Source organism: Sabethes cyaneus, chromosome 3, assembly GCF_943734655.1.
Source record: "Sabethes cyaneus chromosome 3, idSabCyanKW18_F2, whole genome shotgun sequence".
Lineage (NCBI taxonomy): Eukaryota > Metazoa > Arthropoda > Insecta > Diptera > Culicidae > Sabethes > Sabethes cyaneus.
The window spans coordinates 164,921,902-165,066,080 of record NC_071355.1 but is presented as its reverse complement, the minus strand read 5'-3'; the positions used below and the strand labels follow the sequence as shown (position 1 = coordinate 165,066,080).

At 40.9% G+C, this 144,179-nt stretch overlaps 5 protein-coding genes and 1 long non-coding RNA gene across 6 annotated transcripts; 3 read left to right on the top strand and 3 right to left on the bottom strand.

Moving 5' to 3' along the window:
* Nucleotides 1–38,552: 38,552 nt before the first annotated feature.
* Nucleotides 38,553–75,672, top strand: LOC128742016 (uncharacterized). Its single transcript, XM_053838191.1, has 3 exons — nt 38,553–38,666; nt 52,876–53,023; nt 74,699–75,672. Exons 2-3 carry the CDS (start codon nt 52,876–52,878, stop codon nt 75,259–75,261), a joined length of 711 nt encoding a protein of 236 aa, XP_053694166.1. The 5' UTR covers nt 38,553–38,666; the 3' UTR covers nt 75,262–75,672.
* Nucleotides 75,673–82,637: 6,965 nt separating this feature from the next.
* Nucleotides 82,638–83,370, top strand: LOC128744523 (uncharacterized). The gene is made up of 3 exons (XR_008412395.1): nt 82,638–82,810; nt 83,008–83,189; nt 83,263–83,370. It is a non-coding gene; the product is annotated as an uncharacterized LOC128744523 (long non-coding RNA).
* An 8,126-nt stretch (nt 83,371–91,496) lies between these two features.
* Nucleotides 91,497–93,631, bottom strand: LOC128742720 (glucoside xylosyltransferase 1). Its single transcript, XM_053839166.1, has 4 exons — nt 93,488–93,631; nt 93,188–93,399; nt 92,768–93,077; nt 91,497–92,703 (listed from the first exon to the last, which is right to left on the bottom strand). The coding sequence occupies exons 2-4, from the start codon at nt 93,334–93,336 to the stop codon at nt 92,038–92,040; spliced, it is 1,125 nt and encodes a 374-aa protein (XP_053695141.1). The 5' UTR covers nt 93,337–93,399; nt 93,488–93,631; the 3' UTR covers nt 91,497–92,037.
* A 2,399-nt stretch (nt 93,632–96,030) lies between these two features.
* Nucleotides 96,031–103,093, top strand: LOC128742590 (dedicator of cytokinesis protein 7). The gene is made up of 6 exons (XM_053839001.1): nt 96,031–96,164; nt 96,337–98,866; nt 98,938–100,974; nt 101,036–102,080; nt 102,140–102,539; nt 102,593–103,093. Exons 1-6 carry the CDS (start codon nt 96,124–96,126, stop codon nt 102,789–102,791), a joined length of 6,252 nt encoding a protein of 2,083 aa, XP_053694976.1. The 5' UTR covers nt 96,031–96,123; the 3' UTR covers nt 102,792–103,093.
* A 209-nt stretch (nt 103,094–103,302) lies between these two features.
* On the bottom strand, nt 103,303–104,990 carry LOC128742658 (reticulocalbin-2). The gene is made up of 3 exons (XM_053839084.1): nt 104,863–104,990; nt 103,830–104,694; nt 103,303–103,769 (listed from the first exon to the last, which is right to left on the bottom strand). Exons 2-3 carry the CDS (start codon nt 104,669–104,671, stop codon nt 103,598–103,600), a joined length of 1,014 nt encoding a protein of 337 aa, XP_053695059.1. The 5' UTR covers nt 104,672–104,694; nt 104,863–104,990; the 3' UTR covers nt 103,303–103,597.
* An 11,226-nt stretch (nt 104,991–116,216) lies between these two features.
* Nucleotides 116,217–118,620, bottom strand: LOC128740362 (intraflagellar transport protein 80 homolog). Its single transcript, XM_053835900.1, is given in 3 exon segments — nt 116,217–117,333; nt 117,391–117,770; nt 117,826–118,620. Coding segments are annotated over 3 exon segments (2,292 nt in total).
* Nucleotides 118,621–144,179: the final 25,559 nt, after the last annotated feature.

The window sequence follows — 144,179 nt, the reverse complement described above, 5'->3', positions numbered from 1 at the left end:
AGTTATAAACAGGGCCGGCGCTAGCCCATTTGTCGCTCTACGCAAACCCTTAAAATAGCGCCCCCAAAATTTAGTCGTAAAAAGTAAGTAGGATTTATACGGATGTGTCGAGACAGAATTGACGACGAATAGCCCAGGAACGAGTACAGTAGAGAGAACTTCTTGATACGGTACGAGCGACCTTGGCATTTTCTCCAAATACAGGCCGCGAATACAGAGGTCCCACGCATCATTAGTTCCTTGACTTCAAAGCCGCATATGATACCATCGACCGAAAAGAGCTATAGAAAGTCATCGGTGAGTGTAGCTTCTGCAGAAAGCTCATCAAATTGAATCAATCTACGAAGGACGGTACACAGGGCAGTGTTCGGATCTCGGGTAGATTGTCGAGTGCATTCGAATCACACAGAGGGCTTCACCAAGATGATGGTCTCTCACAGCTGTTGTTCAACATGGCGCTCTCAAGGTGTTATGAATCAAGCGGATATCAGCACGTGGGGCACGATCTTCATCAAATTCAGTCAATTCATCTGCTTTGCCGATGACATGAATATTATCGGCAGAACATTTGTGGTGGTGGCTGAACAATACTCCAGACAAAAGCACGAAGCAGAAAAGATTGGGTCAAAAGCAAATACGTGTAAACACAAGTAAACGTTGGCCGGCAGAATCGAGGCCGATCGACGTCGCTTGGGCAGTAATGTAACGATTGACGATAATGAGTCAGAAATAGTCGACGAATTTGTCTACCTTACTGGCTTACTGGTAACGGCAGACAAAGACACCAGCCGTTAGATTCGACGGCGTATTATCAGCGGAAGCCGTGCTTACGAAGAGCTTCACAATCAATAACGGACGAATAGGCTAAGCCCCCGTACAAAGTGCATCCTACATGACGTTTATTAGACCGGTTGATCTCTACGGGCGTGAAACGTGGCTAATGCTTCAGGAGGACCTGCGAGTACTCGGAGTTTTCGAGAAACGAGTGCTAAGAACGTTCTTCGCCGGTGTATACAGGAGAACAAAATATGGAGGTGGAGGATGAACCATAAACTCGCACAGCTCTATGGTGAACCCAGCATTCAAAAGGTGACTAAAGCTGGATGGATATGATGGGCAGGGCAAGAATGCCGGATAACTACCCTGCAAAGATGGTGTGCGCTTCTTATTCGGTAAGTACAAGACGACTAGGAGTGCAGCGAGCAAGATGGTTAGACCAGCTGAAGCGAGATTTGGCGAGAAGTATGCGGTGTCTAAGGAATTGGAGAGCAGTAACCCACAACCGAGTAAAATGGAGAAATTATGTTTATCTGGCATTATCTTAGGACGACAAGCCAACTAAATAAGTAAAGAAGCGAGCCCGGCTTTATGTTGCTAGAGGAGGTGGTGAAACCTGTACCAAAAAACCTAAAATTATGTTAATCGTTATTTATTGACAACCGTTATTTTATTGATAACTTATTTATTTATTATACCAATCTTTTTCAAGTAACCGAAATGGCGCCCCCTCAAAGTGGCGCTCCAAGCAACTGCTTGTTTTGCTTAAGGGAAGCGCCAGCCCTGATTATAAACTATCACTGTACTCTTTGTTGCTGTTGTGCTTAAAATTTTTGTTGCACTACTGCTTGACTATTATTTATAACAATCGACAATTCTCAAATTACTATACATTCGAATATAATAAATTCCACTGGGTCCGACTTCAATGTTTCAATTGTGAGCTCGCCTCCGATACTCCCATGTTAAAATTTAAACGTTTTTCAACCACTTGCCTATGAGGTTAATTCGAAAGTCACAGCATTGAACTGCAAAATGTGGCCTGCCTGTACGTATGCAGTTAACAACGAGTAAAACATGTTACACACTGTCTTGAAAAACCGCAAAGGTCGTGCATCATCCGTTAAGTCCGAGTGGTGAAGATGCACGGACCGGCTCTGGCTTCATTCAAAATGCACTTACGCTGCCGGCCAGCAGTAACGAGTAAACCGTGCAAAATACCTAACGTTCGGAAAAGTTGATGGCACTGTGACTCTTGAATTTAAAATGTTGTTGAACTTTAACGAGAGGAAAAAAATAATACAGTATCAGCTGCTCGGCCATGGGCCCCCGTCCAACAGGCGGCAGTATTTGGCTAGTTACAGAAATGTTCCAGCCTCCTCTTTTACGCGATGACCGTAGACCGTACCGCGAGTTGCGGTTCGAAGTTAATGAAGTTCGGTTGATGGTACTTGGAAATAAAATAACTCCCGTCATGGTGGGGAAACGGCACCTTCATATGCCAGTTCGGTTCGCTTCCAAGTCTCGACAAACTCGATGCAAGTTCAGAGTTAGATTCAATAGCATAGATTGTAGAAAATAATTCATTTGTGATAGGTATGCTATAATTAGACATATGATTTACATGATAAGAACGGCTGATATTCATCATGGCTTTTTGATTAGTAACGATTTCTAATGTTCCGTTCAGCTATTTTTATTTTAATCACACGTGTTTTGCAGTATTGCTGACATATTTTCAATCATGTTACTTTGTCGATATTCTAGGAATTCAATTTAAGATGTTATATCTAGGGGCTGCACCTTAATAGCTAGATATGACATTTTGAAAACAATATCGTGTATATTATAGATTTATTACGGTTTTAATTAACTGGCAATATTTTGGATATTATTATATAACTCAAATTTACTTGCTTTGTAATAAAATTATATTAGATAATATAGAATCTTATAACCTAAGATATTTGTGAAGGTTCGTTTTTCGAACTTTTATTTCTAAAATTTCAATTGAATTGCCCTTCATCATTGAAAAACTGACAAACGTTTCGTCGCAGTTCACAAAAATTTAGGTAGGTACATCTAAATGGAAGATTTTACGCTAATGATCTTTGCCTTACACCGTAAAAAAAAGTTTGTTCAAAAACTGAAGTCAAAAGATGTGCTTCAGCGTCGGAAAAAGTTTTCAATGATGAAGCTTCTGGTTTAATGGAAACGTCGACAAATAACATTTAGTGTGATGAGTACCACAGGCAATACAAGAGCTGCCTACGTATCTAGAAAACATACTTTTTGATGCGATCTATGGAGTTGTGGGTCTGCATCATTCAACGATGGCCGCTGCGTTACTGTCAATGGAGCCTGTGGTCGGTCGATGATTACGAACTTTTTCTCCAAATACCAAGTATTGGAGCTGGCCGATATTTGGTTTCAACAAGACGGTGTTACTTACCATATAGCACATGGACCAATTGAGGTGAAAGTTTCCGCGAGCAATTAATGCCTCGTCGTTAAACTGTGAATTGCCCTTCTAGTTCATTTAATTTGACAACTCTGGACCACTTCGTTACACTGGATCGTAAAGTTACACAAAGTCCCTCAACTATACGGAAACTAGCAACGGCTGGATCCATGGGAGACAATATTACGTAGGACATTGGTAAGACACCAGCAGCAATTTTCTAAAAACGGTGCATGATCTACCTAAGTATAGTTCTCGCAAGCATTTGCATGAAACCGCCCAATGAGCTTCGAGGTACGACGAGTCTAACAAGTCAGTCGTCGTATGTTCAAATCTTGGTATAGGGTGGTACTGCTAGAGTCGGTAGGATCGCTGGCAACGATTCGTTGCACTAGCACCGTAATTGTCCTGTACTCTAATAACCGACTGCCAAGTCTGCGATAAAGATGCGATCAAGTCTTAAAGACGCTTATACCCAAGGCTTTGCTTGTATGGTATGGACCACTTTCCGGAGCTAGTTAGAAGAGCTGTACTTGCTCGAGGTGTGTAACAATGCCTACAGTCCAAGGGTGCAATTTTAACTAATTTCTAGACTTCCTAATTGACATTGCCATTAAAATATTGTAAAAACATGAACGAAAAATGGAGGGAACACCGCCATTTAAACATGGCTTCTACATGTTAAATGTTTTTACGTTAAGCAAAAGAAATAATTTATGATGTCGATTTTTGCAAAAATCAAGAAATTTTAATGTTAAAACGATTCTACAAAAAAATCAGAAGGTATAATACCTAATGTGAAATAATATTTCATGCGGATCTGTTGATTCCACGAACGCTCGATAATACTAAAAATAGTAGCGATAGTTAGATTTGAAATAAGCAATAATTGTTCGGAAAATTTGTAATTTACAAAACAACTGCAGCTTTCCCGATCGCCGCTAAGAAATCGATGATTGCAAAGTGATTGCTACACTTTTAACCGATAAGCAAAATTTACGTCACTACTGTTTCTATCCGCAATCTGTTTACTGTGCAGACATAACTCGACACTCTCAAACTCAAACAACCTTTAAGATATTTGCTTAGGCAAACACTAATGGTACGGATGACTGCGGCTGAGAGTGAATCTTTTGTCAAGCGTGTAGTCATTATGATGGTTGATGATTACCTGAAAAGTAATCTTCTAATGGTAATGAGAATTGCCGGCGGGGAAAATCACCACCTGTGCGGTGATTCCCTTTTCGAAAACTTCGACCAGGAAGTTTCCAATGCAATTTACACAACATTGTTAACCATATTCATATTTGGAAACCTGTTGTATATGGTGTCATCAATTGATTCTAAGCAAGAACAAGAATTTTGTTAGTAATGCTAAAAACACAATGTAAAAACACAATGCGATTTCTTTATAGAAACGTAACCTTTTAAACTTGTATACTTACGTTTGAAAAGAACCGCATCAAATTGAAGTTTAATAAAAAAAAACTGTAGCTTAGATTCATTTTTCGAGTCTAAGCTCAAAAGTCATTTTAGTTGTAATGTCTTGTAACGGACGTTTTAAAATAACTGCTCGATTTTATCAATTTTGGCGATTCCCATGTTGGCGCCAGTTGCATTCATATTGAGATTGCTAAGCCCATTGGAACCCCCGCGTCCTTTTGAGTAAATTTTTTGTTTGTGTAACTAGAGCAAAACCAACTCCCAAGCATAAACCATATTTTCTGAAGCGGCCACATTATGAGGTGGCGCTACAGTTTTGTTTCAAAAAAGCAGCATAAATACGGCAGTGGAAGTGACGCGACTAAACCAACAAAACATAATCAGTTAGAGTAATTTGCCAATAATTGCGCACCTAACGCAGGTACTTTCAGTTTTTCTATTCTCGCGGAGAAAATTATGTTATTTATATCAAAATTTGCCTTGTAAGCAAAATGAACTTTCAGGAAAACATTTGACTTTGTTTCATGGCCCGAAATATTGCATATATTATGCAATTTGAGTTTTTGTCCAACACCATATAGACCCAATTGTTGCCCACCTGATTAACGACATTTGCCTAATATTGCACACGTTCAACCCAATTGTTGCACGGCAAAGAAAAAATGAAATTAGAAGAAATACCAAGCACAGAAAATTGACATATAAAGGAGAACTCATTACAAACATATTTACTAATAATAAGTATCGTACCGCAACCATTTTGTCACATTTTTTAGTTCAATCATCAACGAACAATAATTTACTTGAATAGGTGCAATTTATTGTATTAATTAATATAATTTTATTTTCCAATGTCTTGTCTTTTTGAAATTGGGCTTCCGCTCTCCAGTCACCCCTACCACAAACCACGTCAACAGCGCACATCTGACGGGTACGGGGTCAGTCTAGAAGTCGTGTGCCTCTATCGGGTTCTCTGCTAAATATTGTTTTCGCGGGTCTCTCTTTCGGCATCCTTGCTACCTGGCCAGCCCATTGTAGCCTGCCGCATTTTAATCGCTTCACATTATCCGCATCTCTGAAAACTTGGTATATTTTACGCATCATGAGCCTGCGCCACACTCCTTTGTCTAATATACCGCCAGGAATTGTTCGCAAGATTTTACACTCAAAAACGCCGAGAGCTCGTCGGTTGTTCTCTTTCAACATCCACGCTTCGTGGCCGTAGAGTACCTATCGAACCTATCGCGCTCGATCCCGCTTGCCAGTATATACTTCGTTTTAGATGTATTTATCTTCAACCCAGTCCTCTATGCTTCGCGACAGCATTCACGTCATCGGCAAAGCAGATAAATTGACAGGATTTATTAAAACTCGTGCCACGCATGTTGATCGCCGCTCGTCTGATATCATCTTCAAGCACAATGTTGAACTGCAGGCAGGAAAGACCATCTCCTTGCAGAAGTTCCCTGCAATATTCGAATGAGTCCGATGCAGCACTGGATCCCATCCCTCGCGACCATGATAGTTCTAGTAAGCTTCCCCATAGTACCGTTTTCATCCAGGATTTTCGATAGATCTTTTCGGTTTACACTATCATATGCGAATCATTTGAAGGACCTGTCGCAAGAAAGATTTGGACCGTTGTAGACCGACCCTTTATGGAGCAGGTTTCATAACTTCTCACGAATATATTGGTTATTGGCGACAATCGATGGAAGATGACCTGGGAAAGAACTTTATAGGCGGCATTCAAGATAGTGATCATTCGGTAGTTCTCACTACCAATTATCGCCTTTCTTGTAAATAGGGTAAATAACCCTGCCTTTTCACTCATCCGGTAGTAGTTCCGAATCCCAAATCTTACATATTAACTTGTCTGTCCGGGCCCATTTTGGTAAGTTCCGTTTCAAAACCATTGGTTCCTGGTGCTTTGTGGTGCTGGATGGCTTCTTTAACTTCGCTTATCGATGGGAGTGGCATATCTCTGTTGATATTTTTTTGAAACGATGGTTCTACAATTGATGAAGGGACGGTAGGGGAAAGAAATGAAAATTTTTGGTGAAAGATGGGAAGAGCGGAAAGGAAGGGGGGGGGGGGTATTGGTAGCTATGCTTGACAAGTAGTCATTTTGACTCCTACCTTTTGTCCAATGCTGGAAGGTGCATGAGTCGAACCAAGCTGTAATCTGAGATTATAACCGGATTCGAACCCGGTTATAGATTATAGTTATTGTTGATAGATAAATCCCCCTCAAGAGCGAGGGGGTTATCCTGCCACGTCTCGAAGGGACTCGAGAGTGTATGCGTACAAAACATCGCATCGCTCGATCCAATGTAGATCGAACTAATCAGCCGCGTCGGTTTATCCCGAAAACCGTGTTCGTTCGTTCCATAGCTGGTCTCGGTCGATTGTATCGTATGCGGCTTTGAAATCAATAAAGATATGATGCGTGGGGACGTTGTACTCTCGGCATTTTTTCAAGATCTATCGGTTGGTAAAATTTAATTCGCAGTAGCGCGAGCAGTCATGTAGCCCGCCGGGTAATTCCCTACGTAGGATCCCCTTTTGTAGGTTGTGGAATAGTACCTTGTGGGTGGCGTTTACCAGCGTTATGTGGCGATAGTTGCAGCAGTCGAACCGATCACCCTTTTTGTAGATGAGACAAACAACTTCTTCCATCCATTTCTCCGGTAGCATCCCTTATTCCCAAATCTTGGAAATAACCCAATGTAGAACCGATGCAAGCGTTTCGCGGCTATGTTCACAAAGCTCTGCCAGAAGGTGATCCTAACCCGCGTATTTGTTTGTATCGGCACCCATCATCATCAACGCTCACCAGTCAGGAAGCTAGCTTCTTTCTGACATTAAATTCGATGCAACTTAACGAGTCATGTCCTATTTTCGAACAGTTCACTGCTATGCTAGTACCTTCCTGATAATAGATATAGCTTTCCAGTGTGGCACGTAGCGCTTTAGCTATTGTTGGAAATTTTGAATGACATTATTTAGTCACAAACATGTCTCGTCATTTTGCATATTTACCGATATGCATGCATCTTTTTCATCCTCAGTATATATACGACCAAACGCACGGCATGTTTTGCTTTTCTCTCACAGAAATGAGGTGATTTCATTCTGAAAATTTTTGTTTACTATACCTACCGGGTAGCACTTTATGAAAGCCGAAATGAAACCTCTAGAACCTCTTCAAAAATTGCCTACAAGAATGTAGTATTTACTGGATTCGCAAACGAAAAACGAACCAAATAAAAATAAAATTCAGTTCTTGGAAAAAAACTGAATGCAGAAATTTTAGTCGTTGGCTCTCTTGGATTATGTTTAATTTTGATATTTTTTGCAATCTCAAAAGATCTCATTTAACTATTTTAATAATTTTAAAGTCATTTGGCACCTATTTTTTAAAACAACTTTTAAGTAGAAAAATGCAGATAGTACGAGGAGACCTCGTGTCTGCATTTCGGTTTATTGTGGGTTAATTCGTTTGATTGCAGCATCCAAATCTGAGTGGCTAATTCAAAGTAACAAACATTTGGTAAAGGTTATTTGCAAAACAAAAGCGTGTGCCGTAAAACCATTGTCAACACTCTGAATGTATAATAGAGCTTTTTGGTAAGTCAAATGATTCGCTCCAGTACTTGTCTGAGTAATTAAGATAGGTAGCAAGAAAGTCTAGCTAGCACAACAAGGTGGATTGAGACAGATTTTTACATAATAAGCCTCCGCCTAGTGTACCATGCTAATAGAACAGAAGACACTTGAGCGAGAAGAAACAGTTTACTTTATTGGTTGTTTGATTGTTACAGCATTTTGCAGAGCGAGGCAGCACCTGAGCTGGATTCACCGGCACTGTCTCGGCAATGTTATCTGGCCGATTGCGCGCAAACTATCCGGGTAACGACCGCGTGTGCCATTTTTTCTCACTCATTCATCGGAGCTTAGCTTTGTGGTTCCTGTCATAAATCATATTAATATTTCGCCCTCACACTTCGTCTCGGTATTACCACTCGTTACATTCTCCATCTATCTCAGAGCTATATCTTCAGTCGGTTCAGTAGAAGTAACCGTCAAGTCTGTTTACCACAACGAACGGAGCTCAAAGAAACCCGGGGCTATCCGCCGATACTCGACAAACCATTGAGTGATGACAAATAAATCAAGATGATTTAATAGATTTGCGCTTTCGTTACATTGCGAACATTTTGATGGTGGTTGAAGCGATGAAAGTATGTTGATAGATAAATCCACGATACTTCATCTGTCTAGCAAATATCGAAGACCCGATTAAGTTTCTGAATCGGCTGCAGTGGCTGTTATGCGTGTGCGAATTATGTAATAATGTTTATTTTTTAGTCCTTTCGGTTTTTAAATACTCTATTCTGTTTTATCTCGTTTATTATTTCCACTTACTCCTAATAGTTTTTAGTTATCGAAAGTAGTTTAGAACGCAGGAGATGCCCGTGAGTTTCGTCAGTTCCGCAAAAAGGCAACTGTTACCTTAATGAACAAGGCACCTCCATCGATTCCAAAACAATGACACGCATGGTTGTTTTTCAACTTGCGAATTTTTTACCTAACATTTTTCCTAATTTAATTCAAGTAAGTTGCAAACATCAGATTTAGCCGGCAAGTCACAAAAAGCAAATCATCGATTGAGTTAATTGTGAATGCATTATAAGGTGTATCTAACTGTCGGAATTGATGATTTTTTACCTCACCTCGCTAGTGACTAGTGCAGCACGGTGACTGCACTGAACAGTGTCACAGTCAAGGAAACGCCGCTTACGGCAAACCGATTATAAACGTTGAACAATAAATGCACCCAATTTAGTCTGCGACACTGACTAATTCTGCCCGTACGGAATCGGATACTATTCGCACCGATCAAGTTACCAGTACTACTACCGGACCGGAATATGCATTTTAACAATTAACTACGTGCGATTCATTCTTCCCTATTCAACAAATTAGTAAATCCCCCCGATCAACGAAAACGAAAGTCACAGAACCTGTTAAGTTGTTGATGGCGGCAGCGGGAATTTCCCCTATTTCCATATATTAACACCATTCTGCGAATTGATTTTTGTGTAGAATGAATCAATCATTTGACCTTTATTGATCTTTCGCATGATATAGAAAGAAATCAATCTTCAAGAAAATACCTGCATGATTAGATTTTTAGGCGGAACTACTTTAGTCAACAATAGCTGGAGTTTAACTATAAAACTTGTTATAATGAAGAATTTGAATGATACACTGTTTCATCGTAAAGATGGAAATACGTTGTACATGAGTCTCGCAGCGTTAAAATGTAAAAGGAAGTAGGAACAATCGTTGCACAATTCCATCGATCACGTGTTTCGTTCGACAGCTGCTTTCCGGCGATCATCAGCTGATAGGATTCAAACAATGTTAAAACAAAGCATGCCGGCTTAAATTGGAAAGGATTACACGTGAGTCGTTAATCGATAATAATTCAGCCAATGTGCTGTGTAAATATATGCCTTCATAATTAAGTCATTCCGCTCAATAGAATGTAATAGTAAAATCGAAAGGATGATTTATTGAGAGGGTTATGCGGTTGATTTGTCGACAAAGCGATGCTAAGAGTGCACTTTGAATAAATTAGTCTTATACCACCGGAACGTGACTGCTTCCCTTGCGGTATGTGTAGTATATAGTGAATTTTGATGCTGTATTTTTATAGATCTTATAAGCTTAGCTTGTTGAATTGATGTGTATATACTGGTAACAGAGACAAACTGACGAGAATCTTGCCTTAATTCTATCGTCCAAGCCGATCTTTTCAAAAAAGCATGTTTTACACCATGGCCGCGCGGTAGCGCTAGAGTGTTACTTCAGGTGTTAAGTCTAAAATCCTACAAATATAGGTTTCTGCATAACAACATGCATAACAGAGGGTGTTAGTGTGCAAGTAAATTACATCTGACAATGGTTTTGAAAGGATTTACTTCAATGTGTCATGTCCGTTTATTTGTGCTGGTCGTCGTCAGCATAGAGCCAACGTGCCCCGTGATCTATCAAGCAGTCGTTTCCGTTCATCTCGAACTTGGGCCACTCGTCGCCAGTTTCCCTGGCGTCTCAGAAGCGTTTTCCGGTGCCGATGCCGGTGAGGTTGTTAAAAAGAACCTTTTTCGTCGTCCGGCACCCTTACGACGAATTCGACCCATCGTAGCCTACCGACTTTTGCCAGATGCACGATGGGAATCTCTCCAAGTTGTATACCTGTAGTTTGTTATTGATACGCCTCTGCCACTCTCATTTTGTGCATCGCCAAATATCTTCCGCAATACCTTCAGCTCGCGTCAACCCTCCGTGAGCAGCGTCACAGTTTCAAGTTAATAAAAATCTACCGATTTAATTATTCAGTTCTGAATATTGTCAGTTTCGTACGGCGATGAATGCTACTTGATCGTAGCGTTTTGCGAAGGTCAAAGTAGGCCCGATTTCCTGCTTGAATGCGCCACTGGATTACCTTACTAGTGTTCTTATCCGCGATCCACTTTCAGTTCGTCGCCGTCAACGCTTATCGTCCGTGGAGGTGCGCGTTTGTCTCCTTCGAGCTATTTTCTTTCATGTATTTGATCTTCGATGCATTTGTTTTTAGTCCAATTCACCTACACTTCGCGTTTATTATATCAAAAACGTCTGCACAGCCCAGGAGTTGGCTATTTTTCCTAAAAACTTTGCTTCTCGTTTGGATGCCCGATCGCCGGATATCACCCTTAAGAGCGATGTTAAATAGCACGCAGGATAAGCCGTCAACTCGTCTCAACTCTCGCCGCGGCTCGAATGGACTGGAGATGGCCCCCGAGATGCACACGAAACACATCTCTCGATCCAATGTTGCTCTGAGCTGAGCAGTCATGTCAGTTTGTCCGGAAACCCGTGTTCGTGCATTTTCTGCCATAACTTGACTCGATCGATAGTATAGTATGCTGCTTTGAAGTCGATAAATATATGATGCGTAAGCACGTTGGTTCGTAGCAGCACGAGCTCCCGTAAAACCCACCTAATTATTCTCGAGGCGAATTTGTCGAAATTTTCTATTTTATCTAATTTTTTAATTTTTCGCACCAGGCACTTCCTAACTTTCCAAAAATAAAAATAACTACTGCAGTTATGTGACTTCAAGTACTGTTATATTAACCACCCTAACGCATTCGAGACTAATCAAAATAACCGAAGTTATAAACAACACCCTAATCGTTGCAAATGGGCCTGGATTGTAAAACAACGATAGACAAAAAATCAAAAGCTATCATCATGACCATCAAATTGAAACACTGCATTGCTAGACCCGTCTACCGTGTTCTCCGAAATTTTGACATTGCAATGCATTGTATCAGCGTAAGTGTGAAAATTCACACCTTAAAAGCTTTGAAGTTGAACGTTTTACCTAACAAAAATCTGACAACCTGTTTTGATTTAAGCAATTGTTTTGATAATTTGGTCATTTTGAAGCTTTGAGGAACATATATTCTTGCGCAATATTTTGAACGAGAAAATTCCCTAAAACGATCCCTGACCTGATTGAGAAACGTACCATATGGAAACAAGTTGACTAGCACCTATAGTCACATTTATGCCTTACATAAGGTAGCGTTGACGGTTAATCGTTGAACAATGAGTTTAATTGAACTGACAAATTATACAAATTTCTTAGTTCAGGGGGATGGCGGTGACAACCTACTTGCATTCACATATGGTAGTGTCGCTGACGAACTGACATGACACATAGAAGAAAATCCCTTAAAAACCATCGTCCTACACATTTTGCTTGCACATTAAAGGGTGTCCCACATCGAATTGCACCACGGAAGAAGCGCTGTAGAAAATTATCCATTGGGTGTTTTCTCTTGAAAATTTGAGTAGAAGTATTTTGGAGTATATTGTTTACACTCTTTTTTTTTATCACGATCAGTTTTTCGAAAATTGGAAAAAATGGCGTCACCCGAAAAGCAACGTCGGCGAATTTATTTTGCGCAAGCACCTGGAAAATTTTCAACTCTCTCATCATGAATGATGAGACTTACGTCCAGGCGGACTTCGGGCAGCTTCCTGGGCTACTGTACTTCACCGTCCAGCACAAGTTTGATGTTCCGGAAGAAGTAAGGATGCAGAAACTTTCATAGTTTGCCAAGAAATACATGATTTGGCCAAGAAATACATCATGTGGCAAAGGGAGTGTGCCGTTCGTGACTACCGGGAGTGTAAACGGGCAGATCTACTTCAAGGAGTGTCCACAGAAGCATTTGCTTCCGCTGTCGAAGCAACACGAGGGCCCTACGATTTTCTGGCCGTATCTACTTCGTGCCACTATTTAAAGGATGTTGGAGTGGTACGAAGCAAACGGAGTCACTTTCGTACCCAAGGACATGCACGGCTCCGACGTACCGGAACTTAGGCCCATGGAAAATTGCTAGGCTATTATGAAGCAGGCACTACGGAAGCATCCCAAGGAGGTCAAGTCTGAGGAAGACATGAAGAAAAAATGGATTTCCGTACAAAATAAGCTGCAGCTAGGTTGATCAAAACTTTTTGAGTGGAGTTAAGCATAAGGTGCGAGCTTACGGTTATGGTATTGAAGTTGAATGAAACAAATATGCCAAAAGCTTACTAACGGGTTATATTTTGTTGTCTGAAAGTTTTAAAAGGATCGGTCAATTAGGAAATTTTCTACAGCGTTTCTTTAGTGGTGCAGTTTGATGTGGGACACCCTTTAGCACGCTCTATTATGCATGTTGCGGAGTAGCTTGCATTTACAAGGTATTATGCAGCAGAATTTTTACATTTGTATGGTTTTGTACTGAAAACTCGAAGCAATGCTCGAGCGCCGCGGTGTGGCCATGTTGCGAAACATGCTTTTTTGAAAAATGGGTAGTTTTTGAATGGGCGATATAATTAACGCGAGTGTCTCGTCTGTTTGTCTGTGGTAGTGTTATTATTTATTAGAAAAAAATATAAGAACTATCCGAACCTGGTTGAAGTTTGCGCATCCTATCGAACTTTTGATATATAACTGGACGAACCTTAATCTCGATTTAGATCTCGGCAGCCATTTACTGAACGGGAAACATTGAGTTTTATCTTTGATTCTGAATTCGCCGGGCTATGCACTGCATTTTTTATTGCTGTAGCACTTTTTGTATCACTTTTTATGCGTGCTTGTGTGTGGGAGAGTTTAACTCTTTCTTCGAAGCCTGGTCTTTCGATTTCATTCCTCAAGCTTGTATTGCATCGTTGCAGCTGAGCCCTGTGAGGTCTCAACAGGGCTTGATCAGTATTCTGGCGAGTTCCAAGAAGGTCCTCTGAACAGTAAACTAACTATATGAAGCATCATCTGGGTACTTTTGTGTAATGAGAATAATGAAGAGCCTGAGACCCAGGCTTTCATCACTTGCTATTAGGCCGTGTGAATAAAAGAGAATGCTTTACTTCGTCTATAAGGTTTGCACGGGAAAAGCAAAGCAAAATGCTTTATCCATATGGGCTATTGAATGGCCTTGATTCTACTATGATTCGAACCTACGAATACTCGCACATCAATGTAGATTCTGTAGGGTTTGTCATCTGGTCATCACTCAGTAGTGGACATTGGTGACAATTTTTTTAGTGAATTCTTTGCTCATCTGGGACTCCTCAAGACTGCCACCTCGGACTGTTGGTATTCCTAATATACTTCATCAATGTGAATGTAAATCAGTCACACTAGCTCTCACCAATACTCGTGTTCTGCAACAGTAATTGAAACTGTTTTGCAGTTTAGTGATAGTACAAACCGTATAAAGGTTAATCCAAGTAAATGTGCTATCATATTACTTACTTACTTATGTGTCCATGTCCGTCGGTCCGGCAGAGCAAAAGGATGAAATCAGAGATCTCCACTGCTGACGGTTACCCGCCATGGCTTTTACCTGTCGCCAAGACAGGTTCTCGTCTACAGCCCGGATGTCGTTGGCTAAACTCCGTCGTCATGAGCCTCTGGGTCTGCCTCTTCTACGCTGTCCTTGTGGATTCCAGTAGAATGCTTCTCTGCAGATCTCGTTCGCTCCTTTCCTCAAGCTGTGTCCGATCCATTTCCACCTACGTTCACGAATTTCTGTTGCTATCGGCCGTTGATGATATCGACGATGGAGTTCCTCGTTGGATATCCAGTTGTCAGGCCACCAGGCACGAATGATATATCGCAGGCACCGGTTAATGAATACCTGCAGTTTTTGCGTTGTTTCCAATGAGACGCACCACGTTTCGCAGGCATACAGCAGTACGGATTTAACGTTTGAATTAAAGATTCGGGTTTTCGTACGTAGAGTGATCTGGTTTGAGCGCCAAATGTTTCGCAGACCTACAAAGGTACCCCTGGCCTTCCTGATCCGTGTGGCTATATCAGGCTTGGTGCCACCATCGGGCGTTGTCTGGTTACCAAGATATTGAAAGGCGTCTACCTGCTCAACTTGTTGTCCCGCTACTGTGAAGTTGGTGGAATTGTAAGTGTTCACTACCATAGACTTAGTTTTCGCTACATTGACTGTGAGACCTGCTGCCTGGGAGCTCTCGGAGAGGTCATCTAACTTGCTCTGCATGTCGTTTCGGCGTTGTGCGAGCAAGACAATGTCATCGGCTAGGTCGAGGTCATTTAGCTGCTCCATCGTTAGAGGATTCCAAGGCAATCCTCGATTTGGTCTACTGTCAATTGCTCCAACTAATATCTCATCCATAACGATGAGAAACAGAAGCGGTGATAAAATGCAGCCCTGTCTCACGCCAGCAGTAACCCTTATGGGATCAGACAAGACACCGTCGTGCAAAACCTTGCACGAGAACGCCTCGTAGTGAGCCTCGATGAGATGGATTGTGCTATCATCAGCTTTTCAAAAAAACTTTTCTCATTCGAATACAAGCTACCTGGAACTACCATTGAAAGATCGAACTGTATCAAAGATCTAGGCTGCTACTAGATAGCAAACTGTCTCACGTAATCGAGAATGCCTGTAGAAATCTAGGAATCACTGAGGATTACAGTTATATTCATTGGTCCCTATACTGCTAAATAAGTCTTTATACTGTTCACTGATGCTCTTGAATATTGATGTCAAGAACGGAATCCTTAGAGCGAAGATATGTGCGCTTTGCTTTGCAACGCCTTTTGTGGGGAGACCCATTCTGGGTCCTTCCTATATAATTCGCTGTACACTCATTTGTTCTATTGACATGGCAAAGAACAGAATTCATTTATTCTTCTAGTATATGAACTCTCCACTAAGGCTTTATAGAACATGCTGTATACCACTGAGAAGCTCCTTGAATACCGTCCTGCCTAACAGATTTTTAAATCCGCCAATAGAAATCGTACAAACTCTAGAGGGGCTAAGGGGCGCTAACAGACACCAAGGGTCAAATTGATTAAATTAAAAAAAAACGCAACAAACAAATGCCGAAGGAGTGGTTCGCCCGTTGGCCGGCCTTTTATGTTTTTCAGCAATTTACTAAATTTTTAAAATAGTTCTTCAGTTTAATTGTTATACGATGTAATTTTTCTGAATTAGACACCATTATATTAATGATGATTGGTAATACTTAGGGGTCCAAATTATCCCAATTTACTCTATCGTTGTTTTTTTAAATTACGATTTAAATACTCTAATCGACTAATTGGTTATTTTTATCACAGCAGTGGCTATTACCTTTAATCTTAACTCAAATCAATATTAATAAGGCATCACATCTCATTCACAGTATAAAACATTTACGTGACTCGAAGATTTAGTTGATGTAACGATTAGAACCTAATTATAATAAACAGCAAGTCAGCAGTTGTTCTCATCAGAGAATCGTTAGTGGCTTGTATAAGGATATTTTAACGATTAATTCGGTTTCTAAATTTATGTTTTTCTAACTGCCGTGATGCCGCGCATAAACAATCAATATTACATAGATCTGCCGCTCTTTTTCACGATTTGGTCTTTCACTAATCGCCACATGCCAACCTTTTATTATCGTCGATAGTCTCCCAGCCAGTTGGTCTCGAGGTACGACACGGCTCTCTCAAGCCAGTCGTCGTATGTTCGAATCACGACTGCGAAAGATTGTTAAAATCAATGGGATCATAGCAGTAGCTTTGAAATTGTCCTGTCCACAAACAGTTATCTGGAAAGTCTGTCACCTGAAGCAGGACGCCAAATTACGTCGGAACAGGGAATCAAAAATCATGAACGGATTAGAGACAAAGATATTGTCCCTACTTCAAAATGTTGCGACTATCTATGATGAAAGTTTGTCACTATTGCGTGGAAGTTAGGACAAAGACAAGTTTTCGTACCGTCATCCGGGGCGAGATTGTGCCAAAAAAGCACATGTTTTTGTTCTTTAGTTCAGTATACACACAATTTAGGAACTAAGTTGATTTAAAACATGCCAATATATATTAAATTGTTCAATTAACAACTACCGTAGAGATGGTTTAGTTACAATGAAACCTAATTTTACTGGAAGTGCATGAACTTTGGCACAATCTCACCCCTTCTAGGGGGTGAAAATGTAACAAAAACATAAAGTTAAGGTAAATACTTAAACAGTGAGCATTAGCATGTTCATAAATAATACACTTAAATATCAGTTTAAAGTAGTTCATATGGGGCCGTCCATGAACTAAGTGGACTATTAGGGACAGAAAGTCAGCCAAAAACAACGCATCATACAAAAAGTTCGAACGAAAATAACCCTGAAAGGTCTGAAATAATTAAAAATAAGTTCGTAGTCAATGGACAGCCTTTATATAGCCACTAGCGATTTTAGGGTTAACAAGGGGGAAATATGGAGGGTGTGTATCCTAAGGGGGCATACCTATTTGATCATTTAACAAAAGTAACCATTACGTCGTTCGAGAACCCGTGGCCACAGGACATATGGTCCACCCCCCCCCCCCCCCCCCCCTTAAAACTGGCAGTTTATACGCGGTATAATATATTTGTCTTACATTAAAGTGTCTATTCAAAGCATATCTGAAATTTCCAGAGAAAAAGTAAAAATTAGTTTAAATTATTTAGCAGACCTATGATGCTGTTTGCTCCAAAATGGATGATGCAATCTAAGCTGTCAAAATGTTGTGCTCAATAGTAAAGAATGTGAGTGTACTGGTGTATACTAGGGTAGATGCTCCATTAGTTGCGCCACTAAGCACAATATAACTTCATTGTTCTTGTTTATTGAGGTATATGCTTCAATTAATGCTTGTGGGATATAAATTCATCAAATACAAGGTATTTGTCACAAGGCAAAACAATTGCTTTCGTTGTACGAGAAGCTTTATAAAGAAAAAATGAATTTTCCGATTCAATTATATTGTACCAACAGTTGCGCTAGAGTATCCTTAATTAAATTTGGAGTTCCTTTAATTGTGTTATTCCATATACATTACCAGGTTGCTAAGTGAAAAAACATCGTAGCAAAACTATATAAATGAGCCCCTATAGTTGTGCGCTCCAACTGTGCGTATAGTTGCGTGAGATTTTGGAAAATTGGCATTTTAGCAAATAATGCTTTAATTTTAAATGGTGTAGTCTAATTACCAATACTTCTAAGAACCTGTTTTATATAATGAATGTAATTGTTTTATCTAAAATGCTACGGTGACGAAAATATGCATTAATAATGAATAGTAGCGCAACTATTGGTACTACCACAACTATTGAATCAACTACCCTAACGTATTTTTGTTGTGTATGTGAAATCCACAAATTGGATTGGCTTGGCACAAACTCACTCCCGTAAAGCTCGAAAAGTACAAAGTTTCGAAAAATATTATTTTCATAATCAAAACTTATCCAACGCATAATAACCTTTCAATACATTGTAAACGATTAGTTTATATACCTTCAAAATAGCAAGTTGATGCAATTTCTTGTTTGGGTTGGTTTATGCAGGACAATTTTTACAAGCGTTATTTTTGAGTATTGTCGATCGCGAACTTTAAAACCCTATTTAGGCTAAATAGTTTGCTAATATGGCCGCGGTTCTGCCAGAGCGAACCAAGCGCCAAAAACATTATTTTGAGTAATTCAAACTTTAACTTTATCGTCCCACCAACTGCTTGCAGCTGACCTAATAAATAATTTTATCGCTCACATATCATAAAAAGAATGTCTTTTATGCCCTGGGATTATAAAAATCCGTAAAATAGTATGTTATTATCGAAATAATTAACTTTTAGTTCTGGTATGAATGCACTGAGTTCACTTTGGCTGAATGAAAATGAAAGAATATGGTTTTCAGTTCAAACTGGTTGGATGTATTTTTACTCTATATCGTTCTCACAAGGTTAAGAACAACTTATGATGCATGCAAAAATTCCATTTCGGTTTGACTAAAGATTGTTGAAGACTCTCAACCTCTTTCTTGAATCCGGCTTAAAGAAGGGAGCATCTAGGTGATGGCTATACTTAAGCACTAGTATTCCATATACGTTTATTTTCCATAATAAAATAATAAATCACCGTGTTTACGTTTTTTGAGCCGAAGAGAATCTAAAACTTCTTCAGTAGACTCAAAAGTAACGTTTTCTCCTGTTTCCAAAAAGTTATGTTTGAAGGAAATTAAAAAATTGATCAGTCAAGGTGAACCAGATTCAGAATTACTTAGAGTATTATTACCTCTTGAATTTCTGTCCTCCAGAACGAAGTCATTCTCGATATCGTCGACCATTTCGGATTCTGAATCTTAAAGAGAATGAAATCCTATAAATATTTCATTAAACTTCATTTTCTGTTTAGCCAGGGCGTATTTACCAAATACATGCTAATTATTAACACGGTATCATTATACAATGCATTGGACACATTCCGCCGTGACGTTACAACGTTTTGACTTTTCTTTGCACAGTATTTATGTTTTAGCTGGGAAAATCGTTGAGAAGCCCCTAAATATTATTATATATTTGGAAAGAGCATAAAATTTCCTATTAAAAGGAAACAAATTAATAGCATTTGCTTTGCCCAGATTGTTTTGGAAAGCAAATATGTAGCGTGTCGTTACAACGCGCCAGAAATACGTCTTTTGGTTCTTCTATTAAAAAATATGAAAATTCTGCTCTCTTTCAAATTTTATCTAAAGATTTTCTTCTATGATTTGATAAGAGATGAATACTGAACAACTTGCCGTTTTCAGAATTCCGATAGTTAGTGAAGTTAATTTTTAAATAGCTTTTACTTTTCGTGACGTTACAACGCTCTGCTTTGCACAGAGAGGGTCGTAGCTCCGTTGTAACGTCACGAAAAATCTGTTCATTTAATATTCGTTAATTATCGCTGTTGCCGCCCTCTGTACATAAGGGATAATCCAAAAATGTGTTGTTAATTTGTCTTTCACTATTTTACTTACGTAATTGTGGGGGTTTTCACAAATTACGTCGCGCAGTGGGAGGGATGCTAAGAAAGTGAGACATAAGTAATATCATCGAAACCTTAAGACATAATAGTTGCTTCAGAAAAGTTTCTTCATTTAAAAAGCACTTTCTAATGGTGAAAAAATATTCGGACATTAGGGTGTCCTCAAGCAGATACAAAAAATGCTTTCTATATTTTAAGTCAGAAATGATTATTGTCTACAAAACATTTGTATAAAAACTAATTTTAAGAAACTTTGTTGAAGAAAAACTAATTTCAAGAAACTTCGTTGAAAGCTGGAAATTTCTATTTCTTACATGAAAAAAGTTATAGAGCCAAACTCTTAGGGACAGCCTTAAAATAGTTTTTTTTTTCGATCTAGCTCTTTAATAACGCTTCGTATGGCTTGAAAATGTTCTAATAAATTGGTAATCTAATTCAATTGCATATTTTTGTCGAAAATAGTAGGCTCAATCTTTTTCCCTTTAGAAGCCATTACTGGCTTTTTTATTTTTACATGTACTCTTTAATGTACTGTATCTCGGGGAAAAGCAGCTATAAGCAGCTGATCTCACTTGTTTTTTGTGAGTCAATTTATGCTGTATTCCACTATGTACAACATAGGGTAGAACACTGTGGAATATCTAAAACAAGATATTATGAAGGCAACCGTAGGTGAACATGTCGAAATAAAAGAAACAAGGGATAGCTCCTAAAGGGAAAAAAGATAGAGCTCTAGTATCTTCGACGAAAATGTACAATTTAATTCGATTACCAATTTATTAGAACATTTTCAAGCCATACGAAGCGTTATTAAAGAGTTAGATAAAAAAACCTGTTTTTGAGGGTGTCCCTAAGAGTTTGGCTCTATAACTTTTTTCATGTAAGAAATAGAAATTTCCAGCTTTCAACGAAGTTTCTTGAAATTAGTTTTTCTTCAAATTTTCTGTAGACAGCTATCATTTCTGACTTAAAATAGAGAAAATATTTTTTGTATCTGCTTGAGGACACCCTAATGTCCGAATATTTTTTCACCACTAGAAAGTGCTTTTGAAATGAAGAAACTTATCTGAAGCAACTTGTATGCAATGTCTTAAGGTTTCGATGCTATTACTTATGTCTCACTTGTTTTGAATCCGTCCGGCTGACCGCCGTGACGTTACAACGCAAGCTGCAATCAGTTGTAACTTAGGTTCTACTTTACTTATCATCATTCTTTAGGCACCGTTTTAAAGGTATTTTTGAGTACAAAGAGAATACGGATTATTAGATTGTTCGAATTTGTACTTTTCTGCCAAAGCGAAAAAGTACGCCTTTTTCGTGACGTTACAACGCAAGAAAATGGCCCTATTTCATCCACTTGAAATACAAAATAACTGCAAAATTACATCCAAATTATTTTTGGAATGGATTCAGCATATATTCTTATGTAAGTTGGTCGAAAACAAGTGATATTATGAAAAGTTTTAGCGCACTGTAGCAGCATTTTCAAAAATGTCACGAAAAATCATTTATTTCTTGTAAATTTCATTTATTTTCGATACACGTTTTATATAACTTCCGAAAATGCTAGAATACCAGTTATGGCAGTTTTGAAAGGTTCAAACATTGCCAAATCATGGAAAAATAATCAACAATGCTAAAAGCATGTTTTATAAAATGTCTGATTGGTATACCGGCCCGGGAATGTGTCATTGGTATTTTGTAACGGCTATTCATTAATTTCATATATTGTATATTGTCAGTCTATATAACTTTTGGTGTTTTTCGCAGCATAATTTTTTAATTAATGAAAATAAATTTATTTTAATACAAATTGTACCTGGTTCCTTTTGGCTGAACGCAATCTTTAAAAATGCAGTACAGCTCTACCTACGCTGTTTTATGCTGCAGGGCAGCCGTAGAGCTGTATTCCAGGCTCCTATGGTTGCTTTTCGGTTCGCTCTATTTGGATGCAATTTGGTTTGTTCTACAGTCTGCTACACAAAATTCATGTTTTAAAACTGTTGTTATTTGGCCGAATGGAACGATTATTTTATGGTCAATAGATTATCAGTGTTGCAACACGGCACTCCCCTGTTAAAGCAGGCTGGTTGACAGACCCCTGGCCTGACGTTTGCAAAGTGAGCAGTCTGACAGACCCTTGGTCTGACGTTCCATTCCATATCAGATAGAGAAGAAAAAAATGTAAACAATGTGATATGAAAATTAATTACAAAATCATTGCGCAAGTGAATAACTAAGCTATAGCGAGAATTTAGATAACGAGGATTAAAATAGAGTGCTGAGATACGGTTTGTTGTCTTTGATACAGCAAAATAGATCTGTAAGTAAAATGATAAAAGTTATGGTGAAAAAATAATTATAGTTATACCTACTTACCTGCAGCAAAGCGATACCTGTAAAAGAGAGGTTAGTTAGACGGAGATTACTTACTTGTTGAATCAAATTGAAATTCGACCGGGAAAATTCCTGTAAAAGAAGTATGTTGAACAAAACCTAGGAAAATACTTACATTAATACTTACCGTGTTTCTTCGCAGAACGTGAAAGTTAAGGTAGTTTGTAATCGATATAGCGTGAAGCAGCAGTGGAAAGTATAAGCAGATTAGAGGAAATAATAGAACCACTTCTTGTAAGTACATATTAAGATGAAATAATTTATAAGACTAATATCGATAAAATTATTGTAGTTTGAGCGACACAAAATAAAGGTCTGCTACAAAAAGGGTTTCTTTCGAAACAATCAGTTTTTGCATCCAATGGCGTAAATAACTCAATTTTTGGAAAATTGGCGCTAGGTTCGTTTTGGCAGAACCCCGACCATATTATCTGTGGTCCATTCTAAGTTATGAACAAATATGTTTTGTTCATCATCATTTTGAATTTAGTTCACCAGTTTCCATAGATATAATAAATTTTCACAAACAATCATTTTTGGTTTTTGGCACAATCTCACCCCCGTGGCACAATGTCACCCCGGATGGCGGTAGCTGTTTATCGTGGATACAGATGTTTCATGACAACTATTTTGCTGCCTGCGAAAAAGACACTGCTGTATGCAATACGTATTGTACGCAACAAAAGCAATCCTAATCATGTTACACTGTGTCGGAAACGGCACTGTTTGGTAGTTACCAAGGTAACATAGGTAATTTTTGTACGCCAGACTATACGTCAAAGCAAGCTGGTCTTTTTCTTAAGATTTTTGCAACCACTTTGTTCAAGTTGCTGATAAAGTATTGTCTTTAACCAGCCGACTGGTGACAAAAATATATTTTATTGTATACCTGCATCACCAACAAACAAGCGCTTAACATAGTAGAATTAAATTGGATAAGTTTTCTTATTTTTTATTTTTAGGTTTCGTATTCTACTAAGACGCTCCAAAAACTTCAGTCAAACAAGCGCTTGTGAAAGCGAGTGTGTATCAAAATATATTCTCATCGAAAGTTGTCCTGCTTGCTGGTGTGAAGGGACATTCATTTGTCCTAATATTTTGTTATCGTGATACATTCTGATGGCTACGCATGCTTGTTTTGTAGGCAGAGAATAACTCGTCTATCGCTCTTTGTTTTTGTCGGTTATTTCTACGTATGAACAATGATATTTTGATTCCCTGCGTCGGAATGTAGCATCAGGATTTTACTTTGATAGTTTTCTGATTCAATGCTCGAACAATATAAAGGAATTCTGCTAGTGGAAATGTCATTTGGCTACAACAATCGTGTGATTTGACACTTTTGTGATTATTCTCGCAATATTACAAATATTACAAATATTTAAAAGCCTAAATTTTCTTTCAAAGTGAGATGATTGAATGCTTGTGCAAAGCGCAATCGTGGCGGTCATTTATATAATTTTATTATCCGTCAGTAAAACTCCAACTTAGTTTAAAGTGTTTTTAATCCCGACACTCTCAATGAAACTCCCTTCAGTATTCTCAATTTCAGATGGTTCAAGATTTGAGAAGCGAGGTTATCACAAACACACATTTTTATCTATACCTATCACGCACCGGAAATCGCAGACACGGTTTTCAGATTTCTTTCCATGTTTCAACTATATTTTGTTCAGCGAAAAATTTCGTGACCGAAATGCAAATGATACTGACGGCCAACAACAGCATAGACGTTTGCCGTTGCGGTCACGTGCTCTTGTTTATCTGTCGCGAAGAGGGGTTACTGTTACATAAACTGCCCAAAATTTGCACAGTTATGTTAATTTATATTTCACGTGAGCATACTCCGTGTTTGTGTTTGGCAATGCTGATAACTTAACTATGGGTATACGCAAAGACGTTAGATCAGCTCAAGATATCTGGGATTTCCACGTAAAAGAAATAATTTGTCTCAGCGTGAGATTGCAGATGAAAAATTTCATAGCAGATAACATCAGGATTTTGTAAAATAAAATTAAAGAAAGTGGACGATAAAGCTAGCTGATGAACTTTGTACGATAAATAAAACAAAAACCAAATATGATGTTTTGTTAAAAAAATAAATCGCATTCATTTGTTAACTTCATTTAGAAGGTTGATTACAAATATTTTTCGATCCAGTCAACTGAAATTATTAGTTATTTTGTGCTTTAAACATAGGACTTATTAAGTCGAGCGTCGAAAGTTACGCTCCGGTTGAACTTAACCTTCAAACCAGTTTCTGAAACTGAAAAAAAAAACAAACGGTAAATTTTTGCCAAATCACCGCAAGATGAGACTTTGCAAACCTGTTGTGTTAGCATTAATTTGCATCTAAATGTCAAAATGATAAAGTGTTGCGGTGCTATACTTTGTACCATACAGCAAACCGTGCAGGTAAGGCCAGAAGAAAAAACGCATCTAATCGCAGGGGATACAGGACAGCCAGTCGGTTTGGAGCTGTCTTCGCGCCTTACGCTCAACTTAACTTGACACTTCGAAACTTTAACATTTACTTTCGTGCAAATTCAAACAAATCCAAGGATTTCAATTCCACTCGCTCTTTGTACATCGGTGCACTAAGGTGCTCTATTATGGGGGAAAATTGTAAAATATGACGTTGAAAAGATCATCTTAAAATTAAAATTAAAAATTAAAAAAGTGTAAAAATTAAATTATTTAAGAAAAGGCATATAACCGCACGAAATTTCGTGAAAACTAACCACAGTGTAATACACATTGAGGGACGACCAAATTGATAGACATTTGCCGAAGATGGTTCGCACTGTGAAACCGTCACAGCTAAACACCGGTTAAGGGATTTTTTTTTCAAGTTCACCTAGCGCTGGATGAAGCGCTCCGTCCCCGATATGAGTGCATATCTAATGAATGTGACATTGATTTCAGGTTGTCCTCAATATTCGTCGCAGTGACTAAAGTCGGCAAGTACCTATGTATTTGATATGGTGTCTGCAACGTTCGAATCATGCCCAATAAGTACAATATGTCATTTAGAATGTCAATTCTTATATCTTTAAAGGCTTTTTAAGACTATGGTAGAGATTTGAGTTGCATGCTAGAGTTTGGAATTTTGTAAAAGTTTATAGAATTGAATAAAGGAATCAAAAACGCCGATTTTCCCACGAAGCGCGCATAAAAATTTTCAAATATTCGTAAAATTTATAATATTTGTTTTGAAAAATATCGTAGTCGCTAATTTGTAACAATTCTTATGACTTTTCTTTACAATTCTCAAGGCCAAATTCCAAATACTTTATTTGGATGTGGAGAGTTGCAATGACCGGCTAGGAGGTTAATAATCGTTTGGTATATTATCCGGTTGCGTGACCTGAGAACTTCAAAATCGATGCAAAATATCAGCCACTGAAGTAGTTATTGCCTATTTAGGTAGACGAAAAAGCGACGTGTTACTGCTGCTGCTGCTGGTGGGATGGCCTTTGAACTTTATTGGCAGAATCATTCGTCTGTCATTATGCCGGATTCGAATATATTTTAGGTACCATTCTTTACACTGTCGTTAATTTGCTTGTTTGTGAGTTGTTGCTTTGTTCTTAATAGCTTTGACTTTGCCGTTTGAACTCTACACCGTTGTTGCTCCGTACGGGTTGTGCTCGTGCATAAGTGGCTATAACCGGGTCAAGGATCTACGATGGGATGCGCAACTCCGATGGTTTATAACAAAAGTGAGCTGAATCCTGCTGTTGAACTTTCCGGTTTAGGTGCAATCGAGGAGTGGCGTGCGTAGAAATTCTAGACGTGCTGTTCGTTTTGGCGCATCAGTATGGGCAACCGCGCTATGACCGGCACCAACACGGTGGAATAATTTGCAGACACAAATCGTGCTGATTTGCAACAATCACGACGACTATTAATGACATGGACCTTCACAAGTGTCATAGATTTGGTTTCACCTGTGTGTTTTTGATGACTTTTGATCATTAACCACGGGTTATCGTTCAAGCAATGCTTTTTCCGGTTTTTTCTTGTCATTTGGCTAAGTTAAACTCATGTTAGTTCAACAAATGTGACTAGAGCATAATATATATGTGTGTTCATTATCGTAGTATAGTCAAAGCAAAACTTGAATTCTTTTTATTTGAATTATATTCATTTGAGAACCTTTATCAAAGACAGCCTTTTCAAATACTACAATAATGTTTAAATATCCTGGCTACGAACGGATTTCAAACGAATTTGCCGGGAGTCTGAAACCGGCCACCTATTTTGCCTCTGAAACTCATGAGGTGATAGCCAATCACTTTTCTGCTGCGCGCTGAGGTTTTTTGATGGGCCCTTGACATATATTACATACATATAAACCTGAATTAATCCAGGTAATGAGCGGCTCACGACAGCATCTGATCCAGAGCGGGCGACTGAATTAAGAAATGTGTTGTCTGGGCTCTAGACAGGTCCATCACGAGATTCGGTAGCGCGGCCCTAGTAAGGCATCCTACCTAAATCTAAAACTACTACGAAAAACCAAGAGGATTCGACACAGAACATTCGGCATAGACTGCAGATCGCTAAATTTCGTGGGTGGTGACAACGTGCTCATCGATGGGTTAGAACCACGAAAGATCGGCATCATGGCACTACAGGAGATCTGTCGCAAAGGCAACAAGGTGTGGAGCAGGGTTGTTAAATGTACTGATTGGTGACAGAAATAAGAAGACATTTACCATTTTTTCTTGCTACCAGTCTTGCGACATGTTACTGGTACACAAGCCCCGAACAGAAATGCAAGAACAACGAAAACATCTTTTGTTCTACGTGTCATACTCTTCGGTATGGGGGAGAAAATGTCACCAGTCTTGGACCAGTCTTTTGCTGTTTGGCACATAAGCCAAACATACAGGTTTCCCCCAAACAACACGGTTTTAAATAAGAACGTTCCCAATACACTTCTATCACTTGTCCATTATCTCTATCACTTCTCTATCATTATTCTCTGTCACTTGTCCATACTATTCCAACTACAACTCATGATCAGCTCGCCTTCGAAAATGTTTGCTTATTATCATGTACGTATTCGGGCGAGTCTCGACACTTTCAAGAGATACGCACTGTCGATTCAGAAACAGTACTGAGCGATGGTATTGGTTAAGAGTCTGACATGGCATTGCATGCTGGTAAATGTATAGAAAAAATGTAACCGTTTCAGTCCCTGGTGTGGAGGATCCGTGGCGACAAAGCCCAATTTTTCCAGAGCGGTGGAGCGACCAACGAGCTGGGAACAGGCTTCGTAGTGTTGGGGAAAATGCAGGATCGCGTAATGGACTGGAAAGCGATTAGCGAGAGGATGTGCGTGTTGAGGATAAAAGGCTGTTTTTTCAACTACACCTTCATAGACGCGCACTGTCCATACGAAGGTAGACCGACGACGAGAAGAAAGCATTCTATCTGCAGCTGGAGCTAACTTATGACAGCTGTTCACCACGGGAAGACAAGATCATCATTGGGGAAATGAACGACCAGAATGGCAGGAAAGTGATATATAAGTGATATACCGGTGATCGGACCTCATCACCTGCACACCGACATGATCAATAACGCCCAGCGATGCATCAACTTTGCAACCTCTCAAGGTCTGGTTTCTGGTTGTGAAGCACTTTCTTTCCCTGGGAACGAACGAACGAACGAACATTGAGCCAAATCGACCATATTCTCATCCATGGCTGGATTGTCTCGAATCACTAACAAACGCTACCTACGGGGTGCAGATATCGACTCGGATCATGATCTAGTAGCAGTTCATGTAGGCTCAAAACTATCGATGGTATATATCTCGCCACAAAGCCACCCTCCTCGGTTAAACATTCCTCAACTATGTAACCCGTGACTTGTCTAGTTCTTCTGTAGAGCTAGGTGCTTCGGCCCTCGAAGACGGATAGAGCAGGATATGCTCGATCGTCAATGATGCCCCAATCGCGTTGCCAGGTGAAGAAGCCTCGAGTGCAGGAAATGATTAGTTTGACGGAGAATGTCAACTACCGATGCAGGGGCAAAAATGAGCTTGGAAAAATTATCTAAGCATTACCACGAGGAAGAATTTGGTCAAGTACCGACGAGCGTGGAATGAGTTGACCACGATTCCGAGAAGAAAACCCCGATTTAATCCACCTATTGGTGAAAGGAACCTTTGTTATACCATCTCATTTGTCATTTGAATTAGAATTCGACACGCCTTCGGAACATGATTCAGCTTTCCAAATTTTGTTCAATAGAATTCTTCTAGGCCACAAAACATTGCGTTTGGTAGTTATTCAGCCAAATCGGTCCAGGCATTTCCTAAAAGCAGATGTTTTTTGTTATATTTCACTACTGAGACTGTTCTGCGTTTATTTGTAACTTGTGCCTAACATAGTTTGACATTTTTTTCAAAATTTTGGAAACAAACATAGCATTACTGTTTGAAATATTGAAAGCATGAACAATTTAAAGATGATTCCCAGGCTTATCCCAAAAGTGGTGAAAATCACATGGGACTGTTATGCATTTATAGGCAGTAATGGAAGTTATCATCAACACATATGCATGTGTATGTAATATACATACACATACACATGTCTACACATAGTAGAATTAAATTGGATAAGTTTTCTTATTTTTTATTTTTAGGTTTCGTATTCTACTAAGACGCTCCAAAAACTTCAGTCATTATACAATTCTAATGTGAAATTGACATGAAAACGATTTAATGTGAACTTTCTATTACGATTTTGTGTTATCTGGGTTAGAACAGGCGGTGAGCCTCTGAGTCGAAGTGCGGAAGGGGTAACGAACATGTTGGTAAGGGCATGTGACGCGACCATGCCAAGAAAGCTGGAACCCAAGAACTAACGTCGACCAGTGTATTGCTAGAATGAGCAACTCTGCAACCTCCGCAGTAATTGCCTCAGAGCCAGAAGACGAGTACAGAGAGCCAAAGCTGCGTCAGACCGAGAAGAGCGTAGGTTGGTGTTCCGAACAGCAAGAGCCACACTAAAAAGAGCGATAAAAGTAAGCAAAAAGAACTGCTACAAAGAGCTGTGCCGTAACGCTGATGCTAACGCTTGGGATACAGCTTATCGTATTGTGATGGCGAAAGTGAAAGGACCAAAGATAACAATAGAGTTATCTCCAGAAAAGTTGAAGGTTATCGTAGAGACACTTTTTCCGAGGCACAACCCAACGCTGTGGCCACCTACACCATATTTGGACGACGAAGACGCCGAGAGGGTACAGGTCTCCAACGAGGAACTTGTGGCTATGGCAAGAGGACTAAAGGTAAATAAAGCGCCAGGCCCTGAGTCCCTGACGGGATTCCCAATGTAGCTCTAAAGGCCGCGATCCAAACATTCCCGGACGTATTCAGGACGATGCTACAGAAATGTCTGGAGGAAGGTTGCTTTCCGGACATGTGGAAGACGCACAGGTTAGTTTTAGTTATTTTTTAGTTTTAACCGGAAAAGCCTCTTGAAGATCCAGCATCGTACAGACTAATCTGTCTGCTGGATATACTTGGGAAACTGTTAGATTATCCTCAATAGGCTGACGAAATTTACGGAGGGCGTACACGGTCTGTCTAAGATGCAATTTGGTTTTCGGCCAAACAGAAACGTAGGGGCAATCGGTACTGCTCTGTGATAACGATCGATGTCAAAAATGCCTTAAATAGCGCCAGCTGGGAGGCCATCGCCGCGCAAGATCCTGAAGAGCTACTTCCAAAACAGATCCAATGCTGGCCACTTAGACGATCGGAAGGATAGAAAATTAGGATAGGATCCAGGGAGTGAAGCTGCAGATAACGCATCACAAAACGGAAGTGCTGCTGGTCAGTAACCGCAAAGCGGTGCAGCGAGCGGAAATCACAGTAGGAGAGTATGCCATAGTCTCGAAACGAGCAATGAAGCACCTAGGGGTGATGATCGACGATCGGCTAAACTTTAACAGCCACGTGGACTATGCCTGTGACAAAGCAGCGAAGGCCATCAACACAGTGGCTAGAATTATGCCAAACAGCTACGGACCTAGCAGTAGTAAACGTCGTCTTTTGGCTAATGTTTCCTTATCAATCCTCAGATACGGAGGTCCGGCATGTATTCCAGCGTTGAGAAACAAACGAAACGTTGCGATGCTGAACAGCACATTCCGGCTTATGGCCATGCGAGTCGCGAGTGCATATAGAACTATATCATTCGAGGCAGTACGCGTCATGATTCCTATCGCCGGGATGATTCCTATTAGTATCACTCTCAAGGAGGATAGTGAGTGCTATACGAGAAGGGAAACTAGAGGAGTTCGAAAACTAGCTCGAGTAGAGTCCTTGGTCAAATGGCAAGAGGAATGGGATGCGCCGTTAAACGGTAGATGGACGCACAGGCTCATACCGGTGCTATGGACCTGGCTAAACAGGAAGCATGGGGAAGTCAACTTTTATTTTTGTCAGGACTCGGCTGCTTCAGACAATACCTGCATCGGTTTGGACATGCAGCGACACCCGTCTGTCCACAATGCGAACAAACAGAAGAAACACCGGAGCATGTGGTTTTTGAATGCCCAAGGTTTGCCGCTGTGCGGAGTGAGATGCCACCTCTGACCGTGGAGAGCATTGTGGGTGAAATGTGTCACAGATTATGGTGCAGCTGCAACGAACGCGGAGGGACAATCAGCGAACAAGCAACGCCAACTAGACGTATTGGAAGTGGAAGCGGAGCGGATAGAGCAGTACTGAGCTTGATGATAAGCACTGCGAGGGTGGCCGTGAGGGGATGGAAGTCGGGACGGTCGCTATCCCTGCATCGGTACACGTCTCGACAGGCGTACTGTTACCGTAGCATCCGACGTGTTAAAAAAAAACCTGCAAGGGTGGCCATGAAAGGATGGAAGTCATGTTAGTCGCCATCTCTGGATCGGTGCACGTCTCGACAGGTTTACGGAGCAGTGTGATAACACAGCCTCCCCCCGAAGTAATGCCTTGCGGTAGTTCCGAGGGTTTTTTGGCCAGCCGCCCGTGAGGTTTTTAGTGGGTTAGAGTCCCACACCGTGCCACGTGATGTGTATCACCATTAGTGTGCCAGGTATTGAGCGTTTCCTCACGATAAACACACACCCACACACACACACACACACACACACACACACACACACACACACACAGGCTGGTGAATGGCTATAACAGTGTAACCTGACCACTTTCAGTTATAGCAACTCTTACCCCTACCTCCTCGTGGTGCCAGCTGGTAATACAACCAAGTCCCGGGAAAAACCAGAAACTCCCCTCTGGTTGGACCCGTGGTTGTAAACAGACAGGGAGAGAGGGACGCCTAGACCTTAAACTTCTGGTCTACCAGGTGTCTGAACGGTCCGTTGGGACCCATTGGGGCCGATGCCAGTAAGGTTTCAACTTCGGTAAACTGGCGGCTATGTTATTGGACATGATTCGGACACGATATACAACACGACTTAGGGCTGGCATTTGCGACGAGCTCCCCTAGTAAAGTCACGTGATAGCGACTTGAAACGGCGAGTTGGCAAACGGTGCATGTGTCTCCGTCCCGTAAAACCTGGCAGGCCTTCAAGTACGTTCCAGATCTATCGACCGGCGACCACCGGGCGGGAGTAGGTTCAGATGCTTTTTCCTGATTTACGCCGATCTGGCTCTGAGGTGCAGTTGCCCATAAGGCGCTGCCCCAACCCTCGCATGGTTCTCCCTGTTCCATAGATCGCCATGGGATCATTAAAGCGACTACTTCAAATGGGTTTGGATAGCGGCTTGAAGGGGGACCCTTTAGAATCAGAATGAGTCTTCTAAACAAATTTACAGCAAGTGCGGATACGGTGGAAAACCCGTTCGCGAGGGGAGGCATCCAACGTTCTCCACCAAGGGTGGAGAAGGATGCAACCCGAAGTGCTAGTGTGGGTGGCAAGGGCAGCGGTACGCCTGCCACGCCAGACACAGCGATGAACGGCCCATCGCTAATCAAGGCGATGGGAAAGAATAGAGAGGAACTACCCAAAGTGGTAGCCGCGTCACAGCAGCTCGATTTAATCATCGAGTTCACGTCAGGTCGCGGCAATTTCTCCAAGGACCTGAAGCAGAGCTTGCTCATGCTTCGGAGAACCTTGTGTGCTGCGACCAAAGTGCATAACGACCTCGTGGCGCATGTAGGAGAGGTGAAGACCGTGAAGGCGTCGAAGTCGGTACAAACGGATGCCTGCTCGTTGACGGCGTGTCGCAACGTGGCCCTGGAAGCCACGGAGAGCGCTACCAACAGCGGTAAGGCATCTGCTAAGCGTCTGAGACAGTCCCCGGGGGATGGCACCCCTGGTGGACCAAAAAAACGCCTGATCGGTAAAAGCCCTCAGGCTAGCGAGTTGGTGGAGCCAACCGACCAAGCAGCGGGAAACACCAAGACGGGTGGCCCGTGGATCGAGGTCACGGCCAAGCGGAAGAAAAGAAGAAGCTCCACCAAAAAGAAAGCTTCACCTAAACCGACAGGGAAGCGAGCGAAGAAGGGCGACGCTCTTATCCTGAAAACCGACGGGTCGAAATACTCGGAGGTTCTGAAGGCCATGAGAGGAGATGCCCTACTCAAGGACCTGGGCGCGGACGTGCGGAGCATCCGCCGCTCACGCACGGGCGAAATGATCCTTGAGTTGAAGAAGGACGCCACCAAGAAGAGTTCCGCATATAAGTCGATAGCGGAAGGAGTGCTCGGGGAGGGAGTGCAGGTACGTGCTCTCACACCAGAAATGACTCTCCAGCTTAAAAATCTGGATGAGATCACCGATGTGTGTGAGGTCGTACAGGCCCTCAAAGAGCAAAGTGGAGTGGTGGTGGCAACTGAGGCGGTTCGCCTGCGTAAGGGTCCTGTCGGGACCCAGGTAGCCACCATACGACTTCCGCTGGCGGACGGAAATGAAGCCCTGAAAGCTGCTAGGCTAAAAGTGGGGTGGTCGGTATGCCCACTAAGCGTGCTGAAGCAATCGGAGGCTTGCTTCCGATGCTTCGAGCACGGGCATAAGGCCTGGAACTGCAAAGGGCCAGATAGGATCCAATTGTGCAGGAGATGTGGCAGTGCTGGCCATAAAGCAAGGGACTGCGCGGAGCCTCCCCAGTGCTTGATCTGTACCGGTAAAAGGGACGCAAAGCACGTAACGGGAGGTCCAAGGTGCCCGGCTGGTGTGCCGGCGACCAAGCCACGATCATAGTGCAAGTGACACAACTCAACCTGAACCACTGCAGCACGGCTCAGCAGCTGTTACACCAAGCAGTTTCCGAGTCGGCAACGGACGTTGCCATCATCTCGGACCCATATCGCGTCCCTGCCGAAAACGGCAACTGGGTGTCGGATGGGTCCGGGACGGCGGCTATATGGACGACAAGCAGGTTTCCGGTTCAAGAGGTTGTGTCAACCGCAGACGAGGGATTTGCGGTTGCCAAAGTGGGTGGAGTGTTCTACTGCAGCTGTTATGCTCCGCCGAGATGGACTATCGAGCAGTTTACGCGGATGGTAGACCGAGTATCAGTTGTGCTGACTGGTCTAAGGCCGGTGGTTGTGGCGGGAGACTTTAACGCTTGGGCGGTAGAGTGGGGAAGTCGTCGCACGAACCATAGGGGTCGGATTCTGCTTGAGGCTCTGGCAAAGCTCAACGTAGATTTGGCCAACGTCGGCACCACAAGTACCTTCAGTAGGAACGGTGCGGAGTCTATCATCGACGTGACATTTGGCAGTCCTGGTCTGATAGGAGACTGGAGGGTAGATAATGGCTACACTCACAGTGACCATCAGGCGGTCCGCTATGGTGTCGGTCAGATAACGAGGCGGCAGGTGGCGAGTAGAGCCAACACTCCAACCACCCGTGGATGGAAGACATCATACTTCGATCCCGAAGTATTTGTGGAAGCGATCCGGAGAGAGTGCGGTGATCGCGGTATGCCCGATCCGAACGCTGATCATTTGGTTGAGGTACTGTCGCGATCGTGTGACGCTACCATGCCTAGGAAAGGTCGACCTAGGTATGGCAGGTCACCGGCTTACTGGTGGACAGATGAAATTGCGGAACTCCGCGGAGCCTGCTTTCGTGCGAGGAGAATTATGCAAAGAGCTCGTTCGGACGAAGGCAGGGTTGAATGTCGAGTAGCACTTGTTGCTGCACGCGCAGCGCTTAAGAGTGGGATAAAAGCTAGTAAACGAGACTGCTTTGAAAGGTTATGTGCTAGTGCCAATGCGAACCCGTGGGGTGATGCCTACAGGGTCGTAATGGCAAAGACCAAGGGCGTGATGGCGCCCGCTGAGCAATCACCAGATATGCTGGAGCGAATCATCGAGGGCCTCTTTCCGTGCCACGAGCCAAGGCCCTGGCCCCAGGCCGCTGAGTCGTCCCACGGCCGACGTTCCAGTATCTCAGACCATAGCGTAGGATGGTCGGCCTCCCAGCCGAACATCCAAAGTAACGTGGGCGACGGCGGTTTGGAAGTCGGGGAGGAAGTGACGGTTACGAACGAGGAACTCATTGATATCGCTAAATCCCTAAAGGTGAGCAAGGCACCGGGGCCAGACGGTATCCCGAATATGGCCATTAAAGCGGCTATTCTGGAGGCCCCCGAATTATTCGGGGCAGTAATGAATAGATGCCTGGAAGCTGGCCACTTCCCGGACAGATGGAAGCGACAGAACCTGGTCCTATTGCCGAAGCCGGGCAAACCTCCGGGTGTCCCCTCGTCATATAGGCCGATCTGTCTACTCGATACTGCCGGCAAGGTGCTGGAGAGGGTTATCCTTAACAGACTCGTACAGTACACGGAGGGTACAAACGGGCTGTCAAGGAACCAATTCGGCTTCCGAAAAGGCAAATCTACTGTGGATGCCATCTTGTCTGTCACTAAGACAGCTGAGGTGGCAATCCAGCCCAAGAGGACAGGCATTCGTTATTGCGCAGTTGTCACGCTCGACGTGAGAAATGCGTTTAATAGCGCTAGCTGGGACTCCATAGCCAGCTCGCTTCGGAGCGTCCAAGTGCCGGTGTCGCTGTACAGAATTCTGGAAAATTATTTCCAGAATCGTGTGCTATGCTACAACACGGAGGAGGGTCAGAAATGCGTTCCAATCACCTCAGGGGTTCCGCAAGGTTCCATACTGGGCCCGGTGTTGTGGAACGTCATGTATGACGAGGTGTTGAGGCTAAAGCTCCCGGTAGGGGTGGTGATTGTCGGCTTTGCGGACGATATCACCTTGGAAGTCTACGGCGAATCTATCAGAGAGGTTGAGTTGACGGCTGCCCACTCTATAAGCATTGTTGAAGATTGGATGCGATCCAGGAAACTGGACCTAGCGCATCATAAAACGGAGGTTATTGTGGTGAACAACCGCAAGTCGGTGCAGCAAGCAAATATCAGCGTCGGGGACTGCACTATTTCGTCAACGCGGTCCTTAAAACTCCTTGGAGTCATGGTCGACGACAAGCTCAAGTTCGGGAGCCACGTCGACTATGCCTGCAAGAAGGCTTCCACAGCTATTTCGGCATTGTCTCGTATGATGTCTAATAGCTCTGCGGTATATGGCAGCAAGCGAAGGCTTTTAGCCAACGTGGTCCAGTCCATACTCAGGTATGGCGGGCCGGTGTGGTCATCGGCGTTAGGTACCAAAAGCTATCTAGCCAAGCTGGAAAGCACCTATCGTCTCATGTGCTTAAGAGTGGCGAGTGCGTATCGCACAGTTTCACATGACGCAATCTGCGTCTTAGCGGGTATGAGGCCTATTGGTATCATCATCAGCGAGGACGTAGAGTGCTTCAACCAACGTGGAACTAGAGGCATACGGAGTACCACGAGATCGGCCTCGATGATCACATGGCAGCGGGCATGGTCTGATTCCACAAAAGGCCGGTGGACACATCGACTTATCCCGGAACTATCCGGATGGGTCAACAGGCGCCATGGCGAAGTCAACTTCCACCTGACACAGATTCTGTCAGGGCATGGTTGTTTTAGACAGTATCTGCACAAGTTTGGGCATGCGGAGTCCCCCGAGTGTCCGGAATGCGCGGACGTCGAGGAAACTGCAGAACATGCTTTCTTCATGTGCCCTCGTTTCGCGGGCGTGAGAAGCAACATGATGGCAGTTAGCGGACAGGACACTACTCCGGATAACTTAGTCCAAAGGATGTGTTCTAGCTCGGACGTCTGGGGTGCGGTCAATGCGGCTGCTACTCAGATCGTACTTGAGCTACAAAACCGCTGGAAAGCCGATCAACGGCGAATAAACAGCCTAACTACCATAGTCCAGTAGTTATCTAAGAGCGTGCGTGAAGCACAATAGCCCCTCCCTGAAGTAATACCGATAAGGTGGTTCCAGGGGGGATTGAGGCTGGAGACTCGAGTAGGGTTTTAGTGGGTCTGGATCTTCACGATCTTCACGAGATACCAAACCCCACTCCCTGAGCTGTCTTCTCAGGTGTCTGATAGCAGATTTCCCTACTCGTTAAAAAAAAAAAAAAAAAAAAAAAAAAAAAAAAAAAAAACACACACACACACACACACAGACATTGCTCAATTCGTCGAACCTTATCGATTGCAACGCTAGGAAGTAACGATATTCAAAATTTGCAACGGGAACGTTTGTTTTCGTTCGTTCGCTGCGGTGTTTCATTTGATGTCGTTGCGGAATGTAAATCTTAACTTTTGCTTGCTCAAAGTATTCCGGAAACATAGTTACATAACATAGAATTCTCAGCTTCAAACACTGATGGCAGATGGAGCAGCCGTTGTGATAAGAGCGATAAAAGCAACGACAGTTTTATGGACCCAAAGTTAATGTTACAACCTTTCCAGAACGTGTTGGTAGACATTTAATTATCTGCGATGCCGTGCATTTTGCACTCAAACTACATACTATGCGCCTACCGCAAAAATGGTCTCCAACCCAAATGTTTCGATATATATCATAAAACATAACATGTAATACTCTTACTCATTCATTTAATCTTTATTAATACTCAAAATCTCAAAAAAATCCTTAGTTTGATTTAACGGTAAAAAAGTATGAAGTATTTATATCCACAATAATGGAGGTATGCAAAAACGGTATACCGTTAACGCCCAGCGTTGCGTTTTCGCAACGTAACGTTGCGGGACACAGGATCAAAATTAAAAATACATGTCAGCAGCTTTTTCTTAGTTGACCTAAAAGATAATTTTCCTAAAAGTTTCAACTTCCTATCCCTGCTGGGAAAAGTATGGGGCTTAATGGGTTAAGGCCAGTAACAGTATTTTAAAAGTAAAAATAGAATTGGATCCTCTTAAAAATTCATATCCTTTACTTCTAATCATCGGCGTGGCGGTAATGATGAAGCACGTGTGGTACAAGAATGCGAATGTTGTCAAGCGGATTTACTATGGCAAATTACAATACATTTCAGATCGAATATAGGTACAGTATCGGCGAAGATTCGAATTTGTAGCGATTTTGATATGAGAAGTTGCTAGGAAAAAAATGAAACAACACCACATTTCGAATTGCAATAAAAATTCTCCAAATTAAACAAAAACTAGTGAAACTGCAAAAATTGTTTCCAAACTCCTACGTTTCCGGGTGTTCCCACCGCGAATAGAAAATTTAAGTTCTTCTTCAATGTATAGTCAGCACAAGTCAAGAACGCTTAAGCGACGAACTTCGCTACCCCAAGTCACTGAACGCGATGCCATCGATCGTGTCGTGATACCGTTCGTTCGGCCGTGTACTAGTGATAGTCAGCTTCCCCACCCGGCTTTATGCTAGCAGCAAACACTTAGCATCGTCTGACCAGAGAGATAAATCGCGCACCCGGAGTCGTCTTGTGCTTGGCTAAAGTCGTCGTCTCCGTCGTCGTTGTCGTGATCGCGCTTGCACACACATGAGACCTGGGAACGGCAGCACTTGCCGGGCCTTTGCATGTGTTAACCGGGTTGTGTGTATGGAAAGCTTGCCACTTTGCTATAAAATCCCAACACCCCATTGAGTTCACTTTTGTTTTCATTCGAGTGTCCGACTATCTAGATAAGGAAAAGAGCGTCTCCGGAGCTCTGAAGAAAAGTTGCATTTTCCGTGGTTCAGCTCTTTTGTGCTATACAGTGTGTTGAAAGGAAGTGAACACACAAGGTAAGGATTTGGATTTCCCACCATCATAGGCGCAGTGTGAAATGATTCCGTGTTAGATTGGTTGTGATTAGTTCTAAGAACTGCTGAATTATTTTCGCCAATGGTCAGTCAGACTGGTTTTCAAGTGATTGCTTAAGTGATATGCAATGGACTGTCTCAAGTGAAACGAACTTTTGCTCGAATTCATAGTGTACCACTCTCCTGCACCAGTTTACGAAAACGGCCGACGCCTAGCATATTGAAATATATATATATTTTTGGTGAATTTCAAAGTGGACAAACGGCTGTGCAAAGTTTGCCCGAAAGCGACAATTATTATGCAATACCTTGTCCAGCCCGTGGTGGATTACTCAATCGATCGGCCAATCGATTCACATTGAGTTTAATGCTGGGAAAGGAATTTAGCAGTCCGGGTTCGCTAGACTACAACTAGAGGAGAGCACTCTTAAACGTGCATGGCACATATGTGTTGGGTGTGCACAGAGGATGGGACGTTTATGTCAAGAAAGTGATGTTTGCCGTTATAAGTGAACATTAATTGAAACGTAACTTAAGGATCCAGTAATCAAGACAGATTCTGACTCATTTCGATGGTATTTTAATAATTGCAACTAATGGTACCGTTCAACCGAGCTTAAATGCTTGTTCACGATCTGCTAAACAACCGAGCAGGATCTGTCGATGATGTAACGATTTCAGAGATTTTTCTTAGTAGTGAAGCTTGATTGATTATGTGGAAAGATACTAGTAAGAGAGTGCGTGCTAAGTGGAAGGTGCTCGAATGTGTTAATAGATGGCGGCCTTGGTTGTTTGGCAATCAATCAGCGAAATTAACAAATGCAACAATTGTTTGTGAACTACTCAGTATATTCGGATAAGGTATTGAGATAGTGACAAAAAGTTCAGTTCAAAATTTCGACAAGTGTGTTAAAGTGTAAAGAATGAATCATATTCATGTGCACGCCAAATTGATTTTGTTTAAATGTTTTGAGAACAACATTTTCACTTAAATTTGTGAAAAAGCAAAAAAAAATTCAAATTATGTTTGCCAAATGAACAGTACAAATAAAAATAAAAATCATTCTGTTTGAGTTCTTTAATATTAGTAAACAAAAACTGTGAATGAAAGTTCCTTTTGCGATCATAGCCCCTTATCCAATTTTAAATGGACTGATTAAGATATCACTCTTTCACTTATGGCATATTGGATTTTAAATGACAGGTTTTCAATTATAATAACGATTGTCCACTACAAACCAGAATATCTGGAACTAACATATCGATTTGTGTTGACACTAATATCATTTCGGCGATAAAACGACATCAATGATACTGGCCATCTTCGAGAAAACGTTAAAGTATCATCTCTGGTTTTTGCATGCTAAATTCTATTCTTTCGCGATGGAACTTCTTGCCATTTATAGAGAAAAACAGGTTCGAGAAACATGACGTGGTCGCTTATGGCAAAACATATAAATGTTGATTCATTAATATTAGCACAGATTTATTATTGAATCCAGAACACCTAGTTTTCTGCCCTTGAATAATATGACAACATGAATAATATTCATTTTTACCTTTGTTATATTTTTATTACTAAACGTACTGCTTCGTTGTTTAAACGTTAATCGTATGCTTCTTTGAAGTATATTGGCAAAGAGAGATACGGCTACGAACGGTGGTTGACAAATGCTCCGATCTGAATGTCCATTAATAATGCTTAAATTCAACATCTTTCGATGGCTAAAAATACTGAAACAGCCTCGAGTCGGTATTCTATTTTAAGCCAGCAGAATTTGCTAAGTCAAGTTATAAGCGCATATCTGTTTGAGCACCAATATAATGTCAGATCTGCATTGGTCGTTTGTTTCGTTTTTTTCATGCTCTGCTCCAGTCAAACCAGAATTTTAAATAATCTCCTCCGAAAGACCTACTCTGAAGTTAGAATAAGCGTTTATTTTTGTTGTCAAGTGATCGAAAGCTTTGGAACCATCCTATGGTTTTATTTTGGGATCAGCACTCATCCCCGTTGTATGCGATCCTGTAAATTATTAAAATTCATCACACTGTTATTGTTAGGTTCTGTATACTTTTGACATTTATCTTGTTTTATTTTGATTGAATGAGATCATTCTGTTTTAATCGTAAATTCACACTATGGTTTAGTAAGATATTTGGCGATGTTATAATGGTACAAGCAAAACTTAGTATATTATAATGACAACTAGGGATTAGGTAAAAAATCAATACTATCAAGTGAACGGATAAATTCTAAATTTTCAATCGTTTCGAACAGGTTTTGCAAGCTACTGGTTTGTTGCCAATAAAGTGCAATCCCCTGCTATACGAAGCTGCACGATTTTAAGCTGCTTATTTATGTTGACCGTAGATTTCGATCAAAGATTTATTTAACGAAGATGTTTTCCTTGGTTCGGTGGGGATTCCGATGAAAAACAGCCGCAACGATTAAAGCTTGAAAGTCACGCCAAGTATAAGGTTTAGAAGAAGAAGTACATGTTTTCAACGATGTGTGTTTTAAATAAAATGATGGGAATGAGAATAATATTCCTTTTGGTTGGTTATACTTCCATCAGTCAAACCACACTTTTGAAAATCAAAGAATAGTGCCATGACATGTCATAGGCATGTTCAATGAATGCTTTTACAGCTTCGGGCAGTGATTAAAATTAATATTGCTTGTTGTAGCAAGAGACATATGTACAACATAAACTGTTTCAAATGCGGCTGATTTGAACAGATTCTGCCAGTTAAAGTCATTCATTTACCTTCTCAATGTGCTGCAAATTTCAAAGTGAGTGACATCTTTCATGTAAAGTTTTTACCTTCATTTTACGGCCAGACATTAACATTTCTAAGAATACCTAAAACAGTATTTTATATGACGATAGTTTTTACAATAGACGGAGGGGACAGTAGAAGAAAGTAATGGAACAAAAGTGTGTATAGTATCTGAACAGAGTGGGACAAGACGTGAACGGGAGTGCGAAAAATTAGGTAAGGGAGATTCATTGAAACAACGTTTAGTTAAGTATGTGTACCGTTCCTTTTACCCATACTGGCAGATCCAAGAAAATCGGTCAAAAATCAAAAATCCAAAATTTGTCTCATTTACCCATTTTCTACGCTATAGTAAATGATCGGCATTTTTGAGGTTTGGTCTCACTGTGCATTGCGCAGGTTTAAGTGCTTTGTATTGTCAACTTGTCACTCCACAGACACAATCCTTCAATTCGCGTTCCCTACCACCTACTAGTCTGAGTAAATTAAACAGATCTCCAGGGTCAATAACACCATCTGTCTTCTACTGCCATAGACAAACAGAGAGAGTATTCTAGGTCTGATTGCAGTTCAGTTTTAAATTAAAAAAAAGCAATAATAATGCAATGAATTTACGCTGCTATCTACAAGTAGAATAAAGATCAAATCTTAGACTTGGTAACCCATTATAGCAGTAGACACAATTTTTTCTGTATCCTTGATGGAGGAGTCAGCCCCGTCGACAACAATAAAATCGTAATAACCATTAGTAGTTTATGTTCGAAGCTGGCGACGACACGGCAAGAACAATGATTATTTAGTGATGTTTTGAATCGCGATGTCATTCATACAGTACCTTCAGATGTTCAGATGTTCAGCAGTGCACATGGACGATCTCTGACATGATCTTGGCTGGCGAAGATCAACAATTCCCGCGCGAGGGTGTTCTTCTGTGTCTGTATACCGTGCCGGGAACAATGCGCTGTGCCGAGATTATCAATAAATGAGGCTCTGTGCATCTTCGAAGTGAGATCAACGGTGCCGACTTTAACTGGATTCAGACAGCTTCGTGGTTGGCAGCAAGAAAAAAAACAATGTGTCGAGATTGACAGTGGCGGATCTTGATGAAGTACTACGATAATTGAAAATTACTTTAATCGTCGTGCTTGATTGGTGGGGCTTCAACAGGTGATAATCGCATAATATTCATGTTAAATCTTTGAAAGGATTGAACGATTTAATTGAGATGTTTGTGGTTTATTCATATAATCAAGATATATCCCAGTTGTAACCTTAGAACAACAACAAAATTTTGTTTTTGGGGATACGTATTCTAGAAATATTTCCATCTCCACAGCTTCGACAACTTTACCCAAAGTGCGAGCCCCCTAAGCTTGAAAACCGGTACCATTAACCGAACAGAATGGTCATCTTTCTTGAAATCCCTCAGCACAAAGATGTGACAGCGGGCATCTGTGATTCGAAATATGCTGTTACCGTGGTAGTCTATTCCAAAGTTGAATGGTCATTCAAAATGCTGACAGACTGACTGTGAGAGGTTGGCTGTGCGAAAGACACCGCGAAACATGGCTCTCCAATGGACGACAGCTGTATACCTCTACCTATCATGTAGTATGCGCTTAGCATCGGTACCATCTGGTTCGGCGATTTCGATGAATATTATTGTACAAGAGAAGCTATCGTGAAAAAGCACCGACTTCGTTGGCTACCTTTGCCGTAGGTGTGGAATTTCAAGGACTTGAGATATCGCATGATTGCGACATTGTTATTTATTCACGCATGTATACGTGCATGAATAAAATACGAATTTCAGTGAGAAGTTTCGTATACAGAATAGTAATTAATTATTGGATTTCGAAAAGAAAAACAATGCGTCACATCAAGTAGATCAGTTCGTTTGATTTGAATTGCATCTATTGCGTCTATCTGGTATAATATTAATAGGCAACGTGAATCGGGAAAGCTAGTTTCAACAATAAGACCTGAAAAATTAGGACACGTACTTACGTATACAGGCACAGTAGACAACAAACTTTCACCTGCAGTCATAAAAATAAAAAAAATTGTAACATAGGCTTATACTTATATTACGAGTAGTCAGAACACAGAGAGCTGTGTATGCACCACATCATGTGCAACTGCAGCTTGCTAGTGCTATTTCTAGAGTATCGATACCATCGACTTATTTAGCAAACTAAAAACTATTAAGTACATCAAACCGCTTCTGTCAGAATATAATAAAATCCAGGGCACGCGGTTGCTTACTGGAACACGAAACCAAAAAGTTGTATCTCTTTATCCGGTTTAAAATAAAGCAGGATCTGGGCAAAAATTGGATCTGAATCATTTTTGATACGTTCTCAGTACGAAAATTAAGACTATCTATTTGAAAAAGTCATTATAAACGTAAAATTGGTGATGCGTGTCGATGCACCAGTTTTCTACCCTCAAGATCGAGTTTTCGCCGCCACCAGAAGCATCGTTTGCATCTTGTTGTAGTCTGAAAATTTATTAATGTTTATATTTTATCTAAAAAGTGGAATGATAGATTGATTACCGTACACCCAAATAATATAATTCTACACTGGAACAGTAAATAATAGTAATGGAATGATGATCGATAACAGGGATTAAATAATTTCGAACAATGGATAAAATAACTAATAATTGCAATAATTGTTTTGTAAACATTGTTTTCATTAAAAAAAATACTTCAGCTATGCCTATTTCCATAATTTAACTAAAGTTCGTTGACGTAGATCATTTAGGCGTAAGTCCATGGTGGACCGACGAATTGTAATTGTTTACCATTTTTATTTACTTACTAGCTGACCCGACAAACTTCGTATTGCCACAAATTAACCTGTGTTGTACATAAATCATGAATCTCGGATGATCTTTGTCACAATCTCGAGTTTTGCAAGTTTTTGAGGAGTTCAACCATAGATGATTCATTTTGGCAGTTACGTAACTACGAAAGCTTCCCAGGTAACCAAAAGCATCACCAATGCTATTCAAATGTAGGCCAAGAAGCATTTAAGTCGCCTTAAATGCTACTTAAATGCTATTTTGGCAAAATATACAGCTACTTTACTAATAACCTTCTTATAGTGCTGACAAAGCTAATTTATAGCTAATTACCGACACGAAGAATTTGAATACAATTTTGGATGCCAATTTACAACACCTATGCAGTCAAAAAGAAATATACAAAAGCGTGTAGTATAAAATGCCAGATACGCTGATTTGCTGCTTATGTTAATGCTTATTAGTTACCAGGAATGGGTAGTTTACTATACAAATTTGCAATTTTTCCTCACAGTAAAGTAGAAAACAACTCCCCTGTCCCCTCAGTGCATAGCCAGAAAGCGGATAGTAATATTCGCCATGATTGCACAACATTTCACTGAATATCATTTTGCGAAAAACCTTAAACGGAATGTACCATTTCACGGAAAACTTTTTTGTGGAAAGTACCATTTCGCGATCCTCTCCTTATTCGCTGTCGCTCGTTCCAGGAAACCCAGGTAGACCTAGGAAAACAAATAAACCTTGACAGTAGTGATTTCTGCGGGGAGTTGCCTTCCCAAAGTGGGCGGCGCTTCCGACGGCAGGTCACCGGCAACACTCGCGGCCGTCTCGTCCTGAATGATCTAGTGTTACTATAGATAGTTTTTGTGGTCTTGTGATTGACTAATGTTTTATGGAAGAGTCTCGAATTTCTCGAGTTCGATTAGTTTTTGAGTTTCGCTTAAACTTCTGTTTTATTTGTATGAGAGTCCTTATCCCCCTACCACAGGGGTGAGAGGTCTCTAACTATCATAAAATAAATTCAAGACTCCAAAATCTCCCACATGCCAAATTTGGTTCCATTTGCTTGATTAGTTCTCGAGTTATGAGGAAATTTGTATTTCATTTGTATGGGAGCCCCCCCTCCTAAAGTAGGAAGGGGTCCCAATTCATCATAGAAAAAATTTTTGTCTCGAAAAACACCCACGTGCCAAATTGGGTTCCATTTGCTTGATTAGTTCTCGAGTTATAAGGAAATTTGTATTTCGTTTGTATAGGAGCCCCCCCTCTTAAAGCTGGGAGGGGTCCCAATTCATCATAGAAAAAATTCTTACCTCCAAACACACCCACGTGCCAAATTTGGTTCCATTTGTTTGATTAGTTCTCGAGTTATGAGGAAATTTGTATTTCATTTCTATGGGAGCCCCTCCTCCTAAAGTGTGGAGGGGTCCTAATTCACCACAGAAAATATTCTTGCCCTCGAAAACTTTCACATGCCAAATTTTGTTTCATTTGCTTGATTAGTTCTCGAGTTATGAGGAAATTTGTATTTCATTTGTATGGGAGCCCCTCCTCCTAAAGTGGGAAGGGATCCTAATTCATCATAGCAAAAAAATTTGTCTCCAAAAACACCCACGTGCCAAATTGGGTTCCATTTGCTTGATTAGTTCTCGAGTTATGAGGAAATTTGTATTTCGTTTGTATAGGAGCCCCCCCCCCCTCTTAAAGTTGGGAGGGGTCCTAATTCACCATAGAAAATTTTCTTGCCCTCGAAAACTTTCACATGCCAAATTTTGTTCCATTTGCTTGATTAGTTGTCGAGTTATGCAGAAATTTGTGTTTCATTTGTATGGGAGCCCCCTCTCTTAGTGGAGGGAGGGGTCTCTAACCATCACTAAAACCTTTCCTGGCCTCAAAAACCTCTACATGCAAATTTTCACGCCGATTGGTTCAGTAGTTTTTGATTCTATAAGGAACATACGGACAGACAGACAGACAGAAATCCTTCTTTATAGGTATAGATTCCTTCGGGCAAGTTTGTCTACATTACAGAGATACCTCGATATATGACAACCTCGTTATAAAACAACCTCGATAAGACAATTCGATATAAGACAATTTTTATTTAGTACCATTATATAGTTTTGTTATATTTGGTAACGACACCAGAGCTAATTTTCCATTCCGAAAGCGGCGCCATAAAGATGTTCATTATTACAAAATAATCCTAAAAGTGGTAAAAAACTAACAGCTCAAACAATAATAAATAAGAACAATAGGTACCTGCCCAGTTAGCTTCGAGTTAGCTAGCCTAACAAGCCAGTCGTCGTATGTTCGAATCTCGGCTGAGAGTAGGATCGTTGTAATAGCCCCGTAATTGTCCTGTACTCTAATAGCCGGCTGCGAAGTCTGTCGATAAAGAAGGGTCAGGTTCTCAACAGGGCTTTGCTTTTTTTAGAACAATGTGTAGTGCGCAGTATATACATTATATTGGTAGTAATAATAAATAGTTCAAAAAACGTAAACACACGACACAGAGCTAAATTGGCAACTGGCAATGCAATTTTTTTTGAAAAAATCATATTTCGATACAAGACAATTTCGATATAAGACAATTTTTTGAAATTATAAATTGTCTTATATCGAGGTATCCCTGTAATACTCACTGGCGTGCCCAGACACAGGTGGGGCATCCGACTTCTCAGAAGATTTTTTGGTGTGGAAAAACGGAGTAATTGTAGGATGACGAATCTATCAATCCTTATCACAAAAATATCGGCCGATTATGTTGAAAACTCCTGACTTTTGGGTGTAACTGAATTTAATATCAATGTTAAAATTGCAGTTGAACCATAAATTGGAGTTGAAATTAAACGAAAAATACGACTTGGCTTTGAAATTAGACTTAAAATTGGTGTAGAAGTTATAGAGTAGAGCGGGGCATAAGTGCGATGTTTGAAGTTGTCATCAATTTTCGTGAGATATAAAGAAGGACAGCAACATAATATATTTTATAGTGATGCAGTAACTCAATGTCTTCACATTCAACTATAAATCATCTGCGGTAATAGTGTTTTGTAAAATAAATTCTTCTTTCTTCTGATCAAGTGCAGATTCGAACTTTTACCCCACTAGCGGGGCAAAAGTGCGAATACCGCGGGGCAAAAGTACGAAGCTCGAATCCATGAAATTACCACAACAGTAGCTAACAAAACCATATTATCTTCAATCTGCGTTATGTTTCGGTAAGGAATATTCTCAATTTGCACCTTTTCTACTTTGCGCTGGTGTATTGCAGCCTCCGTTAGATCGAAACTTTTCCAAACGTTTGTTTTTTGTGAAAAACATTGTTTTTCTTCGGCCAACATCTGTAGAGCACACAGTTTTCCGCAGATCTTCCAGTTCTAGTATCTGTAATATAGTGGCTAAAGCTGTATATACATTTTTGCCTCGTCCTCGCTATACATTTTTGCCTCGTCCATAAATCGCACTTTTGCCCCGTCCGTGAATCGAACTTATACCCCGCTAAGCGCTTGACAGGGTTAGATTAAATTACGGAAAAGCGAAATTTATTTTGTGAATTCTTTTCACCGTATTTTCAAAACAAATATGTGAGTGATGTAAAACGCTGCTACAAATTTTCAACAAGTAATATCGTCTTGTTGATATCAAGTTTGCCGTATAACGAAAAGTTACATCAAAACCGCCCTAAAATAACATTTGCACATAACTCAGCAACTATGCTTCGAAAGCAACCAAAGTTTACGTTAGATTCAAGCTGTCAAAGTAGTCACCCATCCATGCCAATGTAGAAAATTTACTCGGAATATGCACCGATAAATCATTGAATAGCACTTTTACTCGCATCGCACTTTTACCCCTCCTTACTCTACTTGGAATTAGACGTTTGAAAGGTTTTATTTGAAATTGGACTAAAATTTTATTTTAAATTGGAATTGATTTTGATTTGGAAATAGATTTGAAATTAATATCGAAATTGAATGTGAATTGGACTTGAAATCTAAGATTAAATTTGACTTAAAATGGAACCTAAAATTCGCATTAAATTATACATGAAATTGGGCCTAAAATGATATATGCAGTTAAACTTGAAATTGAGCTTGACATTGAACAATCAATTAGAGTTTAATTCGAACCAATTTAAACTCGAAATTTAACTTCAAAGCAGATATGGATATGAAACTTTACTTGTAATTGTAATTAAAACATTCTTCGTCATATTCTCTCACACGTTTTACCACTTTTCGGTTTCGCTTTTTCTCCGTTCCAATTCGATTTTCCTCTTTTGTTCTGTTTTTTCCCCTTTTCTGTGCCCTTTGCTTGGTTTTTTCTCTCACATTACATCCGTTTTTTTTCACTTTCTCTCGTTTTTTTGTCTGCCTCGTGTTTCCTGTTTCATTGTTACGTTGTTCTGCGTTTTCTGTCCTATTTTTTCTTATCTTTAGTTCTGTTTTTATTCATGCTTTCCACACGTTTTTGTTATTTTCCTTTACATTTCAAAAGGGAAAAGGTACTCTTTTCCGTTTCCAGAAGTTGTATTTTTCTGACTCTTTTTATCTCCTTTCCTTCTCGATTTTCGCTTTCTTTTGGGTTGTTTGTGTTATTTTACTCTTTTTAAAACCCTCTTTTTCCGTCTCCTCTGTCATTTTATACGGTTTCAGGCTTCCTTTTTTCATTTCCCTTCCAGTTTTCCTTTTCCCCCTCTTTGTTCGTCTTTTTCCGTCTTTTTCTCTTTTGTTTTTCCTGTTTTTCTTTTCTTCTTGTTCTTTCCCGGTTTTCCGTCCCAGATTTCTCCTTTTATATCCTTTCATTTACCTATTTGTCCTCGTTTTTCTCGTTTCCTCTCTCGATTTTAATTTTTCTCTCGTTATTCTTCTCTTCCCTTTGGGGTCATCCGTATACCACATGGACAGTATAAAGAGGGGTGGGTGGTATGAAAATGTCTACGCTTGTCCACGGAAAGGGAGAGGGGGTATGGAAACTGTACACGTGGACAAGTTCATACAAAAAATAGCAATTGCAGGGTGTTCAATAAGTTCGAATACACTTTAAAAATGTGTTTAAAAAATGAAAATACAAGATATTCTTTTCTGAGTCAATTTTTATTGAAGCAGTGTTTATTGAGAACCTTTACGACACATTTGGTGGAAGCACCCCCCCTTTGTGCTTTATGCCGATCTTGAGACGTTTCTCAAAAGAATCACACGCGGAACGCACCTGGTCCATGGGCATCTCGTCCCAGATCTTAGAAATGAGCTTCTTAAATTGGTTCATAGTGCTCACTTTATGTTCGCTCTGCTTGGCCAGCATGTACGACCATACATAAAAGTGCAGGAGATTAAGATCCGGGGAGTTGGGAGGCCACAAGGTTTTATCGAGAAAATCAGTCAAATTCTCCCGACACCACGCTAGGACGATATTCGCCGTGTGGACCGGAGCTCTGCCCTGTTGAAAGACGTAATGGTCTTTCCCGTAGAGCTTACGAAGTGCCGGGCCACAACCTTCTCCAGAACCTCGGTCTTATAGTACGCGGCGTTGATTTTCACGCTTTTCTCGATAAACACCAGTGGAGTTCCCACGCTTGGATATGGGCCCCCAAATCATCACCGACGCGGCGCTCTGAAACCGCGGGATGTTTATGTGGGACGGGGGGATATTGGCCAACGTCGGCGCCCACAGCCGATCATTTTAGACATTGTGCGGTTGTTGCAAGATGAAGAGTTTCTCATCAGAAAACACGAGCTCCTGACCAGCGTGCCGCAAAAGTATCAGCTTTGCTCTGTCCAGCCTCTTCTTCGTTGTAGCCTCCGTGACCCCGTAAACCTTGCGTTTCTTGTACGGCTTGCATCCCAGGTGCTTCGCCATGATGGTGTGGGCAGTCCCGATCGACACATCCAGGTCAACCGAGGGCTTCCGGATTGAGCGGTTCATTTTTCGACGAATTCGCTCCCTCACCACCTTGATGGCTGCTGGCGTCCTCACCAAACGCGGCCGCCCGGATCTAGTACGGTCCTTGGCCGAGCCCGTCTCTCGGTACCGACGAATGGTTTTATAGATAAAATTCCGGAACGATTGTGTTTTTGGCGTAATGCGATAATGCTCTATCCGGCCAAAACACGCCCATCTGCATGATGTTTTTGTAGAAACGGGATCAAAATTTTCTTCAAACATTCGTCTGGTGCATCTTAATTGATAGCCAAACCAGAGGGCTTGTTGTTGAAGAAACGAGAAAGGGAACGATGTCCTTCTGCGTGCATAATTTTGGCTGGTCTTCCACTACCTTGCTTGCGAATAGTGGTTGGGCATCTTTAGATATGCTAAACAGTCGAAGTCACAACATATTTGCTTTTTAAATGTTGTACCGTATACCTTTTGTTGAGATTTCTGTTGCAGTTCGTAGAAGTGTACAACGCGCTCCCTAAATGCTTCTTATTTCGACGTAATTTTTAGCAAAACTGGGCAAGCATAAACAAAACAAAAAATTTTAACAAAAAGAGGAGAGAGAGAGAGAGAGCTAACGCATACATACTCTCATTTTTCTCTGAGCTCGTTTGTTGTTGAGCATAAGGGCTGCGAAAAAATTCCAAAATTTTAGTTGCCACCCGTTATTTACCGAAGAAATTTTGACAACTGCAAGGCAAGCAATTATCTGTCATTTTTTCTTGCGGTAGTAATTGCGCCGGATATTATTCCGTGCGGAAAAGTGGCGTTTCAATTCACTTGCATGTAAAACTTTGCCATCTAAAAGTGAAATAATATTTCTTGTGAGGTGCATACTGGTCAAGAAATCGCAAACGGAAGATCTTTTCTTTAGCATTTCTTGGCCTAACTTTTTGTCCATTTCTTTTCAGGTCGATACTAGGCTTTACACTGTACCTGATATATCAATACTTATTTAAGCAATATTGCAGATTATAACTAACTCTACGAAGAACTCCTCCGTGGTTTCTTTTAAATTATGCTTGGCTGAGGCGATACGATCAAAAAACAATATGGAATCAAACTGTGTGTGTGTGTCATATCCTAAAGGATTTTCTCCCAAATTCGAGTTCAATATTCATTGAAACGATGTATTTTTTTTTGTATGCCAGAAGGGCATTGGGTTAAAAGCGATCAATAGTTTTTGGTGGGAGTTCGTATTCAGTAAAAATGCGGACCATTCTTCGATAGTATTAAAATCTGTCAAATTTAACGAATAGAATGCTTATGTCGTCTTTGCTTTGGGGGTCGAAACAGAATCAATGCAGTGTACACTTGATAACAGTAGGTACGAGGTTGAAGGTGAAGAAGAATACATTCGTTGCTTCAACACCTTTCCAGGAGGGTAATCAGTCTCAATATTGCGTTTTTTATTGAAAAGGAGCACAACAGCTTTATTCAAGACATCTCTTGTAATATCCCTCTTGGAACACCTATAAGAGTATTTTGAAAAAGCTCCTAGTTGATAAACCTAGTGAAAAGAATTAACTTGGGTGGCCGGCGGAGTTTTACCGGCAAACATAACATAAAATAATGGTTGAAGAATTATACCAATTGGGGTTATGCCAAATGGGCGATCCCCAAAAATATCACGCACACAACTGTACACTTAACCCTCTAACGGGTAAGACCGTCTGTAGACGGCCTTCGCTTTTGGAGCTCCAGAGCCGCATACGAAATTTGTTTTTATTTGGCAATACGCAAAATGCGTTCAGAACAGACTTCTTGACATTTTGATACTATTATCATAACATTCTGACCATGCATTCAAAAGTTATCATCTTTCAAAAACAAAAATTCCGAAAATAATTAATGCGCGAATATTCGATTTTTTACTTTTGAAGGAAAAGCACATCTAGAACAAAATGATTGACCTAAAAAAAATTTCTATGAGTAAATTTCATGCATTATTTAATTTTGTAATATATCTGAATTAAATAATATCTAAAAAATATCTGGGCAGAGCGTTAGACATGAAAAAAGAAAAAGAGAAATTGGACTTTTTCTTACCTGGCGATCCTCCAGATAATTATTTTTGTATGAAAATCAGAACTTAAGGTTTTTTTGTGTGTACTTTCATGATAAAATAGTCATTAGCTTGATCGCATCGTTTTTACGGGGTTACCCGTTAGAGGTTTAAAATAATTTTCACGTCGAAATTACAGGAAAAGTAATGCGATTATTGGTTGGTACGTGTCGTGGATGCGGGGATCTGCACGCCAAATTTGCGTCTTGTTGTAGGCAGCAGTCGTAGCAACTAGAAAAGTCTTCCAGACTATCCATTCTGTTCATGAGCTTGAAGATATTTTTACCTATCTACTCGGCCAGCATTTCCCAGATTTTATTAATCCCCTTCTCTCACATTTTTAATATGTAGTTGGCTTAGTCGTCTCTTCACAATCCGTTTTGACATTTTAGGTTTTCTATAATCGTTGGAAAGTGCAAAAAACAAAAAAATCTTTTACTCATCAATCATTTTTGCCAAGAAACTTTAACCTAAATTTTGTGTTTCTATGATAAATATGTAGTGTTTTTATGGTAATTTGATAAAACATGCCATACTAAGTGGATCATATTTTCACCTCAACTTTTTTTCTTTCCCTTCTCTTTCCACCATTAGATGAAGTTACTAGCGTTAGTGCTGGCGTCACTGATCGCCGTCTGCCTAGCTGAACCAAAGCCTGCCATCAACGAAGTCAAATCGAACCAGCCACAGCAAAAGCCGGGACGATTCCTATCACTGCCAGTGCCGGAAAAATGCGCGTCACGTAAGTATTCATAGCACATCCAGTCGATGCATGCAAAGAATTCAACATTGAAGATATAAGTGTGCTCTGTATTACTAACCAGGTTGTATCTTTTACAAACCTTAGAGAGAAAATAAGTGCACTCAAAATGTTGTTAACTAGTAATGCATCACTTTATCTGGGTTTGTTATTAGTTGCATAGCACATTTTGTCCTAAAGCAATAATTTCAGGTCGATATATAAAAAAATTAAAAAACGGTATGTTATTTAAAAGCAAACTGTCGGAGTGTCGGTGCTACATTCCGCGTCCGAAACTTAACTCTCTGCTTTTGTTCGAAAGACTTTGTTTGTGTACAGGATAATTACGTGCAGTGACTCTAACATTCTCTTCCAGTTGAGATTCGAGCATACGACGACTGACTTGTTAGACCAACGTTGTACCTCGAGGCTAACTGGGAAGTTGGTATGTTACTCATAGGTGTAAATTATGTTTTACTCAATCAATGTACGGTACTAGAGATTGCCCAAATGAAATATTCACCAAAGTTTCGAGTTATCAAAAGATCAACCAAACTTAACTGCAATTTTTTTCTTTAAATAAATTATTGCCTTGACCTACAAACGGATATCTTCGGATGTTTGAATATCAGGCAAATTAATCAAATTTCCACAACATATAACATGTTCCGAGCAGCGCAGTTTATACATAGTATCCAGCATGCTGACCCGGCACTCAGTTATAAACGGCAAAAACGAACAATCTGACATTGAAACTGAAATGCATTTTGACAGTTACAGCAGCTTCGATGTTGGCTCGCTGGATGTAAAACTTAACGTTCACGCACACAATACCTGCCTGCACCGCGCCTTCGGCTGGCTGCCTGGTGCTGGTGCTGGTGCTGGTGGTGGTTCGAAACGCTCGCTGTACGATCGAGTCGAACTGCGCCGTAGCAGATGTTCACCTGCGAGCTGCGAACAGGAGCATCCACAGCGCTGGGGGCAGCACGCGCAGATGGCTAAAAAATAAATCTTTACGCGCGATGCCGTGTATAAATTACTACTATGAAGGACCTTGAATTTTAATTCAAACGAAGAGGTACCCGGAGTCTCCTCTTCCATGTGTTATACCAGAGGCAAGTATCTTTTTCGCGGCTCAAGTTCACCCGTATGCAGATTAGTTGATTCGAACGAGCTGAGCTGGCTAGTTTACAGGCGCGAAACCGGTTTTTCATCCTCCTGCAAGAGTGTGCAATTTCTATAGAACACTCGAATAGTAGAATGATAAAAATCCAAAATTCGCCGTAACGGATTGATGATTTGTATTTACTGTCGAGCGCACTAGCGGCTGCAACCTGTACCTAATGGGTTAATCTTCTATCGCAAACAACATCTCGGAATCGTATAATAAAAACACCAGTCAGCCCGGCTGCCATTATTATCTGCGTGCTGCTGCTAGAGTAGCATCTAATTTCACCCAACCATTGCAGGTGAGTTTGGAAGAATCAAGATTCGAATGTTCCGTTTTAAGAAGGAGCTTCGAACCGTCTAGTAACAGTCACCCCGTTTATGACCCGGATACACGAGCTCTCTGTATGGAAAATCACGTGCATGACGGTGTGCTTTAGCAGCAGCCCGTCCATTGAATATTACTACCACACAAAGGCGCTCTAACTCAAGCTACGGTTAGATCCGTTTCCATGAAAAACCTTTTGCCGGTATGTACGTAAATCATTACAGGTTAATTGAATGAATATAGTAATATTATTTTACCGGGAGCGCATTGATGTGCCTTCCTAAAAGTATCGAAACGTATCTGATCACTGTTTGATTACGTTTCGATACGATGTGCTTTGTGTGGATGATGACGGATTATGTTACTCACGGAACATGGAGGATCCGATGGAGATGCAAAACATGCTTACATGTGATGTGCTTGTGCTTTTAGATTGTTAAATTGATTTCAAAAACCTGCTTTTGTTTTAAGTTTTACTGGAAAAAAGTTGTTCAATGTATATCAACCTTATCTTATCAAACTAATCGACAGAACTAGGGTTTTTAGATAATTTTCGTGTTTATTATCTAATCCTTTTGCTGTAGCTCTTACAAGACATTTTTAAACGCCCAGTACTACTGGGCGTTTTTGAGGTACGACATTGGTCTAACAAGCCAGTCGTCACATGTTAGGATCTCAATTGGGAGAGGCTGTCAGAGGATCATACGACGCTTACGTAAAGTTTATAGAGATAACCTTTAACCAATACTACAGGTGAATCACGGGCTAAGAAGATGGGCTCGAATCCGGTTTAAATTGGCCTTCATTTTTATCTGATTCAACCTGATTTTTTTTTTGGATTCTCTGATTCTCTTAATTTGGTAAAAAGTAACGACCTACTAACCTAGTAAGCACTGCTGTAATGACCCTTCTTTATCTAATTTTTCGCTCCTTAATTATACTAAAGACAAACAGACATGACTCTTGGAAAGAAAATTAACAAAAATTATCTTACCTCACATTTAACCTGAACACTAGTACCATCTATGATCGACATTCCCAAATATCAAACAGCAACAGGAGTATCCCTCGAACCAGCAAGTATTTTTTATGGGGCATTCCCCTTCTTTCGTTAAAAAGCGCCAATTTGACCAAAACGGAGACATTCCCAACTAAGCCCAAATTTGAACTGACGGTTTAATCGGTGCGAAAAATGGAAAACGAGTGTACCTCACCTTAGCTCAAATTCGGATCAATTGCTTCCAATTTCGTTTCCGAGTTTTCCAAATTTTTGGTCAGAACGTTCATTGAATTTCAAATTAAGTATTAATAACGGGTGACAACTAAAATTTTGGAATTTTTTTGAGGCCCCTATACTCAACAACAAACGAGTTCAGAGAGAAACGAGAGTATGTGTGTGTTAGCTCTCCCCCCCCCCCTCTCTCTCTCCTCTTTTTGTCAATATTTTTTGTTTTGTTTATGCTTGCCTTATTTTGCTTAAAATGACGTCGAAACAATAAGCATTTCGAGAGCGCGTTGTACATTTCTACAAACTGCCACAGAAATCTCGGCAAAAAGTATATGGTACAACATTTAAAAAGCGAAGATGTTGCGGTTTCGACTGTATCCCAAGATCCCCGACAACTATTTGCAAAGCAAGGTTGTGAAAGACCAGCCAAAATTATGGACGCAGAAGGACATCGTTCTCTTTCTCGTTTCTTCAACAACAAGCCCTCTGGTTTGGCTATCAGTAGATGTGTACCAGACGTATGTTTGAAGAAAATTTTGATCGCGTTTCTACAAAAACATCATGCAGATGGACAATACGTGTTTTGGCCAGATAGAGCATCATCGCATTACGCCATAAAAATACAATCGTTCCTGAATACCCATTCGATCCCATTTGTACCCAAAAACCACGATCCGACAAATCGGTCGCATCATTCGCAAAGTTGACATGTTGGCCGTACAACGCTTCTGTTCGGACATCAAACGGAACTTTCGCCGAACAACCGGTTACGGACCGCTTTCAAATGCACGCTAATTATTTTTTCAATAACGGATAATTAACTTTAATTTTGGTAAATCAGATCCTCTTCATGCATCTTTGTTTTTTTTTGACAGCTTGAGATAAAAATTTCAAAATTTTAGTTGTCACCCGTTAGTTCTACTGGGTTTATCAAAATTTTGTGGCATAACTGAAAAGGTACATATAAGATTATTGAAGTAATTGAATTGAATTGAATTGAAAGTATTGAATTGGTGAAATTCTGTGATTCTGAAAAAAAATCAGAAAAAGTACATAGAATACCACAAAGGGTGAACACAAAATTATTGCAAAACATACTGCCAGTTTTTCTGCTGCTGCAATTTTTTCTGCTGACAAGAAACCAGCTAAATTTGGCATAGTTTGGTTTTAAAGTGTATTATTTACATCTTGTGAATTTCGTAGTTGAGCATTTTGTTTCGGTCAAGATGGAAACGAGTCAAGCGAAGACCCGTGAAAAAATTTTGTACGCTCAAATGGAAAATCCGGGCTTTGGTAAAAACGGAAGATTTGGATCGATTGACATTAGATCACAAACCAAGAGCTGGAAGGAAACTAGGAGCAGCTTGCAGAAAGACGGAGGGGAATGTCAAAGCTAATTTCACTCGAAATCTCAATATTTCAATGTGGTTCATCCTTTCCTTCATACACCGTTCTCACATACACCGTCAAAGATAATCCTAAGCATACGACGTTCAAGAACAGCCAGTGCTTTCAAGTCCCCATCGAGAATTGTCCACGTTTCGTGCCCGTAGAGGACTACCGGTCTTACTAGTGTTTTGTATATGGTACATTTGGTACGGGGCTGAAGCTTACCAGACCTTAGAGTCTTGTGGAGTCCGTAATAAACACGACATCCGGTAAGAATGCGTCTGCGTATTTCTCTGCTGCAGTTATTATCCGACGTCATCAACGACCCGAGGTATACAAATTCGTCCACCACCTCGAACTCGTCCCCGTGGACTATTACACTATTGCCTGCGCTCGGTTCCTCCTGCTAACAGATACCTGGTTTTGAACGTATTCACCAACCTTTACTGCTTCACGTTTCAGTTCGGTATACTGCTCAGCAACTGCCTGGAACGTCCTTCCAACAATGTCCACATCGTCAGCGAAACAGATAAATTGGCTAGATTTGTTGAAGATCGTGCCCCGCATGTTGAAACCCGCGCGTTTCAGAACACGTCCTAGCGCCGTGTTGAATAGGAGACACGAAATACCATCGCCTTGTCGAAGTCCCCTGCATGTTTCAAACGGGCTTGATAATGCGCCCGAAATCCTCACAGAACACCATTCATCGTGGCCATAATCAGTCTAGTCAGCTTCCCGGAAAAGCCATTTTCATCCATAATTTTCAATCTTCACGGTCGATAGTATCCTAGGTGGCCTTGAAATCTATGAATAGGTGGTGCGTAGGGACTTGGTATTCGCGATACTTTTGGAGGATCTGTCGCAGCACAAAGATTTGGTCCGTTGTCGATCGACCGTCTACAAAACCGGCTTGATAACTTCCCAAATAATAAGGTTCAAAAATTCCTAAACCGCGATGAATGCCAGTAAACTGTTGTCAAAACCCGCGCTAGAATGCTTAACGCGGAGATGTTGACTAGATGAAGGTACCATAGTGAAATTTACCTCTTTTTCCATTTTTGGAGCAGCACAATGGACAATGGACATTAATGCACCGAACTACCCTGAATTACATCCGATTGAAACCTATTGGGCCATAATGAAACTCCATAATGGAACTCAGAAAGACTAACGACTAGGCAAAAATATAAAGAACATGCTAAGGAAGTGGAAAAATGGGAAAAAGACCCGGAAAAGGTACCGGACGCAATTGGTTAACCTCTACCTACAATACACCGGGCCTAGGGGAGAAGTTGGGTTCGAATGCGATAACAATTGGCTTCCATTACAGCTTGGTTCGATCTGCGAATCTCCCAGTTTGGGTAAAGAGGAACATACATATAATAAGCGTTGCTTCAATAATCCTCCCTTACCCAATTTCCGCTCTTTCGTCTTTTCCCTTGTCCCCAGAGATACTATAAACAACTTTGTTTCATTACTTTTTTCTGCCGTTTCCTGCGGTGTGCGTAAACACTTCCGTTAAAAAGATTAATTTTAAGTACCTTTTATACATAATTTAGATAATTTATGGGGTCAGTCCCGGCGTAGTGGTTAGCATTCACGCCTCTCACGCTGAGGACCCGGGTTCAAATCCCAACCCCGCAAAAGTCACGAATGACCCAAGCTGTTAAAGCGACTATAATCTAACAACAAAAGAACTTTTCTCAATACTGAACGTTGACACGAGGATTAGCCTTGCCAGCCTTGAGCGTCTGTTCATGTTAGGGGCAGATCTTGAGAGTGATGATGCCACTGCAGATTGCAGCATTGTTTATTGTTTCCTCAATCTAGCATTTCATGTTAGGAGCAGCTGATGGCAACGTCTGACCTGGAACTGGTGGCTGAGTAAATAAATGTGTTATCTCAAACGCTAAAACCAGCACGGACAGTCCCGCCATGAGACTGGATAGCATAGCTCTAGTAGGGCAACCTATCTAATACAACAACTATGAACAACCCAGAAAATTAAGGGGGCATAGTACTTTTTCAATTCCAAAAAATCGAAATTTTTTTATTAATTAATTCGAAAGATTAACATTTTGAGCATATGTGGCTGAAGCCGTTTGGATGAATTCCGAAAATTGACATAGTTATATATTTGACCTATTTGTACCGCGAATGTCTGGACTGATTGCACAGCGAATAAAAACTTCAATGCCGTTTTTCCTCGAAACCAGGTTTTCAAAGTCGGTACCATAAATATCTCAAGAACGGCTCAAGCAATTCTCTTATTTCTTTTTTTTGTTTCAAAGCTAATAAAGTTATCTAGTGTTTAACCCATCCTTTTTTCGATATTGCAGTTTTTGTATTCTCTAGAAGTGTTTAAAGTCAATTTTTTTAACTAAAAACCTGACTTTCATGTTTGAATATCCGCCATTTTGTTATACGTTCGAATTTGTAAAAAAGGGTGGATCAAACACGAGATAATTTATTATACTTTTATGTCGCTTTGGAATTTTTCATCTCGTATATGCCCCCGAGCGCCAATCCATGGTACCGCAATTCATGTTTTTTCTGAGTGACGTTCTCCAAGGAGTCGTAGTGGAGAGAGAGGAAGAGGTTTCCATATGAAAACAAAATTTTTAATAATTGTCTGAAATACAATGTTTAGAATGCAAAAAACCCGCGTGATCGAGAAAAAAATATTTGAAATGCAAATGAGGCAAACAATATGGTGTAAAAGGTACTACGGGCTTGGCGAGTGAATCACGAGCTAAAAGCTTAAACCTCTCACTTCTAAGTTGGCCTGGTCTGGCCGCTGGTCTAATACAGTCAGCCGTCGTATATTTCAATCTCAACTGGGCGATGCTGTAAGAATCAATAAGATTGTAACACTAAATAACCACGCAACTGCCCTGTACTCTAACAACTGACTGCGAAGTCTATCTGGCGCCTGGGAAATTAGCGACGAGTGGCCCAAAATTAATTTGCATGGATGCCACTGTCTGAAACAGTCTGTAAGAGCCACCCCGGCTCTATGCTGACGACGACGACGTATGGAAGCTTGGTACCTAGATCTGCAAGTCGCTGAATTTCGCGGGGCGATGGGGTGCCCAGAGCCCTGAAAGATCGGCATCATAGCATTACTGGCAAAAGGCAAAAGGTTGCAAAGGCAAAAAGATGTAAAAGATCATGGGCGGCCCAAATTTACCGATGAAGCTTACATTTACAAGCTCACTGGCATTAAAGTGTTGGGCAAAATGCACAATCGCGGAAGGCGATGAACGAGAGGGTGTGTCTGTTGAGGATAGAAGGACGTTTCTTCAATCGTTAACGTGCTATGCCGCACGAAGGTAGACATGATGACGAAAAGGAGGTGTTCTATACTCAGCTGGAGATAACGTACGACTACCGCTCGCTACGACTACGACATATCAAGATCGTAGTCCGGAATAAGGATGCTCAGGTCTATAGGCGAGCAATGTATATACCGGTATTAGAGCTCCATAACCTGCATATCGACACGAACGATAACGGCATCAGCTTGGCAGCGTTCCGGGACCTGGTCATCAAAAGCATTTTCTTCCCCCGCAAAAATATCCGCAAGGCTACCTAGAGATCACCAGACTGATGAACAACGAATTAAATAAATCACGTCCTCGTCAATGGCTGGGTTATCTAGAACGACATACGCTCCCTTCGGGATGTGGACATTATGATTAGCATTACCTAGCACAAGTGTGCCTAAAACTATCGACAGTATACATATCACGCCAAAACCCTCCTCTTCGGCTAAACATTCGGCACTTGAATAACCCGTAAGCTGTCAAAAACTACGCACGTCTGCTGAATAAAGCGCTACCTTCTTCAGTGGTGCCAGGTTCTTCGAATCTTCGAAGACGGATGAGGAACGCTTGATCATAGCGCTGGAGCGGTGTTAGCTGGAGAAAGCAGAAAATTACTGATTTGAGTAAACGATTCAGAGGAAAAAAAAACCTTGGAAAAGTTATTGTTACGAGGGAGAATTTGTCAAAGTATCGATGATCAAGGAAGCAGTTAACCACGTTGCTGAGGAAGGAGAAGCTCCAGAAAGAGGACAGATATTGAGAAGAATAAGAAAAACTTGAGCAAATATCTCGGAACAGTTTTATGAGAACCCCCACTAGTATTACATTGCCTCAACGGCAATGTAACAGAAAGGAGGAAGAACGAAAGTTAATTTGAGTGAGTCCACGTACGATACTAGCATCCGGGCTTCGAAAAGACCAACAATCTTAGAAAATTCGGTGAGAAATCGGACAACTGAAAACTATTAGAGTTATAGAAACAGGAGACTCTTTACAGAACTCTACATATAAGGTAAGGAACCTTTAGCAATGAGCAGGGTTTAAGAAGAGGAGAAATGGATGGAAGGACTGGTTCCAATTAGCACAGGTTAGGTCCATTTAGTTGAAGCAACCGGATTACGACTGAAATTAGTCATTTTTCTGTTACCACAACAACTTTGTAACAATCGTGCTAGTAGGGGTGTGTCGCACCTACAAAAAGGAGGATAGGCTTCTTTGCTACGCAAAGCGATTGATAACAATGCTCGCGTAGGCAGTCCCTTCTCTAAAATTTTAGGTGAAAGTAGTTAAAAGTGTTGTTTATATCAACAAAGTTTTATCAAAATCGATTGAGTTGTTACAGTTATAAATTCGGAATAATAACAGGATGTATAATAATGGCACTCTCTTCGAAAATCAAAACGATTTCCGTCGATAGATCGGTAAACTACTCGGAATCGCACGTTCAAGCGTATCTCAACTGGCTTACAATGAATTAGGGTCAGTGAAAAATATACTTAACAAGAAAACAAATTTCAAGTGATGAAAACGATCCAGGAGCACCAACCATCCAATCGGAAGCATAGTTGCGGTAGGAAATACAGCACCACAAATCTGACGGATAGCAGAACGGCAGCTAACCAATTCATGGGTCAACCAAACTTTTTCATTCGGGATGTGACAAAAAAGGCGAAAGCTTCGGATTATTCTGTGCAAAAACAATGAAATGTATACAAATTTCGGAAGGCCCCGACCCGAAATGACAAACAGCAACGCGGTAACCAAAACTCGCGTATGGTAGCGATATAGTGTCTCATAAAACTATTCTGCATTGTGATGGATGATGAAACCATGGCTGACACCAGACAACAACTAGGACAGAAATACTGTGTTGCCACCTCTAAAGCTGCAGTTCCTGAAAGTGCACAGAAAAAAAGCTGTCGCAATTCTTTGGCTGACTATAGATCTGCGGATGTGGCAAATTGACGCTTTTATTGAGGGAAGGTCAATGGACAAATCTGCAATCACGGATACCTCCAAAAGCGGGTTTTGTCCGTCTTATTGCTATCTCGCAAACAAAGCTCTGACACTGTTCGACGCACTGACAATGTTTGTTTGTTTGTTGACGAAATTGTTAACGAAAACAATCTTGTTTTCATACCAAGAAGGTGTGGTAAAAAGTGTCTAAACAAGTTGATTTTGCCACTGTCCTAAGTTTGATGAAAGGGATAAAGGCAAAGGGCGTTTGCGTGGGCACGCTTGAGTCCGAATCAAGCAAAGAGTTGCGGCAAGGGGTTGACTGTCCTGTACATTATTCATCTACTACTACGGAAAACCGTAGCTAAAGAAAGGTTAAATCATTGATAAAAGTGCTAAGGATTTGTTATTTTCATTATACTTTTTTACTTTGTTTGGTTGCATGGTCACCTTAAGAGGTCGTTTATAGTTATTATTTTATCAAATTCCAGCTGCTCCACCTGAAAGTAAGTTTCTTTTTAATTGGAAAAGCAAAAACATCTAACCGTGCTTAGCTCCATAAAGATAATCGATGTGGTGACCTTTGTGCTACTCTGAACTGTACTACAATAAAAGCAAAAAAATAATTGAGTACAATGTGCAGGTCCAAATTGGCAATTCTGCAGACAGCTTCGCTCGCAATTCACGTACCTTGTTGGTCGGGGTTGCTGTCGTCGCGATCCCAGAGTTACGATATGGACTGGCAAGTCCCGGTACGACAGCAACGGTAACGACGACGGCGTTGAATACCGGTTAGTTGACTTTCGACATCCTCCATCACGCGCTCTACCGATCCGAAGACCGACGGCATTCGCGCGGTTTCAGATTCCAATGCATCATCCTTTCACCCTTGGCTCTGGTAACCTGTTATTGGGCCGGTCCCAAGCCCCAGCTCGCTCACCGACTGTGACTGACCGTAACACAGGTTCCACTGCATACGCTTATATCGGGCGACCATCTGGGTCAGGTCAATTTAATCGTGCATTTTGCCTGAGGCTTTTTTAAAATGTTTTTATCATTCTGGGAGTGTTAATGGAGACGTACTTGGATGCAGATCATACCTTTAGTTCTACAATCACTGTTTTATTCGGTTATAATTTGGTGTGTACCCTTCTGGAAATCAAAAATTTTATATTCAGTAATAATTCAATTAATGATTAATAAGATGATTACTGTCTTGAACCCGTATACAAACCACAATCCATCTTATTTGAGCACAGAGGGACGATAATATTAATTTAAAATATATTAGATACTGTATCCAGTATTGTAATGTGTTAAGCATGTCATTGTATTTTTTGCCCTATAACCCGTCAACGGCGGTCTTTCTTGTATTCACACGTCAAAAGATATGAAAAGTTCAAGTGCTTCATCGATAATTAACACGATTTCCATCGTTTCGCTGGGACACGTTTTGCCTCTCGTACACTTGACACGTTGTGGTGCTTGCTGGCTGGCTGGCTCGCTTAATGTGTAAACCAACAGAAGATTCGAAATAAAACAACACGAAGTATAAATAATGTTATTCAGGGTCCGCTGAGATGACGCAATGCGTAGCCAATTTTAACCAGAAGGTGTGGAGTGCATTCCAACTTTGGCATGAGGCTGGACATAATTGATGCAGTCCGAATTTTCGATCCGGTCACTTGACTTCAATTAATTGGGAAGGGACATTGCCCCGGCCAGCCAGCCATTGCTTCGCCGGGTAGGTGAGGTGTAAGGTGGCCGTTGACCCTGCCACCAATTCGGAAGGTTTTCCACCTAGCAGCTATCGAGTTTTGATCTACTAAGCTCGGTAAATGATAATGATAGAAATGTGTTCGAAACAATGTAGTGGTTTGTTGAAGATCTCAACTATGCCAGGGCATAATTTCTGCTTTGTTCCGAACGATTACATATGAGGTTTCTTATGCAAATGATAGTCCTCTAAGCGACCATCCCATCGTGTTTTCTACGGTATCTCTTAGCTACAATGTCGTTTTTTATTTGTCGATGGAACGATGTTCACCTGAGATACAAAGCAAGGGTTGGCTATTATTTAACATCTTAAGCTCAGTAGCTGTTTTGCAATAACAAATCTGTAAAATTTGAAGTCACGCATGCATTTTTTCTCTTCGTCCAACAGATACTGGAGAACGCTAAGAGTATGCAACCAAAAGGTCATACTAAACACGACTATAAATTAATCTCATCGGATTTTTTGAAGCTCTGTACAATATGTTAAACACGATTGAAAAACGGCCTTAGCTTTCTTCAATGAGGATTGAATTGCGGTTGCACATTGATACAATGCAATTGTGGCTTGCGGTGTTACGTGTGTTATACGTTTATGCACCTCGTTTTATTCATCCTACGATTCACTAGGAGAAGAGGCTTCTGTTAGGTGTAGAAGAAATTTGATTGTGTTTTAAAGCTAACCACAGAGTTTTGATTTGTACAAGCAAATCATTCGTCGTCATTGTGTATACTTTTTACGCACCAATTAAACGTAAGTTTTGACAAAAAGTATGACATGCCTTGATTACTAGTTTGATCTTATACGGTTTAATTGTGCAGTTAATACAAACTCTCACGCGGAGATACAATGATGCAGGCTAAAATGCCTACCTATGCTATCATTCCTCCCATCGCATCTGCGAGCATAATGAAATTACAGTTCACTACTTACAACTATATCTACCTCTAATACGTATTAGTTTTTTCTAACGAATCAAATCGTTAATGCTTATTTACAGTTGTGTACACTGGCGGGGAGATTAGGTGGGATGTTTTGTACCGGGTTTCATGAGATCAACGAGCGATTGCAATGTGAAACCTGATAAAACACAAAAAGCAGAGTCAATTCTTGCAACATTATTAGTAAGCAGAAAACTGTTTGATTTCTGCATCAGAGTGAGAATTCGTTCTAATGAAAAATTTGTTAGAAAAAAATTTACGACTAAAGTGATGGTTCCTTTAAGTCAAATGCATTGTCATATTAAGAGATGAAGTTTGTAGCAGCCCAAAAGGTCGTACGAGAATTTAGTAGTTTTATCAGTGAAGTTCAAGCGTACTATGGCTAAGCAAACGACAACAATGAAATATTATTCTGATCTGCGCTGCACAAGATAGATATTTTGGATGTAGAACTACGTCTTGCCACTGATTGTCCTTCCGAAATTTTGATTTAGGTCTGCGTCACGAAGTAATGAACAATTTCGAACGCCAATAGCTCTTCCAAATTAGAAACATTCCTATTCGATCGAAGCTTGGACCTCACCAGTGGTACTCCGACTTAGATATCGTCGTTAGAAATTTTTTTGTACAAGCTTAGTATTTGATCGTGTTTTGCTAGCTACATAACGCTGACAACATATGCACTCACAGACTGGCTAGTGTGAATCAATTTTCGTGCTTTAACGGTTGCAGACGTACCTCAAAAATTAAGAGAACAGACAATGGAGAACTTGTTCAAACGGCACGAAATAGAATTAAATGGCACGACAATCTTGCTTTTTGATAACAATCAATGCCGACCAACATACGCAATTTTGGTAAAGCACATTTTGAATTTTGGTAAAGCGAGATCAAGTAACGGCTCTTTATTATAGTCAAAAACATGTTTTTTTGAAGATTGTCATCTAAAATTTTCGTTAAACTGGGTGCGTGAGGGAGATTTTTAATTTGGCATACTCCGATTTTGGCACTCGTAAAAATATTCGTTTGCTATGCTAGTCCAGTAGAAAATAACTTTCACTCGGCTTGTTTACATATTGCAGCTAGGCCCTTTCAAGAAGTTGGAACTGGAATAATAAATCAACAAATGTAAATTACAATAGGGAAAGTTCAGCGAAACGCAGCAATTTTGATAGAAAAATGGCAAATTTTTTTTGCTTTTCTTCTGTAACTTAACTCAAAATTTTGCTTTTCTTCTGTAAAAAGTTTGAACGGGTACCAAAAACCAAAAAAACATTAGCGTATCTGCATCTGAACTTTTTTGGATTAGTATTTTGGTTTCTCTTAATGGAATGTCGTCCAGTTGTTGTTCTGGTTTCCGCACTTCGGTTTGCATTAGGTAATCGAAGTTATTATTGCATACGAACGTACGAATAATAACGTCCTCGAGTGTCGATATTTTTGCCTTTTTTATTAGGGTATTGTCGTTATCGTCGGGCCACTGTTATGGTCGGGCCATCACGATTTTACAGTTTTAGTAACTCATGATATCTATGCTACAATCATTGTAAAACTTCTTAATGTGATAGCTAACTTTTCACAATATTGTGAGTTTCAATCGTGTATTTAAAACACCCGTACTGAATTCAGTGACTAAACTTTCAAAAAAAGTTTTCCAGGCGCAATGAACTTTTCTTCAAGAAATGATTCATGAAATGCAATTATCGAGATAAATTTTGAAAATGTATGAAGTGTGTTGTGCTGCACACGAAGACTATAGAAAAATCCCCTCTAGTAAGGTATTTGGGAAGGCTAAGGTAAAATACTAGAAAAGCGCTGTTTGTAAAGGTCGGACCACTTGAGTAGTCATGGTTGGGCCACCATAATTTTAAGCGCAGAAGCAGCAATAATCACTAGAGAATGTCAGTCACGTAAAATGTGATGAAATAAAGCTAGATTTTTGCTGTTTTTTTTCATTCAAGTTGTACACTTCGGAAAAGGCGATTGTAGCAATATTGACGAGATATTTTCAATATTTACAAGATCGCCAAAATTTCGCAAAAATGTAATTAAAAATAGGGTATTTGTACCTATATGAGCCGTTGTTCACAGAATTCATTCTTTTCATGTCTCTATATAGAATTTCAATACGTATGTCTTAGATTTTCTGCGGTGGCCCAACCTGTACAACATGGCCCGACTATGACAACATTTTTTGTCTTCACGTAAATGCCTATAACTTTTTTATTTTTCAAGCAATCAGTTCAAAACTTTCCGGAAATATACCTTATTCTTAGACCTTTGCAACGATGTATTTAGATTTCCAGAGTTCCTTTTGAAACGAAAGTTATGGGCGAATTCCAAAACGTGGCCCAACCACGACGACATTCCCCTACACCAACTCCAAGATCTATAGAGTGCGGAAACCAGTTATAATTTTCCGCAAGACAAGAGGCTTCTTTACGCTCTTCGAGTTAGTACCATTCTTACAACTTGCATTAGTAAGAGACTGCTGGTAATGCATACACAAGTGAGAAGGCAGGATAAGAAGAAATCCAAAAATAAACCAATGGTTAAAGCACTTGACATTGATGGGCCCAATTTTATTAGGATTTGAATCGACAACCATTCAAAGCTGGCTCGATAACCTGCCGGCTGCAGAGCCCTTCATTTTATAAGACTAACGATTTTGTTTCTCCTCAAACATAAGTTATAAACCACTTCAAGGATAATAACTAGCCAACTTTTCTTCTATATGCTATACATTTAGAAAAACAGACAAACATTTTTATTGAGTTCGATTCTTTTCAACCTATGTTGGATGAAGTACTATTGTATGGTTACGTTTTGACATCAATGCTTTGTTATTGATATTATCTTCTGTCCTGGCGAGATGGACCAAGTCTGGTCTGAGCCCACCCAAGCAACAATGTGAGTTTTATTGTACTCTTATGGTGGTCTTGAAGACCAATTTTAGTCTTAAATGCCATCATAAGAGTGTAATAAAACCCAAATTGTTACTTGGGCAGAGTACTCTGACGTACGACAGCAAAAAAAAATCTTCTCTCCCTGGCCAAAGCCTCGCACTTTTTGTTAGGTGATGGACAGGCATTAATAAAAAAGCGAATCTAGCTTATAATGCCACTACTATTGCTTAAAACGAAGTTCGTCTCTTTGTGTACGGCGCGCTGCGCCCGTGCATGATAACGAACACGAAATGTAAGAAGCATTATACCGGTTGCGTTGAATTTGTTACATTTTCAGCACCGGTTCTCAATGCACTCGGTTAACGCATTCCCGAGTATTAACTTACATCGGCATCCACCACAGACGAGTTTTTCCAAGTTTGCAAAAATTCTCATGGAAGCGCCTCATATTTATTCCAATTGGCCGTGTGAATAAAAATAATAGAAAAGGGAATACGAAAAACTAACGCTAGTAAAAATACGCGTGTTCACACTGATCGTCCAGCATATTTCCGAGGTACTTTAACGAAGATAGAGTACACAATACCGAGTGTTTCCGAAGTTTTCAAAACCGGTGCCTAAAATACAACACCAAAACCGGTCGTGGTTACCTTGTATTGAGCGTGCAGTGCATTTTATCAGACACAGCAGCAGCTTACCGATTCAAGTATACTTCGTAGAGCTTCTCAAATGCGACACGCAGTTTGGTTCTGTCTTTAGACATGCCTGGATTTTTGGTATTTGTAGGGCAGACATATTTCGAGACTTTCACCCACTTTTATGCATTTGGGAAAGTTTCCATTATGGTAACCTAAAACTTTTTGATAGGGCAATCTTTAGAGAGCTTCCAGGTTGATCTCCTTTTGTACAAACCTGCTTGGAAAAACTATCTAAGCACTACTGCGAGGGAAAATTTGCGAAGAACAATTATTCTTGTCCAATGATATGCGCAATTTTTATGAGCAAGTAAATCATGCTAGTAAGAGCTACACGTCGAAACATGACACTTGACACAGCTCCGAAATGGAGGAGTTCAGGCGAGAAATCGCACAGCCGAATCTATCGAATCTGCTGGTCCTTTCCGGTGGCTATATAGTAAGCAACCACTAGTAATGGCACTTCATTGGATAATTTGGAGGATTTGGAAGGAATAGAAACTACCGGAGGAATGGATAAAAAGAGTGGTCTTCCCAGGTAACCAATAAGCATTACCAATTCCATTTAAATGCAAGCCAAGAAGCATTTAAGTCACTCTTAATGCTACTTAAAAACTACTTTGGCAAAATATTTGGCTACTTTACTGCTAATCCTCTCATAGTGCTGACAATGCTTATTTGCAGCTGATTACCGACAGAAAGAATTTGAATAGAATTTTGGATGCCAATTTAATGCAGTCAAAAAACTAATAAACAGCAACGTGCAGTATAAAATGTCAAATATGCTAATAAGCGGCTGATTTACTGCTTACGTTAATATTTGTTCGACCTTATCAACGTTTTTCGGCGAAATAATTATAAGAGATTTTAAATATCAGTTAGTCCGGACGTTTCGAGCTACTGCTGGTTTTCGCTCATCATCTGAGGACAACTTTTTTCGTCCATTAGGTTCTACTTTTTTTTGTTAGATTATAGTCATTTTAACAGCTTGGGTCATTCGTGACTTCCGCGGGTCTGGGATTTGAATCCAGGTCCTCGACGTGAGAGGCGTCAATGCTAACCAGTATGCCGGGACTGACCCCTAGGTTCTACTTGGTTTATCGCTTACGTTAATAACTATTCTTCACCTGGGTTGTTACTTCGTTAGTCCCCAATAGCGACAAAATTCATAAAGTCCGTACTACCACGAATCAAATTATCACACTCCGCCAAAGCATTCAGAAATGTCGGGAGTACAGCAAACCCACGCATCATATTTTTGAGGATTTCAAGACTGCGTACGATACAGTCAAACGCAAAAAGCTATGATAGATAGGATGCAAGAGAATGAATTCACGGATAATCAAAACTGATCAAAGCAACCCTGGAACGACCGGCCAACCCTGGAGCAAGGCTGGAAGTGCACGTTTCTGGGGTATTCTTGAATTCCTTCCAGTCGCGTAAAGAGAATTGAGGCAAAGAGAAGGTCATCGTGTATGCTATTTAACATCACTATTGGAGGTTTGTTTCGGAGAGGAACGATTATCAACGAAAGTAACCAACTCCTACCCTTCGCAGACGACCTTGACATTAATTTTAAATTTCCAACATTTGTAATAAACCATAACAATTTTTCACTTTTCATTTTGGTTTTGTTTGCATCGTTTTCGTCGTCTCTCTTCAGCCACTAATTGAGAACAGTTAAAGTTGATTAGGAGAATTCATTTTTAGGAGGTAGGTATATCCCATCTTAATGGATGAAGTGAGCGTAGTAAATCAAGGAATTCCAACTACTTAATAGTTAATACATTTGTCTGAAAATGTATGCAAACAAACCCCATGTTATGAAAGTAAAAAAAAGTAATATCTTGACGCACTGTTTTTTTACTGCAGAGCTCCCAGTCAGATATGAAAGGTTTTGATAGCAGTTTGTTTTGAAATTTTGCCTCTTCCAGGGCTGAAAAATTCTTTACGATTAATGTTGTTTTAAAGAAGTTATGCTGATCTAAACCGCAAACCGAAAATGAATTTTGAACTTGTTTCCACTACTAGCGCATCGTTCAAGTCCTACTGCTCCCTTACTCTCCTTTCCCAACCTCATTCGTTTCTTTGTTTCTCAGCAGAGAGAGCTTGCACGGTAAGAAATCGTCCACTGCATCAGTGACCGGCTTGATGCAGCAATGGAAAATTGCTGTGGAGGGCGCCCTAGTACTCCACAGGCTCCGTTGCGACGAGAGAATTTATAGAACCCCCTCCACTATTCATCCCTCGGCACGGGTCGCGTCACACCTTGGATTAGGGGTTTATCCATTCAAGTTTTTACATAATAGCCATGGATAACAGCTATTACAACCATCTCCTTTAGGGGTTTGGATCCTTTGCTTTGGTTCCTGGGAGTCAAGAGAACCGTCCTGCAGGCGGAGTGTTTACACTTCAGTCTTCATGTGGGCATGAGTGCCCCCTTCTCTGTCCGCATACGACCCTAGTTTCCACCGGTTGTCCGATTTCCACTAAGGAACGTATCCCGGATGGTACCACGAGGAGGTCGAGATAGGAGTTGCTAAATAAGAGGCTGTGGAACCTCATGGTGGTTCTGGAGAGCATTATTCAACCATTTACCATCCAAATTATAAAGTACTAAGGATACATCCTAAATAATGGACGACGAAATGAAGATGGATTAATGGCAGCTTCCCGAACAAAAGTTCTATCAAGCCATTGGTCGAAGTTTGTTAGTTCACAAGATAGCTCATGATCTCGCAGAATATTTGCAGCTGCGTACAAAAACTCAGGTTTTTGTGACAAGACTATGGATTCCAAAACGCACAAGCTGGGGTGCCTGAAAAACGTATTCTTCCATACAATAAAGCTGAAAATGGACCTGTAATGTGTTGGCCTGATTTGGCAAGTTCTCACTACAGCGGTATCAAGACAACGCCAACGCCAACAAGGTCGATTTCTTTGAAAAGAACATCAATCCACCCAACTACCCTCCATCATTCCGCTCAATTTGGCAAAATTGGGCAGATGTCAAACAGAAGTTGAAGAAAAGAGGAAAGGTAACTCTGGATGCGACAGAGATGAAGGGATAGCGGAACAAAATGGCCGCTCAGGTGTACAAAACCGCCAAAATATGATGAGTGGTATTCGAAGTACACTTCGATCTTTTACTGTGAGGAGTGCTGTAATAAAAGTTTGTTTATATTTTACTGTAATCGTAAAATTCAGCTATAAAGCTATAAATTATCTCCTTTTTCTTTTTTTTTTTACTTTTATCTGCAATCCCTACATAATAAATAGAAAGTTTCATTCTGAAGAGTACATGTTTTGTAATAAAAGGAGAATGGACCATTCTGGTAAGATTTTTATTATTTTTGGAATGAAAAAATAAGTAAATTCCAAAGTAAGTACATGTTTTCTGGTTTCGAAAACTTTTGAAATACCGACAAAACAGTCTCGTGAATCATTTTCTTAAACTGATATTATAAACATGTAAAAAAAACAAAAAATTCCACAACTTCCTGACATTTTGATTATTGACAAAATGGTGATGTAACAAATCACGTTTTTAATAATTCTGTTAAATATTACATAGAATATTTACAATGTAATAGGTTCATTTTTTTACTGAAACGATCAATCAATCAATGCTTGAGTTCTATATTGTTGACACACTTTTCTTTGCAATGAACTCTAGAAAAGGTGCCATAATTTCCCAATGGTTTTACTCGTATTATTGTATGCATTCGCAATCAATTTTAGTAGAATTAAAGTACGAATATAATATAATATTCCTCTGCATCCTATCTTTACAGTTTAGTTACAGTCTCTGTAGACTCGCACAGGCTCAAACCTTTCAAGCAAATATAATCGTCTTCGCCGCTGGCTGGCAGTAACATTCATATTGTAATTTTCGTCTCAGATTGATTCAACACTCATACGACCTTTCCCTTTATTGTAACTTCATAATTTACTATGTCAATAAAGGTTTTCATCATTGCCCCGCTAAATACATAGCAGTTCCATCACAAGGGCCTCTCAATGAAATCCTCTCGCCAACGGCATCTGCAGTGGTGGCAGCTGCAGCATCGGTAGCAGCAGCAGCAGCAGCACCAACAACAACACCAGCAGCAGCAATAAAAACACCTTTGTCTGTCGGCAGCAGCATAGACTAGATGCATAATTGTACGAGCATGCCCATAGGTTTCGAGCGAAGATCAAGCAAAACTCCTAGCCTTGGTCCACATTTGAAAACTTGCAATCATATTGTTGTTTTTGATGTTAAAGTTAAATAAGTGATTTAATGAATCTCATTTTTACTGTTAAGATCGTGCTTAACATTGCGTTGTTGGTATGGTTTTTAAACATTAAAAAAATGTATTGGATGTTTTGAAACAGTTTCTGGTGCAGAATGTAACATGTTAGCAATAATGACTGATTGAAGACGGCAAGTAACTTTTTCATTCAGAATGTATATATTTCATTGATCTGGGTTCAATAAATGCAACTATATAACTCGAATAATCAGCATGTGAAGCTGGAGCTAATAGTACTTCAACTATCACATTTTAATGAGGACACTACAGTTGTTTCATAAAACCAATCACATCTACTGTTATGTAAAGCAATTTCACGTCTAGTTTGTGGACGCATCGCAAAAGTACTTTAGTCATTTCTAACTCATCTATATAGCCCATTAGGCCATTTAAAAAGAGTTGACATTACCTTTCTCTAAGTATAATGAAGGAAAAGTAAAGCAAATTCGAACTCACATGCTGATATTAATTTGTAGAAAAATTAATATCGTAGTGTGTAGCTCTCATTGCAAAGTTCAATAGTATGTGGTTAAAGTAACACATCGAAAGAATTCTTAGTCTTATAATTTTATGAATAAAGCAATCCAATTATTAATACTTTCATAGTTGTCAAAGTGACGATCTGATGAGCCATGCGCTAAGTACCGAAACAAGTGGAAATTAGTTGGAGTGTCTGGTGGATGCGGCGGGTTCGACAAAACTTTCGAATTTTTGCTTGCTTTTGTTGTATTTTTAATAATGTTACATTTTAACATTCTCTATCTACAAATGCCTTCCACTATGTTTTCGTATTTTGGTTTAATAGAAAAATAGTTGCAGTTCCAGATTTGAATTACAAAACTGTAATTCACTTGTGCTACAACGAATTTAAAGTAACCAACGGACGTTAGGTATACATATTACAACATATCCATAACATTTTTTGTTCACCCATTCGTACAATTGCCGCCATTAGGTCAACTGTAGATAGCGCACTATTTATTATTTCGTCAAGAACTCATTTCGCTGTCGCCATCTCCGGTCACAACCGAGCAACAAACAGATTAATGCTATTGTTGACTATGGGCACAGGCCTGGTACATAGTTAGACATTCAGTACAACCAACCGTGTAGCCCAAGAAGCAACTTTTCAACGAAATTTCCCAACCCTATTCTATCAAAAATTATTCTTCGCTAGCAGCGAGTGTCCAACCGTTCCCACATAATTCTTCAGAAACAAAACATAGGCAGCTACATTTCAAGCGATGGCTAGTTCCACATTAATCACCGGCTTAATCGTTGTTGCATTCATTGGTTGCCCCGAGCTCGTGCGAATTATGATTGAGCTACCCCATTCCTTCGGCTTTGGCGAGGTGGTCGGTAAGTTTTTCGTGACGAAGCTAAAGCAACTGAAACGAGAGCGATTTTTCTCACCAAGTGTGGCACAATTTGGAACAGGCTCGGTACGAAGTATTTAGCGCAACCGAAGTCTAATGGCGATTGCATGTCAGTGCCTTATCTTATGGTACGGATTAGTTTATCAGCATCTGCCTTTTATTCTATGCTGAAACGATTAAGTATAATTGATCGTTATTTCTTCGTGTCATCACCTGATGGAATATGAAAATATTTTAATCCGAACTTTTTTGCTGATCAACATTTCATATTTATTTTTCTTATTTTATACCCTACAGGTACGAAAGCATTTAACTATCGCGGCCACAACTACTTCTACAGTGCGCATGTTCCAGCTCTGGCTGACAAGCGCGTCGATTGGCTGGATGGACGTAACATCTGCCGAGAATACTGCATGGACTTGGTGTCGCTCGAAACTCAGGAAGAAAACAATCTTATCTTCCGTTTGATCCAGCAGAACGACATTCCATATATCTGGACAGCTGGTCGGCTGTGCGACTTCAAGGGTTGCGAAAACCGACCCGATCTGGAACCGAAGAACGTCTACGGATGGTTCTGGTCTAACAACCGTGAGAAGATCCAAGCCACCAACAAGATTCCCAACGGCTGGGGTTACAACCCGTGGAGCAAATCCGGTCACAAAAAGATCCCGCAACCGGACAATGCTGAGTTCGATATCAACCAAACGACCGAGTCCTGCCTGTCTGTTCTGAACAATGTGTACAACGATGGCATCGGATGGCATGACGTTGCTTGTTATCACGAAAAACCTTTCGTGTGCGAAGACTCCGAAGAACTGCTAAATTATGTAGCTGCCACAAATCCTGGAATCCGTCTATAATTCTATGTAGAAAGGACACCACTAGTTAAGCGTAAGAGCGTCTCCTCAGCACACCCGTAAGCTTCATTGGAAAGCTTTTTTTCTCACACAAAAACGAACCCCACTTCAGCAAATGGTACGTTGTCCTCATCGTAATTGCCAAAAAGGACGAAGCACATCGATTACCCATGAACTAAATGCTGTAACTCTTTCATACTCACAAACAAACACCGCAGAGAATACCTAAGCAGCGATGTCGACGAAAGCAGAAGTTTCGAACTCAAAAGAACTTTTTCGCAAACTGCACAAAAACCAGCACTGCAATTGTTACCTTAATATGTATTTATTTTTAAAATAGAATTTCAAAGGTACTTTTCCGTGTAAATTTTTTCAGACTCAAACTGCTGCAAAGCGAATAATACGAAGATTCAATAAAAGCGCAAAACATGAAATTATTAAAAACTATGATAAAACCAAAAATTGTGTATTTTTTGTGTGTGTTTGTAGACATTTTGATGACTTTTCTTCCGGAACACGTTGCATTACATTGGATTTATTGCAGTGCGCTACAATGCAGCGTTCCAGCATGTTTTCATCAAAGAGAATTCCGTAGATCGGTCTGACGGCGTCAGGAACCTTCTCAGCGAAAGGAGCTGAATGGGCTCCTGCCCAGAGCCGGTGCGCCCTTGCTGGAGGCTAGATCCGGCGCTCCCTCGTTTCCTAATTGGGTCTTCTTTCCAAGTTTGTCACTATTCCGTTGTACAATCGTGCATGATTCGTATAGCGTCGCTTATCCAGTACTGGCTTGCACTTATTACTATAGTACCTTGGCCACAGTCCCGGCCTTTTTAGCACCCCCTTACTTACTTACTTAATCAGCTCCTGGCCGTGGTTTCCTCTGCTGTACGAAGAAGTCGTCTCCATTCCACTCAGTCCATGGCCGCAATTCGCCAGCCACTTAGTCTGCGTAGGGTCCGTAGGTCGCTTTCCACTTGATCGATCCATCTTTCTCGCTGCGCGCCTCGCCGTCTCGTTCCAGTCGGATCGTTATTGAGAACTTTTTTAACCGGGCTGTCGCCCGACATCCTCACGACGTGTCCTGCCCATCGCAGACGACCGATTTTTGCGGTGTGTGCGATGGGTGGTTCCCTAAACAGCTGATGCAATTCATGGTTCGTTCGCCTGCTCCACGTTCCGTCTCCCATCTGTACTCCGCCGTAGATGGTGCGCAACACCTTCCGTTCGAAAACACTAAAGGCGCGTTGGTCCTCCACGAGCATAGTCCATGCCTCATGGCCCTAAAGGACTACCGCTCTAATCAGCGTCTTGTAGATTGTTAACTTCGTGCGGTGGCGAATTTTGTTCGATCGCAGCGTCCTACGGAGTCCAAAGTAGGCACAATTTCCTGCCATAATGCGTCTTTGTATTTCTCCGCTGCACAGTGGCGCCAGTCAGAACAAAACTGAGACAAAACTAATAAAATTGGTAAAGTAGCATGAAACATACATATTTTGTATATAACTGTGAACCAAATTGACTACTAAAACTTAAAGTTTTCAAATATTTAAAAAATCAATAATTAGGGTGTCTCTAAAATTATTTTCTAAGAAAAGTTTTATAACTACTTGAACTATTATATTTATTTTGTGTTTTTTTTGCATTGGGATAATTAGGAGAAGTAGTAATGACCTTGTAACACTCAGCAATCCATAACGTTGAGCCACATTTAAAAATAAATTTCGAATTTTAAAAATAGCTCTTTCTCCAGCCAATAACCATGTTTATTCACTAAAATTTGAATATCAAAGTGTCATTTCTGCTCTGCTGACCTGATACTAACCTTTAGCTGCTAAATGCTCAAAGATTTATTTTAAAAATATCTGTAATAGTATTGTTAGAAGTAATTACAAAGCGGGATTGCCTAAAAACACATGGTTCTATAAAATTCAATATTTTTAGTCTCTGCGCAAATCTGCGCAAAATGCGGATATGATTTTTGGAAAGTAGACTAAATTCTACATAAAATATGAAAAAATCACGGTTACCTTCCGTTCCCAAAAAAAGATGCTCTACTTTGAAAATTCGAAGTCACATGTGTGTTACTATTTTGAGATTTGTTACAAACATATTTTAGAGTGTACTTGATTTTCGTCAATCTGCAAAATAAGGTGCTAATCTATAACCATTTCAATACCAAATCGCGTTTTCTTTGTATCCAAATACCTAACAGGAAACGATTAAAAACAGTTTTTCGAAACTTGCATTAATTGAAAAATATGGGAAATTGTCACACAAACCTCAGATTCAAAAAATTCTTCAAAAAGCTGTATCATACCCAGTGCTCTGAAATTTTGGAATCTAGTTATTTAGTCTGTCTACTTTCATAGAAAAATAATAATTCATGAAAAACTTCAACTCCATTTTGGGTGTTTTGTCCCAGTATTTTCCACTGTGCGCTGGTGTCGTCTGCGGTAACCAGTGTGCACCCCCAAGAGTAGGCGAACACTTGGGTAAACTCTGTCAATTATCAATCACTTTTCCAGATCTCTTCCCACCAAACCCCGTTTGTGTCTTGTTTCTGAAGACGACTTTTCATTCGCTTTTGAACATGACTCTCCTTCCTTTGATACCAGGCACTCCCCGGTGAGATACGCAGAGCAGTCATTTATGTTGTTTTTGGCCCATTCTTTGTACTTGAGCGTCCCTTATTTCGTTGTCCAATTGAAGCAATTGGAGTAAAAGGATTTTACAATCATGTTTAAAATGTTAACCGTACACTTGTCAAGTGAGACGAGACCAGACAGCGACAAAAATCTGCACTTTTTCCATGTCCCATCTCTACAAATGGTCAAGTGCATCGGTTTGTTCCCAGCTGCAGAATTGGGGGAGGTTTCTTCGACCACGGTCTTCTTTTGAACAACTACAAAGACAGTTTTAGATGAGCGAAGCCTAGGTGTTACATTCCGATATCGAAACTTGATATTCTATTTTTATACGACAGACTTCGCAGCAAGTTGTAAGAGTACAGAACAATGGCGGACTAGTGCTACGATCCCATTGACTCTTACAGCCTCTTCCAATCGAGCTTCGAACATGCAACGACTAGTATGCTAGATCAGTGTCGTACCTCGCGATCAACTAGGAGGCTTCGATTCGGAATGCAAATTGTTCAGCTAGTTGCAGTACATTGTGCTGCAAAATGCGTCTCTGTACTCTGTAGTCCTCATATAGCTATAGTTGAGGAGAAATATTCGCCAGAAGAGGGACAGAGTTCGTGAAGAGTTAGAACAACTCTATAGAACTAACGACAAGCGCTAGTTCTATGAGAAGGTGATTTAATCTCGTAAAGGATACACACCGTAGTATGATATGTATAGGGAAACCTGATCACAATAGAGCACGAAATGGTCTTCAGGTGGAAGCAGTTCTTCCATGGGCACAATAATAGCGATATAACAGAAGGAGGCAGAACAAAAGTTGACCTCGATAAGAGCGTTCCGGCTCCCTATCTCGAAAGGATCCGACGAGAGAAATCGAACACAGCTGAGACTAATAGAGTTACTAGAAAGGCCACAACTAATAGAGCCACCACTCCTCAAAAATTATCAGGAACCACTAATAACGGCAGTTTACCGGATAATTTCAAGGACTTGGCAGCAGGAGAAACTACCGGAGGAATGAATGGAATATATGGTTTAGCACATCTACAAAATGGAATCTACAAAAAGGGTGATACCCTGGAACGAATGAAGTACTACGTGTGTGTTTCGGAAGCACTCTCGAGTCCTTTTGAATCGTGCAGACGGTTGAGGCAAGGCAATGGACTGTCCTGTTGTTCAACACCGCTGTTTAAGGTGTTATCCGGCGAGCGGCCATCAAAACGAGAGGAGTCATTTTCGGCAATAGTAACCAACACCTAGCTTTCGCAGGCAATCTTGACATTATTACTAGAAACCTTAGGACTGCGGAGGTAAACAACGCCAAACTAAAAAAGCAAAGCCTTGGGCTTAAACATCTTTCTAAGACTTGACACTTCTTTGTCGACAGACTTCACAGCCGGCTGTTAGAGTATAGAATAGTTACGGGGCTAGTGCAATAATCCTACTGACTCTACTTATCAGGACCGCCTAGCCGAGATTGGAACCTACGACGACTGGTTTGTTAGCTCTGCATCGTACCTCGAAACCAGCTAAGCGATAGCCAGACTAAAAGCGGAGGCTAAATAGATTGGATTACAAACCAATGCGTCAAAAACCAAATATATGGCAGGAAGAGCCTTCGAAGAAAACAACCTTCACCATCCACGGATAGTGACTATTGACGGTGATGAACTGGAAGTGGTTGATGAGTAGCAGAAAGCGGACATTGGCGCAGCCATATAGGCCACGAGCTGCACCCACTAATTGGAAAGATTCCGATTGTACATCTAGCGAAAGTCGGGAGACTACGGTGCAGTAGAATCTGTTCGCTTCAAGAACCCCACCCAATGTGCTAGATGCCTCGGCTAGGTTGAAGCCAACTTGGATGGATCGCGACGCTCAACAAATAGGTAACGAGTTTTGCAGGACCGAGTACTAGTAGCTATAGTTGGCGTCGATTTCCACATCCTCGTAGTCGATGTTATTCAGTTTTTTCATGAATGACCTGATGCAGATTACATCTGCTTCTGCTATAAATTTTATCCCTAGCAAAAGTTTTTCTGGAACCCGAGAAAGTGCCGATCTCCTTTTCAGAACGGTACCAGATACGACCGGCATAACGGTAAAAACAGCAGGTCATCTAACACGAGAGAGTTCAACAACTACTGACTGTGTTGTTTACATGAACATAGAACAATTTTCACTGTCTTTACACTTGCACTCGTTTCCCGCGGCGGCGGACCATTCGGTTAAAGTTAGGAACCATTGCGACGCATCGGTTTCGACAGGTGTACTTACACTTTTACACTTTTTCGGTGACAATCCACTTATTCAATCTAGGCCGAATTTGGGAGTTATGTCTACGCTTCTCTGTCTTGAGCTGCCACTCTTCAGTCGCCCGTAACTCCCGGTCTTCTAGCATTCACGTCACGTCTGCTTCGAAGTCGACGACCTCTGTCGGGTTCTCTGCTGAATATTGTTTTCCCAGGTCTTTCATCCGGCCTCCTGGCATCGTGGCCAGCCCACTGTAGCCTGCCGTGTTTTATTCACTCCACAATATCAGCATCTAGACAAATTTGGAAAATTTCTTAATCCATTCGGCTGCACCACACTGCTTCTTCTAATATGCCACCTAGAATTGATCGCAGGATTTTACACTCAAAAACACCAAGAGATCGTCGGTCGCTCTCTTTCAACGTCCACGCTTCGACGCCGTAGAATACCACCGCGAGAATTAGCACGAGTTTCGTACGGAGTAGCAGGCTGTGGGACCTCAGTTGACTGCATAATACGTAGAAGGCCCTGTTGGCAACCGCTATCCACCTTTCACTTCACGGCTGACATTGTTGTTATATGTCATTAAAGTACCGGTAAACAAATTCGACGACCACTTCAAAAGTATCGTCATCTATCTCCACGGCAGTTCCAATACCCGAAGGGTTACCACGCTCTTTAGCAACCACCACGTACTTCGTTTTGGCAGAGCTTACGCATCCTATCCTCGCAGCTTCCTCTTTAAAATGCGTGTACACCTTTTCCACAGCTCTACGGTTCACACCGATGACATTGTAACAACTCCCAAGTGAGCTGCTACCCCGACAAACTTCAGCAGCACGAGACCCGGACTTCGTCGCAAGGTCGGCGCGCTACTGGGCAAACTAGAGGGATTTCGCGATACAAAGTTCTCACTGAAACGGCCAACTTCTTTGAAAAACGTGTACTTTATTGTCCAGTGTGGTGTGTTCGATAGGTTGGGATCACGGTACGTATCACTCACTTTTTCCTTTTCTGCTCGTGGACGGTGACGATGACGAGACCGACGAGCGCTCGTTGGTTCCCGCGGCAGCTAACGGTGTCTTCCCTGCCGGTTGACAAAATGGCGTCGACTCTTAACGGGTGGCAAATGGGCGACCTGGAAAGGCGTTCCAGGTGGGTTCTTTCAGGCGCTTCCTTCGTTGTCGCAAATCGGCTGGCGACGGACGGTACCGACTTTTGCCAGGCCGAGAAGGGAATCCTCCTTTGTACTTAGGGCCGATGCCCGAGGGTTGTGGTCCTCCTTGGCTTTTATGATCGCGGACGATCAGAGGACGAATCGCTGGTCTTTTACGGTTAGACGTAGGTAACCGGCAGGTTACCTAGGCCGAAGCGAGTGCAGAGTGCCTTCGGTTACTCGCAAGCTCCCGGAAATGCGATTGCCAATCGCAATAAACGGTATCGACAGAAAAATATGTCCAAGTATACCGAAATATACCAAAAGGTCCTGCATATGAAAGGGAAATTTACCCTTTTAGCATAATTGTCGAGTTGTAGGTTTTATGTTTCCTTTGAAATTACCTGAATGCCTGTCTCAGACAATTGATTTTATATAAAAGACTTTTAAAGTCGCACTTTGGCACCTGAATAATTACAGTTTTATGCACTTCTTGAGCACTCGCTCGCCTGATTTCAAATGGCCGTTAGCGCATTATCGAGAACTACCCATAGAACCTTTCTAATTGAATTGGCGGTTTGTCGACTGTATTGTGTATTGTGCCGTTACCCGTCTACCCATCGGTGTTGTAGCGTGTGTTTGAAGTGTGTTAATGTTTAGTACTGATATTCAAAATAGGTGGGCGTTTATAATAATCTTGCACAGTAATTTAAAAAAGTATTTAATTATATTGTAACGATCGGTTACACTATCCCCCCACTCCGAATAAATAATTTAACTATGGAGTTTAATTATTTAGAACAATTAATTTTGAAAGCTGTCAAGTGATTACATAAAGAAAACAAATTGAATATTGAAACGCAACACGAAGTAGTTAAATTTATTTAAAATCAGTTGGACATCACGACACTTTAAATCTGTGTCAACTAAGAGTCAAATTTCGTTCAGAAATCTGCTTTAATCGTGCACATGTGATTTATTTTGGTTCAGTGTAAGTGTATGTTCGTTAACACCAGTGGTGAGTATATTTCTACTATTGTTTCGTTAAGTTCATCTCAAGTTCATCTTGCATCCGCAAGAGAAGGAGACGACTCATTAGTATCTCTTGGAATGTGGTAGCGTATGGACGTACGTAGTGAGTTTAACAATTAATACCAATGGTGGACACAGTAAAGCACGTGGCACGTGGACAGAAATAAAATTGATTAATTGTGGAAGATTATTCAACGCAAGTGCAATAGGATGTGAAACCGAACGATAAGTGAATTTTATGTGTCAATGCTATTTTTAAGCTAAAAGAAATCGTATATTTCCAGGTTTATTCTGCTGGTTGGCCTTCCAGAGAGTTTCAGGCATATAGCAGACAGAATTTCTACCCATCTACAAGTTATGCTTTCCATGGCAAAGCTAACTATTAGTTTACTTTCACCTGACGAATAAACCTGATAACGAGCGAATTTCACAAGCTACTGACGGTATTTGGGTTTCTTAACACAGAAAGGTAAGTTGTTCGGGCTATGGCTTCTATCTACTTTTTTTTAACCTATCTTAAAATACTTCATGCTTTTATTTAATTCTAACTACATTCAAACTATTTCTTAATCATTTCTTAAATCTAACACTTTATTACCCTTATTACTAAATCTCATGCAATTTCTTACTATCTACTTAAATTGTGACGTCACTCTTCCTTTTCAGCAACAGAGCTTTCTACACCATGCTGTAAATGTTCATCGAGTTAATCACGTTCCTTCCAGCGCACAACTACCACTAATGGTTCATCGCTAGTAGGTTCATCAGTTCAATGAACTCTAAACATGTGCTAAGTGCAATTGCACATTTTGCATGCAGCTAGACCTGAGCTAAACCATGCAGCCGAGGTATTTTAAGATAACCTCCATAAAATGCAAACTTTTTTCACTATATTAGTTTCATTTCTAATTCCCTAAACAGGATTAACAGGACGGAGATCTGCTGCTGAAAATACTCCGAGGAATTTACCATTATTGTCAGCCAATTCATACGAGCTGGTACCTCGTCTCGCAATAACTACGCATGGAGAATATAGGGGTCCATACTTTGCATTGAAATGATCTGCAGCTGAGGATAATTTGAAATTCCTTTTTAAAACTTGCTGACCAACTTGGTAAGTTTCTGCAAACTTCTTATGCCGCAAGTTGTACGATCTTAAATTCTTCTCGTGACTCCTTTTGAGATTTTGCTCGACTAGTTGAAACACTTTTTCGTTGAGTTGTTTTCGATTTTGATCCCGCTGTTCTATCGACAACTCTTGCTCATCCCGCTCTAAGTAATGCTCTCTGCCTTGCGTAGCCTTTTCATGGCCATACAAGATTCGGTAGGGAGTTAAGCCGGTCGAAGAATGAACAGTGGTGTTGATCATCTCTTCGACTTCCGCGATTCTAGTGTCCCATAACCGTTGATCTTCTTGCATGTACGTACGCAAGCATGCATTTATGGTTCGGTTGATTCTCTCCACTGGATTCGCTTGGCTGTGATGCCTAGCGTTTGGCCAGTGTTGAATCCCCCGACGCTTGAGCAACGCTTGGAACTCTTTCCCAACAAATGTGGTAGCATTATCGGTGATGATCACCTCTGGAGTTCCAAACCTTCTCAACCAACCATTCTCGACGATACTGCACACTTCCTTCGCCTCAATTTTTCTGACCGGAAACAGTAACGTCCATTTGGAGAACAAATCCATTAACACTAGTAAATGGGATTTGCCTGATTTGCTCCTCGGAAGACTTTGGATAAAATCCAACGCTAATATTTGGAAAGGCTTATTGGTGAGCTTTTGCCGACCCATTACTGGTGCGGTTGCTACCGTGGCCGGCTTGCTTTGTTTACACACCATGCAGGCTTTGATGTGGCTTTTGCAGTCCCTGGCCATTCGTGGCCAGTAGTACTTTTGCTTTAAACGATGAATGGTCTTCTCAAATCCAGGATGCATGACAGCATCATGTTCCTCACACAGCACAGTCTTTCTCAGCGTATCCGGGATGCAAAGTTTCCACTCGAACTGATAGTCCAACAAATCAGTTCGATTTGCGACAAACTTGTAAAGCTTCGAGTCTTCGATTTTAAAATCGGCGTACTCCTCTGGCATTCCTTCCACCTTCTTATACAGGTTATTATACCAAGTATCTGTGGCTAGGATTTCCAGTGTTTCTAACGATCGTGACAGAGCATCCGGTACTACGTTCAGTGATCCCTTTCTATGTCGGACAACCATGTCGTACTGCTGCAGTTGCATACTCCATCTGCTCAGCTTCGAGGACGATTTCCACTTTGTGTTCATTATGAACGACAAAGCTGAGGAATCGGTTACCAATGTAAACCGAGTTCCTTCGATATATGGCCTGAACTTTTCTATAGCCTCTAGTGCTGCGAGACCTTCCTTTTCGGCGGCCTTCCAGGACGTCTGTGGAGTAGTAAGCTTGCGTGAAAAGTATGCGATTACACGCTCGTTGCCATCAAGTTCCTGCGTCAGGATTCCCGCTATCGCAGTGTCGCTAGCATCAGTCTGCACCGTGAACGGTAACGTAAAATCGGGATTAGTCAAAATGGGAGCTGAAATCAATCGTTGCTTCAGCTCTAGGAATGCCATCTCGGCTTCCTCATTCCACTTAACTGTTTTAGGCTTTCCTTTCAACAAGTTCGTTAACGGAGCGGTAATTTCGCTAAACCCATTTATGAATCGCCGGTAATAGTTTACCATTCCGAGAAATCGACGAAGTGATCTAATGGACGCTGGTCGTTCAAAGTTGTTAATCGCCTCTACCTTATCAGGGTTTGGTCTAACTCCTGCCTTGGACAAGATAAATCCAAGGTACGGTAGTTCTGGTACGCAAAACTTCGACTTGCTTAAATTAATCGAAAGATTCGCTTCTTTTAATCGACGCGCCACGTCTTTGAGACTTTGCAGATGCTCCTCAAAGGTATCACTGGCAATCACGATGTCATCTAAATAGACGAACACTCGTGGTTCCAGTTCGCCGTACCCTAGCACTTGGTCCATGAGCCTAGAAAGCGTCGCAGGACTATTGACCAAGCCGAACGGAAGCCTCGTGAATTGGAATAAGCCTCTTCCAAAAACACGAAAAGCGGTGTATTTACGAGAAGCTGGATCCAACGGTATTTGCCAAAACGCCTTCGAAAGGTCAATTGTGGACAGGTACCGCGACGATCCCAACCTTCCCAGAATTCGGTCTTGATGCGGCAGTGGGTATGCATCTCTGCGTGTCCTGTCATTGAGCTTCCTAGCATCTAAACACATTCTCAGCTTCATGCTTTTACCGCCATCTTCGTCTTCTGTACTTTTCAGAACCGGCACTATCAACAGTGCCCAGTCACTGGTGGACCTCTCAACTACTCCAGACTGAATCCATTTATCCAGTTCCTCATTGACATGCTTCTGTACCTCTGGAGACCACGGGTACGGATTGAGTCGCACTGGATCAGCCGATTCGTATTCCGGTGTGAACTCAATTTTGTGGTTTATCAATGGCGTGCTATCTAACTGTTGTCCGTCTACAAAAGTTTTAAATTCCTTTTTCACTGCATCTAGCTGTTTTTGTTGCGTGGGTGTAAGTGTAATTTCATCTTCTTGCTCCAAGGCTAACTCCTCAACTAGGACTCCACTCGTCTCGCGTATTGTAGGTTCTATTCCAAAAAGCCGCCAAAAATTGATTCCTAATAGCAATCTGCGCTTGAGCGAAGGTGCTATAATCGTAGTAACAAGCTTGGTTTCGCCGTTGAAGGTCACTGGCAGATGAACAGATCCTAGGACTGTTAAACTTTCTCCTCCGGCAGCTAGTAGCTTCGTTTTGGTTGGAAACTTTTTCAGCTTCAATTTTTTCAACAGCTGCTCGCTTCCTGTACCCAAAATCGAAACCTGTGCTCCACTGTCTAGCAATCCGACCAGCTTCATCCCCATCACCTCAATTCCTACAAACGGACGATTATCCCCTTCAATCTCGACAGTCAACTCATCAACATCGTTGCTCGTTGCAACAAATATGGTTGGAGGCTTTTGCGAATACCTTCGACGACCTCCTACGTCGATTTGGGCGGGTTTTTTGCACAGTATGGGCAATTTTCACAAGTAAAATTGAAAAATCCACATACAGTACAAAAACGTTCTTTTTCCTTTAGGCAATTCTTATAGTGGTGGAATTTGCCACGACAGTTAAAACAAACGGATTTGTCAGGAACACGGTACTCCGCAACATGCTGAGCTACCATGCGCATGCTATTCCCCTCCATGGGCGACGTTGTGGGTGGTGTTGGCTTCTGTCGTTGTTCAACGTTTTTGTTGGTATCGCTCCTATTCTCACCTCTATTTCCTGTCGGCTTATGCTGCAAACTTTTTGGTGTCCAATCCTTACTTTGATTCCGGTTCCATTCATTTCTCCTCTCATTCGGCCGATCATTTTTCCGATTATCGCTCCAATGCTTGTTGCGGTTATCTTCCCAGCCTCTGTTCCAACTTCTATCGTCCTGGGCTGGTTTTTGATACTGCTTTTGGACAACTTCGTGCACGTATGCTGGTCTTCTAGCAGGTTCATTTTCCCTATGCTTATACAAAAACCAATTGGCAGAATCTAGTTTTCTTCCCCAGACCTGCAAGGAACGTAGGGTTCTAATATTTTTAACCACCAAAGCGTTCTTATAATCGGACCGTAAATTACGAAACACGATTTCAAATTTTCGATGTTCGGTGGGCGGAACAGACATATAATCGAAAATCTCTTTTATTGCATTGTAATAATCCGTGAACTTTTCCGATCTTCTCTGTTGTCTTCCGGCTGCCTGTTGCTCGTAATGAAAATCTAGATCCGGTGACTGATATTCTAGTTTTAATTCGGTGACTAATTCCTTCCAATTCCTAAAATCTCCATTTCGTTTTCCTTCAATGTACCAAGTGCGTACATCTCCATAGAAAAGATGGATTGCCTCCTTGAAAAGCGTTCGCTTACTGATATTTTCAGCTTCAGCCATGAATTCTACTTCTGCGATAAACTTGTTTAGTCTTTTTCCTTCATCTCTCCCCTCATACCGTAGTTTCCAATCGGCAACAGGTCGTGGCTGACGTGACAAACCTGATCTTCTATTTCGTCCTACCCATTCTTCTGAACTCGAACTACTGCTAGAACTGCTATCATCAGAAATTTCCTCATCTCTGTCCTCTTCGCTAACATGTTTTTCCTTAATTCCTCGCTTATGCTGAAAATGTTTTTATCTACTAACCAGTTCTTCATTTGCTTTTTCTGGTTTATGAAAATTACGATTCGCTTTATTCTTCATTACTTTCTGATATTCATTTTCACTATTACTGTCCTCAGTTATCATATTCTTTTCCTTTCCTGTACCTTTGTCCAAACTAATATTCGAACTTTTTTCTATATTTAGATTCAATTGGCTAAGCTTTTGCTCGATGTATTTATCTACTTTTTCCATTATTTGATTCATAAGTTTCTCGGAACCAGCGGATTTACTTTTCTTCTGCTTTCTCACACTTTTCGGTGTGCTGGATCTCCTATTCACCTTAAACCCGCTTTTCCTTCTATTTTTCTTAGTCGGCCGGTTTTCCACTACGGGCTCGGCCGTACCCCATCCTATTTCATCACTTTCTTCTGATTCTGACACACCAGATCCGGTTTCATTCTTATTTTCCTCGGCATCTGGGTTTACTGCTTGCATATCAAAATAATCATTAAGTAATTGCATTGCCAATGCTTCCAAGTCATGCGTATTATAATTCATCGAATCTCTCAATCTCATCAACCGAAAAAGCAAATGAACTAACCTAGTCTTAAACGGCAGCAAATCTGCTTTCTTCTTCACCTTCCTATTTTCTAGCATATACCGAATCTTTTCCAGCTTTTCTTCGACCTGACGAAACTCTAGTTCCTGCGTTTCACTTGGCAACGACAAGACATCGAAATTATTCTGTTCCCGTTGGAGTTTTAGCAAACCGCGTAATTTTCGTTTCTTGGAATCTCGCGAATCGCCACCCGACGCTTTCTGTTGACGAATTATTAGCTCGTGTTCGATTTCATCGTCCAACAGATGATCCGGATTTAATAAACGATATTGCAAAATATAATCGGAACTCATCTCTTATTGCACTTGAGAATAATATACGACAATTTAAAATTCAAAATAAATAACGAAGACGACTCCGACACGACTCTTAGTCTTAAATTATCAATAGTTATTAAGTATGGTACACAAAAATATTTAGAATAGTAGAAATATATAATTGTAAGATAATAAATAGTGTTAATGTGTGTTAAGTGTAAGTGCATTCAGGACCTTTATGATACAGAGATCAGACTAGTTTTAACTCTCAATCGTACACGCGATGTATTTCAAATAATTAAAACAATTTAACTACTTTTTGGTGCACGCCCTCTATACTGTGCACTCGTATTCGAAACCCGTAAGAAATATCACTTTGCAGCTTTTAAATCAATGTTCAGTTTGGAGAAGTGGTAGTGTAACTGACTACACAAACAATATAAAATTGTTTGTGTACTCTCCCCTCGTTTCAGTGAAAAACTAAATAGTTTTTTATGCTACTCGATCCTCCGTTTGCCTTTTCGCGATTTTTAGTTGGGCGCCAATTGTAACAACTCCCAAGTGAGCTGCTACCCCGACAAACTTCAGCAGCACGAGACCCGGACTTCGTCGCAAGGTCGGCGCGCTACTGGGCAAACTAGAGGGATTTCGCGATACAAAGTTCTCACTGAAACGGCCAACTTCTTTGAAAAACGTGTACTTTATTGTCCAGTGTGGTGTGTTCGATAGGTTGGGATCACGGTACGTATCACTCACTTTTTCCTTTTCTGATCGTGGACGGTGACGATGACGAGACCGACGAGCGCTCGTTGGTTCCCGCGGCAGCTAACGGTGTCTTCCCTGCCGGTTGACAAAATGGCGTCGACTCTTAACGGGTGGCAAATGGGCGACCTGGAAAGGCGTTCCAGGTGGGTTCTTTCAGGCGCTTCCTTCGTTGTCGGAAATCGGCTGGCGACGGACGGTACCGACTTTTGCCAGGCCGAGAAGGGAATCCTCCTTTGTACTTAGGGCCGATGCCCGAGGGTTGTGGTCCTCCTTGGCTTTTATGATCGCGGACGATCAGAGGACGAATCGCTGGTCTTTTACGGTTAGACGTAGGTAACCGGCAGGTTACCTAGGCCGAAGCGAGTGCAGAGTGCCTTCGGTTGCTCGCAAGCTCCCGGAAATGCGATTGCCAATCGCAATAAACGGTATCGACAGAAAAATATGTCCAAGTATACCGAAATATACCCAAAGGGCCTGCATATGAAAGGGAAATTTACCCTTTTAGCATAATTGTCGAGTTGTAGGTTTTATGTTTCCTTTGAAATTACCTGAATGCCTGTCTCAGACAATTGATTTTATATAAAAGACTTTTAAAGTCGCACTTTGGCACCTGAATAATTACAGTTTTATGCACTTCTTGAGCACTCGCTCGCCTGATTTCAAATGGCCGTTAGCGCATTATCGAGAACTACCCATAGAACCTTTCTAATTGAATTGGCGGTTTGTCGACTGTATTGTGTATTGTGCCGTTACCCGTCTACCCATCGGTGTTGTAGCGTGTGTTTGAAGTGTGTTAATGTTTAGTACTGATATTCAAAATAGGTGGGCGTTTATAATAATCTTGCATAGTAATTTAAAAAAGTATTTAATTATATTGTAACGATCGGTTACAACATCGATGTCGTCCACAAGCCCTTAAGAGCATGTGACAATTCGTGATAACGGTATTTGCTTCTCTGCAAGCCTGCCCTTCGAATAGCACCTTCTAATGCAATGTTGAATAGCAAGTTCTAAAGTCCGTCACCTTGCTTCAAACTATCTAACGTCACAAACGAGTCTGATATCTCACCTATGGTGACGCTTGATTTTGAACCATCAAGGATAGCACGTATCAGCTTAACCAGTTTTGGTGGAAAACCATATTCACGTATCGTTTAACGGAATCGTACACCGCCTTGAAGTCTATAAACAAATAGTGACTCTGCAAGTTTGATTTCCGGAATTTATCGAGGATCTGTCGCAAGGTGAACATTTGGTCCGCCATGGAGCATCCCTCTTGAAAACCGCACTGGTATTCACCAACAAAGGTTTCGTGCAACGACCTCAGTCTGAGAAATAAGATGCGGGATAGAACTTTGTATGTAGAATTGAGGAGAGTAATACCTCAATAATTGCTGCATACGAGTCGATGGCACTTTTTGTAAATAGGGCATATGAGACCTTCCAGCCAATCCGTAGGTAGTTCCTTCTAAATCCATACCTTTAGTATAACCTGATGGATTGAACGATACAGCCATCCGCTCCCGACTTTCAAATTTTCGTCGGGGACACCGTCCTTTTCAGCTGCTTTGCCGTTTTTCAGCTCTCTCGATGCTTTTCTAACCTCGTCCAGAGTGTGTGGATCTACAGCTTGTCCATCATCATCAATCGCTATCCTATTGCTGTTAACTGCTTCATCTTGTTGACCATTCAACAATGCATCGAAATGTTGTTTCCAACGCCTAGTCACCTCTGATCTTTCGGTAATCAGGTTCCGCTCCTTGTCGTTGCACATAACAGGAGTTGGCACGGTCCAATTCCGGCATCTCGGTATTTTTCTCTGCTCTGGTCTCTGGTGTGTAAACAGTCGCAGCCTATATTTGACGTCAGCTGGCAAAGGGTGAACATGTGCATTCCATAACCTCTGCTCATTAACTCCTATTCCTACCTCCACGAGGTGCCGGCCGGGGTACGCAACTTCGGTTGTCGTATGTGGGATAAGTGGGTTTTGCAGTCTCCTTTTGTCCAGCGCCTCTATGGTTCAAAGGTACAAGTACCAGCGAACCAGATGCCCTGGTGGGTATTGTGGGTTCGAATCCGGTTATAATCTCAGATTATAGCTTGGTTCGACACATGCGCCTTCCAGCATTGGACAAAAGGTAAGAGTCAAAACGACTACTTGTTAAGCGTAGCTACCAATACCTCTCCCCCTCCTCACATTTCCGCTCTTTCCCCTCCTTCACCAAAAATTTTCGTTTCTTTACCCTAGCCTCCCTTCATCAACTGTAGAGCCACCGTTTCAAAAAAAAATATTGGATAAAAAATAAAACAAAAGCGTAAAACGAAAATATAGAGCTCTATTTACACAAGAAAAACTACAATCTAAAGTTAAACATTAGTTCCTAATGACTAAAATTATTCACTGAAACTTAACTTCCGACAGATAGAAAGTATTACCAGTGAATGGCTAAAACACTAGACTGGAATACTTTCAACTACATCAGCGATTGCATGAGCCCTATTCTCACAGCCACCTCATCGCCTTACTTTTAAAAAGTTTGCACATAATTTGCATTACTCGGTCAACCGAGTACCTACCTATGAAATATGAGAATAGAGCTCAGAAAAATCACTGGACTCCAAAACTATCATTAAAAATGTAACCTAACGCGAGTTTTTAAAACTTGTCATTGCTATGCATCGTAAATGAATGCAGAAATCATTGTTTTCGATTTGTCCGTTCGTTTTGCCGCTAAAATCACAAGCTGTCCAGTTATCAAATCGTTTTATATTCGAAGACTTAAATTCGAGTGCGATATGCTGAATTTATTTTCAACCTTTACCGCCCTTTTAGGCTGATTACTGCTGCAACTGCTCGTGTCATGTCTCCTCAAGATACTGATTTTGTTTGAAATACTTTCTCGGGTCCTGCAAAAACTTGTCCAGCAGTTTATCACAGTTTGAGTTACTTGGCAGCACCAGCGAATCTTCGATAGTACGAATGAAATTGGAATGAATGTCTGTCCTAAAGGCGTATTCCTCAATTGTTGTGTAGATTAAGTTAAAAATCGGTTGCACCAGTGAATGGAAATAACCCCGGTTACCGTGAATTATTTTCACGCCGCCAGGAGCATCGCATACGTTCATGTACATACAATGGTCTGCCCGATAGTTCCAATCACAAGGAAACACAAATAATCGGTCTGGGTGATGATGAAAAAGGACGTTAATAATATCCTGGTCTCCCCAGACCAACTTCAGTCGATATTCTTTATAAATAGGCATAATGTGCTGTTCCCACTGGAACTCGCGCATTCGGGTGAGATTCATAAGCATAACGCCAGAGTTCACTCCAAGATCGCCGTAGTACGGATGCCGCGCAAATCGGTTGTACCAACCGGCATTTTTATCTTCATGCTCCGGAGCCATACCGGCAAGTTGCGTTGCGTTGAAACTGTGAAACATGGACCACAATTCTTGCACTGGCGATAGAAAGACGGTATCCGAATCGACGTACAACACTGAATCGATGTGAGTCAGTAAAGACTGGAAATAAACAAAAGCTTAGTTTTTGGCTTTTCATAATACTAATGCCATAGTAAAATTTTACCGGCAGGAACAGTCTTTGTGCAGCGCATGGTTTAAAAAGTTTTTTCCACTCATCTTTGTTGGCTGAAGGAAATGTTAAAGAATGTAACTCGTATGTGAATATGTGATCATTGATCTCCTGCCAGTCATTCAACTTTTCAATAAAGTTTTGCTTCAACTGTTCTTCGGCAACGACGACAAATTTTAACGGGAATTGATTTCGGTTGAACATGATTGCGGATTTAATCATGTTCAGTGCCTCATTATGTCGTTCCCCGCAAGCCACTACTACTACCACAATTTCCGTTCCATTGACCACTGGGCGCATAATACTGAAGGATAAAATTTATTAAGTACCTGATATTGTTTTTTGAAATAACATTGATAGAACTGAACGCAGACATTTTAAAATTCTATACAATAAACCATTAACGAAACTTACCTTTTTTGTCTAAAACTACTTCCAATGAAGCTAGAATTGGCTCCCAACTCCAATCCATTGAATAATTCGTTGTTTACTCGTAAAATATAATACCATATCAAAATGAAGGATGTTAGCACGAGCACCGCCAAGCATCTGTAAACTTTCATGATTTCGTGTATCTAAAGACATTAATTGTCTGTTCAGGTGGAATATAGTAAACATTTACTATCCTGTAAAAAAAATAAACAATTTACTGTGGAACCATTTGCACCTAAAGCTATTCCTAACACATTCGAACTTTTTTCCATTTTCACTTACCATAATGCACTGATATATCTTATATGGCACAATTGCACGTTCAAATGCGGATTTATTCCGCGCGAACGAATTAAACAATATTTTCAGCCAAAATATGTTAAAACTTATGAAGAAAAGTTACTTGTAGCTGTATTATTGCCAACACAATCTGTCTGTTTTCCTACCTGAACTTTTCTCCACCCGCATCATTTATGTCGATCCGTGTCGACGTTTTGACAACTTTCACTGTTTGACGAAAGTAGGGATGCTCACTAAATGCTCAACGACAGTGTCGACCTAACCGAAGTAAGGATCTGAGAGAGATTTGCGAAGAGGAAAACATCTAACGTCAAATGCAGCCAGTACGATCTGTCAAATGCAGCCAGTCGTTATTGTTGGTTAAAAATGGAAAAGAATTGATATTCACATAAGTTTTTTGCTGGTGTTTTTTTTTTTGAAAAACACACATTTAGAGTTGAATGAGCCTTGTTTTTCTGAATTGTAAATTAATGTTTTTGCGAAAACTGAATTAACCGTGGGCCAATCAGCACCCAAATATGTCTTTATAAAACGCACACTTTACACGTCCAATGAGAAGTTCACACACAAGTTTGATTTATTTACCCGAAAACGAAAGCAAACGTAATAAGAAGAAGAAGAACAGCTGAAACATGAGAAACAGAAGATCGCCTTCGCGACTCTCTCTCAGGTAAGGGTTTGTGAAATGTACTGAGACTGTAAGATTACAAAGGCGACTACTTAGGCACTCAAAAACCGCTGAATTTTGAATCAAAACGGAGAGTTACCTTTACTTGTGATGGTACTCTTCGTTTTGATTCAAAATTTTGCGGTTTTTGTGTGCCCATAGTCGCCTCTGTAATCTACAGTCTCTGTAGTGAAATGTTACCGGTTACCGCTCTTCCCACTAAACAGAACTTCGCAGTTTGAAAAGCGACTGCAGAACAGCGATACACTCAACCCCCGCTAATATGAAAAACACCTCGTTCAGATCAGGTGAATTGATTTTTAATCTGAATATTTGGTAACTCTATTGATTTTCACATACGCGTAAGGCGCGCACCCTATGAACTTGTTGTTTTGATTTGACGAAAACAAACGTTTTGAAAACATGTCGAATATGTGTGAAATCTGAACATCCAGATTATAGAAGAGGAAATTGGCTCAACGGTTTCAGCTAAAATGGTCTATTTAGAGTGCTGGAGAGAGATAAGTTGCTTATGAGCTATATTGCCAAAGTTGTTGAGCAAGAGGAAACGTATTACGTTTTTTTGCTTTTTTTTTCAATTTGCCCGGTCAACTTAACCGTCAACTGATTATGACGCTTGATCAGTTTATAATAATATTTTTTTGAAACGATGATTCTACAATTGATGAAGGGACGGTAAGGGAAAGTAATGAAGAAGGATTTTTTATTTGGAGGGTGCATACTGTATGCACGCAGTTAATGCATAATAGCAACTACGACACGACGATCCGCGGATCAAATCATGCACTGAAATTCCTTTATAGAATCGACCTCTTTTCCAGCTGGACCACCAATGAGGTAAGACGTGAATTGATAGACTCCCTGCGCTAACTGGCAGGGCCACACAAGCAAGAAAGAGAAAGTGCAACAACGGCATTGTTGCGTTTCTGCTAATTCTAAATTTAGAGAATTGTCATAAGCACCTTGCCGTACACCCATTTCCGAGTTTGTTGCACACTGTGACACCTTTTTGTTATTTAAACATGTTTCGTCCGGCCCTTTAGGCCCCCATACACGTACGAACATGATGGCCAAAAATGTTGGCAAACTCAGGCTTGGGAAACACGCTCGGTTATGTGCGAATGCCACGAACCAAGCTGGCGAAAGAAGATGTTGGGCTTGACGCTCGACCTGAATGATCCGCCGACATTTTGTTTATTTCGTACGTTTATGCGTACGTGCATCGGGACCTTTATGCAATCGACCTTTTCGTATGCGTAATGGCGGCTAGTGGGTACAAATTTCGGAGAACGTTAGCATACTTTTAGCAACTTTATTCAAGTCAAGTTGATATTTCCAGCCTTAATTGAAGATAGAAATAACAAAAGGGCGAATGTCGCAAGCGTAAACAAACCGAGTGAGGGTTGATTTTCCTATGCTGGTCCAGCAAAAAGTAACTCTCACTCGTTTTGTTTACATTTGCGACATTCGCCCTTTTGTTAATTCTATCTAGAATTGTTGTTGTCGAACTTTCAAGCATACGTGAGCGTAGTTCCCAAAAGCAAACAAAACATTGTCGAAAACTGTACCCACTAGCCGCCATTAGGCGCGTGAAAAATTGGATATATTTTTCCTTCATTGCACCTACACCACTTTACTGACATCGTCACACCTGCATATACTTCATTGAAGACAAACTCTTTCCTCTTTTTCTTACCAAGCGCGTTTCGTACTTTATTGCTGGCACTCATCGAAACTTGACGAAGTTTTTTCGATTTGTTATGACATTTCGTTCCTCCCATCCCACCCATATTTCGCAAATGAAAATTACTAATGGCGTCCGCAAAGAAGAAGGAGTTCGATTTTTCGTGGTTCCAAAATTTCATCAAAACACTAGTTTAAATCAAAACGAAACGTTGCTAAATTGCAGTAAAACTATAGATTTGGTACGATGGCGTCTGCTCAGCGTGCTTTTGCTTCCAAACTTACCAAGTAAGTGACAAATTTAGTCGATGAAATTTCACTAGAAAAGTTTTCTCTGGGTCTCCGCCCCGATTTTTTTTCTATTGCATTGGGTACATTGTGTTTTGCATATCTGTTACAGCTGATTGATTTCACCCAAGATAGTAATTGATTTGCTTGTTTCTCTTTTGATCGTTTACAGACACAACTCATCCGACATTCGCAAAAATGTTGCCAATTACCAACTGCTATCGAAGAGCGATAGCAGTTCAGTGTGTTCTTCGTCGATATCTCTATGTGAATTGGTGGAACCAATTGATTACGAAGATTTCCTGACACAGCATTCTAGCTTGCTTATGCGTGATCCATTGCGATCGATTCTAGATTTTCCGATCAGTGACGTACAAATCCGAATAGTTCCACGGAAAATAAGAACTATCGAACATGTAGTTCCAAAGGAGAACATTACAGAGCTGCCACTGCATGTCCAACAATGTGTGGATTGCTATACACGGCCCTGGAAAATGGTTGAATTTGCACAGCGACACTATTCAAGTTCTTGTAACTGTACTAGCAGGGAGCGCGTTGACAAGGGTGCCCTGAGTCCAAGCGCTTTCCAGCAGGAGTTTGAAATCGACCGAGACTACTTTGGATGTGCTTCGTTAGAGGAATCTGTCACTTCGACGACGCTGTATGCGAGTGAAAGCTGCACTCCCAGCAGTCGACAGTCCATCGCGAGCCTATCATCGGTTTCCACTTGCACAGATACACTGACTCCGCGGGGATCATGGGCGTCGTTTGATCTGCGCAGTTCGGTGAATGATCCACTGATTCCAGGTTTGTTGGAACGGTCGGCACCGGAAACAATCGATCAGAGCAACGAATGCCGAAGGCTTGAGGAAAGACAGCAGGCTTTGTTCAGCTTATACCCTGAAGCGGATCCAGATGATGTGGTGGAAAAACGTCTTCCAGCCGAAATGCCTACGGAACATCTGGGAAACAGAATTCATGTCAAGTGTTTACAACTGAAATTGGAACTTGAAGTGGAGCCAATCTTTGCCTCAATGGCAATTTACGATGCGAAGGAGAGGAAAAAAATATCGGAAAACTTCTACTTTGATATGAATTCGGAATCCTTAAGAAGAATGTTAGTATCGCATGTTCCTTATGCTGATATCAGTACTCAAGCAAGGGAAGCAATATTCGATATAACTAATCCTAGCAATGAGCTTTACTTGGTGATTCGACTGGAAAAAGTTCTACAGGGCGATATTAAAGATTCGGTGGAACCATATTTGAAGGATGACAAAGACAAATATCGAGATAAGGCTAAGTCGAATGCATCCGATTTCTGCGAGAGGCTTGGTAAATATCGCATGCCGTTTGCATGGACCGGTATTTATTTGACCAATATTTTTAACGGAGATAACTTGGAAAGTGATAAAGATCGAGAAAGTTTGACTTCTGCGTCTAGTTCGAATAGCTTGGATCGCAAATCTTCGTCTAGTAGTTTTGATCAGTTCCGCAAAAGGGCTACCGATATGGGGACTCTTACTCGCCGGGGTTCTCTCGAAAGAAAGATGGAAAAGCGTAGATCTTGGTCACCGGATGATTTTGCCAATAGCATTGAGACTTTTCGACCAATTTCGATTACCGTTTCTAGTTTCTTCAAGCAAGAGTCTGATAAAATGAAAGATGAGGAATTGTATAAGTTTTTACCGGAATTGAAACGTCCCGGTGCACTGATGAAAAAGCACAAGTGCATTCCCGGTTCGATTAAAATTGAAATTTCTCCGATTCCAGAGGATCTCAAATGCTCTCTAACGCCGGAACTGGCTAAAATAGATCCATATCCCAACGATCACACGCGACCCACCAAAGAGATTTTAGAATTTCCCTCCACTACCATTCTGAATCCACATTACAGCTACCGCAATCTTCTCTTCGTGTCGCCGAAAGAACTGAATTTCTCCACTCGGGCCGGATCTGCTCGAAACATCGCTGTTCGAATTCAACTGATGTCCGGGGAAAACCAATCGGATGCTCTTCCAGCAATTTTTGGACGTAGTTCGTGCCCTGAATACACTGCCGAGGCGTTCACTGCCGTCAATTATCACAACAAACAGCCAACTTTTTATGATGAAACCAAAATTGCCCTCCCGGCAAATCTGAAGCAAAATCATCACATACTTTTCACATTGTTCCACGTATCCTGCCAGAAGAAACCGCAGGAGGTTCAGGCAGCAATCGAAACTCCGGTCGGCTATACATGGCTTCCAATTTTGAAAGATGGTCATTTGAATGTGGGTGAATTCAACTTGCCTGTTATGGTAGAGGAACCACCGGATAATTACTCGTTCATTCCACCCGACGTTCAGCTACCGGGTACCAAGTGGCTCGATAATCACCGACCCGTGTTCTCGGTGACGATCGACGCCGTTACATCGGTGCACGCTCTCGATGACTATCTGGACAAGTTTATTTATCTCTGTGAATGTTTGGATATGCGAAAGGTGCCACCGCGCATCGGTGAGGGTAATATGGAGCGTGAGTTCAAGCGGACACTGCAAGAGTTGCAGAGTGCTGATCAGGAGAAGTTGGTGAAGAATTTGCAGGTGATTTTGGATAAACTGGTTGAATTGCTCGTTACCACCTATCGCATTGGAGGCGAGGCCTTGTCGCTGGGTCAAACGGTATTCGAAACTATTTGCCAAATCTCTGATAAGATTTTCGTGAGTACTTTTTAAAAGCCATTTTTACTATGTCGTAAGATTAAGCTGAAATTTTCCTTTAACCTTTCCAGTTTCTACAGCCCGATGAGCGCTATGGACGACAGAGTATACTGAGCACTTATATTCAATTTCAATGCAAAATTCCACACCCATTGGATCCGAAATGTAAATTGTCGTCATACAACCGTCACGGACAAGGTGGTAATTCGGAGGAAATGACACGATCGACGAGCAATCCAGATCTGCAGCAGAATTGTCCAGTCCGAGGTTCGGAAATGACCAGCTCCATGAGTGGAAAGCTGATAGATCGTGCTGCTAGTATGCGTACCGAAATGTCCCCGAGCGCCAGTGGACCGAAAGATGGTTTGGTGAGGCTGCTGCACGAAGAAATTGCACTAAATTGGGTCGTTGCCAGTGGCTCAGCAGCGGAACTCTCGATGACTAACTCCTGGATGTTGTTCGAGCTGATAATCAAGAGCATGATTGAGCACTTGGAATTGACCAACTCATTGAACTCACCACGGAAAAATCGGTTTCCACATCAATATACCGATGACATTTCAACGTTGGTTCATTTAGTTACAACGAAAGTGGTTGGATATAATAGTAGCGACCCGAAACTAGCACAATCGATTAATTCCAGTTTGGCCTTTTTTGTGTTCGACTTATTGAGTATTATGGATCGTGGTTTCGTGTATGGATTGATAAAAACTTATTACAAAGTTATAATGACTAAAAGTTCGTCTACTCCGGATATGATGCTCTATAAGCTTGATTTCCTACGCATTGTTTGCAGTCATGAACATTTCGTAGCGTTGAATCTACCTTTTGGGACACCGTACACTGCTTTGTCGGCTCCTTGCAGCCCTACACCGAGCGTCACTTCCAACAATAGCCAAAATTCATACGTTAGCGCAATGGCAGGAATTGATAAGGCTCTCTATGCTGAACTTAGCGCCGAATTTCGGCAGCAACATTTCCTAGTCGGACTGGTTCTTCAAGAACTGGCTTCGGTACTAGATATCTCGAACGCACCACTTCACGGCAAAGCAATTCGCTGCCTAAGAAATTTACTTACTTCACATGATTTGGACCCGAGATATAATGAGACTGAAGCTCGTGCTCGTGTAGCGGCTCTCTATATTCCCCTTTTGGGTATTGTAATGGATACCATTCCACAATTGCACACACCGGCTGCCGAGTCTCATGATCGGTTGAACACAATCGGTTTGTTAGATGACTACCAGGGCCCGACCACAACCATCGCAACGACTACCATCAACCCGGAAGTAGCTTATGCCATCTCCGGTATTCGAAACTACTGCTACGTTCAAGAAACGCCAAAAAACAAAACTCCTCTGAGCAGTGAAAACACGCGTCATCTCCTGTCTTGCTTTCTGTGGGTCGTGAAAAATCTTGAACAAAGCACCCTTTATAAATACACTCTTGGATTAAGTCCACATCGAGTTCATCAGATGCTCCAAGTGCTAAACATTTGTATTCCTAATTTTGAGTACCGCGGCCGCAAAAAACCAACATCCAAACGCAATACGTCTAGTTTCCGAAAGACGCCGGATATGAAGGAAAAGCTGGAGGAATGTATTCGGGGAACCGGTTCCGCTCGAAACGATCTCATCAATCGTCGTAAAGATCGGTACTCAACGGAAAAATTCCGATGGAAGAAAGATCAAATCCGGACTCAGTTCTACGACAGCAACATTAAAAACGAGGCCGAGCTGGAGATCACCTACTATATAGAGGGCTCATTGGCCACCGAAGTCTGTCTTACCATTTTGGACACGCTGGAGCTCATTGTACAGGTGGCTTCGACGTCCGAATTGCATCACAATTTACTGGGAACGGTTCTGAAAGTGCTACTGCACGCGCTCTCCCGAAACCAAAGCACGCTGGCCCTGCAGAATCTGTTCGCCTCCCAACGGTCTCTTATTTTCAAATATCACAATCTGTTGTTCGACGAAGAAACCGATAGCTGTGCAGATTTGTGCTTACTGCTTCTGAAGCACTGCGGTTCGCAGTTGCCGACCGTTCGTTCTCAGGCGGCAGCTTCGTTGTATTTACTTATGAGGCAAAACTTTGAGATTGGAAATGTAAGTTTAAATTCCTTTCTTATAAATGAATAGATATATTTTTACATTTGGATTTTTCCAGAATTTCGCTCGTGTTAAAATGCAGGTGACTATGTCACTCAGTTCGCTAGTGGGTACAAGTTCTTCGTTTAGCGAGCAATCGCTTCGGAGGGCGTTGAAAACCATTCTCGTGTACGCTGAATCGGATACCGATCTGCAGGATACATCCTTCCCGGAACAGGTGCAGGATTTATTATTCAATTTACACATGATTTTATCGGATACAGTTAAAATGAAGGAATATCAGGAAGACCCAGAAATGCTACTGGATTTGATGAATCGAATCGCAAAGGGCTATCAGAACTCGCCAGATCTTCGTTTAACTTGGCTTGAAAATATGGCCAAAAAGCACATGGAAAGAGCCAATCACACCGAAGCAGCAATGTGTTATGTGCACAGTGCTGCCTTGGTTGCTGAATATCTGAGTATGCTAGAATCGCAGACTCACCTTCCGGTTGGAGCAGTATCTTTCAAGCACATCTCGCCGAATGCTCTCATGGAATCCGCTGTTTCCGACGATGTACTTAGCCCTGGTGAAGATGGAATTTGCTTAGGAAATCGCTTCACCGAGGGAGGACTCAAGGCGCTTCTTGAGGAGGCTTCAAATTCCTTCCAGATTGCCGGAATGTACGAGGCAATGAATGATGTCTATAAGGTATTGATTCCAATATGTGAAGCGAACAGAGATTTTCGTAAACTGGCACAAGTTCATGGAAAACTGCAAGAAGCATTCAACCGAATTGCTCAGCTGCACGGTAAACGTGTCTTTGGAACCTACTTTAGAGTAGGATTCTACGGAGCCAAGTTTGGTGATCTTGATCAGCAGGAGTTCATCTATAAAGAACCGACATTGACCAAGTTACCGGAGATTTTCAGCCGATTACAGAACTTTTATGCTGATCGCTTTGGACCGGATGTGGTCCAGATTATCAAAGATTCCAACACGGTCGACATCAAGTCACTTGATCCAGAAAAAGCATACATTCAAATTACCTATGTCGAGCCGTACTTTGAAACTTACGAGTTGAGATATCGTGAAACGTACTTCGAGAGGAATTTCAACATAAGTAAACTCTTCATTGAGAGCTCACAGCAGTGTTATCATTAAAATATGTTTTATTTTCAGAACGGTTTATTTTTGCGACGCCCTTCACCAAGTCCGGCAAAGCACACGGTGAGCTGCACGAGCAGTGCAAACGAAAAACTATTCTCACAACGGCAAATCATTTCCCGTACGTGAAGACCCGTATCCAGGTGGTTAGTCGTGAGCAAATCGTCCTCGAGCCGATAGAGGTGGCAATCGAAGATATCCAGAAGAAGACAGCCGAACTGGCAGCTGCCACCAATCAGGAACCGGCCGACCCGAAGATATTGCAAATGGTACTTCAGGGTTGCATTGGTACTACCGTCAACCAAGGTCCGATGGAGATGGCACTGGTGTTCCTGTCGGGCATAGCGGACAACACAACCATTCCCACAAAGCATCAGAACAAGCTTAGGCTTTGCTTCAAAGACTTCTCTAAGAAGTAAAATCCGTTTCAAATATAATAGACCGTTTGTTAAAAACCATCTATTGCAGGTGCTCCGATGCGTTGAAGAAAAATCGTAACCTCATTCTGGCGGACCAAAAGGATTACCAAAAGGAACTGGAACGGAATTATGCTCGGTTCACCGAACGGCTGGCACCGCTAATTACCATCAGCCCTACGCAAGCGCAAGGGGTCGTAGCCGCAAACAACGGATTGCACAACAGTAAACTCACACCATTAAGATGGTAAGTTATATAAATCTAGGGAAAATTTGCTTGTAAGCATAGACCCAGAAATTTCGTGATAAATGTGTAAGAATAATGGCGGATTGACAAGCCAAACCGTTCTTACAATAATTATAATCTGTACCAGTTATGTTTCAATTGAATCGTACTGCAATGTCTCGAACCAAAAACATAAATAGATTTAATGTTTTATTTACTTACTATTTTAATTGTATTTCTTAAGGATGCAGGGTAACTTTTCGTTGATAAATTAAATTTTTCAAATACTTTTATCATAAAATTCATTGGATAATATCTAATCAATAATCGTGCATTACATCTCATATATCTCGTACTTGAATAATATCCATCAGTAATATTTAATAAAAATTTCGGTTTTTTAATTGCAATGTTGATGACAACCCTTATCGGAGACGTAATTTTCTATCATTACTTGAATCGCAGATCTTTTGATAGCTTCAGGCTACCAGGAGTTGCTTTTAGGTTACCAAAAACTAAGCCAGTTGTTTCGTGGTATCAAAAATTTATTATTCATTATGTTTTGTTTTGTGTTGTTTGACCTGAACTTAACACTATCTACGGTTTATAGTTATGAAGTTTTGTTTTACACAAATTTACGTCAATTTACGTAGAATGATTAATGCTATAAATGCGAGATTAGGGAAATTTGTAGGGGTTATATAAATTATAAAATAAATTAATTGATGACTTAAAACTGATAAAAGTTTTGTTATTTCTATGGCCATGAACTTAGGACTTATGTTCGCTATAATATGTGACTATCAGCATAATGTATAAACATATTTTGGTTTACAATTCATCATCAAAATGATGAATATTTTGTAAATGATCACCATAATCGGTGGCTTCGCTTCCAACGAATATATCATACTTATCAATGATTTCTTGATACGAGAGCCGATCATCATGATCTTCGTCGGTTGATATGAACAAATGTGCTACCTCATCCTCTGCGACTTCCCTGAAAATAAATTTAGCTAGAAACTATTCCCAATGATGCAATTACCGCAATAAAACTTACTCATTGCTCGGCAAAATCCATGACAAAATTTCGTTCCCATTCAAGTAGCCGTCACCATCTTTATCAAAATCATTATCAAAACGATCTTTCTCCGTAATTAACCACTCCTTATCATGCCCGCGTGATTGCTCAGCAGCAAACTCTTGGAAGTCAATTTTTCCATCCTTGTTGGTATCTTTGTTGCGCAAAGTTTGCTTCAGCACCACCGAAAACATCTGCGGAAACTCCTCCGGCGACATAAACTGAACGAACTCGGTTGGATCCAACTTGCCATCCTTGTTACTGTCAGCCGCTTCGAACATTTCCTTATCGTCCGCAATCAGTTTCTTTTCCTCTTCTTTGGTAGCATCCATTATAGTAGCTTTGCTGGACTCTTCGTCTTCAGCATCCATGCCATAAGTATCGGAATAGTATTCCTCCCAGGTCACGATATCGTCCGAGTTTAAATCAACATCCTCAAACCGATCCGTAGCTTCTTCATCCAGCAGGCTTTTAAACGAACGTAAAATCCACGCTTTAAGTTCATGCCTATCGACGAACCCGTCCGCGTTTAAATCCATTTTAATTACGAGCTTTGCCAATCGCTTTTTAGATTCCTCCGGCGAAAGTGTATCGAATTCTTCAGCCTCCTTGACACTGCCCAGAATGGCTTCGTGATCGAACTCCGAATGATGCTCTCCTCCTTCCATATGATGGGCATCTCGCGGGACGTAACTACCATCCTCTAGGCGTTCCTTCGTACCAGCGCTAGCCGTATGGTGGCTGTGCTTATGAGTCGTTGCTGCTACCGCAAGGTTTAGCAGGGTCCCGATCAGAACCACCCGATAAAGTTTCATTGCCATTATCAGCGTCGAACGCTGATTAGCTGAAATTCAAATTAACATTCTCATTAGTTGACGCACAATGCTATTATTAAGTGAAAAATCGGGAAACGCACTGGTTCAAATTCTATTTATAGCACTGATTGTTTGAGTGCACCAGTTTGAAAATAGGTGATTTTAAAAAATACCGAAAATTCAAAGAATTAAAATACCTAGATATAGTTTGTAAATACTCCTAGCTCAACTCCTTTTAACGCTTAAATGAGCAAAGACGGCGGAAATATGAGCCTGAGAATCTTTCAGATCTCGACTGGAAAACCGAGAAAAGCCGAAAAAACACTTTGGATACGTGATGTAAACAATTGGCCTTGCCAGCGTTGCTGATAATGTTCAGGGTTTTGCGTGAGAAAAAACGAAAGGGAAGTATTTTTGCTTTTGTCAACACTCACGCGTTGACAGTTCGGCACGAGATTTCCTGTAAGTGCGAGCAGCCTACGAAATCTCTTTCAACGCTGGCAAGGCCAATATCGAATGAGATTATCTTTGACGGTTGATAGCAGGGTTGCCAATAGCCATTATTTGTTCCTATAATCAAATATTTTCCATAATTTCCGGCCAAAATCTTTGAAAAACTTAAAGTCAAGTTTCGCCTATCCAGCTTTTTACGAACCATAATGGCGGACGGGTTCGTAATATTTGAACAGCATTTTTGACATTTCCCTAATACGTCACTCGTTTTCTTTCCGCGTGTTCACGGTAAAACTAAAGGAATGTACGGAAAGCAAACGTGCGATGTATTAGGGAAATGTCAAAAACGCTGTTCAAATATTACGAACACGTCCGCCATTATGGCTCGTAAAAAGCTGGATAAAATGTTATTCGAAATGTTATATGACGATTGTGCTTCGAAATGTTATATGAAGATAACTGGAACGGAAATCTAGAGAAATAACGCACATTACAGTGAAATATCTACTCTCCAGCCCGTCTGTTTAACAAACAAAATCTTTGGCAAAATGTAGATTCTTCAGGAATGTAATGGCAACCCTGGTTTGCTCTTATGTAGGGCGCGTTTAGTTGTTGTTTAAATTTATAAGAGAAACAGCCAAAGTACATTTAAAATAGGTACCGTAAAGAAATTGACTAAAGAAAAGACACTGGAGCTCAGTCACTCGCGGCCTCCTGTCATCATTAAACCTGGTTTGCTCAACGATGATTGTTGTGCGTGACTCTGTTCAAAGTTGCTAGGAAAAGTTCGAACAATGTTTTTTCGAGTTCAACATTTAGGCGATTTTATGAACTGTACGATACAAATTTGATTGCCTGGTGTTTTCGTTAGGCAGCACGGAGCGATTTCGTGATGATACGATGATATTTGTTGCCGTTTGCTTGCAGTCATTATTTTCTCCCGCGTTGATCGACTGATACTTCGCAAGTTTTCGAGCAAGAGATTCAGAAGGTTTCATCGAGATTCATGTGCACTTGGTTTCGACGAACTGAAAATGAGTTACCTGTCACTTCTTTAGTCAGTTTCTTTAAGGTACCGACAGTAGTTCTATAGTACATTCTATAGTACATGTAGTTAGTTAAATAATGAATTCGTTAATTAATCGGGTCCTGGTTATCCGAAGACCCGGAAATACTCCAATTTGTAATTGAGTAGCCGACCTAGGAGGTACGATGTCGTGTGGTTTTAAGATTGTCTGATCCTGTCGTTTTAGGCAGACGTTAACGACTGAACCTACAGAGATTATAGATTAAAGAGGCGACGAGGCACCAAAATCCCCTTAATATTTTAATCAAAACGGAGAGTTACCTTTATTTGTGATGGTACTCTCCGTTTTGATTCAAAATTCAGCGGTCCCTGAGTGCCTCGTTGCGTCTGTAACCTATAGTCTCTGTAACTGAACCACACGCCATTTTATGATCAAGTGTTTGATCAGGCATCGCTTCCCAGTTGTTGGCCTCGAGATATGACACTGGTCGTCGCATGTTCGAATCTTAATTAGGAAAGGTTGTAGGAATAAATAGGATCGTAGCATTACCCAAGGAACATTTTTGTTGTATAATAGCTTATTCAACTATTGTACAGCTGATTTCTGTGGAACAAGTGCTTGATAAGCCATTATACAACAAAAATGTTCCTTGCCTCTCAATTGTCCAGTACTCTTACAGCTGGTTGTGAACTCTGTCGTTTAAAAAACAGAAAACAAACGTTTTGAAAACATTTCAAACATACGCGAATTCTAAAGGTTCGGTTTGTATAAGACGAAATTGGCTCGGCAGTTTCGATTAAAATGGTCTATTTTGAGTGCTGGAGAGAGGTAAGTTGTATATGAGCTATATTGCCAAACCTCCTGAGCAAGTGGAAACGCATTAAGATTTTTTGCTTTTTTTTTAATTTACCGGTCAACTTTAACGTCAATTGTGTGTGACATTTGATCGGTTTTTAATGTGAACGCATTCATACCACCGGAGTACAGATTTAAAATGTTCAGATTAAAGAAGGTCATACCAACGGGGGTAAACGGTATCGAAACCGGAATGTAGCACCTAGGCTTTGCTTTATCTGCCTAGTTTAGTTTTGATAGTTGTAGTTGATATTTTTGATTTATTTTCGAGAGCATTTCGGTTAGCATCAAGCCTCGAGCTTCGATTTGGCGTCGTGGTCATAGTGGATAATAAGACCTACATGACAGTGGATGGAAACGACTGGCAGGGGACCGGGTACTTAAAATCTCCCACCAAGCGATGACGTCAAAAATTTCTCCCACACGAGGCTCCAGAAGGCGCTTCTGTCGCGGACGAACAGCGAGAAGGGAATGTCCAAGCCACTGTTCTTTCCTTCGGGGCTTGCGAAGACCGGTAAAAAATACAGTACAAGGTGCTTGCCGGATGTTGCCGTATTCATCAAGAAGTATCACACGGAGAAGAATGTGATCTTTGGGCCAGACCTCGCCCTCACCCATTGTACCAAGAGTTCACTGAAGTAAATTTGAAGTTAAAGGTTGTACCGAAGTCTGCCAACCCTCCTAACGTCACCGAGGTGTATCCGAAAGAAATTTTTTGGGAGAACCCACTCCAATAATTTCGTAGTCATAACGAAGAATCAGCTGATTGCCAAGGTCACGAAAGAAGTGAAGAAACTGGCGACATCCAGGATTGATTTACTCTTTTTGCTTTTGCTCTTTTGAAAGCGCCTTAGCCGAACAGAATTAAAAAAAGGTGTATATGACAATTATAGAGTTGATAAATTTCAACAATATTATTGAAGAAAGCACAGTTTTATCTATACTTTTGTCAACAATATTGGTGTAGATCGGGTAACCAACCCCGGTGGAAGCCTAGGTCGTATATGCCGACAGGGAAGGAGGGCTCTTTTGAGCTTCGTTGGCCCTCCGGCGAAACAGGGGGTTGGTATAGCAGGCTTTGCATGACGCCACCACGAAAAAACTAAAGTACGAAAGAACAAGGAATTTCGGGCAGGAACAATCGGAATAGACCTACGCGGCGAAAAAGGACTATGGATTGGAAACCCGGGACGTGGAACTGCCGATCTCTCAATTTTCAAGGGAGCACTCGAGTGATTTGTAACGTGCTGGAAGAACTCAACGGTACGAGCCTTTAGAGATGGATATAACATCTACCAGAGCAGCGGCAACAAACATAGGTACAGCTTTCATAGTGATGAGCGAGATGCGGAAACAGGGGATTGGGTGGTAGGTAGCCAATCAATCCTCGAATGTGCAGGTTGAAAGTCAAGGGTCAGTTATTCAACATAAGCATCATCGATCGACCAGCACAACCCTCACCTTAAAAGCACCGATGACGGCAAGATTGAATTCTACGCGCAGTTGGAGAGTGAATACGACCGCTGCCCAAAACGTGTTATCAAGATCGTCATCGGGGATTTCAATGCTCAGGTCGGAAGGTACACAAACTGGTAGTTGGAGAGCTCAGCGGACACCAGCTAACCAATGTAATGGGTCTAAGACTTATCGATTTTGCTACCTCCAAAAACATGGCCGTACGTAGTACCTTTTTCCAGCATAAAATCCTATACACAAGTTCACTTGGAGGTCACCAAATCAGAAAGAATCACAGGTCGACTACGTTTTGTCGACATTTCTCAGACATTATCGACGGTAGATCTTATTGAAGCGCTAATGTTGCCTCGGACCACTACCTAGTGATGATTCAGATGCGCCCAAAAACTCTGCGTTATGAACCACACTCGGTACCGACCGAGGGGCAAGACACTTCATAATAATATCATATATTAATATATTAGGCCCTATTAAAGCTTTATAAATGTATATCTCTGTAGGGCTTTACGTAATATTAGTGTGGGAACGCAATGAGGTTGAAAAAATATTTCCATAGGGAAAAGAAATATATTTTCAACAATGTCTTGCCCCTCGGTACCGACGCCAGCCCCGGTTAGATCTCGTGCGGCTGAAGCAGCCAGAGGTCACCACAAACTACGCGCATTCACTCGAAGCTGCGCTATCGGAAGAGGACGAAGCCCTTCTCGTGGACTTTTGAAACATCATCAAAACAGCAATCAAGCAATGTAGTGGAGAGCTCCATCGAGCGTGTGGTACGGTGATGGATGAGGAGAAGGCTGCGCGGGCGTCCAACGTGCACAGTGCCACACGTCAGAACGTGGAAAACACAAGCAGAAGAAAATGCAGCAAAACCAAATCTTTCGGGAGAAACAACGCTACCATGTACCCCCGCTGGAATGACCTTCTTTAATCTGAACATTTTTAATCTGTACCCCGCTGGTATGAATGCGTTCACACTAAAAATTGCTCAAGCGTCACACACAATTGGCGGTTAAGTTGACCGGGCAAATTGAAAAAAAGCAAAGAAAGTTAATGCGTTCCCTCTTGCTCAGCAGTTTTGGCAATACAGCTTGTTAAGGAGTACGAAACCCACCCAGGACTACAACCCTTTTGATGACAATATATTATATCACAGAACACGATCGCATCCGCATATATCACAGAACGAGATAGCATAAAACCAATCGATCAACGCAGAAATCACAGCCAACCAACTCATCAGCGCAGAGGTGATGCTGATAAGAGCGGAGAGTTTATCTCACTTCTGGACCACCGAAATAACATCGCATGATTAGGATCATCGAAGGATCCCTTCGGCTTACTGCTGGATAGGGCTGTCGGTATTGGGCGCTTTTGGTGAAAACCGGTATTTCGGTATTGGCGTAGAAAATACCGGTAATACCGGTAAAATACCGGTATTGGCAGATTATTCGAAATAAATAGAAATATTGATGTTTTTCAGTAAATCTTTTTATTTTGAAACATTAGCTTCAGTATTGTTGCTTAGCAAAATAGAATTGAAGCAGATATAATACACTTTAATTCCCTTACTACAGAACGAATTTTATCGCCAACACTTCCAACAATTGAAAAAGCTTCCGCTTTCATCGATGTCTAGCGAACGGCTCTAAGCACATCACGAACTTTCCTTTCATTTCTTCAAATTTATAGTAGGGACTAGAGAGACCCGCCTTTAATTATTTACAAAATATCTTGTATAGTTGCTTCCAGCATAATTAATGCCCCGGTCTTCTACAGCCTCTCAACAATTTTTTCTCCATCCCCAAACCGGAACTCTTGCATAACATCATCCTCTTCTTCATCGTTCACAAATACCTTCTCTTCTCTGTTATCAATCCCAATATTCCAAGATAGTGGGATGCAGACCAGCCGTGAGATTAAAAGACATATTATCAGCGGAAGTCGGGCCTACTACGGACTCCACAAACACTTGCGGTCGAACAATCTGAGCCCCCGTACAAAGTGCACACTGTACAAAACGCTAATTAGACCGGTTGTCCTCTACGGGCACGAAACGTGGACATTGCTAGAAGAGGACCTACGAGCACTCGGAGTTTTCGAACGGCGGGTGCTAAGAACCATCTTTGGCGGAGTGCAAGAGAACGGTGTATGGAGGCGAAGAATGAACCACGAGCTCGCGCGTCTCTACGGCGAACCAAGTATTCAGAAAGTGGTTAAAGCTGGACGGATACGTTGGGCAGGACATGTTGCTAGAATGCCGGACAACTATCCTGCAAAAATGGTTTTCGCATCAAATCCGGTAGGAACAAGACGAAGAGGGGCACAGCGAGCAAGGTGGCAAGACCAGGTGGAGCGAGATCTGGCGAGCACCGGGTGCCCGCGGAACTGGAGATCAGTTGCCATGGACCGAAACAGATGGAGAAATTATACTGCGCAGGCCTTGTCATAAGACGTTAGGCCAATTAAGTAAGTAAGTAAGTAAGGGATGCAGATTTCATCTCCTTGTGTAATCAATGTATCACTCGAAAGACTTGAAAAATATTCCAAATTCTTTCCTGGCAGATCCTTTGTTGGCAAGAATGTTCAAAACGCGCAAAGATCCCCGTATTCTGATCAGAGCCCGGCATCGTCGAAACAAATAAATGAAGCTAACTTTCCCTTGCATTCGCTTCATATATGAAGCGACTTGTTTCATTTGTTGAACAGAACGTTTCGAGCAAGCTTCAGCTGAAGCTACTGACTGTGTCAAATGATGACGATTGACAGTCATGCACGATTTGTCGATGTTGAGTAGATTAATGTAGGAAATGTTACTTAAATTCAATTCAATTGCATTCAAAATCTAGGCTGACCTTTTTCTGAATATTTGATAGAGAAATACAAATGAAACTTTAAAACCGGTCGTCATGATGAAGTGAAAATCGTTTCAATGAAGCTGATTGAAGCCAGTTCTGAAACGAAGCGGCGCTACTCCTGTTAGAACTGAAGCTTCATTACTTCATTGTTGAATAACAATTTACTAGTGTTGGGTACCGTGAACGTACCATATTCTGCGCAGTTAAGACAATTTTATGATTCTTCCACTATTATAAGTATTCCAGACTTAAATTAATAACGTTGGTAGCAGCAACGTGTAGTGCTACGGTCTATAGTATGTGGTAAAAAACAGGGGAATTAAAAGTCGACCAAAAATTGAGTATATTTTTCGTTTTGTAAACTTATCCACGGTGCCTAATTCTGCGCACTTTCTTGCCCATGTTCCTAATTCTGCGCATGTTTGTTCCTAATTCTGCGCACCCAAAAAGTAACAATAAACACTCATACCATGTTGTTTATGTCATTATAAGCTAAAAGCACGTCAAAAATCCGGCATTAGCCATTACCATAAATAAATCCATGATTTGGCGTTCTTGTGCTGCCCAGGTGGCACAGGAATATTGTTATCATTTTGATTGGCTTATTTTAAATATTTTATTGTCGATAACGTGAAGGGCGAATTGATTTGGGGTTTCTACATACTGAATATTACACTTTAGACATATATTAAAAATTGTGTTTTCATGTAGAAACCCCTTCGCCACTGCCTGAGAGTTGCATGAAGTTAGACATTCTAAAAATAATCAGAAAACATGGTTCCATAAATTGGTGCTCATAGGTTCGGACCCCGAGTCGCAACACAGGATTCCCATCAATGCAAGTTAAACGTTCTACTTGAATTTTCATGCCTCTATACCTCAGTCATTTGGGCGAGGTTGCGTATTATTTCGTGATTTCTTCGAAGGATACATTACTGCGCAGAATTTGGAACATAAATAAAAAATCTGTGCCTAAATCTGCGCACTACTGCGGTGCATTTTTCCAACGAAAGCAAGGCATGCAATCATTCTTTTTGTCTAAAACATGACTAAAACTAATTATTCTTTCTAACTATGGTGAGTAATTTGATCATTGCAAGGAATTTCGATCATAAATTTATTAATTTTCTAGAATGACAGTTTTAGCGTTGGCGCTAACGACGTTGTTTTCTGACATATAAAATACTTTCAGTTTCACTTTAATTTATTTCGCTGTCAAATATTATGCCTCTTTGGTGAATAATGGCGTAATATTCAACAGGTATTTATAAAAAAATAACACAATGGTCATAGTTATGCACAATGTTGAAAAATACATATATAAAGAAAAATGCGCAGAATTAGGAGCTGCGCAGAATTAGGAGCGGTCACGGTACCGCTAATTCGCTAACCGAGCAATCGCGAAACGCTAATTGAGCTTCATAATTTATACTCAGATTATCCGAATTGTTGCTAATTCCAAATGAAGTGCCGCTGTTAATTTTGAAATTAATAAACTGCAGAGCATTTTATCCATTATTATAGGTTTTGATCTTAGTTTTATTAGGAAAGTAATAATTTCTACAGTGATAGATTACAATGCAAGTTGTGATATGTTCAAAAATAAACTGTGATTGTTAATTTGCAGTTTGCGATTAGTGATTAGCGAGATTTCCTCGATTATCGAGCAAATTGAATTGGTTAGGGAATTAGCGAATTAGCGGTGCCCAACACTGCAAGTTACTATTGTAAGTAACGTTTCTGGGCCCTGATCTTGTTTCCTAAATTCGTTATTTGAGAGCTTCGAATAATTTGGTGGCTTTTGAATATCAAGTTGTTCAAAAATAAATTGAAACGCGACGTCTGGCTTATACAATGAAACATTTTTACAGCAAAATTACTCTACTGTGCCTTAAACGAGTTCAAGAGCTAAAATAATTTGACCCACAATTGCACTCTGTTCATTGTTAGTAGTCGAAGAATCTCGTCGGCATTAACACCAAGTTGTTTTTCTAAGAGTTTTATAATCTTTTATCAAATTTAGTTCTTATTCGAATAAGGAGTTGGAAAAAACAAGCAGATTAGAAAATACCGGAAATACCGGTTTTTTGCCTTTCCAAAACCGGTATTTCGGTATCCAAAAATTGGCCGGTATTACCGGTTTCGGTACTACCGGTACTACCGGTTAGACAGCCCTACTGCTGGAGCAATAAGTCAGTCGCATCCAAATCAACCATCGGATAGCATGGGCGATGGAATCGCATGCTGGTTTTTATTTGTTAAATGTCTAATTACATATAAGTGTTCAACTATGATAAGAAATTGCTTTTATTAAAGTTCGACTCCGTTAATTGTGCAGTAAATAAAGTGTATATCTTTTCTGTACATGGAGTGATTTTACTGGCCATCATTCCCGAAAGGCGGTTCCATCCTCTGGATTTTACCTGATACTACTCGGAGAACTGGTCATTCTGCTGGGGGCAGAATTCCGTCGATGCTGGGGGCTGGATCCCCAATTACCCACCAAGAGCTATCGAACACTGGAGGCAACGATCCCATCCCCCAACACAGCTCATATGCAACTTACCTCTCTTCAGCACCTAAAATAGACCGTATTAGTTGAAACTATCGAGCCAATTTTCTCTTCTACAATCCAGACGTGTAGAATTCGCGCATATTCGAAATGATTTCGAAACGTTTGTTTTCGTCAGACCAAAACAACAAGTTCATAGGGTGCGCGCCTTGTGCGTATGTGAAAATGAATAGAGTTACCAAATATTCAGATTAAAAATGAATTCACCTAATCTGAACGCGGTGTTTTTCATATTAGCGGGGGTTGAGTGTATCTGGAAAAGCAGGTACACGCAGAATTAGAGATGCATCGTTCTCAGGAAACGAAAGTTCTACCAGAAATTGAGCGGATCCCGCAAAGGCTTTGTGTCGCGAGCCGAAATGTGTCAGGATAAGATTAGTAGAATTCTAACGGACGATCGTGAGGTGACCGATAGGTGGAAGCAGCACTTCGACGAACACCTGAATGGCGTCCAGCCGGAGAATCATGGCGGCGGAGAAAGCGATTTCGACGGTGCAACAAACGGGGAAGAGGTGCCAGACCCAACGATTGGCGAAGTTAAGGAGGCCATCATGCAGCTAAAGAACAACAAGTCTGCTGGGAAAGATGGCATCGGAGCGGAGCTTATTAAAATGGAACCAGAAAGCTGGTCGCTTGTATGCACCGGTTCATTGTTAGAAATTGAGATACGGAACAGTTACCGGAGGAGTGGCGACAAGTTGGACTGTGAGAACTATCGAGCGATCACCGTGCTCAATGCCGCCTATAAAGTGCTGTTCCAAATCATTTTCCGTCGACTATCACCAATTGCGAACAGATTTGTAGAACCTTATCAAGCCGGTTTCGTCGAAGGTCGGTCTACAACAGATCAAATATTTACACTGCGGTAAATCAGAGTTCCCACGCACCATTTTTTCGTCGACTTCAAAACCGTATATGATACCATCGACCGGAAAGAGCTATGGAAAAGCATGGACGAGAACAGTTTTCCCAGGAAGCTCATCAAACTGATTCAATCTAAGATGGATCTCGGGGTTTGGACCTCGGGTGGATTGTCAAGTTCACTCGAATCACACGGAGAGCTTCGTCAAGGTCGTGGTCTCTCATGCCTGTTGTTCAACATAGCGTTACAAAGTGTTATGAACCGAGCGGCTATCAACACGCAGGGCACGATCTTCAACAAATCTATTCAATTCGTCTAGTTTGCCGATTATATGGATATTATCGGCAGAAAATCTATGGCAGTGGCTGAGCAGTACACCAAACTAAAGCGCGAACTTTGGTTTAAAAGTAAATACGTCTAAAACAATGTAAATGCTGGCCAGAGGAACCGAGGCCAACCGACGCCGTTTGGGCAGTAGTATAATGATCGATGGCGATGAGTTTGAGGTAGTCGACGAATTTGTCTACCTTGGCTCATTGGTAACGGCGGACAATGATACCAGCCACGAGATTCGGAGGTGTACTATCAGTGGAAGTCGTGCTTACTATGGGCTTCACAAGCAATTGCTGTCGAGTAGACTAAGTCCCCGTACAAAGTGCACCCCGTACAAGACGCTTATTATCTCTACGAGCATGAAACAATGACAATGCTTGAGGAGGACCTGCGAGTGCTCGGAGTTTTCGAAAGATGAGTGCTAAGAACGACGAACTTCGGTGGCGTACAGGAGAACGGAGTGTGGAGGCGGAAGATGAACCATGAACTCGTACAGGCCTATGGCGAACCTGGTATCCAAAAGGTGGCTGAAGCTGGACGGATACGATGGGTAGGGCATGTTGCAAGAATGCCGGACAACTACCCTGCAAAGATGATGTTTGCCTCAAATCCGATAGAAACAAGACGACGAGGAGCGCAGCGAGCAAGATGATTAGACCAGGTGGAGCGAAATCTGGCGGAGAGTACTTGGTGTTCAAGGAATTGGAGAACGGTAGCCCACAACAGAGTTAATTGGAGAAACCTTGTTCAACAGGCTTGCTTTGTCTTAGGACGACAAGCCTCTTAAGTAAGTATGTTGTCAATAACATTGCACATTTTATATAATTAACTTTACAATTACCCTATACTTTGTCAAATTCTGTTTTGCTGAGGCGCTGCAGTCAAAATAGCAAAAATGATGCAAAAAGAGCAAATCAAGCTTGCTGCCATCCATTTTTACATCGACCAATATTAAAATTTCAGCCAACTGCCATAAGGCTCGGAAGGGAAATCGAAGAGTGTTTGTAGAATACTTAATAAACGTAGAATTTAAGAAAAATTGGTTCCATTGAATTATTTTTGTAGTTATTTTTCATCACCATCCGAACTTATTCCATTTTTTTTAATGCATACGTTAATTAATGTATTGATAGTAATTTAATAAAGCCATTAGTTTTTACTGTAAGCCCAAAAAATTCGGATCATGTTCTTCTCTACCCAGAGCCATTAGATAACTTTTTCTCTCCTTCAGTACAAACTTCAAGTCCGTATCGTTTTTCTGGGCTATATCCAATGCACGGCTCCAACGATGCATTCTCAAGCAAAATAGTATTGCTTCGTGAATTTTTTTATTGTGCAACAGGATGATTTCCGCTTCCTGAATTCGCCCATTCATAATGGAGTTCTCGGCCATCTGTTCCGGACTGGTCGGTGCCAGGTCTTTCATGTAGCTCAAATAACTAACTTTGTCTATTTGAAGTGCCGCAGAGAATGCTTCCTTGCTGATTTCCAGCTGATTTCGTTTCGATGCCATTGCCGCCAGCGTAGCCCAAAGAATTTGATTTTGAACAAGACGGCAAAGTTTGAGGGCTCGTTCCCATGCATTATCGGCGAAAAGCTTGTGTAAAATCACACAGTACATCTTTACTGTGATAGTAAATATGGCACCGGAACTACGCAAAGTAACGTTAGCGCCCTCGAAGTTCTCCAGTGTGATATTTTTGCCGAATTCTGCGGTATCAAATGTAAACGACGTTAGAGCAATCAAGGTGGGATCCGTACACGCTTCACCTGGGCAGTACCAAACGCTGTAGCATGAATCATGAAGTCCCACTAGAATGTTAGTGTCACTGGACCACATAACGGTACAAACCTGTGTTCCAATTTTGTGTATTGGATAGTCAGGACCACTTCTCACACAGGTTATGAACAGATCCCTGTTCACATCTATGAACACCAGATACTGATCATCTGGATTGCCAAAGCGGCAAACTGCTACTTCTACCAATGGGGATTTATTTTGAATAGTGTAAGGCTCTTCTTGTCTAGTGGCTCCAGGTAAGAGGTCAAAAACGTGTATTACCGTTTGGTCCGAATAATCTCTAATGGCAAGGGTATCTAGGCCCAATGAAATGCAACGATTGCTTAAATGAGGAATTTGCGACTGTGATGCTGGAAAGCGAGGGTTCAGATGAAGGCGACCAGTGTAAGTATAAATCCATATTGAGTTATTGTCAACTAGAAGAAAATTCCTACAAAAAGATGTTTTGTTGTAAAGTAATTTGCGAGCCAAACCAATAAAAACTTACTTCTTCCCTAGAATTATAATTTTGATGTCAGCCCTTCCGTCGATAATTATCGGAGTGTTGAAATAGTTTTCGTTGAAAATGTGAACTTGGTGAACAGTTGCAACAACTAGATGACCATATCCTAGTTCCCATTTAATAATCCGTTCGGCGAAGTCAAGCGTATCCTTCGTTCTAGTAACGATATCGTTCAGCGTTATGGTCTTTCGACCGCTTGTAATAGCTTTCAAATTTCGATTTCGTAGCTCACGTTCGATTATATGGCCAAATAAAACAATTCCGGTGCTAGTACCGGCAGCTATTTGTGTCCCGTCTGAGGACCATACAATGTTGAACAGAGACCCAACGACTTCCTGATTAAATCGGTTGATACTATGCGCCCACTGAAAAAAATACAGAATTAAATTATTTTAGTATTGAAAAGGTATGAGATATTACCCCTGAATAATGACAAAGTTTAAGCATGTTGAATCCGCCTACTGCCAAAAGTTCTCCGTCAGGACTGAAATCAAGGGATGTAATCGCGTAATCGTCACTAACGCTTGTGTAGATATTGGCTCCATTAGCATCCCAAATTTTGTACCGACAGTCCTCTCCGCCAGACGCAATGAAATCGGTATTATTGGACCACGCAATGCACAAAACCAGCCCGTCGTGAGCTCTCCATTTTGTCAGCTTGCTGTTGGCTGCAAGTGGTTTTACAGCTACGAAAGGTCCTTGACCGTATGCTATTGCCGTTGCAGTCGGTGCCCATCTAGCGCATCGAATCTGTCCCTCGTTTTGTATGATTGTAGAACGTAACATTCCGGATCGAGACCAAATTTTGATTATCCCGTCCTCGCCGGCTGTCAGTAATCCAGCTCCATCCGGACTCCAGCGACCAGAAACTATGCTAGCCGTGTGAGCCGCAACGTTTCGCTCTACCCTGGCGCTTTTGTTTAAAATTATAAACCTACCATCAGCACTGCAAATTAATAGTGTATCACTTCCCTTGGAACCGGCTCCTCCTGAGCTACCCATACCAGCTCCTTTTGGCTGTAACCAGTGCAGGTCAGTAGGGCTAAAATCATCTGGAAGTTTCGCAACTTGCATGACGTCCCTATTGGTGGTGGTCCACCTATAGAGTTGATGGTCATCGTTGCAGCTGTATATTTCCTCGTTATTACACCATCCAAGTGCAAAAACGGCCTCCTTCGACTTTGGTTCTTTAGTTTGATAAATCTTAAATTTCATTTCAAGCTATCGAGTAATCATAGAGAGTATCGAAAATAATAAACTGTTTGCGCGCGGCCGTTGTCTAGGTTACGCCTACTAGCTCTGATCCGGCGCTTGCGGTGTTACATTCTGGGGAGTAAATTGCAACCTTATCAACACACGTCTGCTTGTTGTTGACATAGAATTAGTTTCATTACACCCAAAAAATTCATTTATTTATTGTCAATTGCAAGGAAAATTGTCCAATCCATTAGTGCGCAATCGCTCATAAAAGTGCTATTTTAGCATAAATCGTTTCGGTTTCTTCGGCGCACTTATTGCTTGAAATATAACGAAAAAGTACGCCAAAGATACCGAAACGATTTAATGTAAAATAGCACTTTTATGAGCGATATCGCACTTTGGATGGTACATTTTTCCTTGCAATCAGCAATAGTATGCTTGAGTTCTACATAAGTTACAACTGGTTTAAAGTTCTTAGGAGGCCAATACGTGTCATTTAAACAGTTGGTCAAAAAAAATCCCGTTTTACCTTTGGGTAGTTCGTTTTTCCTTTTTTTCTTTTCTGATTTTTCTGTATCGAACAAAATTAACAAACAAACAACATTCAAACTAGTGCGCGCCCAGACATAAAACAAAAGGTGGAGCACCCGGCCTTTCCAGAAGAATATTTTGGCCTGGAAAAACGGAGTATGTATTCGTAGGATAGCGAATTTATTATTATTTATAACGAAAATATCGATCGATAACACTGAAAACTTCGAACTTTCGGGTGCAATTGGATTTGAAATCAGAGTTGAAATTGAATTTGAAATTAGACATGAACCTAACCTAGAAATTAGAATTGAAATTGGACTTGAAATCGGTTACCAGACATAGGTCATTTAGTTAGACGTGAATTTGGACTAATTTGGGTGTGAAGCTTTATTTCAAATTGAATTGGAAACTGGACCTAAAATTGGATTTGAAGTTAGCCATAAATTTGGAATTGGTAATTTGGACTAGAAGTTTTACTTGAAATTAGACATGGAATCAGACTCACAAAAAAATTTGAGATTTTTATTTAAAACTAGCTGATTACACGATCTTACTTGGGGCCCCTATGCCTCTCAGTCACTTATACATCTGTTATTGTAACGAAAATTCTCATAGTGCAAAAAACAAAACCTTTTTTTCATTTTAATATGTCTACTTTTTTGTCAGTTTTCCTCATGTTGTCCCCCAGCCACTTGTAAATCTGACTTCTTCCGAGAAATCCCTATAAATCGACAAAAAACCGTTTTTGAACATTCCGTTTGTCAATGGCCACCCTATCCCCCCTTTCAGAAATCCTGCAACTTGTACAACTACTATCGTTCCAATTGCAAGAGAAACGCACCCCGTCACCCATTTGAACCTTTCTTTTCCCTTGTAAGAGACCATCTTCCTCTTTTATCAACCCCCCTGCGCTGATTCTTTTATGCCAAAATACATGTGTTTGACAAACGACGTTTAATGAAGAACAGTCCAGAAGTCCCGGAGCTATGGCAAAACATACATTCATACTCACGTTCTTCGCCTCCCTACTTGTCGATTCGTTCCCAGTCAGCTCCCTCTTCTGTCACGTAGCTAATTATGTATTGATTTGCTCTATGTAAATCACTATAATGGTACCGTCATCCGGGGCGAAATTGTGCCAAAAAAGCATATGTTTTTGTTCTTTAGCTCAGTATACATGCAATTTAGGAACTAAGTTGATTTCAAACCTGTCAAATTATACTAAATTGTTCAATTAGCAACTACCGTAGAGATGGTTTAGTTACAATGAAACCTTATTTTACTGGAGGTGCATGAACTTTGGCACAATCTCACTCCTTCTAGGGGGTGACATTGTGCCAAAAAGATAAAGTTAGGCTAAAAATCTAAACAGTGAACATTAGCATGTTTATAAACAATACACATAAATATCAGTATAAAGTAGTTCATATGGGGCTGTCCATGAACTAAGTGGACTATTAGGGGCAGGGGATCGGCCAAAAACAACGCATCATACAAAAAGTATGAACGAAAATAACCCGGGGAGGTCCGAAATAACTAAAAATGAGTTCGTACTCAATGGACAGCCTTTATATAGCCAGTAGCGTTTCGAGGGTTAACAAAGGGGAGATATATGAAGGGCTGTATCCCAAGGGGGCATACCTATTTGATCATTTAACAACAGTAACCATTATTTCGTTCGAGAACCCGCAGCCGCAGAACATCCTACGCCCCTCCCCCTCCTTAAAACTTGCAGTTTATACACGGTATAATATATTCGTCTTATATTAGAGTGTTTATTCAAAGTATCTGAAATTTCCAGAGAAAAATTAAAAATTAGTTTAAATTATTCAGCAGACATATGATGCTGTTTGCTCTAAAATGGATGATGCAATCTAATCTGTCAAAATATTGTGCTCAATAGTAAGGAATGTGAGTGTACTGGTGTATACTGACGTATTTTTGTTGTGTATGTGAAATCCACAAATAGGATCGATCATTATGGCTTGGCACAATCTCACCCCCATGAAGCTCGAAAAGTACAAAGTTTCGAAAAATATTATCTTCGTAATCAAAACTTATCTAACGCATAATAACCTTTCAATACATTGTAAATGATTAGTTTATATACCTTCAAAATAGCAAGTTGATGCGATTTCTTGTTTGGGTTGGTTTATGGGGGACATTTTTTACAAGCGTTATTTCCGAGTATTTTTGATCGCGAACTTTGAAGCCCTGTTTGGGCTAAATAGTTTGCTAATATTATCTGTGTTCCACTCTAAGTTATGAATAAATATGTTATGTTCATCATCAGTTTGAATTTAGGTCACCAGTTTCTATAGATATAATAAATTTTCACAAATAAACATTTTTGGTTTTTGGCCCAATCTCACCCCCGTGGCACAATCTCACCCCGGATGGCGGTAACTAAACAAAAGTCTTTTTACCATATATTCCTCTTCGGTGGAACCCTCTTTTCTCAAAGTTATTTGCACAACTGCAATTGGTTTAAATGCAAGAGAAACGCATCCCCTTTTACTTAGCCCCTTGTTAGCCCCCCCCCCTTTTGGCAACGTCCCAGTGCTGATTCCCTTTTGTCAATCAACCCATTCAATTCTGATTCCCTTATGTCAAGGAACATGTGTGCCAAGTTTGATGAAGAACCGTCCAGGCGTTTAGGAGTCAGGGCCTCCCCCCTGTTATGAACCCCCTCCCCCTTTTTGTCAATCCCCTTAGTACTGATTACCTTATATTAAGGAATATGTATGTCAAGTTTGGTAAAGAACCGTCCAGGCATTTCGGAGTTATAGCCTCCCTCCACTGTTACGAACACCACCCCTCTTATCAATCCTCCAGTGCTGATTCCCTTATATCAAGGAACGTGTATGTCAAGTTTGGTGGCGATCGGTCAAGGCGTTCTGGAGTTATGATGGAACATACAAACAAACTCACGCTCACCTTTATATAGGTACTAGCTGAGTGCCCGATCTTACTCGGGGCGTCTTTGTCTCACAGCCACTTGTACATCAATTATTGTAACCGAAATGCTTATAATGCAAAGATAAAACGCTTGTTTCTCTTTTGGACGTTCCTCCCCATTTGCCATCTCCCCTCTTTTGTCTACCCGGCCACTTACACATCTGTTTTCTTTACGGAATTCCCTAGAAAACCCTATAAAAAAACGAAACAAAGACATTATTCCTATTTGCACCTTTCGCTAACAATGGCCACCCCCGTAAAAAAAAGGTAGAAGGTGCAACAGTGCTTCTTCCATGGATACAAAAAACCTGTCATTCCTTTCATCTCACTTTAAGACAAAACTTGTTTGTAAACATTATTTTTAGTTTCACCTCCAGGAGCAAGTATCCACGAATTATTGGCCGGGCCCACTCTGTAGCATGCCACATAAAGATAACCATGGGAAAAACATGGTGTTCTCAGATCAACTCCACACTGTTTGAATGATTGCCCCTGAAACTCAAATAGAGTCGGTCAACAACACTTAGCACTAACGATCGAACACTTTACAAATTACAGCTGCGAGCATTGCAATTTAGTGTTTCATATTCTGATTTTTTCTGTTGTACGGATAAATTATTACAGTCATGTGGGCGTTACTCCCCCCTTCCTGTCAGCAACCTCTGGTAATCAACTCCCCCTTTTGTCCCACCGTCACTTCTGGGAGAACCGTCCAAACATTTCGGAGCCTTCCCCCTGTTACCCCCCCCCCCCCCCTTTTTGTCAACCCACTCAGTTTTGATTCCTTTATATCAAGGAATATGTATGCTAAGTTTGATAAAGAACGGCCAAAGCGTTTCGGAGGTATGATCTCCCCCCCTTTGTCAATCCCCGGTGCTGATTGCCTGATGTCAAGGAATATGTGTACCCAGTTTGATAAAGAAAGGTGAAGGCGGTTTGTAGTTATGGCCTCCCCCCTATTTGGGAACCTCTCCCCTCTCGGTTTTGTTCACCCCCCAGTGCTGATTCTCGTATGTCAAGGAACATGTATGCCAAGTTTGATGAATAACCGTCCAGGCATTTCAGAATTATGGCCTCCCACCCTGTTAAGAACACTCTCCTTTTGTCAACACCCCCCCCCCTGTGCTGATTCTCTTATATCAAGGAACATGTGTGCCAAGTTTGGTGAAGATCGGTCGTGGCGTTCTAGAGTTATGGTGGAACATACAAACATACAAACATACAAACATACAAACATGCAAACATACAAACATACAAACATACAAACATACAAACATACAAACATACAAACATACAAACATACAAACATACAAACATACAAACATACAAACATACAAACATACAAACATACAAACATACAAACATACAAACATACAAACATACAAACATACAAACATACAAACATACAAACATACAAACATACAAACATACAAACATACAAACATACAAACATGCAAACATACAAACATACAAACATACAAACATACAAACATACAAACATACAAACATACAAACATACAAACATACAAACATACAAACATACAAACATACAAACATACAAACATGCAAACATACAAACATACAAACATACAAACATACAAACATACAAACATACAAACATACAAACATACAAACATACAAACATAAAAACATACAAACATACAAACATACAAACATACAAACATACAAACATACAAACATACAAACATACAAACATACAAACATACAAACATACAAACATACAAACATACAAACATACAAACATACAAACATACAAACATACAAACATACAAACATACAAACATACAAACATACAAACATACAAACATACAAACATACAAACATACAAACATACAAACATACAAACATACAAACATACAAACATACAAACATACAAACATACAAACATACAAACATACAAACATACAAACATGCAAACATACAAACATACAAACATACAAACATACAAACATACAAACATACAAACATACAAACATACAAACATACAAACATACAAACATACAAACATACAAACATACAAACATACAAACATACAAACATACAAACATTCAAACATACAAACATACAAACATACAAACATACAAACATACAAACATACAAACATACAAACATCCAAACATACAAACATACAACCATACAAACATACAAACATACAAACATACAAACATACAAACATACAAACATACAAATATACAAACATACAAATATACAAACATACAAACATACTCACGCTCACTTTTATATATATATAGAAGAAAGATAGAAGATAGAAGATATAGATAGATAGTTTGAACATGACATTTTATTCGAAATTAAATAAATCAATTCGACTTGAAATTAAGGTTGAAATTTAACTTGAAGTTGGTTTTGAAATTTTACTTGAAATTGAACTTAAATTTTATTTAAAGTTGACTTGAGATTAGACTTGGAACTACATATGAAATTATATTTGAAATTAGAATTCAAATTGTGCTTGAAATTGGATTTGAAATCAGAGTTTAAATTTTACTTAAAATTGAACCTAAAACTGGAATTAAATTACACTTTAATTTGGGCTTAAAATCGGACATCAAAAAAATTGAACGTGACACTGGACATTAAATTAGAACTTTAATTAAGACTAATTTGAACTAGAAATTTTACTGCAAACCGGACATGGACACGAAATGAGACACGAAGTTTTGCTTGAAATCAATATTGACATTTTTCATTTTTCCTTTTAACACTTTTCTGTTCCACTTTTTCACTTTTCCAGTCCCGTTTTCCACTTTTTGTTGTTTTCCTCTTTTTCTTTGTACCGTTTTCTTGGTTCATGCTCTCGCATTCCATCCATTCTTACTCATTTTCTCTCGTTTTTCATTTTTTCGTGTTTCCTGTTTCATTGTTTCGTTTTTCTTCGTTTCCTGATCCCTTTTTTCTTATTTTCAGTCCTGTTCTTCGTGTTTTTAATTCGTTTTTTGTTATTTTCTTTCTCGTTTACAGACTTTTCTCTTCTCTTTTTCCTTTTTATTCGTTTTCAGTTTTCGTATTTTTTGAACTACATATTTAACTTTAACTTTGATGTATAACTGAAATTGGAATTGTATTTGAAACTGGAACTATTTTTACGCAATTATATTTACTCATCGCAAAAATAGGGACCGGTTAAATGAAAAACTGCGGGGTTATAGAAATTAATTTGTTTTACATTAAATTTTACTGAGAATTTTACACGTGCCCCAGCCTGGGTACGCCACCCAATTAACAATGTGAGTTTTATTGCACTCTTATGATGGTCTTCAAGACCAATTTTGGTCTTAAATACCATCATAAGACCGTAATAAAACCCAAATTGTTACTTGGGCAGTGTTCGAATTCGAGCGTAATCTATTGAGTGAGGATGATCGTTAGTTTCAAAATGTCTGATTCAAGGAGTAAAAATCAAAATCATATCAAAATTAGTTTTCGGAAACCAAATAACCTAATTGCTGGAGTTTCAACTTGAAAGTTGAAACTTTGAATAATTACACCAAAACTTCAAACGTACAAAAAACATTAAAGCAATAAATTGCTGTAATACCCACCTGTCAGGTTTGTGCATCTGCGGAATGAGCATGTGATTGGGAAGACACCGAGCGACCTCCATTGATAACACGGATAATTTTCCAACCAAGTGGTTTTTTTATTTGAAATTCGTGATCGTTAACAGCAACGCTCTCCCTCTATGGTTGTCACCCGAAATAGCGGCTGATGGTCATAATTGTGTTTTTTTTCTTCTTTTGGAAACCTAAGAATAAAACTGCGCTTCAACTTCCGTTTGCAAAAATAATCACGATTTTTAGTTGTTTGGTTTTCTGCGTTTGTTTTGCTTTTGATGTGCAAAATAACACCGGCTGGTTAGTGAATAGGTAATGTTTATTGTGGATTTTGAACGTTCAGCATTGGTTTGTGATAAATATATACTATGGTTTTAGTTAGATTATATAGAATGTAATTCATTAAACTAGCATCAAGTTTTTACCTCTGAACCGAAATCTTATCGCATTTTGTCATTTGTGATGTTAAATTTCAATTGCTAGTTACAATACAACAAGTTGTCTGATGTATAGCCCTTACAAACTAGGAAGAACTTTGGTCTTGGCGTCCTCCTGAAGGCCTATGTTAAGGTGTCTGATATTACAATCATTCGCAATGATAGCCATAAATGCACTAAATACTATATATTGAATAATTTTAAATATTATTTGAACGGGGAAACATTAGTATTCGAATTCGATTAAATATTTGTTTGCGTAATGTAAGTTTCATTTTATTTCAAATTTTTTATGCAATTCCATTCCCAAGAATATTTTTTAACAAAATTACGGAGAAATACTTCTGTTATGAAATGTTTGACAGCTATAAAGACTTTTGCTAAATTCATAATCCAATTTCCATTAATCCGATTGTTGATTGCCGTTAATCCGTTTGTTCATTTTTTTTATTTTTATTTTTCACGCATGCACTGCGAAAGCATTCAAAAGTGTGATCTTGCTGCTCAAGCCGTTTCCTCTGCCTGCCTTTCCGTTACTTGCGATTTTTAACTTTCCCGTAAATAATACTGCTTGAGTAAAATATTTTGTTCGTAAGAAACTGATTCGGAGTCCGTTGTGGATGCTAAGGTCATTTGCCGTCCTAAACCGAGGACACCTTGACCGGTGCCAGCTGAGCGTACTGTTGTAGCAGACAGGATTTGCCACCATTTTTGCAGTCATCATCGGCGCCCTGGTTTACGCTACGCTTTCGTTTCGTAATCATAAAACGCTTTTGGTGGTAGAATCCAGGTCCTGGAAAAGGAAAGCAGATTTAATAAACGCACTTGAATTTTGACAGATTGTACTATGGGAGGTCAATCCCGGTAATTAGCATTCACGCCTTTTGCACCGAGGACCCGGGTTCAAATCTTAACACCGCAGAAGTCTCGAACTACCCAAGCAGTTAAATTGACTATAATAAAATAAAAAAATAGCTATTTGTTAAAATTAAATAGAAAATGGCAAATCATTATCCCAATCTTCGTGAAACACCGACAGGTCGAAGAAATATTGAGTTGACACATGAATTCAAAAAATAAAATTTTTATTTTGTTTATTGAATTTGAATAATGTTTCCAAAAATGTCATCTTTCTATCGTGATTTCATAGAAACAGCTATTGATTTAATCCAGAGGCCCTGACTGATAGCGACCATTTCTCTATCCTCATCGCCATCAGAGATAAATCCGTAGAAATGACCATTAGGCGTCACTGGCCTTATGATAGGACTAGGCAACTTTACAATACAGTCATCCTTAAGAAAATTCGATATCGGGAATCATACAGTAAGAGGAAGTTTCCCAACGCCGGACAGCTCCCAATACCTGACACCTGTACTGTAGAAGGTTACCGAAAAGCTTCCTTGTTTCTCGTCTGTCAAGATCGTAATCGTCTAGCAATTCCTACGGCCAAGAGTCTAGGTTTACTAGATTGAAAATGTATTTAGCTTACGATACTACAACACCGAACCGCAATCTATCGACCTACACCAACGCAACAACCTACGAATGGAAAAGCGTATACTCCACTGATACTTTGTCAATTGCACGACTGGGGACTATGCGGAAATAGCACGTACTGTTTCAAGAGCTTTCCTACAAAACAAACTAATCCCAAAAAACCAAATCTCCATCCAAAAACCCCTCGTCAGTACCTTTGGAATATGGGATAAGAAACACTTTGAAACAAACTATTTTTCAGTTCAAATATATGCTTTGTTCTACACACACGAGTTTTATAATTCGATCCACTAAAACCTTTCCATGAACCACTTCTGAGCTATCGTAAGAACATTTGGTCCTTCGAGCCGGATGTATTCCGTTAATTATATAGTTATGGAACTGGTTTAATGTGGAATACGAAACGGAAAAAGTGATTTTTTAACCGATTTTGCATCAACTGCAAAAAGTTCGCCATCTTGGCAATCGTGTAAACCTGATGAATCGTGTCCGGCGCACGATCACTGCTGCAAAAATTCGCCATTTTGGCAATCGTGTATTGACTTGATGAATCGTGTCCGGTGCACGATCACTGCGTAAAGAAAATAGTTCGAACAGTAAATAGAGTGAATTAGCGAAGAGAAAAATTCTCCTATACGTAGTGATGAAGAAAAGGAAGAAACGCCGAAAGTGGCGCGTGACATTACTCCGAAAAATCTTTTGGACGCTTTGACCGGTGCGAATCCTAAAATCACACCTCAGAGCACGGTAGCACTCCAAAAAGCGGCGCAGACGCAGAAAGAAAACGAAAGGAAAATGGCGTTGCGGCTGGAAGCTCTTCAGGATTCAAGAAGGGTTGAATAAAGAGAGTGTCAGCGTTCACTAGCTGAACCTTCAACTGTAAACAATACGTCGGTGCAGCGAAGATTCCGAGAAGATATTTATAGAAATTTGTGAAATTACCCCTCGTGAGCATCGAGACAAACATAAGGCAGAATATTTTCGTTGTGAAGAGTTGTTTAATAACCTGTACATCATCATCCAAAGTAAAATCGGCGAAACAAAAACCGCTGAGGCAACGCAGGCTTTGCTTAATGTGAACGCAGTGCCGCTTAACCCACAACAACCGATTGTAGTGAATTCGTCCGCCCCGCACTTGCAGGTGCCATTACCGACCTTTGATGGAAATCTCGAGAACTGGTATTCCTTCAAATGTATGTTTCAGACCATCATGAGCAGATATCCAAACGAATCGCCAGCAATCAACCTATACCATTTGAAAAACTCTCTCATCGGAAACGCCATCGGTAAAATCGATCAGGATGTAATAAACAACAATAATTACGATGCCGCGTGGAAAATGTTAGAGGATACGTACGAAGATGAGCGGTTAATAATTGATACTCACATCGATGCCCTGCTGAGTTTACCAAAGATGATAAGTGAGTCTGGCGAAGAACTACGGAAGTTAATTGATGCTTGCACAAAGCACGTCGATGCACTCGATAACCGTGAGTTGCCTGTTGAGGGATTAGCTGAAATGGTCCTTGTGAACTTAGTCGCTAAACGCTTAGACAAAGACACGAGAAAATTATGGGAGTCACAATTGTCCAAGGAAGGATCGCCATCGTATTCGGAGATGATCGATTTTCTTCGTGAAAGAAGCCGCATACTGCAGAAAATGAAGGGCTATACTGAACAGCGCCCAGTCACTGGGGTGTCTAAACATCGAATTAAAATTGAGCAGAAGAACAACACAAGAATCATCCCAAAAACCGGAAGATTCAGCTCCACAAAAGCCTACGCCGATGCCGAAGGAGGTAGCGGAATGCTCTAATACACAAGATTCTGGGTCAGTGAACTGTGTGCGTGCAGGGTCTAAACGACAAGTACTTCTCTCAACAGCCGAAGTTATAGTAACCGGCAGCTGCAATACAAACTTCACATGCAGAGTGCTGCTGGATTCAGGATCCGATTCGCATGTTATAACTGAAGAATTCGCGAGGAAGCTGAATGTTCCCATGAAAAGAATCAACCTTCCGATCAGTAGATTAAATAACACAGGCAGTCTGGCTAAGTTTAAAATCCATGCGAAGATCCGATCGCGCGTCAATTCTTTTCAAGCCGTTCTTGACTTTCTTGTGGTACCGAACATAACCAATTTACCTGTTGCCGAGGTATACATCCAGACATGGGCAATCCCTGTTAACATTCATCTGGCGGATCCATATTTCAACATACCGGACGAGATACAAATGATTCTTGCAGCCGAACTCTTCTACGACCTCATCAAAGAAGGTCGAGTGCGACTCGGCAACGCAACTCCAACATTGATCGACACACAGCTCGGTAGTCAGCGGAATGACAGATAGCAGAAACCAAAGGCAACAGCAGACGTGCCACTTGAATGTAAGTAACGAGGATCTCAATCGCACGTTGACAAAGTTTTGGGAACTCGAAACGTGTCAGGAGGCATCCTGTCTGGCAGCGGCAGAGCAAGCTGTAGAAGCACACTTCGCACGTACTTTCACTCGAGACGGTAACGGCCGATATGAACCTTTTAACGCTACCATTTAACGAACATAAGACGCATCTTGGAGATTCGCTGGTTACGGCTAAGCGCCGTTTCGAGAAACTATTACGAACGCTCATCAGTGACGATAAGAGGATCCGATACACAACATTTATGAACGAGTACTTGGTTCTTGGTCATATGGTCGAAGTAAAGGACAATCCCAGTGATAGTTTCTTTCTTCCTCATCATGCAGTCTATAAAGCAGCAGCACTACTAAAATACGAGTAGTTTTCGGCGCTTCAGCGAAATCAACTACAGGTTTTTCGTTGAACGATGCATTAGAAATAGGTCCAACGGTGCAAAGTGACCTATTGTCCATTATCATTCGTTTCTGCAGTCATTAGGTTGTACTGACGGCAGATGTACCAAAGATGTACGGCAGGTACAAATTCGTGAAGACAATCAAAAGTATCAGCGCATCCTCTGGATAAACACAGAAAACAAACCGGCTTTTTTCGAACTGACAACTGTGACATATGGTTGTTCCAGTGCGCCGTATCTGGCGACCCGTGTGCTAATTCAGTTAGCGACCAACGAGGCAGCAGACTTTCCGCTTGCATCGAAAGTCATACAACAGGATTGATGATTTCCTCACGGGAGGAAAAAACTCCACCGACGTTATCGAGATATACGAGCAACTCTCTGAAATGCTACGCCAAGGTGGTTTCTGTGTACATAAATTCTGCTCCTATAGTGAAATTGTTCGTCGACACATTCCAATCGAGCTTCAGGAATCGCAGATGAATTTTGAAGATGCCAACATCAACAATGCGATAAAAACACTTGGGTTAATCTGGAACCCAACGCAGGATTATTTCACGTTCCACGTCAACACGTTTGAATCGAAGAATGAAATAACACTCACGAAGCGAATTGTACTTTCTGACATTGGTCGTTTATTCGATCCACTGGGAGTTTTGGGACCAGTCATCACTTTGGCGAAAATGCACATGCAAGATCTTGGCGGCTTGGACTAGAATGGGACGAACCTTTAACAACCGAACAATCTCATCACTGGACAACATTTCGACAGCAGTTATCCCTGGTGAACATAATGAAAAAGAATAGATGTGTAATAGCAGATTGTGCACAGGTAATTGAGCTTCACGGCTACTTCGATGCTTCTAAAAGAGCCTGTGGCGCCTGTGTGTTGTATACGAGATGTATCTCCTCCGACGGAACCGTTAGTGTCAATTTAGTATGCAGCAAATCGCGTGTCGCACCATTGAAGCCAATAACTATTCCACGGTTGGAATTGTGTGGGGCTTTGCTACTAGCCCGTTTAGTGAAGAAAACCGTAACTGCAATGCAAACTTCCTTTCAACGTGTGACACTTTGGTGTGATTTGCAAGTGGTGCTTGGCTGGTTGAAAAAGTCGCCGCTTGCTTTGAATCAATATGTTTCAAACCGTGTTGCAACTATAATTGGCCTTGCCAGCGTTGCTGATATTGTTCAGGGTTTTGCATGAGAAAAAAAGAAAGGGAAGTATTTTTGCTTTTGTCAACACTGACGCGTTGACAGTTCTGCACGAGATTTCCTGTAAGTGCGAGGAGGAACGTGCTGCTCGAGCCAAAGATGCTGATACCTGAAGTGCGAGCAGCCTACGAAGTTTCTTTCAACGCTGGCAAGGCCAATCGAATTAACTCAAGGGACTGGCAACCCTATCCCTACTCAATGTGTTTGATGGGTGTTCCCGGAAGTCCCCGGAACTTGTCCAGATATAACCAACGTGGCGCTAGGTAGTTGATCTGACTGTCAGTAATCTAGTTTTTAAATTCTGGCGTAATTTGAGGTGTCGCATGGTATTTGTTCATGTTCGATACTGACTATTTTCTACAGCGATAACTTAATCCGGAACATTTCCGGTTAGTCCCAATACAGCGTAAAACTCCTAAAATGGTTGGCAATGGGCATATGTTGCATGAAAAATCAATACCGACTGTGATTTCCCGATAAAAAATCCCCCCTACTTTTCCCCCGATTTAGTAGGTTCGCGTCGGCTGAATCGCCCGATTTTGGACCCGACGAATCGGCCGATTGTTGCAACGACGCTTATGGGAGTTTAACAGGGCGATCTAGCGATTCGTCGGTATCTTTAATCGATCGATTAAAACCGACTAAATTGGCTGTTTAGTCGGGTGATGAAATAGAGGTGCCTGATGGAACCAAACGAAATAGGTTGATTAATCGGGAGATAAAATTTGTCAATATACCGACGAAATAGATGGATTAATTGGTGTATGCAGTTAACTTGCCTACCAATGCCGATCAAATCGGTGGAGGAATCAGATGACAAAATACGTAAATCATACGAAATAGGTGGATTAATCGATGGAGAAAATTTTGTAACCTACGAAACCAGACGAAATAGGTTGATTATTTGGGACATAAAATTTATCAATACAGACAAAATAGGTGGATCAATTTGAGCATTGTATTGAACAGTCTATAGAACCAAACCTAATTCTAATAAAAATGCTCCTAATAATGCCTTGAAAGTGGCCCTCTTCAACAACTCCTCCTCCCTCAGGAACAGAGATGCCCACCGTACGGGATCCCTCGACCAGTTCAAAAGCGACTTGCGACTTCTGAGAAATTGGCGACCAGCGGCCCAAAACCGAGTTGAACGAAGAAGACTGCTTGAAATAGCACGAGCGACGTCGGCGCTATGACAACCTGTAACAATCAGAAGGTAATTAATTGGAATCAAAAAAAAGCTGTTCATTGAAAAAATTTCTCTCTCCTTCGGAACATACACGAACACTTATATTGGCTCCTCTAGTTTCATTTCGCTAACCTGCTTATCCTTCATGAAGCCAATCGATCAATTTCCTCCGCAGAACCAATCCGTTCGCATCGTGACAAAGGAGATGAACTTGTCGCAGAACCTTTTCGATTCCATGCCTCATTGACGGCGACGCAGATCCGTACAGAGTTCCATTAAGAAAGATATTAACCGAGTCAAGAGCAGCTTATTACTGGACCTAACCTCCATCTCCGTTGGGCGGCTCCACAATCCGATAGGAAAAAATAGTCGCACGATAATTTTCAGTGCGATATTCCAACTTAAATAGCGATAATAAGTTACAAATTCAATGCAGTTGTCTTTTTATGTAAAGGATACTTACCTAGCTATTCAAATAAAGAACAAGTAAATTAGTAGTAAACTTGCCTTGTTTAAAAATCAATCAGACTAAGCTGTCAAAGGATCATTCTGTACAGAGTAAACCGATCATCATCTGATTTAATCGTTACCCGACGGTAACAGATTAAATATACCAATGCGTCGGGCGACGGAGACAACCACCCAACGCGATCCGACGAAGTCGGTTGATTAATTGGTGGATTTCTTCGGCATCCTATTTCGTCGGTAGATGCGTAAAACAGCATCTGTCAAAATTTTCTATTGGGTTACGTTCATTTTGGAAGTGCCATTGAAGATTTTTATTTAGTTTATATGAGCAACCTGCCCTTTAAAACTTCAAAAGGGCGTAACACAAAAATTCGTTGATCGATTTTTTAAAAAATTGGCTCAGAGGTGTAGGATGGCAATACAAACCAACTGGCATTTTCCGTTTAAATTTTATTTTTTAATAACGGTATTTTGAGCACCGTGACCTGTGAACGATGCTGAAGAGGATGACACTATCAAGGGTTCCGGTTTGGGGATGGAGGAAAAATTCATAAAGAGACTGTATAGGAGATCGCATTCATTATAGTGGAAGCTACAATCACAAACTATAGTTTGTGCTACAATCCTGGGAGTTTTGAAAATAGTTAAAAGCGGGTTGCCCTACTATAAATTTGGAGAAATGAAAGGAAAATTCCTGATGCGCTTAGAGCCCTTCGTTAGACTTTGATGAAAGTGGACGTTTTTTCAATTGTTAGAAGCGTTGGCAACAAAATCCATTCTAACAAGGGAAATAAATCGCTAAGTATACTATATCTGCTTAAATTCTACTTTACTAACAAACAATACTGCAGCTAAAGTTTGAAAATAAAGACATTTACTGAAAATCATCATTATTTCTATTGATTCCGAATAATCTGCCAATACCGGTATATTACCGGTATTTTCTACGCCAATACCCAAATACCGGTTTTCACCAAAAGGGCCCAATACCGACAGCCCTAGTTTCGAAGTATTGAAAGCGCATTTCTCATTTTTCAATCATTTCCAATCATACAGGTTAAAAATTGCAATTGGTAGGGACCTTGGCTCAGTAGTGGCCAGTAGTAGTAGTTCGAAAGAGAATTACTCACACATACTTATTTGACCTTTGAACTTATTTGAATTTTAAACGTAACAACCCTCTGGCAAAGCTTAACGTAGATCTGGTCAACGTCGGCAACACAAGTACCTTCAGTAGGAACGGTGCGGAGTCTATTATCGACGTGACATTCGGCAGTCCTGGTCTGATAGGAGACTGGAGGGTAGACAATGGCTACACTCACAGTGACCATCAGGCGGTCCGCTATGGTGTTGGTGAGATAACGAGGCGGCAGGCGGCGGGTAGAGCCAACACTCTAACCACCCGTGGGTGGAAGACATCATACTTCGATCCTGAAGTATTTGTGGAAGCGATCCGAAGAGAGTGCGGTGATCGCGATATGCCTGATCCGAATGCTGATCATTTGGTTGAGGTGCTGCCGCGAGCGTGTGACGCCACCATGCCTAGGAAAAGCCGACCTAGGTATGGTAGGTCACCGGTTTACTGGTGGATGGAAGAAATTGCGGAACTCCGCGGAGCCTGCTTTCGTGCAAAGAGAATTATGCAAAGAGCTCGTTCGGACGAGGGCAGAGCAGAATGTCGAGTAGCACTAGTTGCTGCATGCGCAGTGCTTAAGAGTGGGATAATAGCTAGCAAGCGAACCTGCTTTGAAAGGTTATGTGCCAGTGCCAATGCGAAGCCGTGGGGTGATGCCTACAGGATCGTAATGGCAAAGGTCAAGGGCGTGATGGCACCCGCAGAGCGATCACCAGAGATGCTGGAGCGGATCATTGAGGGCCTCTTTCCGCGCCATGAGCCAAGGCCCTGGCCTCAGGCCGCTGAGTCGTCCCACGGCCGACGTTCCAGTATCTCAGACCATAGCGTAGGATGGTCGGTCTCCGTGCCGAACATCCAAAGTAACGTGGGCGACGGCAGTTTAGAGGTCGGGGAGGAAGTAACGGCTACGAACGAGGAACTCATTGAGATCGCTAAATCCCTAAAGGTGAGCAAGGCACCGGGACCAGACGGAATCCCGAATATGACCATTAAAGCGGCTATTCTCGAGGCTCCCGAATTATTCGGGGCAGTAATGAGTAGATGCCTGGAAGCTGGCAACTTCCCGGACAGATGGAAGCGACGGAATCTGGTCCTATTGCCGAAGCCGGGAAAACCTCCGGGGGTCCCCTCGTCATATAGGCCGATCTGTCTGCTCGATACTGCCGGCAAGGTGTTGGAAAGGGTTATCCTTAATAGACTCGTACAGTACACTAAGGGTACAAACGGTCTGTCAAGGAACCAATTCGGCTTCCGAAAGGGCAAATCTACGGTGGATGCCATCTTGTCTGTCACTAAGACAGCCGAGGTGGCGATCCAGCGCAAGAGGACAGGCGCAGTTGCACGCTCGACGTGAGAAAAGCGTTTAATAGCACTAGCTGGGACTCCATAGCCAACTCACTTCGAAACGTCCAAGTGCCGGTGTCGCTGTACAGGATCCTGGAAAATTATTTCCAGAATCGTGTGCTATGCTACAACACGGAGGAGGGTCAGAAGTGCGTTCCAATCACCGTAGGGGTCCCGCAAGGTTCCATACTGGGCCCGGTGTTGTGGAACGTCATGTATGGCGAGGTGTTGAAGCTAAAGTTCCCGGTGGGGTGGTGATTGTCGGCTTTGCGGATGACATACCCTGGAAGTCTATGGTGAATCTATCAGAGAGGTAGAGTTGACGGCTGCCCACTCTATAAGCATTGTTGAAGATTGGATGCGATCCAGGAAACTGGAGCTAGCGCATCATAAAACGGAGGTTATCGTGGTGAACAACCGCAAGTCGGTGCAGCAAGCAACCCAGCTAGCACCAACTCGTATAACAATGTACGAAACTATCGTAAATATCTCCTAACAAACTCGAAATCGTAACTAAAGCTGGATAAAGTGGGATCAAGTTGATTTTCTGTCGTATATAATGATAATGACTGACATACATACGATTTTCAGCACAAAATCGTAGAGTAGTACGGAGCGAGTCGCGCTTAATCGGATATTATCGTATATAAATACTTATATAGTCGTAACGCTCACAATTATTCGTCATCACGTATATCGCCTCCAAAATAGTACGGATATGCCAATTTTGCGCATGAAATACGATTTATTTAGCATGTATATCTGTACGTAATGCTGATTTTTACCTCTTTTATACATATGAAAATGCTAGCTGGGAAATATCAGCGTCGGAGACTGCACTATTTCGTCAACGCGGTCCTTAAAACTCCTGGGAGTCATGGTAGGGGACAAGCTCAAGTTCGGGAGCCACGTCGACTATGCCTACAAGAAGGCTTCCACAGCTATTTTGGCATTGTCTCGTATGATGTCTAATAGCTCTGCGGTATATGGCAGCAAGCGAAGGCTATTAGCTAACGTGGTCCAGTCCATACTCAGGTATGGCGGACCGGTGTGGTCATCGGCGTTAGGTACCAAAAGTTATCTAGCCAAGCTGGAAAGCACCTATCGTCTCATGTGCTTAAGAGTGGCGAGTGCGTATCGCACAGTTTCACACGACGCAATCTGCGTCCTAGCGGGTATGATGCCTATTGGTATCATCATCAGCGAGGACGTAGAGTGCTTCAACCAACGTGGAACTAGAGGCATACGGAGTACCACAAGATCGGCCTCGATGACCACATGGCAGCGGGCATGGTCTAATTCCACAAAAGGCCGGTGGACACATCGGCTTATCCCGGAACTATCCGGGTGGGTCAACAGGCGCCACGACGAAGTAAACTTCCACCTGACACAAATTCTGTCAGGGCATGGTTGTTTTAGACAGTATCTGCACAAGTTTGGGCATGCGGAGTTCCCCGCGTGTCCCGAATGCGTGGACGTTGAGGAAACTGCAGAACATGCTTTCTTGATATGCCCTCGTTTCGCGGGCGTGAGAAGCAACATGATGGCAGTGAGCGGACAGGACACTACTCCGGATAACTTAGTCCAAATGATGTGTTCTAGCTCGGACGTCTGGGGAGCGGTCAACGCGGTTGCTACCCAGATCGTACTTGAGCTACAAAACCGCTGGAAAGCCGATCAACGGCGAATAAACAGCCTAACTACTATAGTTCAGTAGTTATCTAAGAGTGTGCGGTAAGCACAATAGCCCCTCCCTGAAGTAATACCGATAAGGTGGTGCCAGGGGGGATTGTGGCTGGAGACTAGAGTAGGGTTTTAGTGGGTCTGGATCCTCACGCCCCAGTAGGGGGGTCGGGATACCAAACCCCACTCCCTGAGTTGTCTTCTCAGGTGTCTGATAGCAGATTTCCCTACTCGATAAAAAAAACGTAACAACCCTTATATAGGTCTCTTGTAATATTAATCTACCCTAAGTAGCACACTATAGGTCCATTTAGTTGAAGCCACTGAATTACTACTGAAATTAGTCATATTTCGGTTACCACAACAACTTTATAACAACCGTGATGGTAGGGACTGTACTGCAACACAAATTAAAAATAAAAATAAAATAGATATATGATTTTTTGAGAGAAAACATATTGAATTTTGCGGTGTTTGCTGAACACACAAATAATACAGAAAAAGCCAGAAAATTTGAATAATATAGACGGGAAGCGGTACTCGCTTCCTCGCATTATACTGCCCATGGATGCATAGTCGACGTAACGACCAGTACCATGGTTGTTGAGAAAACACATTTTTATCGGGAAAAACATTTAAAGCCATATAATCTTTGCAATAAACTTTTTCAATCGAATAATCTGTCAATTTGGTAGAGTTTATTAATCAAAACAGGACTGATGGGGTTTTATGATTCATTCCTCATTTATTGTGTTTAAAAAATGCGAACGCCAGTTTATGCGAATAAACAGACTGTTTTTTTGAGCGAGTATTCCCATAACTTGGCTTAAAGCTACAAAAAGAAATAGGTTACTATGCTGATTGATTATGCGGGGAATTGCGTCAACCATTAGCATTACGTGAAACTATTAGCAGAGTAGCTCAATTTTATTAAATTTCTCGAATATTTTCGAACAAACATATGTTGTTTGAGTATTGGGCATGTGAACAACATAGTTAAGAGTGCGTAGGACAGAAAAAGTACATTTTGGTCATTTTGGTTTTTACATCAACTATGCATCCATGGGCAGTATAGTTGACAATATGTTTTGTGTGGTGCAACAAGTTCGTAAATAATAATGTGAGGTTTATTTGATTAAAATAGTAACGATCTTAGTGACCTGTAAAATACAATTTGATACTAATTTCATTTGCACAACGTGGGTTCATTGCACAAAGTGCTTTACATGAAGCATGAGCCACTCAAAACCATTTTTGTCGAAAACATTCCCTCCATTGTGACCCACTGGGGACGAACCATTCACACTCACCATTTTTGGTTGGCTTGGCGCCGTAGCCATCCAGTCGGGAAAGTGTGTCAACATCCAACGGGAATCCGAGATAGTCGACGGCTGGTTCGGTCCACGTGTTCATCCAATCGCCGTCTGAATCGCTGTAGGGTGCCAATGGGTTGACGCTACCCAGTGAACGACCGTCCTGGTAGACGGAATTCGGTGAGTAGGGTAGCACGTCATTCGGCCCGTTGGCAGGCGGTAGGTAGTCCAACATCGAAGGGTACGGCTCCCGGGATTCGAGGAGTGCCAGCAGCGAGAGGGCATCAGCTGGAGTCATTTTGCTCGGACTGCGCTTTAATCTGCGGGGAAATCCAAAACAGAGGCAATCAGAGGAACAGCGTTATAAAAAAAACCAATAAAGACGGTAATGTTTGATAGATTAAAATGGATTGTTAACCAGAAGAGACACCGTAATTGTTTTGGGTTTAGGTCAACAGATGAAGCGTCCCTACCGTGTATATAAAGCTAATTCAAATCTAGAAATTTTAATCCTGGTTCGGCAATAAGTTTCGTTCGTTTCATCGAAAATAAGGATTTATAATACTGATACATGGCCTGTACAGTTTTATTGGATGACTATTTTTTATATCGTACCGCATTTATCAACAGGTAGCCAAACGCTTGTGACGGAATGTAAACATAATTAATGACTGGGGACAGTTTAATTTTATCAGGGATTCCGACGCGCAATTTCTTTTATTCATCGAAATTTTGTGGCATTCAAAGATTGAAGCTGTGAGATATTTTAAGGAATAAAAAATTAAATACAATTTACGCGAATTAACAAAATAAATACCGCATGAACTGATAAATCTGTCTCAAACTGCAGTTCCAATCAATACCTATTAGTTTTCGATTATTTTTCACAGGCTACTATTGAACTACCATACTAGCACGGTTGTTAAAAAGTTGTTGCGGTAACCGAAATATGACTAATTTCAGTCGTAATCCGGTTGCTTTAACTAAATGGACTTACATTGTGCTACTTGGGTATTATTGAACTATTACTTTGCACATGCTATGAACTGCTGCGCAAACATGAAGCTACACGAAAACTAATATTTGCTTATTCGCATCATTTCTAAATCAAAAATAAACCGGAATTCAATCTTTCACTGTATCACATATGTTTGATAATCAAACATATAAAAAAATACTGTTAAAATCATTGCAATACATAACTGGATGACTGTAGCACAATCGCTCTGTTCACAATTTCAAAACGGTTTTTAATCACACTATAATACGTGCATCACGGAAGCAAACATGTCTTATCTACGTTGCACACGTGTCTCCCAGCAGAGAACAATATGATAATCACCACCATCGTTCCTCAAATTTTCATCTTCAAAAAACATCTGCGATGCATCTAAACATCGTCAACGATGACACAGAGCGCTGTCGTTGAGTGGGATTCCTTTCTGGCACCACATTCATTGAAAACTTGCTGACCGGGCATCGGCATGCTTATCGTTTCGTCTATCAGGCTGGTTGATAGCGACTATCAAAAGGCTACTTCACAAGCTTGCAAATCTAGGATTATGAGATATGGTTTAGATTCGCTATGACTTTGCCGCCAAAGGCAACCGCTCCCACCAAGAAAGGCTAAATCAATTTCGGGAAATCTATTGCTAATTCAGTTACAAGCGATACGGTGCTAAGCGGGTGATAATAGAATCACCTCCGGCCGGGCCTTTTCGTAAATACAATAAATGCAATTTGCAGTAGGGCCATCAATCAAATTATTTCGCTACGGTGTGTTTCTACCTTTTGTTGTACGTCGGATCTGGCAATCTGGTGCTTATCGATCGGCTGTAGAGCAATATCAGAGATAAATTATGTTGTTAATTGAATTTATTCCGGCAAAAGAAGTAACTTTCTTCCTAAGTGTGGAACTGTATAAATGCAGGAATACATTTGCGCTTTCGAAATATTTGTGGTGCAAGAAATTTCATCAACGGTAATCTACATTTCCACATTCCTCTTGGAGGTACTTCATGCGAAATTCAGTCTGGGTCATGCAGAGATTTGTGACGGTTGCACGATAATGGCAGAACTTTTCCTACAATTCGAAGGACAGTGTGTCAAATACCGCAGCGGCTAGTGGAATGACTTGCCTTATAATTATAAACAATTTCCAAACGTCTTGATAGTTAGGATTCCCAAAGCTGCTTTCCGTGACTTTGGCAATTATTTGCACGCTGAGTCAACTGCAAGAAGAATGTCATTGTATCAAGTTGAGTCAATAAAATGCCTGCTGCGTTAAAATGTTTAAGTAGTTTGGTGCTCAAACTTTGGAGACAGGAAGAAATGTTAGTCCAACGCACTAGCTGCTAATACGGCAAATAATCATTATCTTCACAACTGCCACATCGAGATAACCCTTTTTATGCAGGAAAGGGAGCAAATCAATATTCATTCGTGAAAATAACATGTCAAAAATAATGTTAGAAAATTAAGCAATCATGAGACACACTACTACACGACTTTATGAAAATAACGCAGGTCTGCAAAAAGGTTTTTTTCGGCTGCATGTGATTCCCCGGGGTAACTTGCAACAGTTCTCATCTACGAGTGCAAGTGAAAACTTATCTGTAGTACATTTTAGGACATTTAATTAATTCAAAGTTATTAGGTCTAACATAGACCAATTTCACATTTTGAGAAAAAATATGCAATCAATATTGGCTGCTGTAGGATTTTTTAACTAACTTGTTACTAGTAACCCTTTAAACGGGGTAACTTGCAACAAGCAATATGTTTTGGAAATTGAACGAATTTAAAGATTTATATCAGTTTCTTTTGACTTGAATGTGCAAGATAATCCGACTTGCGATTTTTAATGCTTTTGCTATGAATATATGCATAAATGTCCTATGTCACGTTGGTGAAAAAACTTATGAGCCCCGTAACGGAAATTACAGAAATAACTTTTTATATTATTCATGCGGTTGATATTCCTTGTGTGGATCCGATAGAGCTGCCTTCTTTAAGGATTCTTTAAGGAAGGACAACGCATTACACGTCGTATATCCACTATGCAAAATCGCGTCATGAAGTCTAGCGGGAGAGTCAAAAATCATCGAGATCTTGGTTACGTAATATATGAATGTTCATTACGTTACTAGTGATCATATTGCTGGTCGATTCTCTAAATGAGGTTATTTTCTTTTTAGCCTCTTCTATGGCCATTTTCAGTATATCCAGAGAAAAACTGGCATATTTCGGACTTACCGAAAGTATCTTACACTCTTCAGGTGTGCTTTAGTATTGTTTGATGCAAAATTAAATGATAACTTGCCTCTTGAAGCTAACGGAGCACAGCTTTTTATATCTACCAGCTGTTGCAAGTTACCCCGTTTAAGTACTTGTTTTACGAATAATGTGGTAACAAGCAAGATAAACATAATTAGTCATCATAAATCAATTATTTTGTTTCCTTATTGTTCATTTTACTATAAAAAATGTATGTTAGGCTCCTTTTTTTAAAGTACCTGTGGGCGAACCAAACGTTTTACTGACGAAAAATTGACGATGAATTTGACACCATCTTGTGGTATTTTTTAAAAATCATCAAAACAGCAGAAAATCAACATAACAATATCTAAGGCCTCTTTGAACTGTTAACAACAAGATTCAGTGACTGATATAGATTAAAAATTGAAGTAACAGATCAAAAAGTAGAGTAAATTGGATCGATATAGCGTTGTTGCATGTTACCCCTCTGTTGCAAGTTACCCCGTTAGACGGTACTTTAGTTCCTTAATTAAAAACTTATTTATTTATTTTGTTTGCTTTTATAAATTTTTGAACAACTCTAGAAAAGAATTTCTAGTCTTTATATAACTGTATGCAAAGACCGTGAATATGGAGTTCCCACGCACCATGCCATGCAACTTGATCCAAACTGTTGCCCGATGTTTCCATGCAACTCGGTCAACGTATCACAAACGTTCAGATGGCGACATGAGCAACATTGAGCAACAACTAGCAAAATGTCGCATTCCACATGTTGTTAAAAAATTGCCCAATTTAAATGCACCTTTAGGTGACTACAAAGCTGCATATGATACCATCGACCGAAAAAAAACCTATTCATCCATCATGGACAAAAATGGCTTATCCGGGAAATTAATCAGACTAATTCAATCTATAAAATCTGTGCGGCTTTAGGGTAGATTGTCGAGTCGATTGATGAATCTCACAGAGGGCTGATGATGGTCTCTCATGCCTGCCGTTCAACATAGCGCTACAACGTGTTTTGACCCGGACGGATATTAACACGTCGACAGCAGCGCAGAAGCTGTAATTTTTTGAATGTATTCAAAAAAATTTATGAATTGAATATTACATTTTTTTAAAGAAAACTTTTCCAAATTAAATTCTACTATTTATAATTATTCACGACAGATACGTATTTCGCCTACGACTTGCATCCCTAGTAGCATACTTTTGTCATTTTTGGTTGCACCTATTTATGACTGAAATTAGTCATTAATCGGTTACCACAACTAGTTTATAACAACTGTGCCACTAGGGAGGCTTCATTAGTGTCTGTTTTCAAACTAAGACGGTCCAAAAAACTTCAGTCGCTGCATTTTTTGCTTTTACGCTGTTGAAGGTCTTCTATAGAAAAGCAGGATGGTAGAGTCAATGAGGTATAAAGAGATGTGGAAGAAGAAGACATTTTATGCTTATCTCGGAGCAAGCGGTTGAATATGAAACACTGTATGTCTCAAGCTATACCTAAGATGACTGATCCATCATCGGGATTTAAGTATCGCGACCCCGCCCAGTAAGGTAATACACCGACACTCTCATATAACACTAACAACGACCATGGTAATACGGAACGAATCAATCGGCATAGGACACGGCAAAGAACAAGGAAACGACTGGAAAATTGGTACCTGGAATATCAGGCTTGATTGAAATAGGCTTGATTGCTCGAGAGCTACATCGACTCGAAGTAGAGATCACTACTATTCAGGAAGTTCGATGGCCAAATGCCGAAGAAAGGGTATTTCAAATCTTTCAATTATCACACCTACTACATTAGCGGTAGAAAGGCAGAATATGGATTTTCTGCAGAGAACCCGACAACCCGATTGATGTGCGCAGTCGAGAACGACACACGGTCAGTTGCTGTTCGAGGGGATTGAAGAACGGCAAGTCACAACCGACAGTACTGGAGGACCATAATTCATTAGGCGCAGGCTCGATTACGGACCGTCGCCAACAAAGTAAATTAAGGAGTATTATAGCGAAAAATCAGTAATGGGCGTCAAACTCCAAAAATAAACCGCACCAGGCAATAGAGTTTGTTTTTGAATATCAACCGCTATGGGGTAAAAGCATTGAGATAT

Bases quoted from the DNA above. Each gene is read 5' to 3' on its own strand.
- LOC128742016 (XM_053838191.1), top strand. From the start codon at position 52,876: ATGAAGTTACTAGCGTTAGTGCTGGCGTCACTGATCGCCGTCTGCCTA. The intron at 53,024-74,698 runs GTAAGTATTCAT...TATACCCTACAG, and splicing joins GCCGGAAAAATGCGCGTCAC to GTACGAAAGCATTTAACTAT.
- LOC128742720 (XM_053839166.1), bottom strand. From the start codon at position 93,336: ATGAAAGTTTACAGATGCTTGGCGGTGCTCGTGCTAACATCCTTCATT. The intron at 93,078-93,187 runs GTAAGTTTCGTT...TTTATCCTTCAG, and splicing joins AGTAGTTTTAGACAAAAAAG to TATTATGCGCCCAGTGGTCA. The intron at 92,704-92,767 runs GTAAAATTTTAC...GTTTATTTCCAG, and splicing joins CACAAAGACTGTTCCTGCCG to TCTTTACTGACTCACATCGA.
- LOC128742590 (XM_053839001.1), top strand. From the start codon at position 96,124: ATGGCGTCTGCTCAGCGTGCTTTTGCTTCCAAACTTACCAA. The intron at 100,975-101,035 runs GTAAGTTTAAAT...GGATTTTTCCAG, and splicing joins AAAACTTTGAGATTGGAAAT to AATTTCGCTCGTGTTAAAAT. The intron at 102,081-102,139 runs GTAAACTCTTCA...TTTTATTTTCAG, and splicing joins CGAGAGGAATTTCAACATAA to AACGGTTTATTTTTGCGACG.
- LOC128742658 (XM_053839084.1), bottom strand. From the start codon at position 104,671: ATGGCAATGAAACTTTATCGGGTGGTTCTGATCGGGACCCTGCTAAAC. The intron at 103,770-103,829 runs GTAAGTTTTATT...ATTTATTTTCAG, and splicing joins TGGATTTTGCCGAGCAATGA to GGAAGTCGCAGAGGATGAGG.